Source organism: Rhopalosiphum padi, chromosome 2 (genome assembly GCF_020882245.1).
Source record: "Rhopalosiphum padi isolate XX-2018 chromosome 2, ASM2088224v1, whole genome shotgun sequence".
NCBI classification, from domain to species: domain Eukaryota; kingdom Metazoa; phylum Arthropoda; class Insecta; order Hemiptera; family Aphididae; genus Rhopalosiphum; species Rhopalosiphum padi.
In genome coordinates this window covers 87,997,363-88,112,802 of record NC_083598.1, presented here as the reverse complement: position 1 = coordinate 88,112,802, position 115,440 = coordinate 87,997,363, and the positions used below count along the sequence as shown (strand labels likewise).

The 115,440-nt window shown below is 28.2% G+C and overlaps 4 protein-coding genes across 5 annotated transcripts; 2 read left to right on the top strand and 2 right to left on the bottom strand.

Annotated features, from left to right (window-relative positions):
- Nucleotides 1–7,265: 7,265 nt before the first annotated feature.
- LOC132919573 (ATP-binding cassette sub-family D member 1) lies at nt 7,266–57,818 on the bottom strand. Its single transcript, XM_060981279.1, has 11 exons — nt 56,709–57,818; nt 27,776–28,014; nt 14,759–14,931; nt 12,773–12,947; nt 11,719–11,834; nt 10,746–10,911; nt 9,937–10,180; nt 8,105–8,335; nt 7,860–7,985; nt 7,651–7,720; nt 7,266–7,571 (listed from the first exon to the last, which is right to left on the bottom strand). Exons 1-11 carry the CDS (start codon nt 57,323–57,325, stop codon nt 7,506–7,508), a joined length of 2,223 nt encoding a protein of 740 aa, XP_060837262.1. The 5' UTR covers nt 57,326–57,818; the 3' UTR covers nt 7,266–7,505.
- LOC132919575 (uncharacterized) lies at nt 47,542–48,356 on the top strand. Its single transcript, XM_060981280.1, has 2 exons — nt 47,542–47,630; nt 47,719–48,356. Exon 2 carries the CDS (start codon nt 47,763–47,765, stop codon nt 48,231–48,233), a length of 471 nt encoding a protein of 156 aa, XP_060837263.1. The 5' UTR covers nt 47,542–47,630; nt 47,719–47,762; the 3' UTR covers nt 48,234–48,356.
- Nucleotides 57,819–75,532: 17,714 nt separating the features above from the next.
- On the bottom strand, nt 75,533–79,771 carry LOC132920861 (uncharacterized). Of its 2 annotated transcripts, XM_060983581.1 has the most exons (8): nt 79,663–79,771; nt 79,507–79,571; nt 78,078–78,845; nt 77,910–77,988; nt 77,452–77,551; nt 77,037–77,159; nt 76,818–76,976; nt 75,533–76,223 (listed from the first exon to the last, which is right to left on the bottom strand). In XM_060983581.1, the coding sequence occupies exons 3-8, from the start codon at nt 78,826–78,828 to the stop codon at nt 76,167–76,169; spliced, it is 1,269 nt and encodes a 422-aa protein (XP_060839564.1). In that variant the 5' UTR covers nt 78,829–78,845; nt 79,507–79,571; nt 79,663–79,771; the 3' UTR covers nt 75,533–76,166. The 2 variants fall into 2 exon arrangements, with proteins under 2 accessions (XP_060839564.1, XP_060839565.1); XM_060983582.1 differs by lacking the exon at nt 75,533–76,223 and having other exon boundaries at nt 76,868–76,976; nt 77,096–77,159.
- A 5,554-nt stretch (nt 79,772–85,325) lies between these two features.
- Nucleotides 85,326–88,253, top strand: LOC132918876 (uncharacterized). Its single transcript, XM_060980210.1, has 6 exons — nt 85,326–86,087; nt 86,229–86,307; nt 86,658–86,757; nt 87,054–87,176; nt 87,239–87,397; nt 88,105–88,253. Exons 1-6 carry the CDS (start codon nt 85,337–85,339, stop codon nt 88,159–88,161), a joined length of 1,269 nt encoding a protein of 422 aa, XP_060836193.1. The 5' UTR covers nt 85,326–85,336; the 3' UTR covers nt 88,162–88,253.
- Nucleotides 88,254–115,440: the final 27,187 nt, after the last annotated feature.

Here is a 115,440-nt window from a genome sequence, read left to right as displayed (position 1 = left end):
TTTTTTTATGGTAAAAGTTACGTCTTAGCAATGTAATGGCGAAGTAATATTTAATATTTGTTTATATGAAATATAGTATTCAAATAGTGTAAGGTTGGATGTAAAATACTTATAAATACTATACTTACTAATACCATGAGAATTTCAAGTTTTTTCATTGTGTAAAATCGTTTTTCTTTTTTCAGTAACTATATACTTACTATTTATACTAATGTGAATACTAGATAAGTACTGTAGTGCAATTTATACTAATTCGTGTATTTATACTATATATTATTAATTATTATCATCACCATTGTCGTCATTATAATGGTTTTAATTTTTATTTGTGTTTTGAATGCGAAAAGTATGAATTTTTTCGGCGGAAGCATAATCATTATTATGATAATTTTTATTAGGTATATATAATATACATTATACGTTCATTAGTGCCTCAAGTAAATCGTGGTTGAAAAACATCATGATAAACGTCACGCATTTCTGAGCATATTTTTACTACCGTGTTGATAGTTGATGCGGCCAAAATACCTAAATTAAAATGGGGGAAAGTAGGTAATCGCTTTGCTATACTGTAAGTAGGTGCGACCGTACCTTGCCACTGAGTAGTAAGTTATTGTATCTAATAGGTATTCGTGGTAAATTTGAATTCAATAATGATAAGTCATTGCATACGAAGACCTCGAGCGCAGAGAGTGCCGAAGAAAGATATTTTGACCACTCTAAATACCAATTAAATTCATTTTTTACAGAAACCCCCCTCAAAGTTAAAAATCACAGTATAGTGTTTTTTTATTAAACCTATATAATAATATATAATATCGCGTAAAAAGATTAAAAAAAAACTCATTAAGTGATGTATATACAGTTACATATTATAACAGTCAATAGTCTTAGTATTAAATACAGTGTGATTTTCCTCTGCCTACGATCGTAGTCGATAACACGGCAGTGTCCTACTTTGCACTTCCGCGGTGTTTTCTGGCGACGACAGGACAACGGATTTAATTTGACAGTGAAATTTTTTTTTCGGAGTTGGGACGCGGCAGCGATGATTGATCAGATGCAGGAAACACACACGTCGCCGCAAGAGGAATTCCTTATACAACTATACATAATATATATAATATACGTATAGCCCGTAAAGATATATACCAGGGGCGGCCAAACGGTCGATTGCGGGAAATTTTAAAGTCGATCATGTTAGAATTTATTTTTAGGGCCACGCCCACACAAATTAATCGAGGTTATAGTGAACAAATTGTCGATAAATTTTATCGAAAAATGTTCTATGGAAGTAAACATACCTATAACCTCAAAGGTGAAGTATATTTTTAGTAGCTCATGAACAAAAATAGTTTGGCCACCCCTGGTATACAGTCAACGTGCGTCTGCGCGGTGTGTCTTGGCAAAGCACAGTCCCCGTGGTAGATGCTATACAGACACACGCATTCGCATACGGTTTACGGACGGAGGAAAAAATAATACAAAGATCCGATCGAGAAAGACAAACATATTTTTGAAGTACTTACTATATTATACGTGTTTTTGATTAATCATAATATCCGACCAGTCAAACGATATAACATTCGAATCGCGTATTCGTGTGTATAAAATATGTATACGCACAGTACCTACTGCATAAAATATACTAAACATACACGCATACACGGATTTCAAAGATATATATTGAGTTATTTGACTCTCTTGAACATTTTCATTTTTGTAACATACACCGATATCATTGATAGGTCTTCTCATAAAATTACACGGTTATATTATACGACGCTCCTGCTGGTCCCGTGTTACGTATTTCATAAACAATGCCGCAGCATAGGTCTTGTTGTTAACCCCAGTGGCATATTTACGGGGGGGGGGATTAGGGAGTTATATCTACGTTTGCACTGTTTTTACATAAATTAGTTAAATCATTGATTTTAAATCAAATTTAAGAACAAGTTATTATTGTTGTTAAGAATTAATCAAAGAATAATTCTGTGCTATATCATCAGTGTTGAGTGATGGTAATATGGTATCTAGATAAAATACCTATCTAAATACAAATGGAGTATACCTACATGACTACATGGGGTTACATCTTATTTTATCTTTTTTTCATACCTTTTAGATTATAATATTTTAATGTTTGGTAAATCATATTAAACTATATCCTATTTTTTACTTCAACGACTATTTATATTAAAACGTTTTTTTATTATTTAGTGTTAATTGAAACAATAGTCAAAACTTCGTCGATATTCAAGTTTAATAATAAATATAATACTATGTACCTACATCAAATGTAGATATCGGTAGGTATTACATATATAATATACTTATCGTAATTATTCTAAATAAAACAACTAAATTTTAGCTAAAAATAAGGATTTTATTGTGTTAAAAATGTAGAATATTACAATAGAGTTGTATCTATTATAAAAAATATAATTTTTTTAACAACAATTTTATGAAGAAAATCAAAATAAATTGTGGCCGAATGGCTCAAACAGTATATTAAATTAAATTTTGTAATATTGAACAAATAATTGATAAAAAATGTATAATTTTGAGTCTGTCTAAATGGGTGAAACATCGTAAACAATAATCAAAACAAAACGTGTTAACATGAACAAAAATAATTAGCCTTTAAAAAAGGAAAAACAAAATCAGGTAAAAAAAAGAGGGAGGCGTGTAATTGTGTAAGATAAAGGCTTCTGCAGTCACTTGTGCAGCGTTCTCGCGATCGACCTCGCGGGCTGTCGAGTGATACTGAGGCGTTTGCCCGGCAGCGCAATTCGACGACCAGTATGACGGCAGGCCAGTGCAGACATCTTCGACTTTGGGAGCGGCTTGTACGCGATGTGGTGCAGATCTGGCGACGGGCAGCAAAGAGCGGAGACCGAAACGCACGGATCGACGACGACCGAAGGCGTGACGGCCGATGAAATCGACGCGGGACGAAAAAGGGAGTCAGTGGACAGCGACGTAACGCTTTCTTCGGACTCTCCTTAAATTTCGTCCCAGTGGTCCTGTCAGCGGAGTCTGCATCCGGCGTGCCGGCCGGAGTCGCGCACCACCTGATCTTTAAACTTTGAGCCACTAATCAGCCCGGATGCAACACATGGATTCCAAAGCTCGTCGTACCCGTTTCCACGCCGTCGAAAATCTTCGACGTTGTGAAGGGGTGACGAGTGGTTTCACGGTTACACCCGATGCCAGCCATCTGACCAATTCTCCATAACTATTTCTAACTTCTTCGCCAATGGCCGTTACGACGTCCTTTTCTATCGGCTCCAGCTCATCGCCGCCAGCAAGTGTGCCTCCGTGCAACGCATCATCATCAATTTTTTCCGGAACAGTGCCCTTCTCTACCGCTTCCTCTTCCTCGTCACTTGTATCGACCAATTCATCTTCCTGCTCTTTACTTGTACTAGCCAACTCATTTTCGGGTGACGCATTTTGTAATTCTATCTCCATGATGTTTGTATCGGTTGCCGCTGTCGCCTTATCATCGCCATCTAATAGTGATTTATTATCGGTCGAAAAAGATTCCATTATTTCTGGTACCACTGACATAGTTATTTCCTGATCTTTACTTGTACCAGCCAAGTCATCTTCAGGTGACGAATTTTTTAATTCTGTCTCCGCGACGTCTGTATCGATTGCCGCTGTCGTCTTATCATCGCCATCTAATAGTGATTTATCGGTCGACAAAGATTCCATTATTTCTGGTACCACTGACGTTGTTATTTCCTGATCTGAAATATTTTTATTTTCATATTTCAACATTTCTTAAAAAAATTTTTTCTATTGCTATTTATTTCATTATTTAATTACCTCTTTGCTACGTATTTTTATATATGTATCTATTTGATTGTATTTAAGTAAGCAAATCGGTAATCAATAATTACTAATTGCAGGTAACTAGTCACTATACAGTACTCATTGAATGTAGAGACTTTATTTTTAAGCAGGTAGGTACATCGTCGTTATTTATAAATTATTCGTTCGATAAATATTATTACTCGGGACTCAGTTCACCTAGGACGTTAAAGTTTTCCGGACTCAATTTACCCAGCCCCAATATTCACACAATTATTTGGCACTCAGCTTACCACAATACTACTCCCGTAAAAAAATAAAATATATTATTCATGCACTTATGTTGCTACATAAATAAAAATATATAATACATAAACATTCTTTAAAATTGTATTAAAATTATGTAGGTATAATCAAGTACGTGTATTTATATTTACAGGTAATTGACAAATATATGCCAAACTTAACCCTTTCTCTGCTCAATAAATTAACAAATGATAGCCAACCAATTGTATTAATTTAACTAATTTAAGCAACTAGAATTAAAAATTTAAATAGATAATATGTTATTTCATAAAATCAGAATATAATTTATGCATGATGCATCCATATTTACTTTCAGAAAATATATAATTTACCTATTTATATTTAATTTTAAGAGGTGTTTATATTAAGATCGAATTGTCTATTATTTATATATTAATATATTATAATTTCCCTGTGAGATTTTTAAAAAGCAATCAATGTATATATATATATAAACTTTTTTTGTTTGGTAATTATAGAATTTATTGAAATTAAAAATAACCTGTTAGAAGTCGTAAAACTTACTTAAAAATATCGATTTTAATTTTATAAGATTTCTGGTTTTAACTCTTGTTCCCGGGTAGCAGGCTCGGATTTGTAGAACAATGGGGGCCTGAGGAAAATAGTTAGAATGGGCCCCATTAAGGTAATAAAAATTTAACAAAATATTTTTAAATTGTATAGATATGTAACAGATGAAAAACAAATATTGTAATTATTACACATAATATAATATTTAAAATTTACATAAGTTATTTTTATATTTAACCAAAATAATTATTAAATGCTTCATATAAATAATTTATATTTATACATTATTATGAATAATACACATTAAGTGATGTATAATATATCTTATTTTAAAACATTTTTTTCTTGATTTTTCACGAGCAAAAGTCAGTATAGTTTCATTAAAAGCAATCGATGGTAACAAATCATGTTCAGAAGATAATATTATAAATGATTTTAAGGTTTCTTGAGTCTGACTAGTTCTAAACTTATTTTTTATGCGTGCTAATTTTGAAAATGCCCATTCAGTAGAACAATTTGTGACAGGAATTGTTAACTATAATCTAATTGCAATTAAAATATTAGGAAATACATCTTTTAATTTTATTCCTTCAAACCATTATTTTATGCAAATTTGAAGCATCAAGTGGTGATTTTCTGAGATACCAAGATACCAATATTCTCTAAATGACTAAATTGAACAATTAATTATTAATTTTTTATACAAGGTTCTATTTTATCTTTATACATAGAAATTAAATGGTCCAAGTTTAAGTTAATATCGTTATCTGGCTGGATATTTAACTTAGTGATAAATAAAAAATGCTGAGATATATAGTTATATGCAGTTATCCTTTTATCTAATTCTGTTACAAATTTGTCTTCAATCATGATATGTGTTTCTACTCTAAATTTGTCAATACCTTTAAACTGAGTTGAATTTTGAGATCAACACGCGCTATAAGGCTCAAGAATCTATAAATAAGAATAAAACCTTATTAGATAAATAAGTAATGTTAATAGTTTAAAATATATACCTAAATCAATAAATTTAACAAGAATTAAAAGTGGTTAATTTTAAACAGTTATAATTACTTAGCAAATTTAAGATATATTTGATGAAAAATATTGAACAATATTTAGAACTAACTTTAGTAGGTACATAAATTATTATATTTTTAACTGGTAAATTTTACTTCTTAAAAGATTATAATGAATATTTAAAAACAACTATAGTTCCTTTAGCAAATTGTACTAAAAAGTAATACAAATATTTAGATTTCAATACACCTGATAAAAAATGAAATATATAATCTTAACTAAATTTATTTAATTGAGTTAATGATAATATAGATACAAACTTTTAATTATGAATTTTTGAATAATACTATTCATTATTTACTATTGGATCTACTCAATCGAGTATTACCACGCCTTAACCAATTAGCTACCACTGTTTCATACTCAGAATCTGTCACTGTATTGTTTGAATTTGCTTTAATTAACTCTGTAAACAATGATGTGTGGAAATAAATCAAAAATATATGCATGATCATGACATAAAATAAGTTAATTTTAATTAGTTTGATAATTTCTGAATTGCCTATGGAAATAGATATGTTTTTCCTTATGTTATAGCTGTATAAGTCATAGACTCTTGGTTTTTAAGATATGTATACATATATGGTACAATAAATATTGGATACATCACAGTAAGTTATTAACTATTGACCAGCAACCATAAGCTATATGTTTGAAAATCATTGTTTTCTATTGTACATTATATTTGAAAAAAATACCTAACTCGGAAATCATAGAAATATATTTTGTTGAAGATCGTTATGTTTGAATGTTTTATTTTTTATTTATTGTTCTATCAAGTTGTTTCAATGCATGTGCATGATTTTTTTTAAACTAATTTTAAAAAATAATCATTTTAAAATATATTATGATTATAAATTTAAATGTACAATATTAAATTATTGAATATGGTGAAGACATTGAAAAAAATGTTGAGGAAGGTATGATTACAGTTAGCTGTTTAAAGTTTTCCAATTTTATAATGAAGAACTCCTTCAGTTGTTCTGAGTACTTTAGCGGAATTTGTTTAATTGATTTTAAAGTCCAAGAACTGTAATATTCAGGATTATTTTTTAGTAGTGGAGTTTCTTATTACGCATGAACTAATTGATTACTAATTTTAATACTAACATCGCTTATAGAGCTAATCTTAAAAAATTATTTTGTTTTGTCTGTAGATTTTTAATTTTTGTTTGAGTTTTACCGCAGCTTACACTAAACTCGTGTATATTAAGAGCGATTTTATTTTTATTGATTTTATCATTTTCCTGGTGCACTTCATTTGATCTTCATATGTTATAAATGAATTAAATAAAAAAATCTTATAAACATTTAATGGCAATATCGATAAAATTTCGTAACAATAATTCAAAGATTTATTCATCTTTTTTTAAACACATTTAACATAAAATAGTTACGACACATGCATGTAGAATTATGTAGATGATAATATAATATCTACATAAAATATTTGATTCACATCTATACAATTTACATATTACATATAAGTACACTCAGAAATTCAGTAAATCTATGAAAAATAATACACATTTTATAAAAACGTCATCCTTATTTATATTTTATACATAATAATATTCAAATACATATTATTCTGTTCTCCAGTTTAAAATTATACAAATTGAAGAAGAAAAACACGTACCTACGCAGATCGGTATAGACATACATTTTAAAAATAATTAATTTTATAAATCATTAAATTAATAATCACATGGTTTTCATTAAAATTTAAAGGTTGGCAAGATATGTTTTTAACGTTTATGATTTTCACACTAAGAAATTCCATTCACTAATTTATCTTTCGGTTGTTCAATCGCTAATATGCCGGTATCTTTTTCCTGGAAATTAAAAAAGACAATAAGGAATAATCAATACAGTGTTTACTGACACGCAGAGTAAGTAGGTATAATATATTACCTTTTGTCCTAGCGTTGAAAGTTTCCACCCGCCTTCACCGTCAAAGTGCAATATGTGCGAATGGAATTTCCTGAAACGAAAACAATGAGTAAATATAATGTTTTTGTCGATATTATTTTCAAGTTGTAAATAATAAAATTATAATGGTAATAATAATTTTTAATTAATAGTTATTACTAATCATATATAAATAGTATAATGAACTTTACCATAGGGACGGCCTGTGGGTGATGGTGAGCAGTGTGATGCCGGAGTCCTTGGCAGACTGGTACATGTCACTTTCGACGTCTATGCTCACGGCACTGGTGCACTCATCCAGAAGGGCAAATGATGGTCTGAAAATGCAAGTAACGGTTACAATAGTATAAAATTGTTGCGGTTTTTTATGTTCTGTTCGAGAAGGGACTGGGTAATCGAATGAGGTCGCATTTAAAATTTGGATTGTAATGCTCACTTGTGGTAAAAGATTCTGGCAAAGGCCATCCTTTGTTTTTCGCCACCGGATAGAACATCTTTCCAGTCGGCAGTCGCGTCCCAACCGCCTTCTCTCTGTACCAAATGGGACAGGTGGACTTGGGCAAGGCACGCCTCCAAATCTTGTTCGGTAATGCCTTTGGTCAGCATGTCCGAAAGAGTGTCTGGGTAAATTACTTGTTCTTTCAGGCTTCCTATTGTCATGTACGGCCTACAAATGCACAAGATGAGTACCACTGTTTCATTGATTATGTATTAAAATATAATTCGTGTTTTACACTGGTGATCGAGCACAATGCATTAAATACATATTATAATATAGTACTACACGAAATATTGACTGGTTAGTATAACAATATACGTTTAGTAATATTTTATATTATAATATTGTACGGTTTATATGAGAAGCTCAATTAGTCAAGTTTAGGTTTTTTGGTATATATATATAGTTACATCAATTCTGTGAGCAATGCCAAGCTGTATTGAATACAATGTTGTAAGTATACAATTGTACCACTGTGATTTACATGTAAGCTTTTTTCCAGACATAATATAATATGTTTGATAATAGTCAATAAGTCATATTTTTTATTTTTATTTTAAACATTAAATAAAATCAATAATAATGAAATATGATATACATAATATCCTCATTCTTATACAAAAGACATGTGATAATATAATGTTATATAATACTTTTATATGTTATAACAGAAAAGTCATAAGTCAGAATGCCAAGGGCATAAGTCGTAAAAAATATGCCAAGTCATAACTCGTATAGTGAGGAAGGGACAAATTCATAAGATGTATATAATATGCAATAATATAATTAAATTGGATACGTTTTTGTTGCTGCAGTCTTTTGAAAATGTGGTTAGTTATGGTGATGTAATAATCTTCAATTTTTTATTTTCTATATTAATACATAATTTAAATATATACCACGATATTTCAAATTTTAACTAAGTACAAACACAAAAAATGTTTGTTATGTGGTAATAAAAATAATGGAAAGGTTAGATTCCGCGTCACATTATTTTGGTTATTTCAATTTCGTAAAACTATAGCATAACTTTGTCTTTGAATCTTTGATAAAAACAATTTAGATACGCTAAGAATTTATTTAGGCGTAAGATTAACCAAAATTATTAAACTTATATATATATATATACTTCTATATTGGTCAGATAAAATATAACTTGGGTTTTTTTCTTTTAATCTATTTTAATATCAGAAGACGATCACTACATCGGATTTTCACTTTAGTTATTGTTTGACATTTATTGTTAATTTCATTGTATATTTTATCATATTTCGCATAATATTTAAAAAAATAATTATACACGCATAGGTTAGGCGAGGTATTTTACCGTTTTGTATTGCATATATAGTAAATCTTTTCCTCGATGCGATTAGTCGTTTAAAAATCATAACATAATTAAAATGATTAAAACGTGATTAAAAAGACAAACGGTTTTCCAGTATTCTGGAAAGTAGGTATCTATCCTTCATGACTATTGAGTCATTTCTCTTAGAACCCGTCAATTAATTACTATTATATAGGTATAATCTATCGCGTTGTCAAATACTACTGCCCGGACAGCGAATCAAAGCAGCAGCAGTAGCACCAGCAGTAGCAGCACTGTCTACAACAAACGTATAGTATATAGTATCCGTGTGTTACGCTCTAAACTACATAGTACATATTAAAATGATCATTATTATTATTTTTATCAACAACAGGTTGGTAAACGGCTTGGCTATAATGCTTATATATATATATATATATATATATATATATATACTTTATACCTTTGTGGTATGTAGAACATGCAACAGTTTGGCGGCCTTATTAGCGTGCCTGCGTAGACGGGCCACAGTCCACTTAGGACCCTGAACAGAGACGATTTACCGCATCCGTTGGGGCCGGTGATCAGCAGATGTTCGCCGGGTTTCATCGTCATCGTCAGACTGGACACGACGACGTCGCTATTGGGCGTCACTATGGGCACGTCGTACAGCGATATGCTGCCGTCCGGACTGTTTTTTACGACGCCTGTGAACAATACGTCAAAGTCAAGCTATAAGAATATTTGTCTAATACATAACGTCCAATTTTTTTTTAGTCCATTTTAAATGGTTCATAATATCCGTTTTGTCACATCATATCTTGTTTATCAGAATTTAAACAACTAATATTATAGGACGTGATGAGTTTTTATTTAAAAATGTTTTTACGCGAATAATTATTATTGTTGTTCCTGTCGCTATTTTTAACACATCAGAACACTGATACAACCGGTATTCTACCAATGGCTTGTATAATAGCGTCAAAAGTTTCTATTGGGACATGCGGTGACCAAATACACGATTTCAGTCTCGTTTCAGGCGAAAGCGAGTTAATGTGTATAATATACGGGGAAAAAATACCGTTACGACGCTGGATAGCGCGTCACCTCCTTGAAAACGGAACCAACTTTTCTTTCCAGTGGAGGACTACCTGTCCGAAACGAAAAACAATCCGACCGGTGACCGGATATCGTTGTAATATTACTGTTATCTTATTTTTATTATGCGTCTATTCGTATTCTAGTAGACACAGTACAGGAACAACGTTTTACCTCTGATCACGAGTTGCCCGTCTTTGTTGTAGTGCAATTTCGGTAACGTCTTGTGCACCTTTCCGTTGTTCAATCCGTTTCGGCGATATTTGCACTTGCTAACGTCGTTGAACACGTCGAGCATGGCTCCTACCCTGTACGTGTAGCCAGCGAGTTCGACAATTTCCTAAAAAAAAGATTTTAATAAAAATAAAGAGTGATTTTCTCTTTGTCGTTACGTCATTGTTGGGATTTTATACTCATATAATAATAATATGGCAGTTGCATATCCGCGTGTAGTAAAATTTATTAGAAGTATAAAATAATATCTGCAGTGTTTAAAGTAAAGCCAATACACAAAATTCAAAGATGACACTTTTTTTTTTCATTTTTTTTGCACGATTTTTTTTTTTAGTTGTTTGTTAAAAATGTAATAAATGACATATTTTTTATATAGTTAATAAGACGATATTTATATCAGGTTTATATATAATATATAATGTTTGGTTTGACCGTGGAAAAAATAATTTTTTCTTTCTCGTTTCTTGGGTAATTAGTAAAAATAATTATGTAATGCGATCAAATGCTAGGTACGTTTATTTATTTTTAAATAAAATGATTAGTCAACTGCAGATTTTATATAATATAATTATAATAGTTCCTTGAAAAAATAAAATAATTTTAATATTTATATTTTATTCGTATCTAAACAAAAATAAAAATTATTTCTAGAATTAATTATAAACATATTTAAATTATTTTTGTGGCTTATATTTTTAACTTTTCTAGACTTATAGTGCAAAACATTACTTTTTTTAGAAATATTACAAATAGACTCATATATTTTAATTATTTTTGTGCTGTAAGTTCCAAACTACGTAGTTATCATTAATATTATTTAATACTATTTATTTTCAAGACGTTGAAATTATTTCATTACAATATTTTATTATACATAAAATGAACGACAATATTATTTATAAATATTATATACCTTATACGAAGTCATTAATCTCTCGACAGCATCGGCTCCTGAAGCTAGCAGATTCCTTGCCGTAGTCAAGTATTGAGTTCGCTCGCTCACTCCTCCGTCCGGAGAATCGTTGAGTTCTAAAATTAACAAGCCAAACATATTACTTATATGAATAGTATTTTAATATAAATCGATATTACATATATGCTATATATACTATTATATTAATTAATTAGAGTATGATATGATATAGATAATAGTATAATATAATATAATATATTAAGATCCTGTGTTGTCTTCGTATAAAGTATTCATGTACTTAGGTACATATTTGATATTTTCCTAAAATTGTATTAATGTTGAGACACTGAACACTGTGCTTTTACTTAACATTGTTAGTAGTTCTACTTTTTGTAATAACGATTTTTTAGATATTTTACTTTTTCAACCCTTTTATTTAATACATATTATCAAGTAAAACATTTAGTTATAACAATTGTGGGAAATTGATTTATTATTAAAATTTTAAAAGCATATTTTATATTCCAGACAAGTAGATTTGAATGGCTGCAACCTGCAAGGAATAAATCGCGGGTTGAAATTTTCTACTTATATTATACTAAAACATAGTACAAATTAGAATTTTTAAATACTTTGAATGTATTTCTCATACACAAACATTGGCTATTGACTGATGAAATGCATGTTCTACACAAAATAAATACATTTTTTTATAGCCGCATGCCGCCTCAGTAAAATGTTTAAAATAATTCTGTGTGGGACGTTACATAATAGATAATTACATGAAAACGTGTTCTCTCAGCACGTTTAAAAAAGTCAGTAAATTTAAAATATTATTATCGTTCATACTGCACACGACCCCGAATTCCGGACCTTAACGAACTGATCGTTAACTGCGATATTTTTGGACAAGAGCTTGTCCAGGTGATTTTGTATGCAGTTGAATACATCGTGAAATATTGGAATAAGACAACTTTTATTGTAAATTATTATACGTATTCAATGACATTGAAAATTAGTGAGTAACCTAGTGCACTACCCTGGTACACGTTACCTGCTATTCTTGAGCTAGTTATTATCGGTAACGACACGACCACCATTCCGGTTCCGCTCCATACGTATTTCATGAGGAACTGTTCTAGGACGACGTACCACAGTCTTTGTGAGAATATTGCGTTCATGTGTCGGACCAACGACTGATAAGCGTTTTGCAAATGTATCATTTCCACCTGTACAGAAAATAAAATCAAAAAGTGTTATGATAAACGACAAAATTACCTTAAAAAAAAATCAATCAATCAAAGTCACGAAGACTAAAATTATTATACGTCAAAAAAGAAACAACAAAAATAGCTTATAAATTAGAAATACATTTTTCTTTATGATGGGCATCGGAATTTTATATAAGAATGGCAGAATATAAGATTTTTTTTTAAAAATTCCGATTTTATGAATAAAAATATGATTTAATTTATCACAAGATATTATTCTTGAGAAATCAAATAAATAGGCTGATTAATAAAAATATTTCAAAGATTATAAATACTAAATTTTTCACTGAAAATTCTCTTTTATATCAATTCTAAATGTTTATTATGTTTATATTCAACTGCATATATTTTTTCTTTTGAAGGTAATTATTATCTACCTTAACATAGGTACACTATACTGTCTATTCTTTTTAATTTCATAAAATTAGAACTACAACTTAGTGTCTTAGTATCATAGTAAAAGCTTACAAAAACCTCTAATGACAAAAATAAAGCAACCAAATTTCGAGTGATTTAACAGTGTTCAATAAGTTTATTAAATATATTTCATATTATTATGTTTTCGTTATTTCTGTGCTATTAACTTTATGAGGGTCTTATATTATACATAATATCATATCTATATTTACACCTATACCGGATTTACTTATAGTTTAAAGGTCGTATTACAACAGTTTATGAACTGAACAGTAGATGTCCGGAATTAACGTAAAAAGCAATTAAACTCATTCTATAGATGCACGACACAATGTTATTAGCGGGTGTTTATCCGCGTTTAAAAATAATGTATAATCACGGTACACGGCGACCTTAACCCAAATGACAGTAGGGATATTATAACCGTCGAAAACTCGTTTAATCCGGGTATATATTATAGGTGTATTATTTTGTCGTATTAATAATGGCACTATGCGTGTAAACGCCAAACAAAATATTGCAGGTTTATCTATAATAATATTTTAATATATAGGAAACCCTCCCCCTAGTACACAGTACGAGATCGGTCGGGGTTCGATAACCCGCGTCAGATTGTCATACGTCACTGCTGCACAACTACAGTCGCCGGTCCTGTGTCAAGGCTAGCCACTGTAGAATGATAAATAGTGTTACGACGTTTAATTAATAAGACCGATCATAAGTCGGTATACGTTTTATAGGCGACATTTGTGGTGTAGTTCACTAGTTCGACACATTCGTATTATTATTAACAGGTGTTATAGCTGCATATTGCACATATTTGTATGCAAACACTATAAACTACACATAGGTGCAATATTACAATTTACAAGCATATAATAACTAATAGAATACTGTTTTTTTTGCAGGTAATCAAAATATCTATTTAAATAAACAGCACACAAAAACTATTCGAATATATATTATTTTTTACATTATATGGTCATTGGTCGTCATTCATTTCAATTTTTCTATAACTATCTCCTTCATGACTTTGTGTAAGATTTGTTAAATTTTTTTTATTATATCACTTTGTGATTTATATAAGAACAAAATGTGTACTCTATAAAACTAGGGGGCTATAAATATTAAAAACAGTTTTTTTAAAGATAGACTATTTTTGCAAAAAAAATTGTTTTTTTTTTCATCACAAGTAGTAATTTTTTGTATTAAAATGTAAATTTAGTTTTCAACGAATAAAAAATCGCATTTAAATAAATGTATTCGAAATCGTATTTGAATACTTAACTAGACTAGTTATATAAGACTATTAAGCTATTAACAATAATTACGGAATCTATTTTTTTTTTTACCTTGTGACCACCATAGAACGCGATCTCTTCGGCATTCGTGATAACCCTGGAATGGATGTGACGGAGGTAAGCCTTCCTGTCTGCCTCCACGGCGACTAAGGAACCGAATTTTGGTGACAGCATTCGCAGTATCTGTCCGGTGATGCTGATAACAACGATGGCCAATAAGGGTCCTGAAACGACAAAACAAAATCGAATTTCGTTCGATTAAAACATTCCATCTATTACAACATGTATATAATGTTTCACTGTGATATATTGATATTTTAAATTATAGCGAGAAAGAATTCAAAAAGTAAAACGGCACCTCTAATTCCTCACGGGGACATTAACATTCAGCATCAAACATTGAAACACGCATATATCACAAAACATAATAAACGCCACTTAATAAAATATATATTAACTATTTTAAGTGTCTATAAAAAACATTATTTAAGCACTAATTAATGCCTTTGGAGAATTTGAGTGTATACTTTCAAAAGAATTATCCTGTATAGTATATTATGTATAATATGTATATTGTATATTGTATTATACAGATGATATTTGGTTTGAAAACGATGATTTTAATAACAGATAATAATATTATAATAGACCGACATTCGACATTGGAATTATTATTGTGATTCGTTATGTGTGTAAAGGCGTGATAAAATATTATTGCTGTCGGATATGTATGCTGTATATAAATAAATATCGTTATTATAATACGTTTTGTAATATGGGCGATTCATAATATTATACTCCTATTCAGTATACGCCTATAGCTTATTAATCATTAGTAATTACAAATATAATTATATGAGTTGTGAAATAAATTTAATTAAAACGATTTTATAGTAGTATAAAATTGTGTTAAGTTCAAATAATTTATTGAAGTTTTTAATTTTTTATAATCGTATGTATAATATACAAAATATAATGAATACTTTTACTAATACAGTTCAAATGTTGACATATTAAGAAAACAATAAAAATAAACAGCATCGAGGATGTTGTTCAACAGGATATTGAAAAATGTTAATATGAAAATTCTAAGATGATACATCCACTTTAATTTTAATAATATATGCATACATTTTTTAAAGTGATAAAGCTTATTTCTTTTCCGAATTTTAAAAAATTTCATAAAATATTCTAAAATATTTACAAAAAAAACAAGGCATATAATTAAAAATGGCTAATTATACTATGTGAAATTAAATAAATGATTGTATTATTAATTTGAAATATTAACTGCTTATATGCATATAATCTAAATTAAATTCTAATTTTAAAAGACAAAACAATTGAAACAATACATTATTATGATATTTTTGTTCTCATAAATAGGTATATTAAATATTAACCGTATAGATATGAATATATAATGTTAAATAAAAACGCTATAATAATATATATATAGGTAGTGAACACTTTGACCTTCGCTGAATTTGGTTAAGTTATTTTACGTTTTCAGTAAACTAAAAGGTCTTAATAATACATTTATATTACATTTTGAATTGAAAATTAAATTTTGTAATTTAAAAAAAGATAAAATAAAAAACTACTGAAAAAATGAATCAAATAATAATCGAAACAGATAATTGCATTGAAATTATATATAATTATTTCAAATGCATGGCATTACATCAATTTATAATACTTAAAAGGCTATCATAATTTATAGTTTTCATAGTAATGGACATGGCTTACAAAAATGATCAATAAATCGAACGAAAACGGTGATACAATTGCATTTTTTTTTATTTATTAATATTGTGACAGATTTAATATAAACACACAGTTTAATATTCATAGTTTCTGGAAAAACGTTATCGCTTGACAGGCCATAGCTCGTATTGAATGAATTTTCAAATATTTATAAAAAAAAAAATAATAATAATAATAATATTAGTTTATTTGAGATGAAGATATTGCCATTTATTATAGGAACACTATAGTCCGCAGTATTATGATTTTATTCTACACTTCTACATAATTAATGTCAGACGAACACAAAGAATTAAATAATTTAGACGATAAACCAACAATGTGTTAGTTGTCTTTGGCATTGCCATGTGTAATTTTTCTTATTATTATCAACACTCTTATTACGATATTTTGTATTATCATTAATATTATATAGATATATCATAATTCATAACTACTCACACAGTGAACAGCATCATCGCGTTCACGTACTTTACACTTGCGAATTACGAGTGTAACATTCCCAGTAGAGTACAAGTGAACAAGTACAACGGAATACATGTAAGTATATGTAAATGATTTTAATTTTAGTAACCCACCTGCTTCTAACAGGTACTATAGCCTTGTGAGCTCAAATAAGATTTTTGTTGTTGTTTCTATTTAGATCATGTATAACTGTTCTGTTGCTTGAGATTTTTTGTTTAAATTTTGATATACATATTACATATTTTAAGTTGTCTATTAAATTGTGATTATGATTTTTTATTATCAACGTAACAATAAACACGTTTGACTAAAAAATGTTGTGATCAGATTTCAGGACGTCAGATCATAATCATAATTTATTCCACGAGCAGTATATCAACTATATGAGTTATATAAATCATTCGATTTACTTGATATCACTCTATACGACACTGTTAATCTTATAATACGACAAAATAACTCGTTTCTTACGTATCTAATCTATTTTTATTTTTACTAGCTGAAGTAGGTATTCATTGCATATATTATGCTCAAGTACCACAGATCCTGCATATAGTATAATACTTTTCAATCATTGCTTTTTTTTTTTTTTTTTAATTAACCCTCGGTAGCAAAGGGATTTACAAAAGAAATTTACAGTATATAATATACAAATATACAATAGAGGACTATAAATCGTTTAAAATAATTAATTCATTCATTTTACAATTTATTAGTTTTAACGAAAATACGAAGTCTACAATTGATTTGGTCGAATCTGGAGAATTTCTAAGTGATGTGAACATGATGTACTCTGATAGATTAGCCATTTCCCTAAACTTATTGCATGTGTAGCATTCTGTTGGGATATGTTTAATGGTCAGTCGAACTCCACATGCATATGGAGGGCAAATTGGTGGGTTTTCTATATAATGTTTAAATAAAAAATATTCAAGATAAATATTTGTGTGGCTTCATATAGATGGGCCATTTTGCCAGATCTTCGCTCTTGATCCACCCCTCTTGTTAATAATTCATCTATACATTTTTGAATCTTAAATTTTGAAATATATATACAGTTTTAATTTCGTAAGATGAAGCAGCATACTTTAAAAACAAAACGAATATAAAGAATGTCAAATATTGTACTAGGTAATAGTATTGAAGCATTTGCACGTATATGTGGACATGCGACAAACGGCTCCTTTGCACAAAATGTCGTCTCTATTGCTGAGACTATAAAAACAACAACTATATAGCTATATTATGGTGGACACAGTATTGTTGTCAATTTATTTTTATATATATATATGGATCATCGCTTGCGATCTGTGGTTAATTTTCGAAAGCGAATGTAATCGATATTTACGATTGTTTCTACGTCACGAACAATATTATGCATATATTTATGTGCCGATATAACAAGGACCATTTTCAAGGATCTCCAGTGAAAACAACCCATTATGCAGTTACAATTCCCGTTAAATACATACATGATACACAAACGAATCACGACGATACCTGATTATTATACGAAAATACATATTTTATACCGATGATGATGATAATTATTACGAATTCTCTGTAAAGATACGCCTCGGTGATTGTCCAAACGGCACATAATAATAATAATAATAATATACCATCTCAGATCTATTTTTTCGGAAGGTAAGTAAGTATAGGAAAAAATAGATAAATACCGGGTAAAAATATTATTACGAGCTAGCTACCATATAATACATCATACGACAAAACCCGATCGGTTTTTACTTATTATACGATCAGATTAATTTTATTCATTCCGTTTTAAATGTGTAATCCCTGAAACAGTAGGTCAAGGTAATTTTGTGCTATAAAGTAGCAGTATACTGGTTATTCCAGTAATGCTCTGTTCCTAATGAGAAAAAAATAAATATAGATATGTATATCATGTAATATGCTAAGTAATAACTTCAATACGAACGTTACAGCTTACAATAATAAACGCACACAATAAAAAGTGCCGGGTCGGTTCTTTGTGTATACTACTGCTACGTACGTTGTTCGACCCACGAACAAAACATTTCCAGAATTTTGAGAGCGATTACCTATGACGTACATGTTACATGCATCCGAACTGGTTTATTTTACACAGGAATAATATTGTAATAATATGATGCATTGTCATCGTCATCTATAATCCGAATTAAAAGGTTTTCTGAAAGTATATGTTCGTATATAAACGAGCTCTACGACGTATACACTACTTAGCTATAATACGACCGAATCCCACGGACGATTTTGATATGTGTATAATACATAGGTAATATACTAACATATTATATATATATATATATACCAAGACGTTTAGACCATATAAATATCGTACGTATAGGAACATTAAGGAACGCTAAAAAATGATGACGACGCGAGAACAATGATAGCGTATAATATTATCGTGTTGTCGTCTAAATTTAATATTTATTTGTTTTAATTAAACAGGTAATGGCCGAATCGTAATTGATGTAATTAAACACACATTAGGACCGAATAGTATGAGTTTTTAAATGTTTTCATATTAGTCGATACTGTTTTGTACTTGAAAACGGTGAAAAAGTTTGGGGAAAAATGGTATTTTTTTTTTAATAAATTACATGTACAATTTTTTATGGTTTTTTTTTTTTTTAGTAATTATTATTAATTATATAAAAAAAAACTAAAGTCACAAAAAGTCTGTTTTTCCTCTTATATGATTGTAAAAACGTTCAAGACATAGAAAAAATGTCCATCATAAAATCAATCATTTGCACCAGTGATATTATGGTGCAATGTAATAAATATTACACGAATTTTATAGTCGCAGGAATGTGCTTATACGTAAATACGCTGCTCCATATAGGTATACATTTTAATCATTTTATTGTATTTTTTTTTTTTTTACATCGAAGCTCAATCGTCAAATACAATTATTATACGTTGAAAGGTTTCTTTAAACTGATTTGTAAAAGGTTTCTTATTATGTCTCAGATCTATAGTTTTGTTTAAAACTTATGTTGCAGTAGCGAATAGGTTGTATATTTTAATGTCTTAGTCGTATCGTTATAAATAAGAGACTTTTTTTAAGTAGTATTCGTATGATACCTTTCTCGCGTATAGAAATGTAATTTTAGATTTAAACTATAATATCGTAACTGTCTTGTGCCTTATAATAATAATAATAATAATAATATATTAGACATTGTTTTGCACTTAGACACGATAACGAATACATTGTTTTTTTTAGTTCGATAAATTTCCTTATTAGAATACTGACTTGATACCTTTATAACATCTATGATATTCATTGGGTTGGCTGTTGTTAAACTATTAACATTATTAACTAATGTCACGCAGTTGAAAATGTAAAACACAACATTAAACTGTATTAGTAACAAACAATAGGAATCGAGATGAGAAATTACTTAGTTAAGTAATTCTTATAAAATTGATTTCATGTTAATATAATTATTTTATTTTCGGGTAATTAATAACATGATCGTATATTTACTATGTAAATAGTTGTATTTCTAGTTTTTAGTAAGTATATGTATACTTACAAGTATAATTAAAAATCTAACTAAAATACATCTTGGCAAATTTCGCAAGCAAATATTAAATTTAGTTTGGTTACCTGCAAAAAAATCACTTCTGCTTTTTAAAAATAGTTTTACTGCCGAGCAAATATTTCCTACAACCAGTTATATGAGTAATATCAGGTTGATTGCTGCCAAACAAGTTTAGAAAAACAGAGATTTCACTAAAATAATGTAAAAAAAAAAATATCATTTCCAGATTATTTAATTAGACATTAATGTAAATACAGTTGAAATTAAGTAATTATTGTGGGTAGACGGGTAGTCTATCATTGTCAAACATAATGCAAAATACAGAAATAGCGTGTCACACATTTTATCAATATTGAAATATCTACTAAATTACATAGGTAGTTTAAATAAGGTTACGTCTACAAAAAGTATAATAGTTAAACAGTACAATATTAGTTCGTCAAAATGTTTCAAAATATTTTAAATACTTGTAACTTATAATGTATATAAGTCATTGTTTTGGCATTGCGTTAGAGTTCATATGAATAAATTTTAAACGAAACTATAGTGATAAATGAATATTATTTTATAGAATTACTTTGATACAATAAATGACATTTATTTTAGATTACTATTTATCTGACTTAATAACATGAGTGTCATGAGTTATAGTAGAAGTTGGTGTGTAGTTAACTATACAATACTTTGAAATTATTATTGGGTCAGTCACAGTTAAGATATATAGGAGTTAAAATCAGTAAAAAATTATAAAGAAAATTAAAATATGCATAAATGTTATGTAAAAAACAAGTAATATTTATGTATACTTGTAATGTATATTTTATTAAATACCATACTAAAAGTACATACTATATTTACATTATAATATACCAATAGGCATCAAGAATGAAATAATATATTGTCTTTTTTGAAATTGAATTAAATAGTATAAATGTCATAATTGCTCATACAAATGAAGTTGTGAAACTTAAATAAATAAAGGGAAACTGAAGAGACTATACATCAAGAGAAAAATAAAACTCATCATAGAGAAACGGTAACTTTCAGATCTTTTAGTTTATAGCTATTCTTTTTAATATTATAGATAGTTGTAATTATTTTCTACATTTATTTTTTAAGACTTTAAGTCAAAAACATAATTAATTGTTTTTAAAACTTATATTTTTATTATCAAAATGCATTTTTAAACAGCTTAATAATTTTAAATAGCAAATAAAATATTGAAAAACTTTATTATTCCTAGTCTTTGACAAAAATATCAAATAATTTAAATAAAATTGTATCTGACCACGAATAAAATTAAGCTTAATCCATTTTATATGTGTATAAGCCGAATTATTTGATATTGTAGATCACAAAGTCAAGTAAGATTTTTTCGAAAAATTGAGCATTTTGCACAAAGTGTTTATCTATTTATAAATAATATATCTAGGTAAGTATATGAAACAGATACGTAGGTACCACGTAAAGATACACGCTTGCTGACCATGAAAGATCAATAATACGTCAATTGAATTATCAATGTCATTATAACGTTTATCAATGGTAGAACAATTTATTTGATTCTTCCCGTTCCCACAAAATATTTCCATGTAATGGATCTGTATATGAATTTAAAATTATAGCAAATTATTTTATAAGACAAGAATTTGTATAATATAGACTCCTATAAGATATATTATTTGATACTTAAGAGGGCGTCACTTTAAAATGATAATATTAATAAAAGCATGTGTCATTTTCTATTAATATTCTTACTTTTAAATTTGATAATAGGTAAATTGCATGACTTTAATATTTAAGTTAACATCACAAAATGTGTTCTGCTGAACGAAAATTTGTTATGATATACGTTATTAAGACAAAGACGACAACACAACCGGGTATGGCGTCATCTTAAAACATTTAAATTCGTCTATAAAGTATGAAAAATTAGCAGAAGTTTTATCTTTTTATTTTTATTTCTGAAACTGGGCTGCGTGTTTTACTTGTAATGTATTACGTATTATATCGACTACTATTTATTTTAGTTACGTGCGAGTCATATATTATGTATTATACAGCTCATCATATCGCTAATAACTTGCAGCAGTGCACGTATAATAATTAAACGATATACCTTCGTCGAGCAATGGCTGAATAGCACCTGTGGTAATCCTTCGTGGTATGAGGGAGATTACATTTTAAACAGAAACGAAACGTTTTTATTTACTAATAAAAAATAGTTATTAACCATAATAATATACGATGGCCAAGCTCTCTCCAGCATCCTTGACGTCATCAATATAATAATATGCATACGTTCAAATAGTTTATACATATATTATTTTTTGCAATACATCATAATTGGTTGTATACATATAAATTATAACAATTATTTTTCATACTTTCAACTTTATAAATGTTTGCACTTCGTATGATATAATATATCATTAATTATAATTTGATATGCTTACGAATATTTGATTGATATACTATTTTGGGTGTTGCATAAATCATCAATTGGTGTAAACTGTTAGGTAGGTATTTAAAAAGTCATTATATTCATTATATAGAGATATAACATAATATAGGTATAACTATTGAAAATATACTTTAGGATTTAACGTTGCACTCCGATAAATGTAAATGGACCTTTAAGTAGTACACACTACGTAGAAGGACAAACATCATGTAATGGTTATAATTCGATTTAACAGTTTTTTTCTCTTAAATATTTCCAGACCTTGAATTTTATTAGTCTGGTGAATCTGTTTTTTTTTCTGAAGGTTTCGTGATGATATGTGTGTTTGAGTATATATTGTACGTAATTTATAAACGACACGTGATATGCCATCAACATTTATACGATTTGCCTGCTATTAATGGATTGATTGCTAACAATGAAACAGTTCCTACACACTGGGCTATTTTGTCCGTTTACATATTTCGATTTGATCATTTCGTAATGACGGTTCTTAATTCTTATACATCATGATGTTGTAAAATCTTCCGATTATGCAATCAAATTATCTGTCTGTGCTGTATATAATGTACAATATACATATTACATATTATATAGGTTATAATTTAAAGAAATACATCATGCGTAGCTATACAAAATATATCTTATTGTATATGTTTAAATTTTAAAGCAAAAATAATTAATGTTAAATTACTAATCAAATTTTAGAGTAGATTATATATAATGCAAATCATACGTGACATAAGTATTTAATCAATTGCACATTAATCTAACTACCTATACCTAATACTTATAATTATAATAAATAGTATAAATTGAGTAAAAATTATAAACATTAATTTCTGGTTGATGAGTGCTTGATAATTGATAAGTATATTTATATTATATAATTTCAGTAAAATTATATACTCATTACTCATATAATATACTTCATGTAAGTATATAAATAGAACAATTCTTACAGGTTATGAGTTCTTCCATACTTCGATGACGGGACATCTTATAAAATTACTCATCCATATATTCATGTATCTATTATTTATTTATTTATTTATGAACGGGCTAGGAGCCCAATAGTGCAGACAATGCAATTTATAGTAATTATGATATGATTGGCTGTATTTCAAATTTTGATATCGGTATCAGGTATCTGCGTTTACTACGAATATCAACCTTGTAATCGCAAATAGGTACTTAGGTATTTTTGGTAAATTTCAACTCAACTAAATTTGGTATTTATTTAAAATATTAATTTTATAGTTAGTTTTGAAAATGATCACAAAATATTTGATAGTCAAATAAATTTTAACAAAAGGAAACATAGAGTAAAAAGGTTTGGAATTTATAATCTAGAACGTATCCCATGTGTGGATATGTATATTCAAATTCAATCTCTCCGTTAACAAGTATAAAAAAAATTAACATTCATTTTCTTTTTACATTTGTATCGTCAATATAGATTTTAAATAGTAAAACTTTCTTTCCTCGAGAAAATGCCCAAAGATGTTTTTACTTTGCTACGTTTTTCTATTAAGTTATAAATTAGTTTTATAATTAGTATCTATTATAATTTATTGCAGTGTTATCTAATACCGAAAATAACGTCAGTTCTACAACAAAAGCTGACTGTATGTCTAAAAGCACAATTCACGCATGTCCCAGATAATCACAAGTGCACTATAGACCCCTAACTTTTAAAACCACAATTCCCACCTAATTATTTAGTCGGATTTTCCTCAATTTCAGTTAAATATTCGTAATTAGATTGTTTTTGTTTGAATTTTGCAATAATTCAATATCACTAGTACCAGACACCAATCATGTTGTAGAATGTAGATTGTTGCACTTATGTCGGTGAAAATATATAAATGTAATAACTATAAGTACTAATAATGGTTATGTCCTTATAATAGAAATCTTAACTTTACTATCAAATTAATTTAACTTATTGAAAGTTTTGAATCGTTAAAAAACATAAATACAATGTTAATACAGTTAAAATTGAAAATTATCTATCGATAATGTATCAAAAGATGTTGAATTACCGAGAATCGACTGCAAATTGTTTATACTTTTAAAAGTTGCGTTGTTACTTATAAACATACATTATATAATATAAAATTACAGGAAAAATAGGATGGTAACTAGCATCTTATGATTTATGTAGGTACCTTTATGTACTAGGAAACGGTTTTTTTTTTCAATCACGCGCTGTGGCTTATATAATGTCACTGCTACACTCGTAAACGCATGTAACATTACTAACTATGTGTTGTAACAAACGCTAATAAATTTTTTTTTTAATCTATGATAGATGCAAAAATAAAGAAAATTGCAATTTGTGTTCAGATTTATTTCGACTAAGATAATAAAAACTACAGTGGGCGCTCTTGAAAAAACAATGGCGTTAATTAATTTTAATATATTCGTGTCAATTTAGTGGTCGAACGAAAATTAATTAATCATTAATATTAATTAAAATGTATGAAACCGGTCTATTAGTAGCATTTTGTATGAACACCATGAACCACATCATATATAGTCAAACGAATAATTTATTATCGCGGTTGCAACTTTGGTGAATGTTTATTACGCCTTCATAAACTTTGATATTGAAACTTGATTTTGTAAAATAAATTTAAATCAAACCGTTGATCATTCAATTTAATTGTTCAATAATACAATCTCTAAATTACATTAAAACTTTTATAGTTGTTTCTTTGTTATGATATGTTATTATTTAAACATTTAATATAATAATACGTTAACAATTCAAGTACACATTTTTTCTTTTAAATTTAGAATACGTAATGTTAACACAATGTCACGATGTTCGTTTGAATCATTTGTATAATAATATGTAGATAATATATTATGTCAGGCGGAATTTAGAGTTTGATAAGAGTTGAAACACGAAAAAAAAAACATTGAATGTATGATTTGTATAATATATCGCTTTGGCGTGCTATAATAAACTACGTATAATGTAAACACGAAACGACGTTATTATGGCACTCCGTGGTAAATGACACGAGTGTGATATTCAAACGAACTAGCCAAGTATTATAATACAACATACCCAAACAGACGACGAAAACGGCGATGACTCACCGCCGCGTGTAATGGCATAAAAATAAATAATAATATTATTATCGTTTAATGTAAAATGTACACAGAACCTTATCGGTATACCTACGTACGAAAAATACGGACAATATGGTAATTATATGCAGTAAGCCGGTAATAAATTATATTGAAATTATTGAAATTTATTTGTTTTTTTTTTTTCTGATCTACTAAAATCACTGCTGTAGCAAATTTGAGGTATTCGAACTCGTAGACGCGGCAAAAAAATGTATACTATTATTTTGTAAGTCCGATACGAAACAATAGAAGTACACCGGACACAGGGCCATATATAGTTTGAAGTGAATCCTTGGGGTTCAGAGGTCGTGCATTTTTTTTTTTTTTTGATTTTAATTTTTGCGTAACACAAAACGGTATTCGTTTTATAGTAATATAAGTACATTGACACACTCCAAGGTACAAGAAAACAATGTCAACCGCGGATCCACGTGGTTAGTCATATACGTCTGTCGTGGTTTTTCAACAAATATACACGCGCGCGCACACACACACACACACACACACACATATATATATGCGAGTGTTCTTTATTCGTATTCATAAATATAGACAGGTAGATACTTACAATTGCGCGTTTCACCTCGGCGTGAGACTTATCGCTGAATATTGCCTTATACGCTGTGTAATATGCCTATACTAAGCCCTACTTAGCGCACAGTGACGTAATTGTATAATACAAAACAAAACGTAATAATATTATGTAGCTATTGTTTATAATTATACCTAAACATTAAATATATTACGTTTAAAGAACACGCTCCGACGACGTTTGCTGAAGTCTGCGATGCGCGGAGATCGCGACTCCGCGTGTTCAGTGCGCGATTGCCGTTTCGCATAACCTGCAGAATTTCTTTGAAATCGTATATATTGTACAGATTATAATATAGGGATGCATCGTATCGTACGCTTATAGATATTGTATATTTTGATATTTATATGAATACAACACGAGAGATAGTGTGTAGGCGGATTTACGGGTAGCTGCGATATTCTCGAGGGTATATATATATATATAAGTCGGTAATCATAAATGATAATGTAATATTTCGTGCGAGGTATACTTATAACAGTTAAAATTGTATTAGTGTAACCCTCTATTATCGAATTTCATAAAATATGCATCATATCGTGTCTTATAGATTTAAATTGCATTGCTAATATCTATATCTATATATATATATATTATAAACTTATAATGTCTACTGAACACAAAATTGCCGTTTGGCCATTGCTATTTTTCAATCGACTTTAATAGTATATAATTAATAATTATAGTTTACAATATAAGTACAATTATCTTATTTATCATTGATATTTTATCGACAACTCTATAGGTCAAGTAAAAAGCTAATAAACACGTATACTTTTGAAGCGTGTTCGATTCGAAATTACTCACCTGTTGATACATAATATATATATATTTATACATATATGTGCATATTATTATAAGCGCGTTATATTTTACCTTAAAGTTATTTATCGTTCGACTACCATAATCATCTAATTAGAATCTTTAATCGTATAAATTAATATTGTGGTTTGTTTTTTTATAATATTATATAACAATATTGTTAAACAATCTCAAATGCAACCGTAGCATAAGATTTTTTTTTTCTCTCAACAGCCACGGGGAAAGGCCGAACAGTGGGATAATCAACTTACCTGGCACGACAGCGGCGCCCATTTGCTTGCTGCTCCTGGCCAAGGTGAGCGCGATCAGCGCACAGTCGAACAGCGGCTTGGTCAGGTGCGAGTACAGGTGCGCCACGGACGACGTGAACGCCGTGATGTCGTCCGTTAGCCGGTGGTCCGCGTTCTCGATCCGGCCGTCCATGTTGCTCACCCTATAGTAAGTTTGGTCCTTGAAGTACATACCGTACGCGTGGTTAACCAGTCGAGTCCTAGACAAAAAAAAAAAAAAAATTCATTGTCAAAACTCGTGTACGAGTATATTGTACACACACATACATACAATATGACATAAGATATGTAGGTATCGCGATATACCAGTATTTATATATACATTATATGTATTTGCAAAATAAGTGCTGTGTTTCTCCTATAGATAATATATAATATTCGTGGATTGTATAGCAAAACGGTTATACATGCAATTCAGGTTTTACGTGTATCCTCGCCCACTGATAATGCCAAATAATATCAATATAGAATTATAACTGTAAACCCGCACAATATGATAAATATTAGGTGTATATATAGTTATTATAAAAACAATAAGGATCGACATTCTTTCCCGAATCTAAAAATATGACGTGAATTTCAGCATCTTCGACTCTTAAAGTCTTAAAACTTCTTTACCGCATACACCCGGCCGGACCCTGACCATCGCTGCAGTGTACTACACACAGTCTATTATAATGGTTCAGTAGCACAACAGCAGGCGCAATAGATCTGGCAATATTTTCGGTCTCATATAAAAATTAACAAAAACTGCAGATATTTCGTAATACGCTGGTAGCAATAACAATCTCCGTCAAGTACGTATAGTTACCGTTTTTATGTCAATCACTTGACTGAGATACCTAATTATATTATTACCACGTATATTCGGTATTAACCGTGTTTAATAGTACTTATATCCTCGATAAATTCGTTTCATTTCGTAACCTGCAGTTGTGTTCCAATAATTATATACCAAATACCGATATCCAAATTCTAAACACAGGCCCTACAATTATACTTACATTAAAGCCATTTGATATTATGTGCTGTAATATTTGCAAAATTCGCAGTTGTGTTGTACATAACACAGTGGCCTATTTAGGATTTGTCTAAAGGAAGAGATATGACTAAAATTTTCGATAAAGAACGTCTTAGGATTTTATTATCTACTGGTAAAGTGATAAACGGAAGAAAGACAACTATAACCATAATAAAATAGCTGAAAAAAGAAGGGCTGATATATTTTCCTAATCTACCCCCGTAAACATGCCACTGACATAATATATGATATGCGTGACACTACCGGTCTCCGTTAAGAGCGTTTAGACTTAAAATTACAGTGTGCGTACCTCGATGTATACTTTTAGTATATTACAAGTACAATAAGGTACGCGAACTATGTTATTACGTGCGTCGGTATAACAATAGAATGTAGAAAATCCGTAGCATTTATATCGAACTACGACAACCTGCTTAGGATCCGATTTTTGCGGTATAACAATAGATATAATGTAGTTTTAGGTGGTCTACTACGTTATACGCCATACCACTAAAATACGTCATACACGTGTATAATTACGATTTAAATATTTGTATTATTCCATCAGTGTACGCGAGAAATGTATACAAAACAAATTTAAAAAAATAAAAAATATTTTACACCTTTTATATCAGTTAAATGTAGGTACCTATGTGAATATAGCGGTTTGTTTATTTTCTCTAAAATAACATTTCAACAGTAATACATTAGTAATGAACACTAGCTTAAATAGAAAAATTATAATAAAAAAAAAGTTTTAATAAACATTAGCTGCTAGTAATTATGCGATGATTATTCGTCTTGTTTTGATTAAATAATAGACCGATGAATTGCAAATATTGCAATATCAATTATTAATCGAGTTGACATAATGAGGTTATTTTTTATTTTTAGAAATACCTATTGATAAATATAGAACGAAATAATAGTTTTTGGGTTATTAATAATTTGAACGTAATGATACATGTCTATACAGTAATATAGTGTACACCATATTATAAGATGAGTTTGAAAAAAAAAAAAACACTTGGAAAAATTAGTTTTTTGCATAATTTATTGATTTAATATAGGTGCCTACGAGTATTATGGTTTTTTGATAATGTGCATAAAAGCAATTGACGAATACAACAAATTCCGTCAAAGAATCCATTATATAAATACGTTTTAATCCGGTATAAACAATTTGTGTAAGTTACGCAGGAAAACCACTTACACGTTTTCGGCAATATTCCTCGCTTACAAATCGTTTATTGTGAATCAATTGAATCGAGTATTACACGTAGGTGGTAGGTACTACGTTTTAAAAATGTGTACCTAATCTCATTTATTTAATCAATTCGAACGAGGGTATACGCACTTACTGACGGAAAAAAAAACATTTGATTTTGAATAAACCCTAAATAAAATATTAATAAAAAGTATAAATAGAATGACAAATAACGGATTTATTATTTTTAGTAAAACACATTACATTTAAAAGCAATAATAAATCATTAAAATTGAAAAATAATATTTAATGGAGAGAGCTCGGTTTACTAAAATATGATAATATATCATAGAATGTTTCATGAAAATTTAAAGTGCTCGTAAAAAAAAAAATAAAACTAAAAATTATGAAAACATTTCAAATATAAATGATTGAGTAGATATAATATATTAATATCAAATTTACTTAAAATTCAAAGTTTTATGAAAACTCATAAAAACTAAATGGTTTCTATCAAAACAAACATAAAAATAATAACGTTTAGAAATAAAAAAATAATTTTATTGTTCTTAAAACAATTAGACGTACCGAATTCAAATTTTGACAATAAATTGAGGAAAACATTTAATACAGACATTTTTTGATCCGATATTTCCATTTATTAATAATGTTAGAATCGCTTATTAAGTACTATCATTTTTATTTAATTAACAGGCCTTAAAATATATCATTTATGTTAGTAGTTGCAGGATATGATCAGAAATTGTTTCTATAATTATAGCACTCGTCTAGTTCAAATTTTAAAGTTTAAACACTTAAATAAAAATGCCAACCTTTGATTTTCGAAATGTTTGAATTGTTATAGTTATAGGAACTAACTTTTTTAATATTTATATATTTAGCTAGATACATGTTTTTTTATATAGTTCATGGTCGATGTTTTTTAGAAAATTACATCACGTCCATGATAAAATAATATTAAAAATAAAATGAATGGTAGAATTATAAACTTTTAAAAATTTAGTAGATACAATCATTTTTCATCTGGCCGGTGCTTTTAGCGTGCATTGTCAAGGCGGTGGTTTTCGGTACTTAGTATTTTCAATCAATACACGTAAAGGACTGCAAAACTAACTTTTAGAGAATTATTCCATCTGGCTTCTATACTTCTTGAATAATTGATTACTTACATAACAAACGAAAATCCAATATCCGAGAAATATATTCCTATACCCGATCACATCCTGAGAGATGTGAGCTATTTCCTCGTCTCTGTTTATCCTTCAGAAATTTCCTCGTCCAGTACACTTGTCTATAACATAATTCCCAGTCCACTTTGCCGTCAAATGAAATTTTCACAGAATACTATATTGAGCGCACTCATACGTTAAGTTAGTATTAAAAAATACAAATTATATGTTTTCATTGCAAGTATAAGCAAAAACCATAAAATATTGTTTTAATATTTTCAAACACTTCTCCATTAGACCTCACACATGAAAATAATTAGATACGGTAACGATATAATATTGATTACTTATATTTTATTAATTTGGTTGTACTACACATTGCTTTTAATCGGAGAATTCTTTCTAAGAATTTATCAATGTTTATCGATATTCGGTATTTTTCAATATAAACGCAAACCGAACGTAACCCGCTTCTGTTGCACAGTGTCCGATGGAAATGTCATTTTATTAGACTAAGCGGAAATAAAAGCAATAACAGATGGGAAAAATGTCCCAAGGAAATAGCTGTGTATATGTATGTATGTATGTAAAAATCTATTTATACGTATTATATGTATGCGTATGCGTATTGCGTATGCATAATAATATTATATCGAATAAAGGCATTATTATATTTAAAAACTATAATTATAATTGTATTGGAATTTGTAAAAAATCAAAATTAATTATTATGACGTATTATTTTCACACGCAATTTACTGGTTTACTTATAAAGTTCGCCCATTAATTACATGCTTATAACTAAAATAAAACGTATTGATTTTTGGTTTCAACAGTCATATAAAGGTGGTTGTTGTAACGTTGTATTCATATATACACCGACGTGGATATCTCGCCGAGACACGCCAATGCGTTTTAAATAATACATCAAATTTTGTTTGCAGGTAGTACGTACAATCAAGAAAACGAGTACCTATTCCTATATATAATATAAAGTAAAACTAAAAATCGTGCAATACATCAATCACTTGATCGATACGCGCTCATTCACTCTCATATAATGATAAATTGCAGGTTGTACCTTGTACGGATAATATATAAGCCTATATACATATAGTACCTATACGTGTCACGTGTATTATAATATCTACTATAGTTTATATATTTTAATGTATCTGTCTTGTTCAGAACAGTAAAATAGCATAATCTAAATAGTAATTATAATAATAATAATAATAATAATATTTTGGTGGTTTTGTTCTGCATGACGTAAAATAGTAACTATGTACATAATGTAATACACGAGAAAATATTATTATTGTTAGTGCCATAAAAAGAAAAGTACAACATTTATTATAGTTAAGTATATTAAAAATTGGTTTAGGTACTAATATTCTAATAGGCGGCCTACTATAGGTGATCGCGAATATAGTGAAATGTGTAGGTAAATATTATAATATTTTTTTGGGGGGAGATATTTGCTCGGTGGTAGAGGAGTACTCGTTGAACAGTAGTTTCATCCTACGGGTAATGAAATATTTGTAATCCATATACTCGTAATATTGTCAATATAATAATATATAGATAGTTATAATGTTTTCTTAGACACACTACTTGTTATGTAGTAGGACCAGTGACTGTCGTTTATTTTCGTATATAAACGTAATATTGTGGTTGCGTGTGCGCAATGGATATAATTGCAAAAAAAAAAAAAATTTGCTTGCAAAATAATCACAACAATTAAATTGAGAAGACAACAATACCGTAGCGACTTAAAACCATTATGTGTGCAGTCTGGGCTCATCTTCGCTGTTGCACAATACATAAGCGATTACACACACGATTTCACAATAAAATAGACAATAGTACACAGTGATACTGTACGTAGATAAACAAAAGTTCAATCATATTAGTACATTAGTACAGTTACGTTCATAATATTGTAAGCGAATCATCGTTTTTCGTAAACACTCCACGAAGGGCTGATTTTCGAAATGATTTTGACATATTTTTAGAAATATCACGCATTTTCTTTACTTTGTACAAACTGGTTTTTTGTTTAAAGTAAAATGCATATCTAAAGTGCTTATTTTATATTCAACATAATTTTTACGGTACATATAAAACACGAGAAACATATAATTATTTAATATAACACGATTAATGGTATAATTATTATAAACACACTGCTGCGGCAATACTTTAAATTAACTTTACAAATATTAGTGCGTAAATATAGATTTTAAATAACTATACTTTATTTGCATTCACTTTTTTATAATGGGATTGTAGTGATTTTTCTCGTTAAATTTTCTATTATTAGTTTTGTAATTGAATGTATTTTATCGACTACTATGGTTGAAGATTTGACTAGTTATTGAATAAATTATTAACAAAACATAATCATCGTTACTAATCAGTAAACATGCGTGTCAAACCATTCGAAGAACAAACTAATAAACGTTGAATAGTTATTACTCATAACCAAGTATATATATAATATACATGACGTATATTATATAATACACAGTTTAATGTAATAATTTTAATCTTAATTCATTTAAGAGAAAAAATTAAATATAATTGTATGCATATAAAATAAAAAAGGAAATATTAAAGTTAAAGTTTGGTCAATAACGTTTTCAAAAGTAACGAGAAATAAAATATAGCAAACACTATAAACACTCAATTATATCTACATTCTATACCAATTAAAACTTATATTATGTTTTTTTAAGAAGTCGTGTAATTTTATGTCGAAAACTCACTATAACAATAATAATATGTTATAATATAAGGTTACTTTATGTAACAATAAAATTTAAGTTACTTTCAACGCGCAGTTATTAATTATTGTTATACCTACGCACTTATTTGAAAAGAAAACAACGACGATGACACACTGCATAATGTTACACATTTTACACGTTTATTACACCGCGTGCGGAAAAATTTGAGTAATCATATTCGAAACGTGTCACCACGTTGTCATTGTAATAGAATATAATATAATATAATATTCGTAGCGCGTGTACCATAACTGCTGCTACGGATTGTCACGAAACGCGATGCGGAAGTTGATAATATTATATTATTTGTTATACAGTAACAATGATGACCATTGGACAAATGATACGTACAGCTTTAACCGAAGGAAATATCATAATCGAAAAGCATTAATCTGAGTATAAGGGGTATAATTTTTTTTTTGAAAGGGGAGGGGTGATAAGCCTTCACAACAGACCCGGGACTGCACGATTGATTTTCATCATTATCCCCCCAAAATGTCAAAATGTTCTTTTTCAAATTTAACCTATAAAATACGATGTATTCATTATAATATTAATATTATGTATAAGTATAATATAATACGAATATATTCGAATTACAGCTGGTTCGTCAGCTGATGTAAATTATAATAATGTATAGCTAATAAATAAACCTGTGTATTGTAAAATTATAAAATATATTAAATAAGCACTTAAATAAATACATATGAGTTCCACACGGCTTTTCATCAAAGCCACTACAGGATGGACTGTCACGTTACTTAGGTATATGTTATTTATCACAATACGGTCGTATCTATGAAAACATCACGGCTTGGTCTCCTTCTCTCATAAACATAAATAAAATTAAAACCGTCCAAAAAAAGAAGTTACTTTTAACCAAGTTATTTTGCTTTTAAAAATGTTCTAACTTGAAGAGTTAAAATTTGTTCTTTAGTTTTCTTAAATTGTAAATAATTAATTTTATAGTCACGTTAAGTTAATTTTTTTTGTAACATAAGCCCCATGGATTCCTAGTTAATAAAAACCAGTTTTTTTTTTTTTATTTATTTATTACAACGTTCGTAGAAGCATTATAATATTACCGAGGTCGAATATGCCACAGTTATTTTTGACCGAATACATTATATTATAATATTATATATTTTAGCATATTATTTAAGTTTCAGTGTTCGTGTAGGTACCTGCGTCCTGCATACCATGCCGCTGTATCCGGTGAACACGCGTAACGAAATCGGCTGTGTAATTATTACTATACTTTACTAGACTATGAATTATTGTTTGTGTACAGAGTACACAATATTTAAAATATTTGCAAATTATTATTTTAGGTTGCTGGTCGTAGAACCGTACAATTATTTATGTATTACACAAGAATATGTTTCAAGACAAAATGAAGCTAACATTTTTAAATAGGTATAAACTTTTAACGTGCATATTATTATGCCGATTTACATAATATACGTATATTTTGTATTGAGTTGGGATAATAAATAATGCGTTTGAGCGCTTCATAAGCTGTATGTCAACTCGGTCCTCAAACAAAGAACTAACTAAAGTATACCTACAATATTATACTGTTTATAATATACGATCAGCTTATAAACATAATACTCCACTCTGATGAGTAGGTGCCTATAACATATTTACATATATTGTTTTTAAACTATATACGTGTAATATATATATTGTGAATTTTCAAAGCTATATAATGCTATAGTAAACCCCTCGGTAGTCAACAGTCATGGTTCCTCCTAGTATTGCATTATAAATTTCTTAACTTACATCACGCGTGCTATGAATATTATTATTGGCTTTTTAACATTCAAACCGAATCCACACACTAAAATACAAATAATACCTGCAAACGGCTGCATCGTGTATGCAGGAGCAAATGTTATACTAAATTTTAGAGCGAGAAAAAGTTATTTTGATGAAATCTGATAAATATATTTCTCGTAGTATATTATATTTATACGTCATACGTATATGATGGTATATGATCAGTTTTTTAGGGTTGAGTACCACTAGCTCCCTTATTTTGCTCATGGACATTACGACGCGCATATACGTGTGATTACGACAGATAATTCGAAAGTTTCAAATAATAAATTGCAAAGATAGATTAATTGTTTATATTAATGCTAAAAATTAAAATATCACAAATTTTGCTTTATGTAAAACTGTGAAAAAGTTAGTAATACAATTTATTTTCGAAAAATGGCGCAGTCTATGTCAAAGATGTGGTTTGTATTCATGTTAACCGAAAAATATGGAGGGATGAATTTATTCCAAGTCCGACGACCGCGTATGATGGTGTTACACATTATCTACTACACACGCGTATTATGGCTGCAATATTATTGTCCAAGTTTTGAAGTATACCTATGACGTTGTATATCTACTTAAATGACCAGACGTCAATATGCAGTAACTTGTTAAACAGTAGGTAAATCGTAAATATACTATGTATACCTGCTTAAAGGTAGACGGTATTAGATAGTAGCAGTAAACATGTTTAATATTTGTATTCACAGGTATGCGCTAATACTCGTATAACAGTATACACATGAGTATACAAACATATTGGTGTATGTACGATTTGTATATTGCATAATAATAATATAAGTAATCGCAGATGTCACGTGTCGTGGGTAACTGAGCTTAGTTAGTATTAGTTACCTATTACTTATTATAAATACATTCCACATTTTTAGCTCAACTTATTTACAGGTACATCATACAGGGGGTGGTATAGAGGCTGCACAACGTTCTTAAATGTACTTTCAAAGATACATATTTTATCGTTAACAATGAGTAGTTGCAAAAATGTCTTTAATGGAAAAACAGCTCACTCACTCGTACGCACAACTAGCAATCAATCCACACCTATGGTACAGTACTAATAGTAAATAATTATTATTTTATAGATTGTGTAATAAAAAAAAATGAAGTTAAATTTATATAAAGTACCTAGTTAATTCACAAAAACGGCGCAATAATATACTTTATATTATGTTTAAATAGTGTTATTATTCTTTAAAACTTCAAGTACTTATTTAGTTTATATTTATAGGACTTTTATTAAGTACATATTTTATGACTATGACCTCTCTTTTTTTTAACCGAATTTATGATATTTTTGAATAATTATATGCTTAATATAAGCTATGTGCTGCTGTTAAATATTGAATGAATCGGTTTACGTATAATGTACACTATATAGAAATATAATAACACCATAATTACGGGCATTTTTAATATGCTAAAAACCTTAGGAAATATTATTGTATACAAAAATAACAAAAAAATTAATTAACTGGCTGGTGGCCACATATTCACATCGTAACTATATTTTTCGTATAAACTACCCTTAACCTACTCATATATGACGTACATACCTATATATATATATATGTGTGTGTGTGTAAGAGAATATACGACGTCCTGTCAGAATTTAACGATTAAAAGAGGCACGCCGGGGTATAGTATATAAGCTCTGTCGCATTACACTCGCACGACCACCAAATGAAATAAACCTTTGTACGGCATTATATTAGTAATATTACTTAGGTATATTGTACGACGTGTGCGTATTTTAATCGACCGCGGAAGTATAAAATAACAAAGGTTATATTTTTGACCGACCAACAACAATAAATATATGCATTATACGGGGTGTGTGTGACATGATCGCGGTGCAAGTGGAGTGTGGAGGTCTTTTTTTGTTTTAAAAGTTTGACGAGAGATGAGCGTCGGACGAATCACAATACACACATGTATTATTATGATGTATCACAATGACGTGATAGGTAGTAAACAATGACCGCGGCAGAAGGCAATTATTTTATTATTCTGTTTCACTGTCAACTCGATTCGGCCGACCGTGTCGGTCGGTATTAATACGATGACGTAGGTAAACGTACTTACTATGTATATTATAATACCTATGCAATATTATCGCACGCAACACGCACACGTCTACAGCATATAATATAATATTTTCTTTAGTCCGAGCGGAGTCGTCGATCGCCGGCGACTGTGTGCAGCGTATACGTAATATTATGTTATTACGATCACGGCTGTATAGTTGTAGTATTATTATTGTGGTACGAGACGGAAAATAATATCGATCGGAACGTACGCGCTGTAAATATCGATTTCTGCGCCAATCCACTTCCGTCTACCGAATACAACAATAGTATAATAACTATAATATTATTATTATAGTAATCGATATTTTATAATAATAATATACGATGGATTCGCATACAATGACAGCGTTATACATGAAAATAATTATGATTGTTATATAACTACGTGCATTTTGATACATAGTATAATATATGATGTAGAAAAGTTTTAGTAAAAATATTAAAAAAAAAAAAGATATAAATGAAATATGAGTGGCAAAAAAACACGGTGACTTCAAATCTAAATCTAAAATAAAAAATAAGAATATTAAAAAAATTATACAATTGTACAATTTTAGTAAAAAAGTTATCAAAGTAATTCTTGATTAAAAAAAAAATATAAGCAAATAAAATATACCTTTTATGATATAAGTATATATAACACTTTTATTAATAAATGTGGGTTAATTATTATTTGAAATTCGTCATTTTAGCGTTTTTGAATAGTTTAATATACGTACAATCTGATTTCTTATAACTAAAATTAATAAATATTAACAGTATAAATATTTTTGAACAGCTGTAAAAGTGATTAAAAATGAGATTTTCAAGTTTAAAGTTGTGAGATTTAAACGAAAACATAAAGCACCTTAAATTGAGTTGGAAACGTTGTGGCCATGTTCTATAGCCAATAGAAATTGGCATCGGAAACGTGACCACGATCGAAAAAAATGTGACGCATTATTTATACAATCTATAGAATTTTCAAAAGTCTGGACCGTCGAATGCAGCATCGTGGTCGAATTGTGTAGAGAACTTTTGACGAAGATTTGTACATGATTTTTATTATATATTAAAAACAGTCATGAGATTTGAAAATTTAATAAAAAAAAAAAATCGTTGCCTGTACCAATTGATAAAACACTAAATCAATAGTCAAAATTTCAAATAATCACACGAAATACAAAACGAATAATTAATAATACAGATATTTATTATGTGTATAATTTGTGTTATCATAATATAATTTAAATCATAACAATGTAAATATGAATATCGCAGGATCTCATGCTTTTTATGCACTTTGCACATGCAGATTATAACTGTAAATAGTTTCATTCTAAGTAGGCTTATATATATATAACGCAGTATTCAATAACACGAGTTCGTCGATGTCCTATAATGTAGCTTTGATAACGTACTTACGCCAGCGCTACCGCCGTACACGCGTGATGTGCCATATACCTAGTATATTATTTTATTATATTTTAGATGAAAAATAACGTGCTTCGATAAATTGTACTAATTACGAACAGGGGGCGTACACGGCTACAACATTACACTATTGACTATTGTGTATACCCACTAATTGTCGCTTGCACATGCTTTATGTATACGAATATATTATGTATAAAACTATATATTGTGTAATATTATGGGGTATATAATATATAGCTAGGTAGAACCGAATGATGTACGAACTATCATAAGAGTATCGTAAGCATGCAACGTGTGTGTATAAATTAATCTGACGATGATAATTTGTTACCCGGGAAAACAGTGTGTATACTTAGATAGTAACTATACGTGCTACGTGCATATTAATGTTATGCCCGGTGTATACGTACACGCGTTCCGTGGAGTTATGACGTATATGTATAATATATTATATATATATAGTTTGAGTATCATTAAAAATATTATTATTTTTCATACATGAACAATAAAATAAATACACTTTACGTCCTTAGGTCCATATATCTATGAATAATGTATTATGGTATAATAACTACCTTAATAAATAGACTAATATAACAATCATATAATATGCATATAGTTATCGCACGTCGACGGCAATATTATAATACGTATAAGTATAACAATGGCGTAATTAGGAATTTGCCTTAGAGGGGAAGGGGATTAATTTTTTTTTTTAGAAAACTGTAAACTATTGAGAACACTTTTGAATTATAAATATTGCAAAATATTAGTGAGTAAAACAAGGCTCGGGTCGAATCTACCCCCATCGTCGGCCTCGTCACCATCTTAATATTACGCCACTGAAGAATAATGCAATATGTACCCGTCGGTCAATCAGTGGCATCGAAAGTCGAGACTTTATTTAACCGTCTGATGTGTGTGAGATGAAACATAAAAAAGATTTCATCCTCGAAGCACTATACGTACGATACACGTGTGTGTGTGTGTGTGTGTGTGTGTATATAGTATGCCACTGCACGTGGATACTGCCGTGATCAATCGATATCGTATTATATTGTAAATTGTAATGTCATATCGTCATCTTCGAGTTTGAATAATCGGATTTTAGTTCCACAACATATTTTTATAGTACGTAGGTATATGTATATGATATTATGTTATAAACCGTATAGGGTTAGGCAATTATGCGCACAGGAATAAAAATATGTTGTACACACATGAACGGACCGAATCGCGTGATGTCGCGAGCGTGTCTGTTTGTGTTCGACTGCGTATGCAACGCATACGAATATTAATTGACGCTCGGCAATTTGTAACCGACGCCCGACGACGGCCCGCGAACGCTACAATGGCAATATAGTTTGTTTGCAGATCGCTCAAGGTCGCGAGCGTACCCGCGATCCAGCCGCGCACGACGCATCCGTTTCGCGGACGCGCTCGCACTGCGACATTTCGTACCGAAATACGTATTATACGACGTATGCGTATTATGTTACGGCGATGCGCTTAGAGACCATAATATTAATATCATTATCAACGTCATATAGTACGACGTACGTCCGTCATAACTCAACGCTGAACGTTCATTCTCTATGTACAAAAATATGCCGACCGATAATCGCCGCGCATTCAAATTTGAGAACGTAAGAAAATGTCTTAGCATACAGTGCAATAATTTTAACGGCAAAATTACAACAAAAAAAATATTAAAAATAAAAACATCTATATTAATGTTTTTTTTTTTATGCTACAGACGAACATGAAGACGATACAGATGACTAGATGAGTAACCCGTGTAAAAATTATTTTTATTATAAGTACCCACCTAATTTTTAGATTTTTATTTTTATAATATTAATTAATAATGTACTTTGTGTTTTTCAAAAACAAAATTAGCTGCATATTTCGATAATTTTAAATGCAACAAAAGTCCTGAACCCTAGTCATAAGTGTAAAATATCATGAACATATTATATAATATTAATATCGATCATCGCTGCAGTGCAAGTCGTGTTTAACTCGCCCCGTCCGGTTTATCTTGGCAATCGGCAACTATACCGTCGTTAAGATTTAAAACAAATAAAGCGATCCGAAAACTATGTGTTTATGTCTATGTCGAGTAGAACGTCATTACATCTCATAATTCTCCCGCGGACTGTAAGACGTGATCCCCCCCACGAGTGCAGGTACAGAACGACAGATTTCGAGGTGAAACACCCATCGCACCCGATGCAACCGCGGTGAGATTGCTAAAATAAACGTGGATACTATAATATAGCTCGCATAAAGCTCCGCGGGGAAGTTAAACGCATAGGCCTGCGCACGTTACATTTATGCTTTAACGGCTGCTGCCCGAATCGTCTATTATACGTAATATGCGTAGATAATGTCTAGAAGATCACATCGTGAAAACCGAATCCCCAAGTATAGCCGTTATAATATTATAGTAATAGTCCAATGCTTGAATTGTGGTGGGGAGGGGACGGAGTCTTTCTTCGTTAAAAAAAAAATATATATGCGTACCTCTTATATATTTTATATTCTAATCAATAAGACATTTAAATTTTCGGATATACATATTTTTTTACGCCCTTGTAACTCCCTTCTATTTTTTCCCCAATTCAAGCGCCTCGTAAATACGCGTATATAGTACTAATTATATAATATTAAATCGGTCGCTCACATTGGGTGAAAACTGAGCCGCTGCATCCGTACAACACCAGAATAAGTATACTAAGCACAAAAAACATAGAGAATACTGTTTCTTTTTGTCCTATTATTTATAAGAATTATTCGTTTTTTTTTTATTATTAGTATTATCAGTTTGTGAAGGTCGTCGTTATTCGTGAATTATTTTCTTAAAATCTTTTATACACACCTATACTTACCGAATTTCATGTTTTTCGTCCACGACCACAACGACCTCCAAAGCCATCATACACTGCGATTATACATTATTGCCGTACACTGCCATATAGGTACCAATGATTTTATAATAATCTATTATAAAAACATTAATCAATGTATAATGTATATATGCGTGTTGAGTTTAAAGACTGATGAAAATTGTATCGACGTATTCGCCTGACGGCATAATACGTACAGTGCTGTGTACGAGTGGCGAGGGGTCGTGGTCATCCCCTTGACAATTTTTAACGGTCTTGTTTTCATAGATAATTTATTGGTCAAGGGTGCGTTGATAATACGTTGTTATCGGTGTTATAAAAAAGTAGTGATTAAGATATTAAGAAATGTTTAAGTCTTTAACCGATAAACCTAAATGAGGTTTATGGGTGCGGCTCCTCGTGATATTTTGAGATGAATTACAGTTTTTAAATCGCCACCTCCTATGACTGAGCACAAATAATATTTAACAAGATAGATTATTCGAGCCAACAATAATTAAAATTATAATATTATTATTATACTTTATAAAGTACGTTCCAAATACTAATCCAATGACAAAAACAAATAACCATTTCGATCCATACATACTTTTTTTTATACGTTTAATATACTAACGATGATTTTTAATAATCCAATATTACATATTTCGAGGAGGGAAGAGCGTTTATGCGTTCGTTATTGAATAATTCATCAACTATTATACTAACATAATAATATAAAGTAGTTTTTAATTCCATTCACATATGTACATTTATCCGGAATGATTAAAACAATTTTTTTTGGTTTTATATTATTTCACATGCTTAATAAAACTAATACCTTAAATTTTAAATGTTTACCTAATTAATTAAAAATTCTTTTAACATTTGATTCACAATTATTTTAATTAAAATTGTATAATATATCTAAGGTACCTAACCTAAAACTTATTAAAAAGTGATCTACGATAAAAGTTCTGACGAAATTCGTGCATCGTGCTTACAAATAATATTTCTATTTATAAAAAGATTAATTTTACTTTAATTTAATATTTAATTATTGAATGTCCAATTTATTATTACAAAACAAACTAACCATCATAGTATTGTATATTTATGTATATTTTATATTGATAGTAAAAATTAATAGTCATCATTTTGGGAAAATAAAATACAAAATGTTGTAATAGAAGCAATATTATAAGCAAATATCGTACCTATTATAAAAGTATTCTGTATTCTCAAAATGTTAAATTATTTTTACTTATTTGAATATATTTTAATAATATCATTTTACATATTCCAAGTAATACGGTAATATATATAAGGTATTCTGAATAACATCAGATAAGTATTTTTAAGAGGTCTGTGAATAATATACTTATGTCTTATGTGATTAAATGTGTTTGCAACCAGTAGAAAGTACGAACGTAATTGAATTCAAACTAAAATAATTTATTGTGCTTTTCTCACGGAATAAATCTTATGAATTTATAAATACATTTTCGTTTGAATTAGTATTTATTTTATTAATTTTATTTAAAATAACATTTAGTTTGTTTTTCGATTTAACATTTCCGTCAGTCAAATATTACACTATCTGCTCGTATAATAATAGTTATGGATTATTTAGTACACCTATTAAATTTAAAGCACGACAACGTATATATATAAATATTATCAATAATTTGATCACATCTCTTATTGAAGTAATAGTTTTTATACATTGAAAGTTTTATTTGCAATTTCAAATTTGTATTAATAATATTATCTTCGTTTCGCAAATATTCCAGTATAGTTAATTCGCACGCGGCGTTTTAACGAGAGAAGAAAAAGTAGTCCAGTATAACTACTAACTATAGTTGGTAACTATACGTATTCCACAATAATTTTTCAACTTTACATAATAATTCGTTTTAAATACCATATGGTATGCCATCTTAATTTTATCATTGTATCATATAAGCCTGCTTTAAATATAATTTCATAATAACCTGTTTATATACTTCGTATTATAACTTTTACCAAGCCTATATACACCGTCGTGTAATAATGAATTATTTAATTGAAACTACAGTTATTTTATTCCCCACGACAAAACCTTATGATTATTTAGTACACATAACATTCAGTTTAACGTAAGTATATATTTTAATTTTTGAACGAGTACTATAAGACACTCGTATGTTTAATATCATATTATATTATTATTACATAAACACAAAATAATCTGTTTTAATTCACACACGCTTCCCAACATTATGTTGTCAAACTTGATTTCTCAGTACAGCTATGTGCAGGTATACAGTAAGCGTTCCGTACCACAATAATCGTCGAAAACAAATATCGTACTTGTTATTTAGTTTGTAAAATATAATGTGAAGAAAACCTCATCTCTGGTTTAAATCGTTTTTAATTGGCACATTTATAGTTAAATTTTAGCGAGTTCTGTACGTATATGCATATACATATTATATAAAATCTCTGTTTTGAAGGAAACAAATTCTATATTACCACAAAACGCAGTCGATGATGATAACGCGCGTTTAACTTTGTCATAGTTTCCAATTCGAAAGTACAAAGATTTCCTTTCACCGTTGATTATAAAAAAAAAAAAAAAAAATGAAATGAAAAAAGAAACATACTTCCATCTCGTAACCACGGTTGGCGCTCCGAGCGGTGTAATAAGCACCACCATTAGGCCGCATTTGTTGGGCTCGTTACGGACTGCGCGTAATAGGTATATGTGCATTGTCAATGGAATGAATACTTACTAATAAAAATAAATAAATAATCTCCGATTGGGTAGCGTTTAAATCGTTTGTGAATAACCTAGTCTATTCGCGAGATTTATGATCGTTTGTTTTCACGTGCTATTTAAGCACACAGATGGTGTTATAATTAATCGTCAAAACGCAATGATATTTTTATACGCATATAGGCACGTCAGGTGATGATGAAGCGATTACGAAAACGATAGACGCGTGAGCTAAATATTATGTCCATCGTCAAATGGTTGAAGTTTTGCTGCAGTGGACATTTCAGCGGGTACTAATATAATATAGTGTATATAGTATCGCGATAACCTATGTCCTAAATAATCGCGTGTTTTGAAACCATTAAGGTTCTACCGAATTATCGCATTTACAAATCCAAACTTTTGTGATCATAAATAATCTATATACGGTATGCTTAGTGCGTACCCATTAACGTAAATAAAATAAAAGTTATTTGACTTTTTTTCCTGAAACTTTTCGGGGCATTTTCAGACAGTATTTCGAAAACTTGCTAATGTTATTATATTATTATTATTATTATTATTATTATTGTTTTTTTTTAAGATTTAATAAATAGCATTATAATCCAAGTTATTTGCTATTTAGTGAACAACTGTCGGTTTATTATAATCGCTTATAATTATTAACGGTTACTGTTTTTTTTTTTGTATATGTTTATGCCATACAAATTCTAAGTGGATTTGTACATCATTATTTTTTGCATTCGAGTTATAATTACTCAGTAGATCAATATAATTATTCAAATCAATTGTATAGTTAAACTTGTTTAATTATTTTTATTAAAAAAGTACACATCTTTCAGAGCAATTAAAATTTAAAAAAATAGTATATTATTAATAATTTCTATTTTAGAAATAAATCGTTAATTTGTGCACCAACTGTAACGAGTTGTTTTATAAAACTTTAAAACAATTAGACATTATTCAAATAAATGTACAATAATGAGCATAATATATTATCACTTAACAGATAATAGTATGATTAGTAAGACATAAATTTAATACGCAAAACACAAGCGATGTTTACATTTAATTGTAAACATAAGCGATTATTTAATTTTTAATTAATGTTAATTATTCCCATACATTATAAATATATGTGGGTTCCTAAACTATTGAACTTCAAAACATCTATACTAGTATATAATAATAAATGATTCTTTATGTTTTAATTTTATATATTACTTATAACAAATATTATGATATCTTTCGGAAAACATTTTTTACTCAATAGTTATTTTTAATAGCTGTAAACTTTGATATAAATAACTTGGCAATTCAAATAATATATTGTACTTTGTAACCGAAAAGCGTATTGAACAATATCGTCATATAGTTAATATTATATATACGTTATTATTATAATATATAAAATGAGAAAATACTAAAATAAATATTTTAAATTTAAATACCTGGGTATATTGAATTTATTCAGTTAGATAAATGAAAAGGAAAATAAATTGCAAACTAATATGAAATTATATATTCTCAAACGTAATAGGTAAAATGTTTAATAATAATGATTTTCATAATAGCTTATTATGTGGTTTTTATATTGGCCAAGCATAAAATTAATATATTACTAATCATATTTACACAGTCTACTGGATATATATAGGAGCAAGTCATTGACACTTCCATTGAATATTCAGGTCTATTATGACCACATAATAAAAATAACGTTGAAACTAATTGGCACATAAAAATCATTAAATAATATTCCAACAAAATGTTTATATTCACAATTTTCAAATGTGTATATCGTCATCGACCGTTACTTTACAACAGCAATTAATAAATAAATAGTAAAAAAAACATACATAGACAAAAATAACTAAATTAAAATAATTTAGAATTAATATAATATAATACAATGCACATGAAATCATTAAAAATAAAACAAAATTAGCAATTAGACAAAATGTATTATTAATAGATTACACGAAGAAGGAAGGAATTTCGTATTATACCTACTTGATGTCATATTTAAAATTGTTCTGTTATGCAAAAATGAAAATGAAAAATACATTTATATGTAGAATATTTAATATTAAATATTTATTGAATATGACTGAAACAGATTCAAAGAATAATATATATCCAAATATTCATACACAACTGAATGAATTTATCTGTAATCAGAGTATGTTATAGGGATAATAATATTGAATCAAATAATATATGTTTAAGTAGTATAATAATATTCATCGCCAGGATAAATCAATTATGACTGATAAAGTAATAATATAGCATCACGTACAACGTATAAAACAAGTTCATTAAATAATATTATTGTACCGTCAAACCGGGTGACTTGTAACTGGGAGGTGACTTGGAACAATTGTGTTTTTTTTTGATAACAGCGTTTAATTTTATACTAGATAAGGGAAATAAAATTCTGCCTCCACAGCAATATTTTTCGGAACGTTTTGTAAACGTTTCATTATCATCGAAAATGTGTTATCTCTTATCAATAAGCCATGTGATTCAACCATAATTTAATAAAAAAAATCCAAATTTTCAACTCCTTAATTAAGAGCTGCAAAAGTGGTATTTCAGCTTCAAAATTCAAGGTATTGTTATTTTTTAGTGAATTCCTAATGTGTTATTAGTGTTAATTGTTAAGTAGAATTAGGAAATAATATTATTTACATTTTTCAGGGTTGGTTTTATTTTCCGTAAAAAATAATTGGGTGACTTGGAACATGCCGAACTATTATAAACGAACACCCGGCAGTCGTACTTACCGAAATTTTTCTGAAGAAACTTTAGATAATGCATTGAACGAAATCCGAAATTATAGATTGACTTACCGACAGGCTTCTGATAAGTATGGAATACCAATAAGCACTTTAAGTAGGAAAAAAAACCAACTAAATCTTAATCCCCACGGTGGCCAAACAGCTTTAACTTCCACTGAAGAAGGTAATATTGTAGAAACAATATTATTTGCATCTGATTGGGGTTACCCTTTTGATAGGGAAGAAGTTAAGAGATTGATCAAGTCATACTTAGATCGTTCCGGCCGAAAAATAAAAATATTTAAAAACAATAAACCTGGCGATGATTGGTACACACGTTTTGTATCCAGACATTCTGGTCTTTTGAAACCTAGACTTTCCGAGAATATCAAAAGATCACGAGCTGCTGTCTCAAGAACTACTATCAATTATTAATATGTTTGTTAAATTTATTTTGTGAGCAAAGACTGCAACTTATAAGAAAAAGTATTATTTTGTAATAAACAGTTTTAAAAAAATGTTAAATTGTTTTTAAATTAATAAAAATATGGTTTTAAACACTTTTTTTTTTTTAAAAATAATTGTAGAGTTCCAAGTGACCTTCCACAAATCATTAAATGCAATCTGCATTTGAAAAAATGTATGTTCCAAGTCACCCAACACCCCAGGTGACTTGGAACAAGCACTTTTTATTTTTTTTTTATCTTAATTTACTCAAAAACTTTATTTTTTTTTTACTTAATCTATTCCTTGGAGGTGTGCGACACTGCATGATTTTTTACAGAACCTAATTATCAATAATGAATGTATTACAGTAGTTAAAAGGTCAAAATCGTTCCAAGTCACCCTGATTGACGGTACATAAAGAAAATATAACTGGTAAAATATCTAAATTGTATATTTTGTTACACGCAAATTATTGGTATATGTACAAAAAATAAAAAATAAAAATAAAAAGTAGATCGGTAAATACAAAAATCATCTAATCACTAAAACATCATAATACGATGGTATCTCATAAAATAAAAACGCTTGAGGTTGCGGTGAAATTCAAATTTATTTATACAGTCATTGTGCACATAATATTAAATCTGTATAATATTGTACCACGTATGGTGACTGCAACATAACGTATGTATATGCATATATTTATCGCTTTATTTCCGTGCGTGGTTATCATTATTAAGAATCTACTAAAATCTAAGGTCACCACAATAATCTAATATATGATATACAAATATATAATACAATACAGCTTATATACAGCTATGTGTATCTATGTAGAAACGATACAAGTATAATGATTTTCCTTAAAGTTTCGAATTGTATAATAAATTCCATTGACGTTATTCCCAGAAATGCTCAATACTCATCTTATTAAAAAAAAAAAAAAAAAAACACAAACAAAACACACGCATGTACGTCGTTTTAGAGACAAAAGAAATAAGAATAAAACAATATACGGACTATCATTCCTTTACTCGTGTTATTGATCACACCGCGTCAGATGAGGTCATGGTGATGTATCGTCTCAAAACATTGTTCATGCATTACTATTTATCACGATTAGTATTATAAATTATTATTATTTTGATTAATAATAATAATAATAATAATAATAACGTAATATAACCTTTTAAAATATTTGATTAGTATACAATTATTAATACAGACGCATACAAATAATATGTATAGACACACACATTTTATTAGCACATACTACCTCTATAAGCAATAATTATTTTAGCTTATATTAAACTTCAGCGTACCTCTTAGAGATGGAGTTTTTTTTTTCGTTAGATAGGAATATGTTCTTTCATTTTAATTCTAAGGAAAACCTGTCAATAACTGTGTCAATAACGCATATATACAATGTCATACAGTATAATGCTATTATTAAATATATAATATTGTGTGAATTTATTTGGGGGAAAAATACGAGGAAGTATATTATACAGAGACGGCGACAATCGATAGATGTCAAGGGCATACATATATGTGTACAAAAATACACGACAGCTTTTAACACGATCGGGTAAAGGTTCAAGACGTCATCTGACTAACAATATTGTGTAGTTAGTTTCGTCCACATTCGATAACAATAAAAATATAAAGGTGTATTATATACTCCATTGTATACATTTATAAAATATTATATGTAAAAACAATGCAGTCTTTGTTTCTTCGTGATAGCCAAACGAGAATATTCAAAATAGTTAATATCACAATACTGTAAAACAAAACTACCAAAACTTCGCAGTCCGGTCTTGAACATAAGATAATTATGTAAAAAGAGTTCTGGCTGAACGAAAGTAAACAAGTATAGAGGAATTTGGTTTGTATTTTTTCGTGTGGTCTTGATTATATATACTTCCTTAGTCACTCTCACCGGATCTGAGTCACTTCTACTCAAAACATGACGACCGGTTAAAAGAATAAAATGGTTCATCTAAATTTATTTTCTTTCGTTTTGTCAACAACCAGTGCCATTACTACACAACCCCCAATGAATTAATACCCTATAATATTTTTCCTCATCACTCCACATATCGATCTTTTCCTCGTTATCATTTCCTCTATAGCCACTCTCTGTTTTATTTTTCATTGGTCAAAATTCTGATCCATGCGCAACATTACTGGCCACACAATTTGTATTATTATACGATTTACACATAACTTAATGTCTAACTTCAATACCACCGTTCTTTTGTAATACCAATCTTTAGTACTTGAAACTATTAACTTCACACATTACATCATGTCATCATTCCTCATCTTCATCTTCATCTTATAGCGTTTTGTCCTAACGAATTGTCGATTGCTTCTTTCAAAAAAAAAAAAAAAAAAAAATGAAAGCGAACACAATTTCCTCTGTTTTATTTATACTAATCTTTAGACCCTTCTCTTTAAGCGTTGTCCATACTCTTCCTACAACTCGTTCACAACATAAATTAAAATTTGTAATTTATACTATACGAATCTATGATTATATGTGTTTATTGTCTATAATATAAGAGTGGTTATTTTATCATGGACCAGTTTGAAACATTTCGGCATATAAAAAGTACTTTTTTACGTTTAAAAATATTCCATGTTATATTTTATATGATAAAATAAATCAAGTAAATAAAATAATTAATTAAAAATTTTTTTATTTCCTGAGATTTTATATTTTTACGATTGAAGATAATAATTCTGCATGTATAAGATTTTACAAGAAAAATACTTAGATAGATATAAATAATTTAATTTATTGAAATAAAAATATAAGAAATGTTGACTAATTAATTACAAACCTTATTGATTTTTTTTTGATTTATTATCCGGCCACAATATTGCGTAACTACAAAATAATTAACAGCGTCGATCGACAAAATAATATTATAAACAAAATATAATTTGAAATTTTTGTTAAGTACATTGCTGACAGTCAAGCGGAATGTTCACACTCACTTTTTATTAAAGTTTTTTAATTTTAAACATTTAGTTTAAGTTTTACTGTTTACTAGAGTCCTTGCACATATTATTATTAGGTTTAATAACGTGGTTCTCTAAATCAACTCGCTGTTGGTCAGGTCGTATACAATTTTGCTCAGTATTCGAACGGCGCGTAACACTAACGCAGTTTGGCCAGGACTCTTGTTAACATATACATATGTACAGGACGCCCAATAAAGAGATCACCAAACGTTGAACAAATATAATTTCGGATCATTGAGATCATAAGTAGCCGCTGACTTAAAAACGTCAAGAGTTAAAAGTCAAAGAAATGGAGATGATACATAGATACACTATGTGCCATAGTACATGGTTGTATATTGTTGGTGGTATACGTATATAAATACGGAAAATTTGGTCAAATTCGGTCCTAAGTTTTTTTTTTTATTTTTTTTTTCGATTTAAAATATTTGTTTAACGTTTGCCCTTTATTGGATGTCCTGTACATATTTTTCGTAGGTCTCAATACTGAGTACGTTGTTCCGCATTATGTCACCGCACTGATACAAGTTTGATGTGAGGACAATGGAAGCCCAAATTATTTCCGGTATATAAAGTGTAAACCACGATTTATTACACACTATACTTATAAGCAGAAGTTTTTTTATAATTGTATTTCTTTTTCAATAACAGCTGGTGTTTCGCGATTGTAATACGGGTGCACCTAGGAAACAGACGGGGAGGTGCCGAATTCGCGGAGTAGATGGAAGTCCTTTGGGCTTCCGGTAAATGATTTAATCACACTAATGTTTCAATTTACATATGAGTAAATGTTTTTTTTTTGTTTTATGGTTCTATGATTGTTTAAAATATCCAATTTCGTGAAGTGGGATCCACTCACTACTGTGATCGAAATGGACGGGCAGCTGAAGTAGAGAAAAATGTATAAACATTTAAGATAATATATAATACCTTATAAATGTATTAGGTTTATAGAAATAAATAAATTATAATTGCATAAATGCTTATTTAATGTTTTCATAGTATGTATGGTGAATAGCGATTCTTTTATATAACTATATATAAGGCATAAGTTAACACCTATATTATATAGACTAGTCCTATCTCAATGTGACAATGAATTATTACATGACGTATTCATACCTACCTCAAAATGTATTAACTTTTATAAAAATTATTTTTTTTTGCATTTGTAGAATAAGTTTATAACCTACAAACATTTTTGAAAAAAACTATATTATTTATCGTTTAATCGTTATATTCTTTATTTTTCTACTGTTTTGGACGATAACATTCATTTTTAATTTCACTTTAATTTCATTTCTGAAGTAAAAAATTTTCTAGAAATGTTATTTCAACAAAAACTTATAATACATATACTTATAACAATTATTTTGAACGAGTAATAAATTATAATTATTTATAATTTTATAAGTATTAAACTTTTGATGATCGTAGTGGAATGCTTACAATCGAATGTTTATCAAAATAATAAAAAAAAATAACTAACAAACCATACTCACTAACTGACTGCAGTGATATAATGATCAATAATTACAAACGATACGGATGCCACTTGTATATAGGCATAATCTATTTGTATACCTATTAATAATTAGCAATATCGATAATATTATAAAATTAAAATATGTGAATGGACTAAAAACAAGCAAATAACAATCTAGACTGTGCCACACTATTATATTAGTATAATAGGTAGGTACCTACCTATAAATACTACACGACTAGCTAGTAAACCTTACACTTCATGCGAGCATATAATATAATTGAATGACATTATTTTTTTATTTTATAGTTGTGTAATTATTATAATTGTAAAATATATAATTTAATTATAAATTAATAATATTTTTTTGAAAATTTAGAATATGTTACATTTTTAAAAACACGAACTTCATCCGGGTGGGAATTCATGTAAACGCATACATAAGTATGTCTTCATACTTATTTTTCATGTCGTTATTTATTAAATTGATTAAGCTTATCGTTTAGTTTCAAATTTAGTTTATTATCCCACATATATAGTAACAGATGCCCTAAATATAAAATTATTTAATAAATTGTATTGAACTTATAAAATTGTAAATAAATAATTATTTTATTTTTGTATAATATCTTTGTACATTAATTTTAAAACACCAAATTTCAGTTTAATCAAACTTGATGTCTATAATTTATTCATTTATACACTTTAAATACTGCAGCAATAGATACGATAATCGTAAGATACTATTTTAGCCTTTAGAACACATTTTTTATCTAGTGTATAACTATATAGTGCCGTAACAAATCGACGAAAGCATTCTGAACAGTCGATCAGATGATATATAAATATATATTTGAGTGGGAAATTCGAATCGACAAAAAGAAAGATGGTACTCTCACTCGACTAACGATTGAGGAAGTAATTTAAAGACGGAAGATTTATTTACAACTATTAACTAGCAATAATTAATAAACAACAATAATGTTATACTAGAGCCTAAAATATTATTATATTCGTATATTACCTATGTAAGTTACGTCACATATCGAATGGAAACGTATATATAGTGTCGGTCGTCGATCTTTCTACTCGCGGGTATATGACGTATATTAGTAAAAATATATACTATATTATTATTATGTTTATTTTTTATTCAATAGTTGCTGTTGTTGTTGTTCGTGATTTAGACAAGAAAAAAACTTTCGTTACTTCTCGCCGCAGATTGGATAAATGATTATTTATGTCAATTATTATTCATTTTAAATCTATACAGCCTCTACGGTTAGTTATTGTATTAATAAATATTTTATATTACAGAATAATTATATTTTATTATGATTTAGTGTAATTTTAACTTGTTTGGTTGGCACTTAACCTAACCTTGTATATTTACAGAAAACACGCACTGAACAATGTAATATAATACATTTAGGGTAATTATATTATTATCCTCGATATTGTCACTATAAATTTCCATTTTATCAGCAAATGCATACAATAAATACATTATTTAAAATAAAATTTCAAACGCAATTGTCATAATAAGTTTTAAGTTAATAATGCTTATTAGTAGGTTATTATAATTTAAAGTTTATACGAGCATAGTGGTGTGACATAGAGGTATTAATATAATGTAAAAAATCAATATTATTTTTTGATTCACAGAAAAGCTGATTAAAAAAAGAAAAGAAATATTTTGTTGCGCAGATTATGAGCATTATAAGGTACTTAACGGGTTTATTGTCCAACACGTCTTTATAATGTACATAATGTTACATACTATATAATATTAAATATTTAACTTGATTAGAAGACTTTGGCCAAATATATTATGTAGTATAGTAGTATAATTTACACGGTGGTATTACCACGATTGCTATATATATGATTGACTTATTAAACTATACAATCGATATTACATATAATACTATGTGATTATGTAATAAAAACAAACATTAATATGAGATATGAGTGCATTTTTTAAAGCCAATCTGTTATCAATATTAGTTCGATTTATTTTTCATTATAATACCAATCATTATTTTAACGCGATGATTTTATTCGCAATAACAATATAAAATATATTTATACATAAAACCGATCGAAATGAATTCCAAAACCTAAACAGTAAAACAGTAAACGTTGACACTTTTTTTTAATAAACGACTTAGTTAGCATGTTATATCGCTCAATACTTTTGCTATTTCCAAACACATAAAATGTATATTTGTAACACATATTCTGTCATAAGAGACATAATTTATATTACATAGTAATCATATTACGAAGAACAAATAATAACAATTAAGTAACAAAATATTATATGGACATTTTATCAAAAAATTTTTATTAAACAATTATAATTAGAAAATTAATTTGTATGAATCATATTAACTGATTGAATAAGCTATATATAAGTAACGGCTAAAGTTATTACGCTATACGTAATATTACGTGTAATTAAAAACTATTCATTAACAAAATAAAACATATTATTACCGAATCCTATAGATTAAAGTTGGATCTGTCTTCCTCGCTTCGGAATTTAAAACGATTAGAGGCATGTGAGTGATCGTACTTTCTACAATAACAACAAGTCTTTTTTTTTTAGAAAACGATAAAAATAAACCTTATTAAATTTTAAACGGTATTGCGAGAAATGATAAAATAGTACCGTTCATATTTGTGTATAAAAGCCAGTAAAATTAATTCCTTAACTCTTTTTGTTTTTACTAAATAATAATATATACAGCGTTATTACCAGTATACTTACACTGGTTCCGGTCTATAGCTTTTTAAGATGTAACTATACGTCTACACTATCTAATAAGAATATCGCGTACGCCATCATTATAACCCAAGTCACGCGCTCTTTATTTTCATAATCGTCAAACAAAACAACACAGCGCAGCACTGTTGTTTTGTTATATTGAAACCATATTTAGGTTTAACAAAAACAACGGACCGAAAGACAAAAATCATGCCTAGAGCATCATTTTTGCATTAAATCCGATGGTTTTTTTTTGTCATTTTCTAATGCATGTCCCTTGTCCAATTATCATTCTATTAGGTACATCATTGAGGGTAATCGGATAGATTATAATATGATATTGTACGTTCGGTGCCTACTAATTAAGTTCCATACTTGAACGAGGAAAAAATAATAAGCTAATTGAGTCCCGGTATAAAAGAAAAATATACCAATTGAGTCCACACTCGTGAAAAGTAAAATAAATCATTATAATGAGTCCTTATATTTGTATTATTTTGTAACTATATTTTAAATTATATTATTATTTATAACTAAAGTATATGAAATTAGAAAAAAGAAACTATTACAAACAAAACGTATATCAAGATATTGTAATAGCGGCATCTAAAAAGTTTATAACTTAAGTTTTTACTGATATAACACATAAAATGTTTATTTATTATTTTAAACGATTTTTAATAATACAATAATATGATAGATATCAAATATTTCCAAATAAATATAAAAAAAAATAATTCAATTTTTAAAACCAAATCGTATGATATTTTTCTTACAAACAGTTCTTAATTATTTGTAAAAATGATGTACAACGAAAACAATTATTCGGAACTCAATTCGTTCTATACTTTAAAAGATTTTTCGGGACTCGGATGGAATGCAACGATTTCGTTAACACGCAACAGGTATAATATATAAACGTCATTAAAATTGTCTACCATAATATTTCGAGCAGGTTTGAGCGGTTATTTGGAAACAGATAGTTTGTGCTTATAGGTACCACGGACCAATTTCTCGTCGAGTATCGTGTCCCCCGTTTTTTGACAGCAACTTCTGCGGTGGCAAAACGTGCAAAAAACGAGGATTACCCCCCCTCCCCTCAATTGGGCGTATTTTTGAATGTTCTTCACTTTTATAACGGGGGCCGGAATGCAATATCGTAGCCACGACTTACCTGAAAGCCAGGGCGAGTTTGCACTCCAGATACCGGATCATGGAGTTGAGGAACGTGGCGGGCAGGGCGCACAGCAGCCACTTGAACAGCATCCACCCGAAGTTTGGCACGTCCCGGCGGACGATGAACTTGACCATTTTGCCCTCCATGGTGGCCACGAATATGGACATGAACGTGCGGCACACCAGGGCCACCGTGTGCATGGACAGCAGGCCCACCTCGGGCGTCCAAAAGCCGGGCACCATGAGCCGGAGCAGCTTCTTGAGCTGGACCAGGAACTCGCGGTTGATGCCCGGTCCGGCGGCTCTCGTCCTCTTGCCGGTCGCCGATCTCTTGCCGCCGCCGCCGCCGCCGCCTATCACGGCAACGGCGGTGATGGCCGTAGACCCTTTGGTGTTGTTGTTGTCGTTGGACTCGCCCGACGGTCGTCGCGATCCGCCTTCGGGCCCTTTGTCGCCCTTGCCACCGTCGGCGACGCCACCGCCGCACACTTTCAACACGATGGGGTAACCGATCTTGCAGCCGTACAGCAGCACGGCCGCGGCCAGCACGCCTTTGCTCACGTTGTCCCGGCGGATGATCCGTCCGTCCAGGTATTTCGATATAACCGCGGGCATGGTTGCGGTCAAGACGACGACGACGGCGGTGGTGTCGGTGCTGGTCGCGGTGAGTTAACCGAGCGACGGATGTCCTGTCTCGCAGACGAAGCGACGAGTATTATACCTACCACTAGCGACTAGCACGGCAGTGGTCTCCTGCACGACGTTCGGTTGTCGTTGTCAAAAGGGTATCGACGACTCGTGCGTGCCAATAGTAGTCATCTGTGCCCGCGCCGATAATATGCGGATATCGATGCGACCGTGTTACAGAGGAGACGTGTGCGATAACATCGACGGCCGGTCTGACCGGGTCAGTCCCGTCTGTTCGTTCGGAAAAAATACGACCGATAACGAGTGGCGAAAAAATAAAGAGCGATATAATATTATGACAACTGATAACGCAACGACACGGCGAACGCGCGAAAATAAACCGCAAACGCGCAACCGACCAGACTGCGCGTCGGAGTCGACGTTGCTACTGAACGATTCGGCGCGTACCCGTGCGCGTAGTGTGTGTGTGTGTGTGTGTGTGTGCGTTTGTCTCGCGCGCGCTACCCACTCGCCGCGCCGTCTTTTCCCGCCGTGGACGGCACGGCGGCGGGTGGCGGGTGGCGACCGATGCGCGCCCGATACTCGGTACGCGCGCGCGCGCGCCAACGTCCGTTTTCCACAAGCCTTCCTTGCCCCGCGCGCGCCACAACACCTCGCCGCACCTCGACCACACCGCCGCCACGAAATCACCGACCGCGAATGCCGCCTCACCCATCGCCCCCCCCCCCCACGACCCGACACCGCGCGAAGAGTCGGTCAACCCGTTTTTTATCACGGCGGAGCGGGCGGCGGCGACTCTTGTTCTCTCGTCGCCTCGTTATTCGTAATGATATTATTGTTACGTTATTTACATTTTGTAAAATAATAATAATTTATTAATTGCCTGCGATATGGACCGAGACGACTGCGAAGTGAAACAATAATCAAAAGTAATAATTAGGTTACGGAATTTTTTTTTCGAATTTTAACATTCTATACTTTAAAGAGTGCGTCTCGCCCGCGTGTGTTGTCTCCGTCTTACACGCGTACGTTAAGTGAATTATGATGATTTTCAAATATTTGATAATTTCATATGCTCATAACTCACCAAAAAACGAAAATATCGTAAAAAGCCAACGAGAGAACACTGCAGATAATGTTATTCTTACCTAAAAGTTTGATGATAGGTAAATTCGACGTAATATTAAAACTAAAAGCACACTACCTATTGAAACTGGTGAACGAAAATTCACTATTTCGTACGCGTGTAAGACGGAGACGACACATGCGGTTGAGACGTCCTCTTAACACCACTTAGGTAAATTATATTTTAGCGACATTTGACTCGCTAGTCGCGATTGTTGTATTACGTGTGGTATACTACTACACGTGTAAAGCGTGTTAATTATTGTTAATGTCTGTTTATTAATACCTATCGTCACGCCGAGTAATAGGTTTAGGGTTGTATTTTTTTTTTTTTTTTTTTTGAAGGGGTGTAGGGACGTCTTTCGCATATCTGTACTTGAAAAAAAAATTAGTCCAATATGTATTAGTATTTTACTCATGCCTATCAACATAATATTTCAATGCGAACTGCAAAAGTGAAATTAATATTTTGTTTCATCCGACGACACGATTTGAGCAGTACTTATATTTTTAACCTATAGATTTACAGTTTAATATGTGGAATATCCAGGAATTATTCGAATTTCACCGGAACGTTGAACCGTTGAAGGATACTTCACCCCTAAATTATCCCCCAAAATACGCAACTGTGTGAGGAAAAGTCACGAGTGAACCATGTCCTTCCCCCTAATTAACCGTACCTATACGAATATATGTGTTATTTTATCGAAAGCTGTGTTTATAAATAAAAATATTAAGTTACTAATAAAAGCACGTATGTTGATAAACAGAATGAACATTTTAAACAGCAATAATGACAATGCAAAATAATTAATTCTTTTTGCGTCCTCTCCTCTCCATTAAATTTTATTTTTAAATACACCCTTAGTTAGGTGCACGGGGTACAATTAATACGAAAAAACTATGTGGCATTTGTTGTACGTGACTGAAGTCTATAATATAATTAATAATACAATAATATTGACGATAATGTATCTATTTGTGTTTTAATGTTTTAAACATATTTTTGCAGTTTAGGTTTATCTCTTTGTTCATAATATAATGCGTCAAAACTGTAATATAATACAATTTTTTTTTTAAAAAAAAACTCTGTACCTCAAATACGGCATATGGTGGTGTTGGAAAATTGCCACCACTTTTTAGATTCTGAGCGGAGCGATGAATTTAATATATTGATTTTATCATGGTGTGTATTTTTTTTTGTGTACGAGTACACGATAAGTTGTTGATGAAATACTTCGATTTTTAAAAATGGAAGTGGTTTGGATATAAAATAGGATCTAGTTTTTACTTTGAAAAGGTCAAACTTAAAAATTCCGAGTACTTATTTTTATAATTGGGAAAACAAACAAAAATTAATGAAAAACGGAAATTTTCACGCAAATTCAATTTTCGACAAAATCGATTTGGTGTTTTTGGTTTAACTTAAAAATGAATCACCCTAGCTACTTGATATTTTCACAGAATGTTTATATAATCGTTTTATGTTTACAACTTTTTAAAGTATTTCGACTTGAAAATTACTTTCTGGGTAGAAATGCTTGAAAATTGAATATAAAGTTCCGCATATGTTTTTAATTCATCAATAAAAAAATATCAAAAATCTAATGTCACAATATTTTTTTATAAGCGTTTAAAGTTAAAATTTACATAAAATTCATTAAAATTGTAAAAATTTGCAAAATGTTTTGTGGTTAGAAATTCAATTCAAATATTTATGAACTTGGATAATTATTTGTAAAATAATTATTTCTTCTCAAATAACTGGAATTGCTGGAATTACAAAAAAAAATTTAACCACACTCCCACTATTTATTTGTAAAGACATTAAATTAAAAAATTAATTTATAGTTAGGTATTTAAATTAAGATTATCAATTTTAATTATTTTTCGTAATTAAATAACATTATTCGTGGTGACTTGAAGCTTTTACAAATATTATATATTTTATATACTCAAAAATATTTTCAAAACATTAATATTTATTTTTAAGCTGTCGTTGCCTATTTATAACACAACCTATTTACACTATTCTATAGGAAGGTAGTATTAATTCAAAAGTTAATAATATTACATAATGCATTATAGAAATATGTATACCTATATTCTTATAATAATCAAATATTACCAAATAATATCATAAAATATGCAATCTTTCATCAAAAATAAATCAATGCCTATATTTTATGACTAATGGTGACATAAATTATAAAGTATACTTTCATATATGAATATGTATGTATTATAAAAATATAAGCTGAAACGATAGACCGCGCGCGGTCTTCGTCTAGAACCGTTTTTCGTATGTAATAATTTATAATTGAATTCAAATTTAACACATATGAATTACAGTGACTTACTCAATGATAAATTACACTGAAATTTTAGAGTACAGCTGAGCAGTTACCTACACATTTTATTATTTTTATTTTGGCCTTTACGAGGATAGATATGTCTGTAAAAGCGAGGAAACAAAAAATTAACGACTAATCTGGCCCGGAGGAAAAAGGTTTCGAGGAAAATAGTGCTTACAAGTCAAATGATTTTCTACTCTGGAGTAAGATGTAATTTTTAAGATGTGTCAAATATATAATGTGTAATGTTATACAATATAATGTCACACAAATAATATCTGTAGAGCAGTCGTTGTCACCCTTGTCACACATATCCAGTATTATTGTACATATAACAGCTATAGATTGATAAATTTCCGAAAATAAAAATAAATTTCAAAGTTTGGAAATATCCATGGGAATAATATATTCATTGGATAAATTGTGTATTATTTTAATTGTATAGATTAAAATAAATATTCGTAATTTATAAAATTTATAATATTTATTTAAAATATGTGACAATAGTATTGGATAATTATTCATTTGTTTTTGATGATGTAAATAACGATTCAAAGCAATTGAAAAACATCATTAAATATTTAATGAGGCTTTTACTTATCATTCATTTTTTTTTTTATTACCACCATTAACCCCCATTATTTTACTTTATTGTAAGCATTTAACATCACTAACATTAACTGTATTGTATAATATACCAATCAATAATATCATGAATAAATGAATCAATTAATTTATATTTACCACCGTTAGAATTTAGAAGGGCTGTCAACCCTGTTTACACTCATATTTTAAAAAGGGTTTTGGTTTGTTTGCATATATTTTGGAAATTCGACAAAGTTCGTTATACTTAGCTTTGTTTACTGCAAAACCAGTATAATATAATTGGAAGGTTCCTAATAGTATTATATTGTGTACAATATTAAATTTAGTTTTAGTATATTATGTGCTCAGGTAAGCTATCCACTGATAGACGATGATTACAATAAATTGTATTGTGTGTGTATGTTAAATTGTATTAATATATACAAAATATATATTTAATATATTAAATCTTATGCGGAATATTCAGATTATATTTTTAATGTGCAAATGCATCATGAATCGTGCATTTTTCAAAGATGTGGAACAAACTGTTCAATCGGAAACACATTCAACATAACAGTTAAATACAGAAAAGTTTCATTATATAAAGATAAGTGATAACATACTAACATATGATTTATTATCTTAGTATTTTTTTTTTTTTTGTCAAAATATATATAATACGAGTAACATTGAGTAAATTCCAAGTGTCATTTGCTTTGTAAACAAATGCAATTAATTTAACTAAACATAAATAATAACTTATGCTACAAAACATTATCTGTATGTGATTTACGATATTGAATACATGTTCCTTCTCAGTAAAATAACCCATCCATCCGACAGTTATTGTACAACCAATAACGCAATTTATGGTGTACTAAGCTAGATGGTAAACATTTAAATTCCAAAGCTTTTTGCATTTTGGATCAAATAAATGAAAAATATGAAATAGCTTAAACAATTTAAAGTGTATGGAGTATGGACAATTCGTTGGGCTCAAATACGCTTTTATCAAATGCCATAATGTTCTTACAAATTCGATCTAAAAATTAAAACTAAATATTCTGTAGTTACTATTACTTTATGAATTACTTGTAGAGTAATTAGTATAACACCTCTCTTACACTAGTGAGGATTGTTAATGTATGAAACACGTACCTTCCATCGAACTACCTTTGTTTTACTAATAAAAAAAACAAAAAAAACTCTTTGGACCATTTTGTGGAATATTTTTGTATTTCCCATTTTTTTGATATTCGAAATGTCGATTGCATTTCATAAAATAAATAACTTTTAGTAATTAAATGAATATGATATGTCTAATTACTGTAGAATGTAGAAAATAAACTGATATTTATGTCGGGAAATGTAAAATATATTATTTTACAAACTATTAATTGATGTATTAAATTGCAGCAAAAAAATAATTTCTAAAATAATTCAACTTAATCATTAGAAAACAAATATTTTCCATAAATTCTTTATAATTGAAATATACGAGTATACTTATTATACTCACTTTGCAGTTTGCCTATAGATCCGTTTCTGCTGCAATGATTATCTATCAATAAATACATTGATTTACTGTAAGACCAAATATAATACATATCAATATAATATAACCATTGTGATTTTCTTTAAAACAATAGTTAAACGTACTTTATTTACTAAATGATTTCTTAAAGTAAAAAATTATATTCAAACTTAATTTAGTTATATTATCAATAAATATTTTTGATGTAGAACGTAATTATATAAGTAGTATACAACGATAGTTGCTTATTATTTGGAATAGCTCTTTGGTACCTTGTTCACTGTTCAGTATCCATACCGATACTAAAAGGTGTATTTTGAATTTTCTAACAATAAGACGTGTCAATAGGTAGGTAAAGGAATTAAGAAATGTCGTTGTTACGAGTAAGAGAAAAAAATGCTATATTGTTTAATAATACCATATATTTATCATACGTTTTTTTAAAGACAAGGAATAAAGATTAAAATATTAATAACTGTATAGCTAGTGCGTGTTGCCATACTGCACTAACTATCTACTTTTTTTCTTTAATTATTTGACAGTAAATTACATACACGACTCCTTTTCCGTCATCATGTATGGCCGTTTACAGTTTCTGCGAAAATATAATATACGCACATTATACATAATACAAATAACTCATCGGGTAATTGCAGGTTGTGCTACACCACAAAATAAAACGAAATACCTACGTACTTAACCTAGGTCAAATATGTATATGTATTAAAAAAGGTTATTATTGTTATAAACCGATAATGTGCACGAAAAAAAAAGTCACAGTGTATATTTATTTAATGTATTATCAATGAAACTGGGTGACTACGAATAAGGATTTAAAATATTAATATCCGCATAGCCGGTGCGTGTTCGTCGTGAAAACGGATAAAAATAAACAGTTGACAACTTAACCTAGTATAATAGGTATATGTAAAAAAAAACAGATTTAGGTTTAAAATTCAAATTAAAAATGTGATATGACGTTTGTCTGAATATTATTCTTTCTGTGAATCTGTTAAAATTGTATACCTGTGTCCTATATAGTATAATATATTATCATATCCACTTTACGGGTTTATTTAAAAGCAATATGTTAATAATTAATAATGATAACATTTAAACGACACTACAATACTAAACTAAATTTTATTTAATAGGTACCATATTATGTAATTATGCATGTACAATTGTATCGTTTATATATAGGTATTGCGTATAAGATAATATCTATATTATCTATATTAAATTAGTCATATTCTCATATTTATAAATAATTTCAAAAGAGTTAAAAAACATTTTTAACATTTTAGCATATAATAAAATGTTAATATATACATTTAATAAAAATTTCAAGTACTAATATATTGGTATTTTTTTTCAAATTCAATAAAATATCAAACATTGTTTGAGGAGATATTCTTATTTTACAAGCGAATATCTAATACCTATTTAAAACATAATTTAAACTTGAAATTTAATGGTCATAAAAATTAATTTGACCATTCTGATAACATTTATTTTTAAAAAAATTATTAAAAACTTTGTATACATTTTTCAAATCATAGGTATGAACAAAAATTTTTATTTATATTTAACGACAATATGATTTGCTATTTTTCGTATTTCTATAAATTTTGTCAAAATTCTAACTTTAAAAACTTAAAAATTATTATAACTATACATTTTTAATATTTTTGAATTGAGAAATAAATTACTTAGGAGGAGTTTTACTTTTAATTTTCAAGCATTTCTACTTGACGAATACTTTTTAATCGACATATCTAATAAATAAAATGAAGACATTGAAAATATCTTATGTCTATTAATAGCTTAAAAATATTCATATTTTGAATATTTTATTATTTGTTTATTAACTACTAGCTGACCCGGTAAACGTTGTTTTGCCAAAAAGAAAATACTCTTAAAAAAAAATATTCAACTGGCAAATTACGAATAATTAAAAAAAAATTTGAGCAAAATCGACCCAACCGTTCTCAATTGATGAACTGTTATACATCTTGGCTCCATATAGATTTATAGTTCAAAAATAGTTGAAATATTTTAAAAGTTTTTTTATTAACATAAAACAATAATATAAACATTTGGTGAACATTTTAAGTACCTATCTACGGTTATTTTATAAATTGGATTTGCATAAAAATTTTCGTTTTTTCTTAATTTTTTTTTTTTTTTTAAATCATAAAAATTAGTATTAGTAATTATATTTTAAGTTTATCTTCTCTAAGTTCAAACTAAATCTAATTTTATATCCAAAACTACTCACATTTTTGAAAATCAAAGAATTTTATCGGCAACTTATCAACTTATCGTACTCATCCTCACAAAAAATGTTTAAAATGATTACATTCATTGCTTCGCTTTAAATCTAAAACTTGATATAACCTGATATGCTTCAATACATTAATACGTTTAAATAATTGTTAGTGAATACCGAGTTATATGGGTAGAGATCAATAGTATTGTATTGTTCATTACAGGGAATAATACAATATAAATATTTAAAGCAAAAATGTTTCAAAAAAAAGTGTATGAATATAATTGAAGGCGAAATAATATCGCTATGGAATTATTATATTATCATTTATGATATAAATAGTTTTTTTTATACTATATTAGTCAAAAAATAAAATAAATAAGAGCATGATTATTCTTGGATGATTTTCTTTACGTAAATCTGAAATACATTGTATTGCACTACAATAATTACAAAAGTACGATTATTATATTTCCATAGTTATTAATATTATGAACTATGATCATCTATAAAAAAAATTGTACAAAAAATTATTTATTCATAATATCAATATGTTTTTTTTAAATATTTTTAAAATTTGTACATTTTCTTAGTGAAAAAAATTACTAAATATAAAAATATTTCAGTAATAAATAATATGTAGAATTGTTTACGAATAGTCATAATATTAGTAATAAAAAAACTCAAGATAAGCTCAACATGCATAATATATATTATATTATAAGCTTATTATACTTGTAACTTTTATAAATTACTAATATTAGTCTGATATAAATATTATAACAATCTAATAAAACGTATTTATAACTATCAATTACAAGATTTTTGTACTTTCAATTCAAGCATTGATTAAAATATTATAATTGCCAACAATCAGTGTAGGATAACTATCTAATGATAAAAATTTAAAAAATGTTTTGTGCAAAACTACAATTTGCATTATGATCATAGAATTAAGTTAGTTATCTATCTATCTTACTTACTTATGAGTTATGAGTTATGGAATCTTAAACAACCTTCTAAATAGTAAATAAATATCATATTTTTTAACCTAAATTTGAGTCATCAGTAAATAACATCAACATAAAGATTTTAAAATACAAGATAAGTTATCACTTACCTATCAGAGTACCTGCATATCAAATACCACTTCAGCAAATAGAGTAAGCAAGCAAATAAAATACCTCCTCATCGGCATTGCCCGTAATGTAATATCTAATGAGTTATATTGCTAAAACATCTGAGATAATAATAAGTCTTAATATAAAAAATATATTACTCAACTTGTGACCTTCATAAATAATTTTTTGACCAAACATTAAAATAATTAAAACAATATTTTATTATATTATAATACTATGGCCCCACCATAAAAAGAAGTACATTTATTTCTATGCAACTTAAAAATACGAACTCAGGTGGAAACCGGTTTATCAGTTTACGACAATATATTGTGATTTGGTTCAGTAAGAACGATAAAGTCGCAAATAAAATTGTACAATATTAAAATCGCTTCATAATAAATCGAAAATTATATTCCCTATAATATTATGGTATCAATACACCATTCCAGCATATTTAAAATATCAAATAACTTACACTGAAACTAAAATATAAAATACAATTGTTATGAGCTTATAAGAGCTTTATGAGCTTATGATTACACTTTTGAGTTATAATTAAATTGTCATTAAATCTAACGATTATAGTTTGAAGAATGTTTTTAAAGCAATTGTATGAATTTTCGTCAAAGTTCAAGAAATAAAGAATTTTGAAAATACTGTTTATACTCTATAGCTAGTATTATTATAATAATATAGGTAAATAATAAATATAATGGTTTTAAAATTATATCAAAAATTCAAGATACACTTCCACCATTACATTGGCTATTGGCGTTTGGTAATTGTCAATTGTTAATTGTTATTATATTCATATTCATATTAGCATATAAAATAATAGTTTGATGATAATCAAGTCTGAATAATTGATCCACCAATTTAAATGTTTGGTAAAAATAAACAATTTTAATTTTAATTCAAAGACAAAACATTAATTAAACTATAGTTCCCGCATCGGCATAATCGAAACGGCAATACTTCCAGCTAAGCTCCATTCGTGCTGTGAGAGAAAATCATAATAATTTAGACCGTAAAACATCGGCAGATTGGGAAACATCAAATATAATAATATTTTTAATACGATTTAATATTAAAATTATGCAATAATTGTAATTGTAATTAGTTAATATGTTAACTTCAACTGTGCAGAAGAAATATCATTGTTAGTATTTTTTGTTATACCGAACTCTATTCAAACCATTTTTCGAATTCCTATTGCTTAATGCTCAACATTGATGATTCGTATAAAAATTATTATTTTTGATTTGGTACTTATATTATATAGTTGCGGAATTGTAAATACATAGTCTTCATAATCATCGTCATATTAGTTAAGACGATTTAATTAAGTAAAATGGTGATGTTGGTAGAAATGAATTATTTTTACGAACGAAATTCGAATAGGATTTCATGCTATACCCGATCAAACATATTTGCGAGATAGTGATATGTCCAAAAAAGTGAAAGTACAGTATAGGGGCAGAACTTATAAAAATCAAAACCTATGTTCGAATCAGGCTATACGAGTAACTTAAATAATATTAAAATAATAACATAGTATGAATTTGATCAACAAAAATAGGTTTCAAGACAACGATTCGTCATTTATTTCGATCGAAGCACATAAATATTGTTATATCATTGGTTTTGAATATCCCATATATAGATTACTTACTTATAGATACTAACAATATAAAACGGGATATTTATCTCAACCTGCATGTTCAAATCGTGGTTTGATTGTAATTAATCTGTTGTTTACTTGTATATATATTGTAGTTATCAGTACTCACCATAGACTATATATTGCAATTTATTTCAGTACATAATCTATATTATATATTCAAGTAAGTTATAAACAACGCCTGAACGCGTTAAACATTTAATACTTAGCTATCTAAATGTTTTTAACAATAATATTTATCCAAACCATTCACACATCAAACATGATAAGAAACGCTGTGAGTTATTCGTGCATCAAATTATTATTATAGGTAGATTGCGTAGGTACACATGTAGGTATAACCATGACTAGAAAAGTCAAGGTTGAACGATATACCTACGTCATATAATACAAATAATTTTAAATATTTATAATTTGTTCGTAATATACTAATATAGTATATTATGTATATTAAATTAAACACTGTACATGTACTTGTCTTAAGTAATACTTAACATTTGTATTATAATTAGTGAACGGATTTTATTGTAATAAAAAAAATCAATGTATTAATTATTCTTAAAATATGGTATAAAAAATCCAAAATATGCAAATATTGAAAAAATGTAATCAGTATTGAATATTACAAAAAAATAAATATTTTATAATAATTACAAATATTAAATAAAACTAATACAAATGATACAGGTACATAAAATTATGAATATTATTCTGGAACAAAGAAATAAGCAACATCATGTTGTTATAGATTCACAAATAATAAAATACGACGCTTTGGAATACTTTTGTATTGTCTAAAAGACCGTTTCACATCAACAGATGTGATAGGGGCATAATTCTTATTCACCATAATGAGAAAGAGTGTATTCAATTTCCAGAGATCTTTGTTGAATTTTTCCTATTAAAATATTTCTGTCAAAAATTACATATCGTGTTGTTTTAGACGAAGCAGATGATGTTAAACGTCGTCAAAAATCAATGAAAAAATCAAATATTACTAAAATATGTACTTATTTACCAAATATGTAAAAATATGTAGAATACATTTGGGTTTACTCGTATTTCGATTAGAATGATCTAATCGTACACATTTTTTTATCAGATTTAAAATAGGTATCTCATTTAAATAAAAATATGTATATATTACAAAATCTGTTCCCTAATTATAATATTGTCATGGGCTTAAATTGAGGGAGGGGGTAAGGGGGTTTAGCTCACCTAAAATTTTTAAGTTTTTCAACAAATTTTTGATTTTTTTCTAGAGACAATAATACAATTTACTATGTTGTAATTCCTAAAAAAAAAAAAGGAATAATATTAATAGCCGATAAGTTAATATAATATAACACTAGTACAATAAATACAAACATTAAATAACGTATAACTTTTAACAAATAGCATAAAAAACAAAGGTTATTAGTTTTGGTTTTATATCGTAGTGCTTATTATGTAGTTGACTAGGTGTATAAGATTAATAATTTTTTTAATATACTAAACTTGATTTTATAGTAAAGTTAGCTATACAAAGTATACATTGATATGGGTAATTGTATACAATATTTAGAGACGGATGTATGTGATAATGAATATTGTATTCTTTATAAATTGTAATAATGATTACAAAAGAAAAAGGTTACAGCCATATAGTCTATCAAGTTTTGTTTTGAGTACAACTACAAACGATAAATATAAGACACCAGTGGAATAAGAAAAAAGTTTATTTTCTTATATTGGATTGTATAATTCAAAATATGAATCAACGAATCTCGTCTGAAAGTTTAGATATTAAAACACTTATAAATGACTTTTCCAAACTAAATTTTGAAGTAAGTTCTTACTTCGTTGATCATTATAAAGTAAATATTACAATAGTAGTACAACTTTTCTTTGGCAAACTAATTAAGATAATTTTACAAAACTCAACGTTGGACTTGAACTGATTCCTTGATTTAAAATATTTTTTATTTTTATGTAGGTATTTGTTCAATTAATATTATTATTATTTTTTGTTAAGTCTAATTGTAAATTGTAATTTATTGGGGGTGAGTATGTCTAAACCAGTCCGAACTTTAAATATGACTTCCCGAGACCGACTGTGGATCAGCAAATTATACTGCAATAGCAGTTAGGTACCATTAACGGCTACCGGTGAGCATCTCGATTATATCCGCGTCGAACGCATGTCGGCCTTTTCGTCTTTTTTTTTTGTTGTTACTATGTACCACACTACCGCCAACGAGTTCTGGTCACTCATTACGGCGAAGTCAAAAATGCCTGCCGTCGCTTATTATTGTTTGTGTTGTTACCGTGTTTGTTTCACGTCACACAGGTGAATATGTGTTGACGATATTGTCTAATATGCGACCGATGTCACTTATTATAGTAAAGCATCTTAGTTTAATTTATATCATTTACCATACAAATAACATACGTATACAAACACCTGCCTATATATATATAAATACAGAGGTTTTGTTTAATCTTAATTTTATACTACAAAAAGTTTTGACATTTTTAAAATTTTTATGGCTTTTGTAATAATTTTAGATTCGAACGCTAAAACACAATTGTAGATTTATATTTTCGATAAATTTTAATCGCTGTAAGAAATCAGAATGTTTCTACTACGCAAACATAGCACATGGTATGTTCGATTCCTGCTTAAAGCAAAAACTAGAAAGTATCAACTTCGAAAGAATGCGTAACAAAAGTTAGCAAATGTACAACAACATTTTGACATTTTGAATAACGATTTGAAGTTGTAGCATTAAGTACTGGTATTGCTTTGAAGGCCACGTTCGTATGCTTCCAGTGGGAAAGTATTAAATTAAGTCAATCGTGCAAACTATAGTTAGGTACATATTAGAAACAGAAAACAAAATGACATTATATTCTATGATAGTCGAACAAAAATCCTACATAAGGTGAAACAAATGTTAAGTGTTAATAGTTTTCAGAAACAGAAATGTATTAATTACATTTTTGGATTAATGTGGGAATTTTCGTCTATTTTATCAAATAATGTGTAGTGTGATGTGCTATTATACACATATTATTATTTATTAGTAAATATTAATAATTACTTCTAAACTACTAAAACCTATATCATATTCATTGGTAATATTAGTACACAGTGATACCTATGGTTATGTCAATGCAATACCTACTTCAGTGTATAATAACACCTGCAGTGTGATTATTTATATGTTATGTGCAATAATTTGACTACAGTAAATATTAAAAAAAAAATTACTTTTATTTATTATTATTGTAATTTTTTTTTTAAATTTAGTCTGATTAATTACATTTTAGAGATACATTAATTTAATTATAAAATATATTAATAATATTTTCAGGATTTTTATTATTCGATAATACGAGTATACTACAGCAATAATAATATAGTAAACGTTAACGGCTTACGTTTTTGTGAATTTATTACTCATCTTTATCGTTTAATATTTTTTTTTTCAAAATTAAAATATGACTTTGTATTTAATAAACCGTACAAACACGATTGTCTATTGTCTTTGTAATTACGTGCTTAACTAAAGTCAACTTATTTTTTTTATTAGTGTTATAGTGATATTACCATAGAAACTATACATTTTAATATGCCTACATTAAAATCCAAACCATTCAACTCCTGCAGGAGTAAAGTATAGGCAAACATTAAGACTTGTGTATCTTGTGTAATGGGATATATTATTATATTTTTAATACAAGTTTTATTAGCAAGAAAATCAAAATACTGTTATATAACACAGACATCAATCAAAGGCATATCACGAAGATCTGACAAATGGAATGACTTGTGTGCAATCAGTATTTTTATTTTTTTTTTCATAAAATTAATAGATGCTTGTGCTACATGTAACTATAATATACCTATAATATAGTTTTTTTATTTTTACTTTTTTGGACAGAAAATAAAAAAATTCAAAATAACTAATTTATAATCATAATGAAAAAAATAGTTTTAATGTTTATAATGTTTGATTTGAATAATCCGTTTTCGACTTAGGAATGTTTAAATATTTCTTCAATTTTCACCTATTGAGTATTTAATCAAAATCAAAAGTAAAAACCAGTAGTCAAACCGTATACCATAACCATATTATTCTTAATTATCTATGACCTTTCTTCCCTATCGCCACCAAGTCTTTATCTAAATTGTACATTTATTATCAGTATTCGGATATAGTTATCGTTAACTACAGATAAAAATTTCGTTTTGACTATTGGTTTTTATTTCTTATTTTGACAAATTTCACAGTAGCAGAAAGTAGCAACGAATATTTTAAACTTTCATAAGTCACAAACGGATTATTCACATTAAATGCTGTAAACGTTAAAACTATTTTTTTTGTTCAATATAAATGTTTATAAATTGGCTATTTTTAATTTTTCAAAATAATTTAAATCAAATTTAGAATCTTATTTTTTGTAGGTACAAAAAAATAAAAATAAAAAAGTTTTTACTACACGTGTATTACAATGCATTAATTTGATGAAAAAATAAATGATAAAATATTGATTAGGACACAAGTTATTTAATTTATCGGAACTTCGTGGTACGGGGGTGTGGCAGAAGTGTGTTATTTTATTATTAGAATAATGTTTGTAACTATTCTCGATATCAATGACGATGGCGTACTCCTAAACTGAAAATAACAATATTATAGAAAAAATTATTGAGACAGCGGTTACAATATTTTAATGTTCGGGGTGGGACCTGATTGTCTGACACAGGAACTCGCCGCAAATCATATAGAGTTGATGTTGTGTATAATGTCAGTCTTTGTATATTTGTTATGAATTACAAAACATATCGTATGCTTATATGGTTATATTATAATAGTTAGGAAACAAAAATATCGTAAATACACACGAATTACAGCTTCGTGATACTATCGTTAAAATACTAATTCTTGTTCGCAATTATTTACGTAAATTCTGTAAAAATATAATACAATATACAGTATACAGTATTTTTGTGTACATATAAAAAAGCACATAACATCGTATGATTGAAGATTTTGCATCACATTACAAAATAAAAAGCAATACTAACCCGATTTAATCAGGTAGGTTAGTAGCTATTAGCCCACTGATGTGTGTATCACCCGTTTTTCCCGTATTTTTATTCTTATCTTTATACCCGAGAGCTGCTTATTCGTTATTATAATATTATATCCTAATGCAGTTGTTTTCTTTCTATAATTATAATATATCTCTTGACACTTATTCGTAGCATATTCGTAAATAGCAATAATTGTTATTGTAACGATAGTAGCTATCACAAAGTTGTGGATAATTCGCGTGTACTAGCGATATTTTTTGTTCCTTTCTATTATATAACTGCATAGATGTATAATATGGTTTATAAGTCATAAGTTATGACTCATAGAACATACAAATTCTGACATTAAACACAATGCCAACTCTATATGATTTGTGAGGCTCCGTGCAGTTTATAAATGCCAGGCATTCAAGTCTCTTCCCGAAACACTAAAGCACTGTAACCTCTATCTCAATACTTATAAGTTACAATGCCTACACTCCAGTTGCCACTCAGCTTGGTTTCGCCTCGTTGGCAGAGCGAAATCAAAATACTATTATGTGATACAGTCATGAATCTATAGTTATATACCAGAACTAGTACATGGGGAGAGGATATTTAACTATAAGTATAAACTAATGTTTGAACATAATCTTGATATCTAAGGATATGGTGTTCTTCAAAACTGAAAATAATGACAAAAAACTATAAGGATTGAGATGGAGGTTATAACTATTTATTGTAATATTAAACTTTTAACCAAAATAAAATACAATTTTTGTTATAAAGAAATCAAATTATTCCCTACCTATTTAATTAATGTACGCAATATCTATGATTATTATTAGTAATAATACAAATTACAAAGTGACACATACATGTGAAATTATAAAATATATAATAGAATATGTTAGTGATTATCGATTAGTTATAACTTATAACTTTATAAGTTAACAATTGACACATAACTCGTTTATATAATTTATAAGTGGCACAGAATTACGTTTAGGTTGCAACTAACATAGAATATAGTTGTATCATTTATAATTAAAACAATGAAGAAAGCAAAATTATTGTGGTTGAAAAGTTATTAATGCAACTTTATCTTTTTTTTTAAATTTATTTCGTGTATTCAATATATCTGATAGAATAAAGTTGTAGCATGTGATTATTATCTGAAATTAAGAATTGATTATTTTTAATTTAATCAAATTTGGGATAAAAAGTGATAATAATATAATATAATATATATTAAATAAATATACATTAATATTAACCTTGATGTACTATTAATTAATTGTTGATTGATATTTTTAGTATATTGTTTATTGTTTTAATCATTAAATTTTTAGCATTATTCAATTGCTTTGATAACAATAACATTTTTTTCGATCTCAAATTCATGGTAGTCCAATTACAACAATACATCTCATAATGAACGGATTCCTTCTGCAAAAAAAAATTGCAACGTTAAACTAACTCAAATATAGATTTTACGAACCATATACATTACATTATTATTAATGCGTTCAAATAAATAACAAAGGAGTAATAAAAGAATAAACACGTCTCCAAATGCTGATATCAATTCGATAACATAAAATATTGGTATTGATTCTGACGTCGTAAAAATCTGTATAAATGTAGTCACGAAAAACTCTGTTAACAGTATTTATTTAACAGATAATTATTTATAGACATACAAAGGGGTAGATCTAGAAGATGTTGCTTTTTTTTAAATTTAAATTTTTAAATGAATTAATGATATTTTAGTGATACATTAATTTAACTATGAAATAAATTAATCATTTTTTAATACGATTTAATATAATTTATACTACATATTATGAATACAATAATGCATAGATAATAATAATAATAATAGTAATAAAGTTATTTATTATGTTTTTTCATCCTAACATAAAGACATTTTATTTATTGAACATTTGTTATACGATCAACAATGTTATAGTGTTTTATTGTATATCATATAAGCAATACCAAACATTTGGTAAGCTCAAATATAGGTATTAATTAGCATTAAATTATTTTGTTTAATTTAGTTCCTATTGTGTAAGTTTTAAATGAAAGGAGTACAACTGAATTTCTAAGGTAGTTAAATATTTCTGTCCACAGTCACGGTGTATATATTTAATATTATACAACTGATTATATTTACTATTCATAAATGATTTAAATATATTTAATTCAGTATACTTGTATGGTATAATACTATAATAGTTACCTACTTAATATCTAGAATTGTATCTAATATAAAAAAACAAAACGTTCTGTATTGAAATATCTATTAATATTTTATTTTTTAAACAAATGTATAATTTACAATTTTCTATTAGGTTTTTTGCTAACTATATTCAATATTACACATAATAAAATAATATTATAGTTACATATAATAGTATTAATCAGCCACTATGAGTATATTAAATTTAGGATATAAATGTTTAATAAATAATATTAATCATAACAGTAAATAAGATTGACTTTGACAGTAACTTATAGATATTATATTGAATATTTAAGTATAATTTTACAGGATTTAAATGATTGAATAAATTGAATAAATTATATTTTGTGTTAAATGACGATGACGATTCGCATAGTACTGTCCTTCTATAGAGAGTTGGGTATTAGTGGATTAACTTCTACCTACTAATGATTGAAGTATTTACACTAATATAAGTAACAAAAAAAAAAAATATATTTAATAATTTAACAAAATATAATTATCTACAACTTATTTAATTAATTTGCCTAATGTTTAAAATTATTTTTAATAATACGAATTACCAAGTACCTAAGCAAACATGTGAAATTATAGAATACAGAATAACTAGTTTTAATAAATTATTATTATGATTTCTAATGAGCCATAACTCATAACTTATTAATTAATTAGTATAATTGCATAACTGACACAGAATTAAGATTAGCATGCATCTAACATCGAAAATTCATTCAAAATATTAATAAACTTATAAAATATACATTTTTGATTCAAAACAGTTAAAAATGTATAGGTATATAGATATTACTTCATCATATTTTTATTTAGAACTTATATTCAACATAGCTGAGATAATGTTATAGCATGTGATTATCACCTGGAATTAAGAAATTATTTTTAATTAATTTAAATATAAATATATCATAATATAATTTATTAACACATTTATATACTCTCATTTACTAATGTTCCTTTCGCAAAATTATCATTCATCGACGATAGAGAATTCTATCAATACTACAATAACAATCACTTTTATATTTGGTCACACCAAACCAAGCCTTTTCTGTACATTGCCATATTCCACATCATTTAATTTTAATGAAGTCTTAACCTTCCAACCATGAGAGTAGGGCACAGGGGGCTTAGCTTCCCTGTAATTGGTATAACCCCCCTCTCAAAAACTAATAATTTAACTACAAAATACATTCGAAATCAACTGAGCTATAGCTCTCCTCAAATTTTAAACAATATTTGCGCCTATACCTCCAACTAACATATTAACTTTATGGAAATTAGAATTGGTATATCTTGTGCAAAATTTTGGTTTTTACCATTTTACTTGAACCCAAAGTGTCTTGTATGCAACCACAAATTGTACGGTAACAACCATCATATATACAAAATAATGATATCAAATACTCTAAAGCAAGAAAATAAAAAAAAAAAAATCAATAAACGATAATATTACGCTGTTAAAAAGTTGTAGGTTGATAATTTTTCTCGGTGTTATTTTCATAATAAATTTATTAGCATTATTCATCTGCATTGATAACAATAACATTTTTTTCGATCTTAAATTCATTGATGTCCAATTACAATTATACATCCCGAAATGAACAGATTCTTTCTGCAAAAAATTTTGCATCGATAAACTATCTTAATTGGATTTTAACGACATATATATTACAATGTTATTAATGCGCTCCAATAAATAACAAAGGAGTAGTAAAAGAATAATAACGTTACCAAATGTTGTTAACAATTTGATTATACTAAGCATTGATATTGATTCTGATGACGTAAATAAAATCTATATAAACATAAATATAATATATTCAGTTAACAGTATTTACATAATAGACAATTATTTATAGACATACACAAGGGTGGATGTAAATGATTTTGCTAGAGTACTATAAAGACGAGCATACTAAACAAAACCGCTACCCCATTTGCTTATGTTAACATGTAAGTATATTACATTGGTTAGAAATTAAACTATTTACTATTATTTTTGATAATAACCGTTTCACCCTCTACAAAATAATCATAGATCAACCCCTGGTTTCATATTTTTATTAAATCTATTAAATTTGTATTACCAGAGTGGATGCATATATTAAAATTATGATAGACCACGAAAATACCACAACATATGATACAATTATAAGCTTAAACGTAGAATAAAATAATTTTAATTTCCTGAAAAATAAAAAAAATATTTAAATAAACAATATCGATAAATTAATTTTAGCTGGGTATTAATGACATAATAAAAATAAAAAATAGTTATAATATAAATGTGTTATTTTGACTTATACTAAAATTAAAAGCACTGACGTCAATTTTTTTTGTTGATCCTTCATATAGATACTAATTTATCAAAATAATCGTTCACATTATAACCATATTTGTTTTTTGAAAATATATAATTGAAATCCATAACATTTAGTCAATAGATTTTTTTTTTTCGAGTATAAATGACATGGTAAAAAAATTAATTGTTTTTTTAAAAATGTCTTATGACTTATTCTAAAACCTTTAAACTATATGTACTAACTCAAAAAGTTTTTGTTGATCCTTCATAATTGATACTAAATCATCAAAACAGTCGTTAACGTTAACATCATTTTTGTTTTCTGAAAATATAATAAAACAGTAAAAACACTAACTTAGGGAGTTACAGTAGAAAATACACAATTACAAATCGTAAAATCTATTGACTTACTATTGCTATTTTTGGAATTCAGTTCACTGTTGACATTTTTGTAAGCTATTTGGATCATCTCATATTGAGCAATTATAATATAGCAGAGAGAAAAAAAGAAGAGTTCACTCACTAAAAGTATGTAGAATAGAAGCAATCCAATAGATAACTCGATAATATAAAATATAACAAAATTATTATTATAGTAACTAATGGTCACGGGGAACCGAAAGTTGAAAATATTCTCAAAGCGTTGATTTGATTGGTTTGCATGGTCTTTTTGTAATAAAATCAGCAGTAGAGGATATAAACTCCATTGGATAGTAAGTACAACTGATAAAACGTTTATGTAATTTGTAGTTTTTATTAATTTTTCACGATATTTATAGAGAATTCCAATATGTTTTTGACACTGTGTACTTGTCAAAAAATGTATACTACTTACATGGAGTAAATTCCAAATGTTATTCGCTTTATAAAAGAGTGTAATTGAATTAACTAAACATAGATAATATAATATGCAAGCAAACATTATCTGTATGTCGTTAGCAATATTGAATGCATCTTCCTTCTCAGTAACATAACCCATTAATCCGTAAATTAATATAACACCAACCACGGAATGTATGATGAAACAAACTAGCTGGTAAACATTTAAATTGAAAACTGTTTTGCTTTTTGGATCAAATGGATGAAAAAAACCATAGAACTTAAATAATTTCAAATTTATTGAAACTTCGTTAGGTTTCGATAAGCTTATATCAAATGACATGTTCTTAAAGATTCGATCTGAAAATTAAAATTAAATATTCTGTGATTACTTTTACTTTATGAATTACTTATAAAATAATTAAAGTAACTATAACACGTATTTCAGTCAGAGTTTTGAAAAAAAGAATTAATAAGTTTACGGTAATATTTTTGTATTACTCATTTTTAAGAAATGTTAAATGTCAATTCCATTTCAATGTTCACCAAGAGAGTATGACAATTAATTTGATATTAATTTTAGATAACGTGAAAATCATTATTTTACCTCTTGTGATTTATGTATTAAATTACAGTACGAAAAAAAAATTCATCAAATTATTCTACCCGATCATTAGATCATTATAAAATAAAATTGTTTCATAAATCTTCGTAATTTAAATATATCGAGCTAAAATTTAATGTTAAAAATTATATTACATATTCTGAAATAGGTATTATATATAATGAAAAAAATAGGTTAATATATTTTATTATATTGGAATGTAAAATATGTGTAAAGAAAATATAATTATTTTAATGACTTTTTTTTAGAAATTTCTGTCACTTTAAAAGTTTAAAATCTAATTTTTAGATTCTAATGGGTATATTTACAGTTTACCCAAAATTTGGTACATTGATTTTCCCGGATGACTTATTAGTTCAAAAATGTTTTATGCATACATATATATATTTTACTCACTTTGTTAGCTTAGATCCGTTGCTGCAATGATTACCTTTTAATAAATACGTTGATTTGATGTGGGCCTAAATTTAATATAAAATCGGTAAAATAATTAATAATCATAGTGTTTTTCTTTGAAATATTTGATAAAAATATAAAATTAGTTAAAATTACCTTATTTGTACTAAACGAATTCCTACAGAGAATAAAGTTATATTTATGGTTTGTATACTTGAATTTAATGAAATTATATTATCATTTATCAAAAAATATTTTTGACGATAGAACGTGATTTAATATGTAACAATCAACGACTGTCAATTATTATCTGGAATAGCTCATTGATATCTTGTTTATTGTTCAGTGTCTATATTGATACTAAACGGTGTATATTGAAGTTTCTAACATTGACTATCAGTAGGTAGGTATAGAAATTAAAAAATGCCATTGTTACAACGAGCACGAAAATAAAATGCTATTTTGTATAATTAATTAATTCATTATCATAAAAATTTCAAAGACAAGGAAAAAGGATTTAAAATATTAATATCCGTAATGCTAGTGCGTGTCTATCGTTAAAATCAAGAAAATGAACAGTTGTTAAAATTTTAATCAAGTATGTGTATATTTTATTAATTAATTAATTAAAAACTAATTTAGTCTGAACAATATGCGTTATTCTGTTCTTTGAATATCATTAAACTATAAACGAAATGTAGTATACGGCATTAAACTTAAATCCTGAATTATCAATAATTATTGTTGACAAGATAGAACATGATTATATAAGTAACATATAACGGTCAATGATACTCGATTATTATTTGGATTAGTTGGTGATATACCTGATACTAAAAGGTGCATTTTGAAGTTTCTAACGATACCTATCAGTATGTAGGTATAGGAATTAAAAAATGTCATTGTTACTAGTACATCGTAGTACATATTTTTATGTGGTTGACTAGAAATATAAAATTAATAATTGTTTCATTATACTAAACTTGAATGCATAGTAAAGTTACCATAATAATAATTACAATGCATACATTTTAATGTTCCGGGGTGTGACTTGATTGTCTGGCACAAGACCTAGCAAATCATATAAAGTTGGCATTGTGTATAATGTCAGACTTTATATTATATTCGATATGATCAACAATCCATAGTTATACTCAGTGCTTGATTTGGAAAAAAACAAGAAGGGGGACTGAGTGGATGTTGGATAAACGAGCGTTCCGCGCAAAATTCAATATCACATTACTGTGCGGAGCAAAGCCCCCCACATCACCTTCAGCCACCCATAATCCCCAATCATTACATTTATTATATAAAAATATTTTAAAATAAAGAAACACTTATTTATTTATTACTCATCGTCCAATGGCTTTATAATTTAAATTACGATTTCTAAAGATTCATAACACCCCACTTTTGAACACGACACTTGATGTCATAGGTAATTAATACTTGAAATTGTTATAATAAACAAGATTTTTGGAATTTATAACAAAATTTTAACTATTAAGTAACAAATTTTCAAGAATTTTTATTCAGTGATTAAATTGTTTATTGAAAATTATAGAAAAATATTTTTAAAAAATTGAAATTTATTATGCTTTGCTTATAAATAGTGTCAAAAATACAAAGAAATTCTCCATAAATATTTAGTATCATTAAAATGGATTTTGTAAAAAATTCTATTCTATATTCTATAATAATTAAACATATATGTGTTACTTTGTAATCAGTTTAATTATTTATAATTAAAATCATTAGGTATTTTAATTAATAATACGTAATTTGTTTAATAACCATTAACCAGGTGTATTAGGTAGTATAACATATTTATTGTATTAATACTCGAGTGTGTCTAACAAATAACTCCAATTAAACTATATTATAATGCATCTGATCGAATGATTACACTATAGTGTTTACCACAATATTCAGTGGATGTTTAAATAATATATTATTTAACATACCATACAAAAACAGGTGCCTTGCATTTTTAAATTGCATAGGTCCTCGCAAATCAAATGGTTGGCCTTGTGCATAATTTCAGTATTTGTATGTTAGTTATGATTTACAAACCATATTATATACTTAATATGTAGTTATATAATAGGAAAGAATCAAAAATATTGCCAATACACGTGAATTAACCGCAGTACCGTGATACTATCGTTATAATAATATTTATAGTTTACAATTTTCGTATACGCTCAACGCGTCAAGAGTTATATAATTCAAAAGAAAACCACTGCATTGGATCATTGGGATATAATCTTATAGTAATCTGTAGCTCTCAAGCACGATAAGGACAAAAATACGGGAAGAGATGGAAACGCATACGGTCGTGGGCTGTGGTGCAAATATAATAAATATAACATGTATTCAATAATTAGTCGTATTCGTATGATATATACGCAATATGTATACATACTCGAGTCAGAAAATTAATGACTTTTATTAAACTATACAATGCAGCCGATCGAATGATCGTTTAGTGTGTACAACAGTTCGGTGTATACATAGAGCTTTTTTTATATAAATATTAAATATTTATTCCTAAGTGAGACAGAGTAACGTTAAAAATTCGTCTATTATTATAGCTATACTATAAGTATATAGACAATAATTAAATAAAGTATAAACTATCATTATTAATAAATAAATCAAAAAGACTTGAAATTATGTTGATATAATCTTGAATATCTTATTTTTATGTAGAACTTATATTCAACATAGACGAGAAAACGTACAGCTTGTGATTAACATTAACACCTGGAATTAAGAAATTATTTTTAATTATATACAATAAGACAATTATATTATTGTAAATATATTATGTTTCTATTAACGTTATTATATTTTTGTATGAAATAGTTTTTCTAACAAATGCTTTTTATAATTACTTTTTATAATTGTTATTGTAACGATAGTATCAAAAAGATGTGGATAATTTTTCTCGTTTACTAGCGATATTTGTTAAAACATGTTAAAACAATTTGGAACTTCCTTTTGAAAACTATTTCTGGATACATCCCCTACGACTTAAATATTTAATATTATGTAATACTTTTCTGTCCATACTCGTTGTAATATGACATTTCCAATTCAAATAAATATCTGTTGATAGCTATTGTTAGAAACTTCAAAATACATCTTTTAATATTGATATGGACAATGAACAAGTTACCACTGAACTATTTTATAATATGATAAAAATATTAAAGTTAACTAACCTTGAATATCATTTTATACTGCAGAAAATTCATTTAGTAAATTATGTACGTTTAAACTATTTCTATCAAAAAAAACTTGTATTAAATTTTTAATTTGAATTTTATATTAGGTCTGTACTAGGTTAAAACCTACCCTCAAGTTTCACGATAAACACACAATATAGCTAAACGAATATAAATATTTTAAATCGTTATTTTTTGTCATTGTATTTCTAATGATTTATAAATTATATAAATACATAGAATATACCTAGAAATTTATTTTCCTGCTCTCTGTAAGAATAATTAAATTTTTTATTTCTACTTTCTATCTACTCCCATACTTAGTGTTTGAAACTTCAAAATGCTTACTTTATTTTCGGAATTTGATGTAGACACTAAATAATGAATAAGGTATCAACGAGTTATTGTTGATAATAATCGAATTTCATTGTATGCTAATTATTATATGACGTTCTAAATTGGAAAAAAGTTAAAAAGTGTCGTCATCAAATGGGAAAATAAAGAATGCCAGTCATTCTTTTATATATTATTTAAGGGTATATTAAATTATTTTACAATACAATATAAGGAAGATAATGTAATGTCTTTAAATAATTTCAAGCATAACTTATTTATTATTTTAATTATTAATGAATAATGATGATAATTTATTATTATTATTATAATTCCTATACCTACATACAGCTAGTTATTGTTAAAAACTTTGAAATGCACCGTTTAGTATCGGTATGGATACTGAACAATGAATAATTTAACAACTTGGTAAAACACGATTGTGCCCGCTCCACTTTTTTACACCAGAAAAACACAATAAGATTTTGAATTTACACCAGTGTTATATGTTCGAATTTTATATTCCAAAAATGTTATTTTATCACTAATTTCTTTACGGTGACATTTAAATATATTATATAAAAATAAAAATAAAAAAATCGATTTTGTCGAAAACTGATTATGCGAAAAAATTCCCGTTTTTCCGTTATTTTTTCAGGGGTTTTCCCGACGCTTTTGAAACCTTTTGGAAACTTTTACTTTTGACTCCCCAAAGTACCAACTAGATGAATTTTACTTTTCAAAGAGGGGCTTAAGTAAAAAGCGAAGCATTATTACTATTCCAAAACGTGATAAAAGACACAAACATAAAACAAAAAAATAAAAATAAAACACTCATCATTGAAAAATCATTACATTCATCACTCCGTTCAGAATCTAATAACGAATAATCTTCAGACAAAAGTAATTTTAAATTTTAAAATTTATATTAAATAGGTTTTTATTTTATTAAATATACACATACTTCATTAAGTTGTTAACAACTGTTCATTTTCTTGGTTTTAACGATAGACACGCACTAGTATTAAGGATATTAATATTTTAAATCCTTTTTCCTTGTCTTTGAAATTTTTATGATAATGAATTAATTAATTATACAAAATAGCATTTTATTTTCGTGCTCGTTGTAACAATGGCATTTTTTAATTTCTATACCTACCTACTGATAGTCAATGTTAGAAACTTCAATATACACCGTTTAGTATCAATATGGACACTGAACAATAAACAAGATATCAATGAGCTATTCCAGATAATAATTGACAATCGTTGTATGTTACATATTACATCACGTTCTATCGTCAAAAATATTTATTGATAAATGATAATATAATTTTATTAAATTAAAGTATACAAACAATAAATATAACTTTATTCACTGTAGGAATTCGTTTTGAAAAAATAAGGTAATTTTAACTAATTTTATATTTTTATCAAATAGTTCAAAGAAAAACACTATGATTATTAATTATTTTACCGATTTTGTATTAAATTTAGGCCCACATCAAATCAACGTATTTATTAATAGGCTATCATTGCAGCAACGGATCTAAGCTAACAAAGTGAGTATAATATATTATTGTATGCATAAAACATTTTTGAACTAATAAGTCATCCGGGAAAATCAATGTACCAAATTTTAGGTAAACTGTAAATATACCCATTAGAATCTAAAGATTAGATTTTAAACTTTTAAAGTGACAGAAATTTCTAAAAAAAAGTCATTAAAATAAGTATATTTTCTTTACACGTATTTTACATTCCAATAAAATAAAATATATTAACCTATTTTTTTCATTATATTATATAATACCTATTTCAGAATATGTAATATAATTTTTAACATTAAATTTTAGCTCGATATATTTAAATTACGAAGATTTATGAAACAAATTTATTTTCTAATGATCTAATGATCGGGTTGAATAATTTGATGATTTTTTTTTTGTACTGTAATTTAATACATAAATCACAAGAGGTAAAATAATGATTTTCACATTATCTAAAATAAATATCAAATTAATTTCTAAATTCTACTGTATTCAGACATGTCATACTCTCTTGGTGAACATTGAAATGGAATTGACATTTAACATTTCTTAAAAATGAGCAATACAAAAATATTACCGTTAACTTATTAATTCTATTTTTCAAAACTCTGACTGAAATACGTGTTATAGATACTTTAATTATTTTATAAGTAATTCATAAAGTAAAACTAATCACAGAATATTAAATTTTAATTTGCAGATCGAATCTTTAAGAACATGACATTTGATATAAGCTTATTGAAACCTAACGAAGTTTGCATAAACATGAAATTGCTTAAGCTATTTCGTTTTTTTCATCTATGTGATCCAAAAAGTAAAACAATTTTCAATTTAAATGTGTACCAACTAGTTTGTTACATCATAAATTTCATGGTTGGTAGTATAGTAATATACGGATTGATGGGTTATGTTACTGAGGAGAAAATTGTAATCATAATCGCTAACGACATACAGATAATGTTTTGTTGTATATTATATTATCTATGTTTAGTTAAAACAATTACAATTTTTCACAAAGCGAAAAACATTTGGAGTTTACTCCATGTAAGTAGTATACATTTTTTGACTAGTAAACAGTGTCAAAATCATATTGGAATTCTCTATAAATATCGTGAAAAATTAATAAAAATTACAAATTACATAAGCGTTATTACTATTGTAGTTATAATCCAATGGTGCTTATATCCTCTACTGCTGATTTTATTACAAAAAGAACATGCAAACCAATCAAATAAACGCTTTGAGAATATTTTCAACTTTCGGTTTCCCGTGACCATTAGTTACTATAATAATAATTTTGTTATATTTTATATTATCGAGTTATCTATTGGATTGACTCTAGCCTACATGCATTTAGTAGGTGATATTTTCTTTATTTCTCTCTGCTGTGTTATGATTGCTCAATACGAGATGATTCAAATAGCTTACAAAAATGTCAACAGTGAACTGAATTATGAAAATAGCAATAGTAAGTCAATAGTTATAACATTTTTTGATTTTCTACTGTAATCCTCCAATTGAGATGTATGACTGTATAAGTTTTTCACACAATTATTAAAAAATTAATTAATAGATTAATATAGCAATGCATTAAATTGTACATTTTCAGAACACAAAAGTTATGTTAACATTAACGATTGTTATGATGATTTAGTATCAATTATGAAGGATCAACAAAAACTTTTTGAGTTAGTACTTATAGTTTAAATGTTATAGAATTAGTCATAATACATTTATCAAAAACAATTATTTATTTTAGTATATCATTTAACTTCAATAAAAAAATTAATCTATTGACCAAATGTTATGGATTTAAATTAAAATTTTCAACAAAAAAATACAATTATACTGTTAACGATTATTTTTATGATATAATATTTATATGAAGGAACAAGTTTACGTCAGTGCTTTTAGTTTTAGAATAAGACATGATTTCTCGTTTTTTTTATGACCATTTTTTATTTTTATTATATCATTAATACCCAATTAAAATAAATTTATTGATGTTGTTTATTTAAATATTATTTTTATTTTTCAGGAAATTCAAATTATTTCATTCTACGTTTAAGCTTATAATTGTATCAAATGTTGTGGTATATTCGTGGTCTATCATAATTTTAATATATTCATCTACTCTGGTAATAAAAATATAATATATATAATAAAAATGTGTAATCAGGGGTTGATCTATGATTATTTTGTAAAGGGTGAAACGATTATTATCAATAATAATAGTAAATAGTTAAATTTCTAACTAATTTAATATTATAATATTAACATAAAAAATGGGGTAGGAGGTTTGTTTAAAATGTTCGTCTTTATAGCACTTTAGCAACATCCTTTACATCCACCCTTGTGTATTTCTATAAATGATTGACGATTAAATAAATACTGTCAACCGAATATATTGTATTTATGTTTTATGTTTATATAGATATTATTTACGTCATCAGAATCAATACCAATGCTTACTATAATCAAATTGTTAACAACATTTGGAACCGTTATTGTTCTTTTACTACTCCTTTGTTATTTATTGGAGCGCATTAATAACATTGTAATATATATGTCGTTAAATTGCAATTGAGATGGTTTATCGATGAAACATTTTATTTGCAGAAAGAGTCTGTCCATTTCGGGATGTATAATTGTAATTGGACATCAATGAATTTAAGATCGAAAAAAATGTTATTATTATCAATGCAGATGAATAATGCTAATAAATTGATGATTAAAATAACACCGAGAAAAATCATCGACCTACAATTTTTTAACAGCGTAATATCATCGTTTATGATTTTTTTTTTCCATGCTTTAGAGTATTTGTTAGCATTATTTTGTACATATGTTGGTTGTTACTATACAGTTTGTGATTGCATACAAGACACGAATGGTGTGTGCCGTGGTATTCCCTTTAATGCAGTTTAGGATTTTTGGGGCTAGAACGCTATAAAAAAGGTGATCGGGTGAAAAATTTGGGTTCAAGTAAAATGGTAAATGATTAATTAAAAACCAATATTCTTCAGACGATATACTAATTCTAGTGACGATCTATAAAGTGAATTTGTTAGTTGGAGGTATAGAAGCAAATAGTGTTTGAAATGTGGGCGAGCTATAGTTTAGTTCAATATAAATTTCAAATGTATTATGTAGTTAAATCATTAGTTTTTGTGAGGGGGGGCTATAGCAATTCTAGGAAGTCTAAGCCCTCCATGACCCATCTTGGTTAGTTTATGGTTGGAGGGTTAAGAGGACTTCAGCAAAATTAAATTACGTGGAATATGGAAAAATACAGAGTAAGCTGACTAAATATAAATGTAATTAGTGTAGTATTGATAGAACTTTCTATCGTCGATGAATGATACATTTTGGAAAAGGAAAATTGGTAACTGAGAGAATATAAATAAGTTTTATTATAATAACGCAAATATTATAATAACCAAATTATAATTTGTAATTAATTAAAAATAATATATTAATTCCAGGTGATAATCACATGCTATAACATTATCTCAGCTATGTTGAATATAACTTCTAAATAAAAAGAAGATGAAGTAATATCAACAAAATTTCAACAGTCATTTCGATTCATTTTATTATTTTAATTATTAATAATGATAGTTTATTTAATCATTGTCAATGATACATATATTAGACGCTTTTTATCAAAATTTTGTCTCACTTCTTCATGTTTATATATATATTAACTTATTGTATATATGCACCTTATTTTAGAATTTTGATATGGATTATCAATTATTATAATTACCACTGTAAATGCATATCAATGCAAATCTCAAAAGAATTTCATTAAATCAAAAAAAGTTTATATCCACTATTATTAATTATTATTTGATTTGACACATTGTTTATTTAATTTTATTACGCCACCTTGCTGCAATGTATAGTGGGTTTTATGTAAAATTGAAAATCTCTTTCAAGACCAAAAAAAATTACACATGCACTGTATAATGTGATACATTTACATAATGTACTATAGACTATATGTGTTTAATATCATTGTACTTACACCTATATATTATATATATATATATATATATTATTTATAATTATATGTGATACACTACAACCTCTAAAGGCGCTTAATGCTATTCAAAGTTTAAGCTTACACAAAATATTGATTTCACTTGTTACACGCACATCGTCCGCGATCTGACGCAGTCGGGTTGCCTTCCTGATAGATTTACATGCGTTTAAATCTAAAAAATTTTTTATGTAACTTCTAATACTCAAATATAGCATTCGACTTTAACTTTTTCTCCTAAAAAACTATATATAATATTATTGTCTGTGAATAATAACGAATATTCAAACACTGCTATTATACACATTATCAACTCTTGCTATGATTTGCAAGGCCTCATGCAATTTATAAATAACAGTATCCAAAGGCACACCCCCGATGTGGCGATGTCTAAAACGTTATAAACACTGGTCTCAGTCCTTTGGCGCTTATAATTATTTTCTGTTAGTAATCTCCATAGATATCGAGAATAAGTAGAAACATTATTTTATTCTTAAAATTAAATACCATAATACCTTTACGCCCCGTGCACCAGCTCACCTATTGATTCGTGAGTGTGTCTCACGATTTTATTATTTTAGTTATTAATAATGATTGTTTATTTAATTATTGTCAACGATATAACTATATTAGACCCATTTTTATCATAATTCTATCTCACTTATTCATATATATATATATATACATAACTTGTTGTTTTTATGCACCTAATTGACGGATTTTTGATATGGATAAATTAGAAAAGAAACATTTCCTAATTTCAGGTAAAAGCCACATGCTAAACATTCTCTTAGCTATATCGAATTTAAGTTTTAAATAAAACAGAAGATAAAGTAAAATTTATATAAAATTTAAACCGTATATTTTTTGATTTATATGTTATTTTAATTGCAAATAACAAAAGTTAACGTTTATTAATATTTTGAATTAGTTTTCGATATTCAATGCATGCTATACATAATTCTGTTTCAGTTATACAATATTATATGAACTAATGAATGAGTTATGGTGAATTAGAAATCACTAACATAATTTTCTAAAACTTTTTATTGTGTATTCTATTATTTCACAGATTTGCATAACTTGGTAATTCATATTATTAAAATTAATTTTAAACATTAGGCAAATTAATTAAAAAATTGTAAATTATAAAATTATATTTGGTTAAAACTTTAAATTTTTTTTTTTTTTAATACTGTCATATTAGTGTAATTACTTCAATCATCGATATTTTTTATCGATAATAAATTGGTTATCTAGTTGGTATTTTAATTAAAAATAAAATATTATTCTTTCTTTTCTTAGCTTTTTCAATGATCGAGAATAACAAAAATACCTTTTCGGTAAAATTAGAATACAACTCAATTTTTATAAAAATTGATTTTGTTAGAAATCCAACAACAAATTATCGTGGGCCTACCTAAATTACAAGGAGCCACTGTGTAAAATGTTATCCAACTATGCATTACAAAGTCATTTTCTGCGCTCGCGATTTTATTTTTTTATATTATATTATATTTTAATATCATTATTTAATTTAACTTTACAAATAAGACATAAGTCACAACTTACTAAGTGTTAAGTAAAATTTAAGACTTACTTAAAAACCTTGGCATTAATCAATTGTTATTTTTATTTGTTGCAATAAAATTAATATTCAATTAACAAATATCACAATAACACTGACCAAAAAAATAAGTCAATTATAATTAAACGCGCAAGTACAACGACAATAGACAATCATGTATTTATGGGTTATTAAATACAAAGTCATATTTTAATTATTGTGAAGAAAAAAATTTAAGCGATAAAAATGCCCTTCTATTATCGCATTAAAACATTAAAAACATATATACCTAGACAGCCCACTAAAAGTCGATGACAATAAATAAACTATTCTGCGTAGGTAATACATTCCATAATATTACGAGGGAAAGCTAGGTTTAATAACACTACATGCACTCATACGGACACCACAATACAATGGGATCGTCTTAAGTAGTCGTGACTCGTGAATCCGAAAACTCGAGAACTAGAAGGGTCATGAAAAATGGGGCAGGGAAACCCGACTATATAAGAGATCTCTAAATAGGACGCTGACAGCCGTGATTATAACAACGAAATTTTTCAATTTGTAAATTCACCCACTGATATTAAGTTATTGTTAGAAACATCAAAATACACCTTTTAGTATCGGTTTAGTCACTGAACAATGAACAAGGTACCAACGAGCTACTGCATATAATAATTGACTATAAATATATATACAGTACCTAAATTATTTTAATAATGATAACCTAACTGTTTTGATTGTATTATAGAAAATCTAACTAGAACAAATTAGCTCCCCCCAAAAAAAGTATAATGATTTATCAATTGCCATCATATGATGACATCATATTAGATGACACTTGGAAGTATGTTCAAATGTTGATAATTGTCCAATAAATTAAATTTTAATAGGTATTGCCCATAATTTTAATTTTTTAATTTTCGTTTTTTTTCTATATTTCATTTTAATTTTACTTTACTATTTATAATAAATTAATTAATGTTTTAGTTGTAACATGTAGATCTAGGTACTCGTTATATATTGTATATGAAATTATAATAATTTCAATATTAATAAACCAATTATTACTAATTATTAAATATTGAATTTTATATTAAATTCTTAATACATTACCTAACCGTATAAAACTATATATAGCCAAATTATTATTGCCAATATCGATAAACGACAAATTGACGTGCGACGATGTCGTACGCGTCCAAATTGTCGTTCGTCAAAATGATCGCGACGAATTGACGAGCGACTAAATTATGGTACACCTTTATTATTTAACTTTTTCACACAATGAATAAATAATGAAATTGCATATTAAAAGTCTTTACTAAATTGCATACTTACAGTAAACAAACAGGATATTAACGAGAACGATTGTGTACGGGCCGGGTACGAACTATAATAGGCCGTGATGCCCGGTCACCAAAATACTTCACGCGTAACGGCACGCACACACCGACCGACCTGTGTAATGGTGTATATATGTATAGCGACTCAAAGGAAGTGGACGGGGTCGCCGAGCTAGACCAAAGAGTGCTAGTATGTGGGTGGTGTGTGTATGTGTGTATATTTGTTGGTGTGTAAACTTAAATGCTAAACAGATATAGGTAACTATAGTAAAAATGGTAACGCAAATTGGAGGTATGGTAAAAAATATATAATATAATAATAAAAAATTACGGCCCTTTTGGCCCAACAAATAAAAAGATATAAAAATATGATGTAGGGTTGCCGGTTCGGCACAACCAAATAATAAATATTATACAGCTAATAATAAGTATATTGTACAATAATATTTAACGGTAAATAATAATTTTCAAATAATAATAAAAACTCACAATTTGTGGAGCACTGCTGGCCAGCCGCTACCTATACAGCGATTCACGCCCACGCAGTAATATAAAAAAAGTGGCGATTCGCGCCCACGCAATATATCAAAAAAGTGGCGATTAGCGCCCACGACAAAATATTTGGTCCGCGTAACAACGACAATACGGTACGAAAAAGACTGACGAAAATTACGGCGGCCGTGTTAAAACTGTGCGCATCGGCGAACCGGTACGGCGACAGATAACACGCCGTCGTAATTTACATACTACAATATTATATAACTCACGACAATAATAATAATTAAAATAAATAAACAAAAATAAGCACAAGAATAGTGGCCGATGCGCGTGAATGTGTGTGTGTGTGTGTGTGTGTGTGTGTGTGTGTGTGTGTGTGTGTTGATCGGTGGTTGTGCGGCGGCGACAGATTGCTTTGATGATCTAGTAGCAACTATGAAGGATCAACAAAAACTTTTCGAGTTAGTACGTGTCGTTTATAATTTTTAGATTTATACTCATAAGCATAAGACGTTTATTATGAGATATATTTTTTTTTATCACGCCATTAAGACTTGGTCGAATTAAATTTAACAATGTTTTTTTTAAATTTAAGTATTATTTTATTTTTCAGTAAGTTAAAATAATTATATTCTACGTATAAATTTATAACATTATCAAATGTTGTATAGCATATTCGGGGTTTATGATTATTTTAACATACGCATCCGCTTTGGTAATATAAATTTAATAGATTAAATAAAAATGTATAACCGGGGGTGGATCTATTATTATTTTATAGAGAGTGCTACGATTATTATTTATTCAAACATTTTCAGATACATAAATAATAGTAAATAATTTAATTTCTTTCGAAACAAAAAAAAATATTAACTTTAGCCAATAATGTAGAGGTGTTGTATAATAAGTTTGACATTAGAGTTCTTTAGAAACTTTCTTTAGAACTACCCATGTGCGTGTCTATAAATAATTGTCTGTTAAATTAATACTGTTAACAGAATTTTTCATGATTACATTTATATAGATTTTTACGTCGTCAGAATCAATACCAATGTTTTATGTTATCAAATTGATATCAGAATTTGGATACGTGTTATTTTTTTACTACTCCTTTGTTATTTATTCAAACGCATTAATAATAATGTAATGTATAATATGTTTCTTAAAGTCTATATTTGAGTTAGTTTATCGTTGCAATATTTTTTTGCAGATGGAATCCGTTCATTTTGAGATGTATAGTTGTAATTGGATTACCAGGAATTTGAGACCGAAAAAAATGTTGTTGTTATCAATGCAAATAAATGACATATTATAGAATTAAGAACATTATCTAAGGCATCTCATAAGCGTTTTATTATGTTTTTATTTTTTAGCGAATAATGAGTATTTTAAAATTGTAAATTGTTTATACATCTTAAATAACTCATTACTCGCTATAAAATAAAAATATAATAAAACGCTTATGAGATGCTCTAGATAATGTTCTTAACTTTAAATTCTGTAATAGGTCATTCCACTCTAATTTGAGAAATGGATATGGTTATATTCATTTTTGTGAACGTAAAATTTGCCTTGTTGCGCGTGGATTAGAGGGTTAGAGAGAGATAACAAATACTACGCTGGCATCCTCTTAACATTTATTTAATATTTTATTTTATTTACATTCTATAATTCATCCTGAGTACGATGGTTATTGCCGTACCGGGTAGCTAGTTTTCGAACTAGACGGGATTAGCGTGAAATTACGTTTAATGAAGCCCTGCAGAACTGTTCCGTCACGGTGTTGCCCGTGTATTAAATACGTTAATAATGTGTGAAGCTTTGTGACGGTGCTAGGGGTGGGGGGACACTGTGCAAATGCCCGGGGCCCCGTGGTCAGGGGGGGCCCCAAATCTACTTATTTTATGATTATTATTAAGTATTTACCATCCAGTTCAATAATAATCAAGGGCCCCGCCAAAAATATTGCTCAGGGCCCCAAAATACGTATTGGTGAAGCTCACGTCGATCAAACGGTTTTCAAAGTGTATTCAAATAAACACGTGTTTAACAGTCGCAAGATGCAATGGAAGTGAAATACGTCAGACGGATTGTTTAGAATGTACCATTATATATTATATTTATTAGCTTAATAAAAAATCCCAGTCAACCCTATCCAATAGTACCACAACTTAAAATCCCCGTTTTTAATCATATTTCTTAATATCACAGTGTTACGGCAACAATAATATAATATAGCCTGTGTTGTAATACGTACCCTGTCGATATAGACGACGATTCCCGTGTGATTCCGTTCCGTGCATTTTATATTATACTTATGTATATAGCTGTCGACAATAACCGATCGCGTGTTATAATACGGAGACGAGATAGATGTAAGTGACAATATCAGTAATGCACTGTGTAAAGTTCCGGTAATATCCCAGAAGAGCAACCATTCAATTACCATCACACAGGTCATATACTATTTTTATTATTATCTTATTATATATATAATATTTGTAAAATTGCATCCTATGTGTACTCATTGCAAACCGATGTCGATAAAGTAAATATAAAAATAATAATGTACTCGTATATTCAAATTAAATAAAAAGTCAATGATTTGTACCAAAAGAAATACAGCATTTTCGTAAGTTTTGATAATAGTTTATTAATTTATTATTATTATTATTATTATCATTTATATAGTCGTATATATATTTTTTTTTTATATAGTTTACTTATCAATTATAATAATTAATATTATTATAATTATAACATCGTACTGTTCTTTGTCTATAATATTGTATTGTACATATCTATTCTGTGGACTAGCATGAAGGTAAAATTAAAATATCCGATAGTTTAAAAGTGGTATTCAATATAAATAAGGTTGGCAAAGGGGGGGGGGGGCAAAGCCTCCGCGGCTCTGTGTTAAGTTATTGTGCACTTGGAACGCAGTTTTTAAATCGTTGGATTGAGCTTCTCTAATTAATTTTTCCCAATTCAAGCACTGGGAGAGACTTGAATGCCTGGCATTTATAAACTGCACGGAGCCTCACAAATCATTTAGAGTTGACATTGTGTACAATGTCAGAATTTGAATGTTCGTTTTGATATATATACTATATTATATATCTATGCAATTATTTGATCGAAAGGAAACAAAAATATCGCTAGTACACTAGAATTATCCACACCTTCGTGATACTATCGTTAGGTACAATAAAAATTATTATTCACAATTTACGAATATGCTCAAAGTGTCAAGAGTTATATAAATAGAAAGAAAACAACTGCATTAGGATGTAATATTAAAATAACGAATAGGCAGTTCTCGGGTATAAAGACAAGAATAAAAATACGGGAAGAACGGATGATACACACAGAAGTGGTCTAACAGCTACTAACTTACCTGGTTAAATTTAGTTAGTATTACTTTTTATTTTGTAAATTTGATGTAGCACAATCTTCAATCATCCGATGAGTTCTTTTTATTATGTACACAGTATACATGCACACAATATACGACTTAATTATGTATTTTTTTGTCACTTGTTGGCTCTAGATCTAAAACCACCCATACAATCAGCATGAATAAATCGCTGATTGCAAAAAGAGAATAAGTCCGTTTTTTATAATTTTTCAGGAAAAATTAATTAAAACGAAAGACCCATATTATTTTAATAATATTTTAAATCTCTAGTATTATATTATAATGGTATCAAGTCAATAGTTCAATAATCGTGTATTATGATAAGAAAAGTTTAATCTTAAAACAATAAGTGTCATAAAACTTTTTTTTATAAAAAGTATTTGTTAGAAAAATTAATTCATACAACAATACTAAACCATATTAGAAACATAAGATATTTACAATAATATAATTGTCTTTTTGTATATAAATAAAAATAATTTCTTAATTCCAGGTGTCCAATGTTTTTTACTAATAGCATCTATAGCACAATATAATGCAATATAGATGTTTATTAAAAATATATACATATATATTCTTGTACTCAAGTTACAATTTTAATATTTATGTTTACAGATTGGCATGGTTAAAATGTTAACAGCTGTTTATTTTTCAAAGTTTTCAGGATAAATATGCATTAGTTAGATGGTTATAAATATTTTAATCCATATTCCTTGTCTTTGAAATTTTTATAATTAATATATAATAGAAGGATGTACATAAGACGGGTAGAATCCGGAACCCTCCCATTAATTAACAGAATTTAAAATCCGTAAGGTACAAACCATTAATTGTATAATACATTTTACATGTTAAAACAATTTGGAACGCCTTTTTGAAAAATGCTTCTGGATACACCCCCGATGACATAAATATTTAATACATTTCTGTTCATACTCATTGTAAGTAGGACATTTCCAATTCCAATAAATATCTGTTGTTAGCTATTGTTAGAAACTTCAAAATTCCACTTTTAATATCTGTATGGACACTGAGTAATCAACAAAGTTACCAACTAACTAATCTAGATTGTAGATAATCGGCTATAGCTGTATGCTACTAAAAATTTTATTTTCTAACGATATAATGATTGAGTTGACTTATTTTTAGAGATGTCATTAAATACATAGATTATTAGTTGGTGAAATAATATATTTCACAATTTCAATTTTGAATAGTATTTTATAACTTTATAGTATAAATCCTATACATTTTACATAAACATTAAATTCTTTTCTACATCTAACTGTACATAAACATGTCATATTTTGAAATTTAATTGATGAGCTCTAATCTAAATCCTGAAATGGAACCAGCATTTTATATTTCTAGTAAATGTAAAATACACTAAAATTCACGAAATCATCATAGTTATATTTTTTGTTTTTTAAGGAAAGTAAGCGCGTTTCATACCATAACTATACGTCATACCTCATACGTATAAGATAAGTGTTATACTTATTACTTTATAAGTAATAGTAACTATAGAATATTTAATTTTATTTTTTAGATCGAAGTTGTATGAACATGACATTTAATATAAGTTTATTGGAGCCTAACGAAGTTTGCATAAACATGAAATTTCTTAAGCTATTTTGTTTTTTTCATCTGTGTAATCCAAAAAGCAAAACCATTTTAATTTTAAATGTTTACCATATAGCTTATTACATCATAAGTTTCTTAGTTGGTAGTATAGTAATTTACGGATTAATGGGTTATGTTACTGAGAAAGAAGATGCATTCAATATTGCTAACGACATACAGATAATGTTTGTTTGCATATTATATTATACGTGTTTAGTTATAATATTTACATTAATTTATAAAGCAAATAATTTTTGGATTTTACTCAGTGTAATCAAAATGCATTTTTTGACGAGCACACAGTGTCAAAAACATATTGGAATTCTCCTAAAATATCGCAAAAAATCAATAAAAATTACAAATTACATAAGTTTTTTAACAATTACATCTGTTATTTTATGGATCTTGTATCCTCTAGTGCTGATGTTATTATAAAAAGAAGACGCATACAAATCAAATCAACGCTTTGAGAATATTTTCAACTTTCGGTTCCCCGTGATAATCAGTTTCTACAATAATAATTTTGGTATATTTTATATTATGGAGACATGTATTTTAATATTTCTATTATACACGAACTTAGTGTGTGAAGTCTTCTTTATTTCTCTCTGCTTCGTTTTTATTACTCAATATGAGTTGATCAAAATGGCTTACGAAAATGTAAACAATGATCTTAATTCCGAAAATAATTATAGTAAGTCAATAGATTTTACGATTTGTTATTTCCCACTTTAACTGTAGTTTGACTGTTTAAAATTTTCAGACAATAAATAAATATTCATGGACTAATAATATTGCATTAATATGTACATTTTCAGAAAACAAAAATTATGTTAAGATGAATGATTGTTTAGATGATTTATTATCAATTATGAAGGATCAACAAAGACTTTTCAAGTTAGTACTTATAGTTTAAATGTTTTAAAATAAGTCATAAAACATTTATAAAAAGACATTTTTTTATGTTATTAAAACTTTGTTGAAAAAAAATTTAACGATATTTTTTATTTTTTTTTACAGGAAGTTAAAATAATTTCATTCTACGTATAAGTTTTCAAATGTATCATATGTTGTGGTAGATTCGGGGTTTATCATAATTTTAACATATTCATTCGCTCTGGTAATACAAATTTAATAGATCAAATGAAAATGTATAACCGGGGGTGGATCCAGTGGCAATACGCCACTTGTATGTTTTTTTTTGGGGCTGTCCCGATGATATAGGATACTTATTTGTTAATTGGTTGCAATATTTCTGTTGTACATCTACTACCACTAACCTCATAATAGACTCATCAAATATTGTAATGATACATTTTTTATTTGTGTGGATATTTTAAGTGGTTTAGGAATTATGAATTTCATTGAATGAATCTTGTATCCTCTAGTTCAGTGGTTCCCAACCTTTTTCATTCTACGCCCCCCTTGTAAATTTACTAAAATCGCATTCCCCTCTCCTGAAATTGGAGTTTAGGTGAGTTTTTTTTTTGTAAGTGGTACAAATAAATCATATAAAATAACTATATATTATACAATATACAAATATTTAATTTTATTATTTTCATCGTTAAAAAAAAAAATGAATGAAAACAAAAACAAAAATATTAATATAAAATATAAAATATATAAGTAAATTTAATGAGTATTTGTATGGTAGTTATGATTTACAAACCATATTATATACTTATGTAGTTATATAATAGGAAGGAAACAAAAATATCGCTAATACACGCGAATTACCCGCTGCACCGTGATACTATCTTTACAATAATAATTGTGGTTTACAATGTTCACATATGCTCAACGCGTCAATAGTTATATAATTTAAAAGAAAACCACTGCATTAGATCATTGGGATATAATCTTATAGTAATTAATCTGCAGCTCTCAGGCACGATAAGAACAAAATTACGAGTAGAGAAGGAAACGCACTCGGTTGTGGGCTGTGGTGCAAATATAATAAATACATTATGTATTCAAAAATTAGTCTTATAAGTATGATAAACACGTATTATGTATAAATGCACGAGTCGGACAATAAATTATTTCAATTAAACTATACAATGAAGCCGATTGAGTGATCGTTTAGTGTGTACAACAGTTCGGTGGATACATAGAGCTTTTTTTATATAAATATTAAATATGTATACTTAAGTGAGACAGAATTACGTTAAAATGCGTCTATTATAATTTATAGCAGGGATGGCAAATAGGTGGCACGCGTGAGATTTTCGATGGCACTCGAAAAACTTTCATTTGTCCATATATATTTATATTAATAATATATATTTCACAACGACGTATTGTTATCTTATCTTTTTTTTTATTTAATAGTATTTAGTACAGAACTATGACGACGGCTCAGATATCTTATCTTTATTATTATAAAATATAATTTATAAAAAAAATTATAAAAATTATTAATTATCCCGATTTATTCGATGTGCAAGATTTTAATGATTACTATCTTAATTGGATGGGATTAGAAAATTTAGAAATGCAGTTAATCGATTTGCAAACTAATCCAATTTGGACAAATAAATTTGTGAATATGCGAGAGCGTATCAAAGAATTGGAACGTCATCGAATACATAACGAAGAAACAGATTGCGGTGTTGACAACATAATATTAGAAGTATGGAATAATATTCCAGAAAATTTTTCTTCTGTCAAAAAATTAGCAATTTCATTGTTAACAATTTTTTTTTCAACATATGCTTGCGAAAGTCTCTTTTTGGTATTAAATCATACACATTCAAAGGCTAGGAACAGATTAACGGAGGAAGATTCGGCAGCATGTATTGCTTTGCAATCAACATCATATCAACCAGATATACAAAACCTTTCAACCAAAATGAAGCAAAAGATTTCTAACAAACAATAATAATTTAATATTTTTTTCACATTATTTCCAGTTTTACATAATTTTCTACATTTAAATCAATAATTTTTCATTTATATTTTGTATTTGTATTTTGCTGTGTTAATAAAAATAATTATAGCACGGCTGAAAAATTTTTTTTGAATTATGTCATAAATTGGCACGTAGAAAAAATCCTATTTGCCATCCCTGATTTATAGCAATACCATTAGTATAGAAAATAAACATAGTAGTATAATAAACATAGCTGAGAAAATTTTATAGCATGTGATTAACACCTGGAATTAAGAAATTATTTTTAATTAATTACAAGACAATTATATTATTGTAAATATCTTATATTTTTATTAACGTTATAGTATTATTGTATGAAATAGTTTTACTAACACATTTTATAAACAAAAGTTTTCTGGCACTAATTTTTTTTAAACTTTTCTCATCATAATATACGATTATTGAACTATTGACTTGATACCATTATAATAATACTTGGGATTTAACATTTAAAATATTATTAAAATAATATTACGGTTCTATCGTTTTTAATTTTTCCTGAAAAATTTTAAAAAGTGGACATTCCCTTTTTGCAGTCAGCGATTTATTCTGTATGTATACTGTGTATACAATAAAAATAACACATCGGATGATTGATGATTGTGCTACATCATGTTACAAAATAAAAAGTTATACTAACTAAATTTTACCAGGTAAGAGTTAGTAGCTATTAGACCACTTCTGTGTGTATCATCCGTTCTTCCCGTATTTTTATTCTTATCTTTATACTCGAGAGCTGCCTATTCGTTATTATAATATTATATTCTAATGCAGTTTTCTTTCTAGTTATATAACTCTTGACTTTATGAGCATATTCGTAAATTGTGAATAATAATTTTTATAGTACTTAACGATAGTATCACGAAGGTGTGGATAATTTTCGTGTACTAGCGATATTTTCGTTTCCTTTCTATTATATAATTGCATAGATATCTAATATGGTTTGTAAATCATAACGAACATACAAATTCTGACATTATAGACAGTGTCAACACTATATGATTTATGAAGAACCGTGCAGTTTATGAATGCCAAGCATTCAAGTCTCTTCCCGAAATACTAATAAGCACTGTTACCTGTTACCTCTGTCTCATACCTGTACCTGCCTATACTCCATCATTACCACTTTAAATAATGTTTGAACATATTCTTGATATCTAAGGCGATGGTGTTCTTCAAAACTGAAAATAATGACGAAAAACTAAGGATTTAGATGATATAGTTATACATTTTTATTGTAATATTATACTTTTAATTAAAATAATATTCAACTTTCAATCATAAACAAACGTCAAACTATTATGTTCAAGTAATCTTATTGATCTAAAAAGTAGTGACAAATTCAAAAAAAAAAAAATGTTTATGTTGTTCTAATAAAATCGAATTATTCATTACCTATTTATTTAATATACGTTAAATATAAATATTAATATAAATGGGTTATTAAATATGATTTATTTGGTGACTGAAATTGGGACTGTGTGATTACTAGATTTGGTTGACGTAAACTGTGTTGTTACAATAAAAAAAAAAAAATTTATTTAAAGGGTTTTGAAATAATGAATATCTGTAGGTGGTTAATTTTCTGAAAGTATAGCGCTATCTGTTATTATTATTTTTATTACGAATGAGTACTAGAAATATGAGACATCAGTACGTAGAGCGCGACATGTCTGACGAGTAGTGCAAGTGTAACCTCTTCCGATATAATTAATAACTCATGACTAATTTAATATAATCTATAAGTGGAGTAGAATTACGTTTAGGTTGCAACTAACATAATAACATAGAATATAGATATACCATTCATAAATAAAGTAAAACTATTGTAGTTAAAAATTGATTGATGTTAAGTATTTATCTTCTTTTTTTATTTATATAGTGTATTCAATATAGCTGATAGATCGAGGTAGCATGTGATTATTACCTGAAATAAAGAATTGAATATTTTTAATTTATTCAAATTTATATATAATATACATATATAAATTAATATTAATATTGATATACTATTAATTAATTGTAGATTGATAATTTTTTCGATGTTGTTTTAACTATTAATTTTTTAGCATTATTCATTTACATCAATACAAATTGCATTATTTTAGATCATAAATTAACTCATAAAATGTATTTTATTTTATATAATTTTAAAAGTAAAACGGAATTACATTTAAAATGCAAGATATATCAATCATACTAATTATTATAATCCATCTTTATTAAAAATTAAAAAAATAAATCAATAAAAATTACAGTTAAAATGTTCTTATTATTTCTTTATTTACTTTTTTACTTAGAGCTTATATTCAACATAGCTGAGATAATGTTATAGCACGTGATCATCACCTGAAACAAAGAAATTATTTTTTTGATTTATTCCAATTTTAGTTATTATATTATAATGAATAAAATATAAATGCCTCAGTAGTCAACTATCTTTTTCTGAAATGCTTAATTAATAAACGATATAAAGTTACACATGAAAATCAACACTAACAATGACTACATTCTTCAAAGTCTGACCTATATTCTTTTTAAAATTGGTTGTCACAGATTAGGCTTACTCTAAATTTAGTGAAATGCAACGTCGTTAACTTAATAGAAATCATTATATTTCCCGCCTCATCTATTGATTTAATAGTTCATTCCTAAAAGGGTAAATAACGCCAATGATCTTGGGTTTACTTGACCCCAACCATTTCATTTCACAGCAATTTTAACATTAATTTAGGGGGAATTCTGAAATTTCTGGGCTTCATTAAAAGTAATATCACGCTAATCTCGTCTTGTTCGAACACTACCTCGTACAGTAATAAACATCGTACACAGTATGCTTATAGAATGTAAATAAAATAAAATATTCAGTATTCAATAAATTTTAATATTACGCTATTAAAAAAATGTAGGTTGATAATTCTTCTTGGTGTTATTTTAATCGTCAATTCATTAGCATTATTCAATTGCATTGATAACAACAACATTTTTTTCGATCTCAAATTCATGGTAGTCCAATTACAACTATACATCTCAAAATTAACGGATTCCTTCTGCAAAAAAATATCACATTTATAAACCAACTAAATTAGAGTTTAACAGCGTTAACGTTACTTTATTATTAATGCGTTCTAATAAATAACAAACGAGTAGTAAAATAATAATCATGTATCCAAATGCTGATATTAATTTGATAACATAAAACATTGGTATTGCTTCTGACGTCGTAAAAACCTATAAAAATATAATCACACAAAACTCTGTTAACAGTATTTATATAATAGACAATTATTTAAAGACATTCACAGGGGTAGATATGGAGGATGTGGCTTAAGAACAATAATGATAATAATTGACAAATATATTAAAAGAAATTAGATTATTTACTATAATTTATAAATCTGATAAATTTTTGAATAAATAATAATCCTAGCAATCTCTATAAAATAATCATTGATCCACCCCCGATTATATACTTTATTTGATCTATTAAATTTGTATTACCAAAACGGATGCATATGTTAAAATAATGATAGACCCAGAATATGCTATACAACATTTGATAATGTTATAAATTTATACGTAGAATACAATTATTTTAACTTACTGAAAAAAAAAAAAATATTTAAATTTAAAAAAAACATTGTTAAATTTAATTCAACCAAGTCTTAATGGCGTGATAAAAAAAAATATATCTCATAATAAACGTCTTATACTTATGAGTATTATGAGTCATGACTAATTCTAAAATATTTTAAACTATAGACACTAACGTGAAAAGTTTTTGTTGTTCATTCATAATTGATACTAAATCATCAAAACAATCGTTCCCGTTAATACCGTGTTTGTTTACTGAAAATATATAATTTAGTATAAAACTATTAGTGATTATTCTGTGTGTGAAAAATTTAAATAATAATTCCACTCACACGAGGAGCTAAAATAGAAAATAAAAAAAAAAATGTTATTTCTATTGACTTACCATTTATATTTTCTGAATTCAAGCACTGTTGACATTTTTGTAAGCTATTTGAATCACCTCATATTGAGCAATCATAACATAGCAGAGAGAAATATAGAAAACTTCACTCATTAAATGCATGTAGAAAAGAAGCAATCCAATAGATTCCTCGATAATATAAAATATAGCAAAATTATTATTATAGTAACTAATGGTCACGGGGAACCGAAAGTTGAAAACATTCTCAAAGCGTCGACTTGATTGGATTTCGTCTTCTCTTTGCAACCACAGTAGCATTAGCGGATACAAGGACCATTGGATGGTAGTTACAATTAAAATAACGGTGATGTAATTTGTAGTTTTTATTAATTTTTCACGATAGTTATAAAGAATTCCAACATTTTTTAACTTAAAATAATAATATTATGACATAAATTGGCGAGAAATTGTTCATACAAACTCTGGTAAACCTCGTCTGTCAGAGTCCTAAATAAAAGTAATTTTTTTTATATATTTACTATAGTCAAATTATTGCACAAAATAAATAAATAATCACACTGCAATATGTATTGTATTTAGTATTGACATAATCGTAGATATTACCGTGTAGTAATTACTAATACGTATATAGAATAGGTTTTAATAATTATTAGAACAGTCTTAAGTATTATGTTTACAACGATCCATTGTTTTAACTTTCTAATGAAATCCATATATCTGTCAAACATGGAGGTATAAATCGAATGGAGTATGAATTGAACTTGAAATAAAAAAATAGATTTCTAATTCACCGTAACTGATTAATTAGTTTATATAATATTGTATAACTGAAACAGAATTATGTATACCATGCATTGAACATCGAAAACTAATTCAAAATATTAATAAACGTAAACTTTTGTTATTTACAATTAAAATAATATATAAACCAAAAAATATACGGGTTAAATTTTATATAAATTTTACTTTATCTTCTGTTTTATTTAAAACTTAAATTCGATATATCTAAGAGAATGTTTAGCATGTGGCTTTTACCTGAAATTAGGAAATGTTTCTTTTCTAATTTATCCATATCAAAAATCCAACAATTAAGTGCATATAAACTTCAAGGTGTATTTATATATGAATAAGTGAGACAGAATTATGATAAAAATGCGTCTTATTTTTGTATCATTGACAATAATTAAATAAACAATCATTATTAATAACTAAAATAATAAAATAAATCGAAATGACCGTTGAAATTTTGTTGATATTAATTCATCTTCTTTTTATTTAGAAGTTATATTCAACATAGCTGAGATAATGTTATAGCATGTGATTATCACCTGGAATTAATAAATTATTTTTAATTAATTACAGATTGCGTTATTATAATATAAGAATATAACACATTAATATTCACCAGTTACCAATTTTCCTTTTCAAAAATTATCATTTATCGACGATAGAAAGTTCTATCAATACTACACTAATCACTTTTATATTTGGTCACACCAAATCGAGCTTATTCTGTTTTTTTCCATATTCCACGTAATTTAATTTTGCTGAAGTCCTCTTAACCCTCCAACCATAAACTAACCAAGATGGATCATGGAGAGCTTAGACTTCCTAGAATTGCCTTAGCCCCCCCTCACAAAAACTAATGATTTAACTACATAATACATTTGAAATTTATATTGAACTAAACTATAGCTCGCCCACATTTCAAACACTATTTGTTTCTATACCTCCAACTAACAAATTCACTTTATAGATCGTCACTAGAATTAGTATATCGTCTGAAGAATATTGGTTTTTAATTAATCATTTACCATTTTACTTGAACCCAAATTTTTCACCCGATCACCTTTTTTATAGCGTTCTAGCCCCGAAAACCTAAACTGCATTAAAGGGAATACCAAGTAACAACCAACATATGTACAAAATAATGCTATCAAATACTCTAAAGCATGAAAAAAAAAAAATCATAAACGATGATATTACGCTGTTAAAAAATTGTAGGTCGATGATTTTTCTCGGTGATATTTTAATCATCAATTTATTAGAATTATTCATCTGCATTGATAACAATAACATTTTTTTCGATCTTAAGTTCATTGATGTCCAATTACAATTATACATCCCGAAATGGACAGACTCTTTCTGCAAAAAAATATTGCATCGATAAACGATTTCAATTGGATTTTAACGACATATATATTACAATGTTATTAATGCGTTCCAATAAATAACAAAGGAGTAGTAATTGAACAATAACTGTTCCAAATGATGATAACAATTTGATTATACTAAGCATTGGTATTGATTCTGATGACGTAAATAAAATCTATATAAACATAAATATAATATATTCAGTTAACAGTATTTACATAATAGACAATTATCTATAGAAATACACAAAGGTGGATGTAAATGACTTTGCTAGAATACTATAAAGACGAGCATATTAAACATAACCACTATCCCATTTGCTTATGTTAACATGTAAGTATATTAGATTGGTTAGAAATTAAACTATTTACTATTTTTTTTGATAATAATTGTTTCACCCTTTACAAAATAATCATAGATCACCTTTTTATTATATATATTAAATTTTTATTACCAAAGTGGATGAATATATTAAAATTATGATAGACCACGAATATACCACAACATTTGATACAATTACAAGCTTAAACGTTGAATGAAATAATTTTAACTTCCTGTAAAAAAAAAAAATTAAATGAACAACATCAATAAATTTATTTTAACTGGTTATTAAAGACATAATAAAAATAAAAAATAGTCATACTATAAACGAGTTATCATGACTTATTCTAAAACTAAAAGCAATGCCGTACATTTTTTTTGTCGATCCTTCATATAGATATTAAATCATCAAAATAATGGTTAACATTATAATCGTATTTTTTGGTTGAAAATTTACAATTTAAATCCAGAACATAGTCAATAGATTTATTTTTTTATTGTAATTAAATGATAAACTAAAAAAAATAATTTAATTTAAACTATAAGTACTAACTCAAAAAGTTTTTGTTGATCCTTCATATAGATACTAAATTACCAAAATAATCGTTCACATTATAACATTTAAATTTATAGTCAATAGATTTATTCATTTCGAGTTTAAATTATGTAACCAAAAATATTAATTGCTTTTTTATAAATGACTTATGACTTATTCTAAAAACTTTAAACTACAAATACTAACTCAAAAAGTTTTTGTTGATCCTTCATAATTGATACTAAATCATCAAAACAATCGTTAATGTTAACATCATTTTTATGTTCTGAAAATATACAATTTAATGCATTACTTTAATAGTCTACTAATTAAATTTTTTAAATTATTGTGTAAAAAACTTATTCAGTTCGTGTTCGACACCCGACAGTGCAACACGTGAGTTTATCGCAATTTACGTTTTATAGCTTTCGATAGCACAACATTTACGTCGCCGATTGGAAAGGTAATATGTTTTAATTAATATAACGCCCAACCGTCGCATATTCACGCAATGAATAGAAACCAAACGGGCAATATGCCCAAAAATTTCACACCAAACCGTTCTAATACTTCTACCTTAAACAAAACCAAAAATAATATCTTACCTACTACAACCTCAACTTCTTCTTCTAAAACACTTTACAAAACCGCGTCGAATCTACAATCATCTAAATATAAAGTCGGGCCAGGCACCGAACACAATACCGGCGGCCCCTCCACACCAACGAGTAATCATGCCTCACGCATCGCAATCAAGACCCCTTTACCACTCTCCGCTACAACCACATCGTCAACCGATAATACACACACCACAGACACTATCGCTTCTCGGGCAATTAATAATACATTTACTAATGACCAGCCGATAATGGACCGATCGACAATATCTCCATTAAATACCACGAACATTATAAACTTCGCAACCGCTGTAGCCACGGAAAAGATACCAAGCCGCGAACAAGCCCTAGTGTTTAATTCAATTGATGGTATACCTCAAAAAGAATATATTTTAGCAATAGGAAAAATCGTCTCTCCTAAGAACATAACTTTTATTTCTAGAATATCTAATAACCGGTTCTGCATATTCTTGTCCAGCAAACAAATACTCGATAATCTAATCCAAACAACACAAACAATCAATATAAACGAACATACGATACAAATACGTAGATTATTAAACCCGGCCAAAAGATTCATCATATCAAATGTATGCCCATCTATTCCCAATCAAGCTATTACAGACGCCCTTAAAAACCTCGATATACACCCCATATCACAAATAAATCATCTTAAAGCTGGCATCAATATAGCAGGCTATGAACATATTATGAGTTTCCGACGACAAGTATTTTTAAAACACGAAGATATACACAAACTTCCAAATTCGTTAGTAATCCCACTAAATGAAACACAGTTCAGAATTTTTTTTACCGATGATGTATTAACTTGCTTTTTATGCAAAACTACTGGACACACAACAAACAATTGTAAATTAAATATCGAAGACAAATCGGAAAAAAATCCCCTATCCAACACAAATGACTTAAACAAGTCTGATGTCACGACTGAAGACGTAACAGAATTAATTGAAAATATCCCCCCTCCCTCAAACCCATCCCTAGATAATATACAACTTGACCAAACTGAAAACGATTTGAACGAAGTTTTAGAAGAAACTGAAGTTTTCCCTTCAACCCAAAGCCACATTGCGGATCCTTGCAGTGCGTCCTGTACACCTAAGGAAACACATAAAAGACTGAAATCGGACTCATCGTCCTCTAAACCTCCAAACTCTCCAAATTTTTTACTATCATCTTCCACCACTAATAAAGAAAAAAAAACCAAAAAACCCAAACTACAATCGCGTTCAAATTCTTCAGAGAGCATAGATACAAAGCTGGATGAAGGGCTCAAACCAATCATAGAATTCTTCACGGCCAATGACCCTCTACCAGTCACTTATCTCCAATTCAAATATATCTTAAACAACTTCAACAATAAAGCCATGAATATACACACACTTATTGAAAATGCAAATACAAACATACCAACTCTAATGGACTTGCTTGATAAAATTAGGCATATAACAAAAGAAAGATCAATGAAAACACGATTGACAAAGCTTTCAAATTTGCTTTTCCAAACCCAACCTCTCCAATAAAGTGCAATTTAAATTTAAACACCTAATAAAACACACGCGCCAAAAAATCACCCAAATCTTTTCTATACCTTTTATAAAATTTAATCATGGACTCAATTATTCAATGGAATATAAATGGACTAACAAAACACTACACCGAAATCCACTGGGCCAAAAATGTCATCCAACCTATAGCCTTCTGTTTTCAAGAGACTAACCTAAGACCTGACACCACCTTTCCCATACGAGGATACAACGGATTCTTCAAAAACCGTCAAACGAACCTTCGAGCCAGCGGCGGAGTCGCGATTTTTACCTCTGATCTCATCGAAAGCACGGAAATACACATTCAATCTCCACTTGAAGTTATAGCTGTCTCTATACGCCTAAAAACTCCCTTATGCATTTGCAATATTTACCTACCGGACAGTACCAATTTAACACTAAACGATCTCAATGATATCATCAAACAATTACCTAAACCTTTTATTTTTCTCGGAGATTTTAACAGCCGCAATCAAATGTGGGGATCGCATCACACAGACCAAAGAGGCAAAACCATGGAAAAATTCATAGAAAATGAACACCTAATTTTATTAAACACTGGAGATTACACCCGTCACAATGCAGCCCATAACTCTTTTTCAGCTATAGATCTCACAATAACAAATAGTTCTTTTGCCCCTAAAACAGAATGGAACGTACTAAATGAGTATAGCAGCAGCGACCACTGGCCAATTTCCATAAAAATCCTTGAACAATTAACTTCAACCCCTTCACTCGACCGCTGGAACTTAAAAAACCCAAATTGGGAACTTTACCGAGACATCATAAGCCAAGATCTCATTGATCACCCAATTAACCTAAGAAATTCATCCAACCAAACCGAAATAAACTCAATGATCGATAATTTTTCTAACATTATATTAAAGGCCGCTAAGCTGACCATTGGCAAAATAAATACCACAAAACAAAAGAAAACAGTTCCATGGTGGAACAAGGAATGTAATTCAGCTATTAGAGCCTACAAAAAATCATTAAACAAATTTAAAAAGACCAAATCTATCGATGACCACATAACTCTCAAGAAATTTCGAGCACAAGCAAAATATATCACAAAAAAAAGTAAAACTGAATCTTGGCAAAAATACACAAACTCAATAAACTCAAGCTCATCTCCAACGGACATGTGGAACAAAATCAAAGCCATCAAAGGAATACCTCACCAATCATTACCCTTCAATTTAAACCATAATGGTATCTCACTATCATCCCCCACGGATATATCCGAGGCATTTGCCCATCACTTTACTAAAAATAGCTGCAACTCAAATTATGAATATGAATTTATAAATTTCAAACAAAAAACAGAAGCAAATATTAAAAGGGACCTCGAACTCAATTTCCATCATCAAGAAAACACGCTCAATCAACCCTTCAATATAACGGAACTACACAACGCTCTATCAAGATGCAAAAGCAAAAGTCCAGGTCCAGACGGGATACCATATTCTTTCATTCATAATCTTCCAAAGTTAGGTCACGAAACTCTTCTTAAAATTTATAACAGAATATGGGATAAAGGAGTATACCCAGACCAATGGCGCAAAGCAATCGTTATACCGATCCCAAAACCGAATAAAAATAAATTTGACACCGCTAACTATAGGCCCATATCCCTCATCAATACGCTAAGCAAAACAATGGAAAAAATGGTAAACAAACGCTTCGTTTGGTACTTGGAGACATCTAACATAATAACAAACGAACAATGTGGATTTCGCCGTAACCATTCAACCCTTGACACTCTTTCTTCTTTACATACGGACATAACTAACGCCAAAAACCAGAATCAACACCTAATACTAATAGCCTTAGATCTGGAAAAAGCTTATGATATGGTATGGCGAAATAGAGTCCTTAAAATCATTCAAGAATGTGGAATAAATGGTAAAATGTTCCAGTTCCTCCAAAATTTTCTAAATAATCGTACAATACAAGTCAAAGCCCACAATAAACTATCAAACAGCTACCTAACTGAAAATGGCCTCCCCCAAGGCTCAGTAATCAGTGTAACAATGTTTCTGCTAGCCATCAATAATATATTTAAAGAAATACCTAAACCTACAAAACATCTATTATTTGCCGATGACTGCCATATTTATTGCAGCGGACAAGACATTAAAATCACAGTGGAAATACTGCAACAAGCACTCAACACCCTCCAAAGCTGGTCAAATAAGACTGGCTTCAAATTCTCCCCAGGGAAAAGCCAATGTATATCTTTTCACACTCGTACGATAGGGAATCACAAATTATTCCTCAAAGACTCCGAAATACCCTTTTGTAAATCACTACGCATATTAGGTATTATCTTCGATCATAAACTAAAATGGACTCACCATCTCAAAAAACTCAAAAGCTCTTGTAAAACCAAGATGAACATAATGAAAACACTTTCCCACCACACTTGGGGGGCTGACACCAAATGCCTTCTAAACATATATAAATCACTAATACTATCACAAATAAATTATGGGTCAATCATTTATAACACAGCCAGTGAAAATCTACTCAAGATATTAGATCCAATCCACAATGAGGGAATTCGTATATCAATAGGTGCATTCAGAACAAGCCCCATCGACAGCATTCTATGTTACGCCGGAGAATTGCCCCTTAAACTCCTTAGAGAAAAAGATATACTTAACTATGGCATCAAAAGGAGAAGCACCCCTAATCATATAGGATACAACCACACGTTTAACAACCAAAATACAAATCCAACCAACATGATCAGAAAACAAATTCCATCCATACAGGACACCTTCTCCCTCTTATGCAACAAATTCAAAATCCACACATCTGTCAAAAATAAAATAACATTCCCAAAATGTCCACCTTGGAATTGGAAAATTCAACTCAACACTGAGTTAACAATGTACAATAAACACGAAACAAACCCATTAATTATCACGTCCCATTTTAAAGAAATTATCCAAAACAAATATCCTAACTTCTTACAAATTTACACCGATGGTTCCAAATCCACCCATGGAACAGGCTTTGCAATCATCATGGATGAAACCAAAATCTTACATAAACTCCCTCCAGAAAGCAGCAATTTCTCTGCAGAAAATTACGCCATATTAGAGGCAATCAAACTAACAAAGCTGACAATCTCAAATAACTGCATACTCATAATTAGCGACTCTCTAAGTGCTCTCCAGGCTCTTCAAAACCCATTTTCGTCCAATGAAATAACCCAAAACATCCAAAATGAATTATTCCTTACAACAAAAAAAATTGAATTTATGTGGGTTCCATCACATATGGGTATTGCCGGTAATGAAATGGCCGACATGTCAGCAGATAAAGCAACCAAAACAATCGCCCTCCCAACAATCACTGACATCCCAGTTAATGACATAATACTATCAATTAGACAAAAAACAAACATGGTATGGCAAAGCCACTGGGATTCCGTTCCACCTTCCAATAAACTTAAAAAGATTAAAAAATGCACAAAAAAGTGGCACATCCCGCAAAACCTAAGCAGACGACACGAAGTTGCTCTAACCAGACTAAGAATTGGACATTCTTTTCTGACACATGCTTTTCTAATAAGTAAAGACCCACCACCTATTTGCGAAGAATGTCATGAAAACCTATCCATACAGCATATCATCCAAGACTGCCCATCATTCCAAAACATACGAAACTCACTATCGATACCAGGCAACCTAGAAGAAGCACTAAATGAAGACTACAGCACAAAAACATTAAATTTCCTCACAAAAATTAATATTATAAATAACTTATAAATCATTATTTTCAACATGTACATTATGAAAATTTTATATGTCTCAAAAATATTTATATGCTATAACTTGTATTTTATAATTCAAAATTAATGTAACACTCACTATGTAACACCTACAAGGCTAATAACCTCAGTTGTTGAAGCCTCTTTTTTTTTTTTTTTCCAATAAAAAAAAAAAAAAAAAAAAACTTATTCAGTCATACATCTCACTTGGTGGATTACAGTAGAAAATAAAAAAATGTTATTACTATTTACTTACTATTTATATTTTCGTAATTCAGTTCACTGTTGACATTTTTGTAAGCTATTTGAATCACCTCATATTGAGCAATCATAACATAGCAGAGAGAAATATAGAAAACTTCACTCACTAAATGCATGTAGAACAGAAACATAAGAATAGATTCCTCGATAGTATAAAATATAACAAAATTGTTATTATAGTAACTAATGGTCACGGGGAACCGAAAGTTGAAAACATTCTCAAAGCGTCGACTTGATTGGTTTTCGTCTTCTCTTTGCAGCCACAGCAGCATTAGCGGAAACAAGGTATATTGGATGTTAAGTATAATTAAAATAACGCTTATGTAATTTGTTGTTTTTATTAATTTTTCACGATAGTTATAAAGAATTCCAACATTTTTTTGACACTGTGTGCTCGACAAAAAATGTATACAAGTAACGCGGAGTAAATCCAAAATGTCATTTGCGTTCTTAAAAAATGTAATTATTTTAATTAAACATATAAAATAAATTAAGCAACAAAAAATGGACTGTACATCATTAGCAATATTTAATTCATTGCGTGCCTTTGTAAAAAAACCCATCATTCCAAACATTATCGAACAACCAATAACGCAATTTATGATGTACAAAGCTATACGATACACATTGACATTGCAAATTGTTTTGATTTTGGGATCAAATAGATGAAAAAAATGAAATAGCTTAAGCAATTTCAAGTTAATGCAAACTTCTATAGGCTCCAATAAGCTTATATCAAATGTCATGTTCATACTGCTTCGATCTAAAAATTAAAATAAATATTCTGTATTATTTATTTACATATGACTAATAAAAAGTAAGTAGAACATGTTAATTACACTAGGAAAGATTGTAAATGTATAAAAGGCGTAGGTTACCTTCCATCTACCTATATATATATATATATATATATATATATATATAAAAGTGATCCGTGGCTGCTGTGGCAATCGGACTTATCAATACAGTAGATTTAATGATATTAAGACGTATCATTTTATAAATTATTTAATAATGGTGATAAACTTTTATTTATACTAAAGAGTATTCTACAAAATCTTCACATTCCTGTTCACACCGCCAGATAAATACAGAACATTCATTATAGAATATAAACTTACAATTTAGGTACATACGAAAATTGGTATGCTGATTTTTCAGGAGATTAATAAGATTGAAAATGATGTTAACGTATAATAGCATATAATTAGACTCACTCTGTTTGTCCAGATCCCTTACAGAAGTGATTATTTATTTACAGACATGTCGGGTTATTGTAAATTTGTAAGCTCAAATATAGTATAATTATACAAGTAATATAACAATCGTGATTTTAGTGTAATATGTTTTATAATAATAATTTTAACGTACCTAATTCGTAAAATGATTTCCTTGAGTTAAATATTATATTAAATACTTGTAAACCTGAATTAAATTATATGATCAATACATATTTTTGACAATAGAACAATATTTAATAAGGAACGTTCAATGATAGTCGATTATTATCTGGAGTAGCTCGTTGGTATGTTGTTCATTGTTCAGTGACTATACCGATACTAATAGGTGTATTTTAAAGTTTCTAACAATAACTATCAGTAGGTGGATTTAAAAATTTAAAAATGTCGTTGTTAAAATCAGCACGGAATGAAAATGCTATAGTGTATATTTAAGGCATAAAATATTAACCATTAAAACAAAAAAGACAAAGAATAATGATTTTAATATTAATATTCGTATTTATCGATTTACTTCTTAACTACATTATATTTGCCTATCATTTAACAGTTGAAAAGTGATGTTGTAGACGTGGTAAAATAAAATAAACATACTGAAATATTGGTCTTGACGTGTATTTTTGTGAATGATATTTCAGTGATATTTAATTAAATTTTCATTTTAAGACGTGTTATCCAAATAAAAAATTAACTAAGTTAAAGTGAAAAATTTCAGACATAGATTGGCGTGAAAATACTCATGCTAACTCTGGAAAATCACGTCTGTCAGAATCCTATCCAGAGCTCTGTTCTATAGTCGAGTTTCTGGTATATTTGTTTTTTTTATTAATATAAAAGATTTAATTTTTTTTTTGTAGAACTACATAATTTATTTTATATTGCGGAGACGGACAAGGTCACACGTCAGATGAATATAAACACACGGTTAAACGCACATTAAAATAAGTATCATA

Bases quoted from the DNA above. Each gene is read 5' to 3' on its own strand.
- LOC132919575 (XM_060981280.1), top strand. From the start codon at position 47,763: ATGCCGAACTATTATAAACGAACACCCGGCAGTCGTACTTACCGAAAT.
- LOC132919573 (XM_060981279.1), bottom strand. From the start codon at position 57,325: ATGCCCGCGGTTATATCGAAATACCTGGACGGACGGATCATCCGCCGG. The intron at 14,932-27,775 runs GTAAGTTGATTA...TTGTCGTTTCAG, and splicing joins GGGCGCCGCTGTCGTGCCAG to GACCCTTATTGGCCATCGTT. The intron at 8,336-9,936 runs GTATAAAGTATA...GTGCATTTGTAG, and splicing joins ATGTTCTACATACCACAAAG to GCCGTACATGACAATAGGAA.
- LOC132920861 (XM_060983581.1), bottom strand. From the start codon at position 78,828: ATGTCATTTGATATAAGCTTATCGAAACCTAACGAAGTTTCAATAAAT. The intron at 77,552-77,909 runs GTTAGTACATAT...TTTATTTTTCAG, and splicing joins GATCAACAAAAACTTTTTGA to GAAATTAAAATTATTTTATT. The intron at 76,977-77,036 runs GTAATATATATG...AATTTTTTGCAG, and splicing joins TGGAGCGCATTAATAACATT to AAAGAATCTGTTCATTTCGG.
- LOC132918876 (XM_060980210.1), top strand. From the start codon at position 85,337: ATGACATTTGATATAAGCTTATTGAAACCTAACGAAGTTTGCATAAAC. The intron at 86,308-86,657 runs GTTAGTACTTAT...TTTATTTTTCAG, and splicing joins GATCAACAAAAACTTTTTGA to GAAATTCAAATTATTTCATT. The intron at 87,177-87,238 runs GTAATATATATG...TTTTATTTGCAG, and splicing joins TGGAGCGCATTAATAACATT to AAAGAGTCTGTCCATTTCGG.